General features: G+C 37.5%; 4 protein-coding genes across 7 annotated transcripts; 1 reads left to right on the forward strand and 3 right to left on the reverse strand.

The window, feature by feature from the left end:
* Positions 1–3322: 3322 nt before the first annotated feature.
* Positions 3323–29763, reverse strand: LOC149083911 (peroxisomal ATPase PEX1-like). Its single transcript, XM_089234282.1, has 22 exons — positions 29677–29763; positions 29386–29516; positions 26688–26825; positions 25200–25286; positions 23794–23905; positions 20832–21724; positions 19309–19432; positions 18909–19209; positions 17664–17890; positions 16566–16736; positions 15233–15387; positions 14310–14481; positions 13989–14185; positions 12356–12490; positions 11993–12057; positions 11518–11577; positions 10917–10999; positions 10135–10238; positions 9219–9390; positions 8939–9066; positions 6850–7016; positions 3323–3648 (listed from the first exon to the last, which is right to left on the reverse strand). Exons 2-22 carry the CDS (start codon positions 29482–29484, stop codon positions 3570–3572), a joined length of 3669 nt encoding a protein of 1222 aa, XP_089090408.1. The 5' UTR covers positions 29485–29516; positions 29677–29763; the 3' UTR covers positions 3323–3569.
* Positions 29764–29979: 216 nt separating this feature from the next.
* On the forward strand, positions 29980–44672 carry CstF50 (cleavage stimulation factor subunit 1 Cst50). The gene is made up of 13 exons (XM_089234283.1): positions 29980–30150; positions 31714–31841; positions 32745–32822; positions 34899–34991; positions 35629–35669; positions 36889–37011; positions 37158–37280; positions 37616–37691; positions 41416–41495; positions 41618–41773; positions 42585–42729; positions 43263–43343; positions 44351–44672. The coding sequence occupies exons 1-13, from the start codon at positions 30077–30079 to the stop codon at positions 44464–44466; spliced, it is 1314 nt and encodes a 437-aa protein (XP_089090409.1). The 5' UTR covers positions 29980–30076; the 3' UTR covers positions 44467–44672.
* A 15428-nt stretch (positions 44673–60100) lies between these two features.
* On the reverse strand, positions 60101–96823 carry LOC149083913 (clotting factor C-like). Of its 3 annotated transcripts, XM_089234287.1 has the most exons (19): positions 95998–96043; positions 94010–94193; positions 85239–85392; positions 80706–80869; positions 79121–79213; positions 78824–78991; positions 75585–75761; positions 75296–75502; positions 74200–74269; positions 69649–69846; positions 68831–68898; positions 66943–67113; positions 66591–66791; positions 65203–65394; positions 64993–65110; positions 63568–63794; positions 63159–63448; positions 60691–60858; positions 60101–60572 (listed from the first exon to the last, which is right to left on the reverse strand). In XM_089234287.1, exons 4-19 carry the CDS (start codon positions 80818–80820, stop codon positions 60222–60224), a joined length of 2814 nt encoding a protein of 937 aa, XP_089090413.1. In that variant the 5' UTR covers positions 80821–80869; positions 85239–85392; positions 94010–94193; positions 95998–96043; the 3' UTR covers positions 60101–60221. The 3 variants fall into 3 exon arrangements, with proteins under 3 accessions (XP_089090413.1, XP_089090410.1, XP_089090411.1); XM_089234284.1 differs by lacking the exon at positions 85239–85392 and having other exon boundaries at positions 95998–96823; XM_089234285.1 differs by lacking the exons at positions 94010–94193; positions 95998–96043 and adding an exon at positions 87467–88028.
* Positions 96824–99526: 2703 nt separating this feature from the next.
* On the reverse strand, positions 99527–121560 carry LOC149083914 (limulus clotting factor C-like). Of its 2 annotated transcripts, XM_089234288.1 has the most exons (11): positions 121397–121560; positions 116733–116796; positions 112155–112219; positions 111933–112061; positions 107280–107447; positions 107004–107186; positions 105444–105561; positions 104048–104244; positions 101778–102061; positions 100054–100221; positions 99527–99956 (listed from the first exon to the last, which is right to left on the reverse strand). In XM_089234288.1, the coding sequence occupies exons 1-11, from the start codon at positions 121422–121424 to the stop codon at positions 99612–99614; spliced, it is 1749 nt and encodes a 582-aa protein (XP_089090414.1). In that variant the 5' UTR covers positions 121425–121560; the 3' UTR covers positions 99527–99611. The 2 variants fall into 2 exon arrangements, with proteins under 2 accessions (XP_089090414.1, XP_089090415.1); XM_089234289.1 differs by lacking the exon at positions 111933–112061.
* Positions 121561–135729: the final 14169 nt, after the last annotated feature.

Below are 135729 nucleotides of genomic sequence, written 5' to 3' on the forward strand. Positions count from 1 at the left end.
GTTTGACTATATATATATTTTTTACTTTGAAAGATTATAATGAGTTCTTATCATGGTCGGATTAAGGCATCAGGAGAAAGGGGGGCACCACAAAAAATGATCAAAATATGAAGTACATTTTTTTTTTAATGTAAATTTTTTTCCCAGCATCAACCATCCAATAGAAAATCCCAAAATGTTAAGAGCACTTGATTGAACAGTTGAAGAAAGGTTGAAAAGTGCTAAAATTAAGGGAACGCAAAAGGGGAGGGGGTATGATGTCCCGAGCGCTGGACCAGGAAGAGGACGCTGAGTTTACTTTTTTTTTTGTTAAAAATTTCGGGGTGGGGAGAGCCAAAATGAGTACAGAGCTCGTGTTAATGCTGTTTTTTTAATTGAGATTATATTGAATTTCAGCCACTCATTAAGGTTAAAAGTAGGGGGGGGGGCACCAAAATCACTTTAGTGCTTAGGGACTTCATATGGGTTAATACGGTCCTGGTTCTTATGAAAAAGGAAATTGTTAGTTCTTATTTTTATTAAGATTAGAAAAATATTTATTCCAGAATAATGTCTATCATTTCAGTATTTTATCAGTCCTTGAATGAAAATTCCATGCGGCTTATACGAAGCTGCGGCGTGTAGAAAATCGCGATATGTTTGAACGAAAAAGTTTTTTTCTCCGGCCATTTTTTTTGGATGTGGATTATTTACCAGAAAAAATTTGTAATTTTTTTTTCCTGGGTTCCGCTGTAAATTTAATTGCGCATTTGTAAAATAGCATGCACTGGTTTCACACAAAATCTCTAACTTATGTTACTAAAACTAAAATTGCGTTTATTTCCAAAATGAATAATTATTTTCAAGCCTTTAATAAGAACCCATTTTTTTACAGATGCAGGGCTCCCACTCAAAAATTAGAAAGAATAGGACGTGGAAGGTCCCCCCCCCCCTCCAGACAACATAATCATAGCCATAATAAAAAAAATCCATAAATTTTTTTTTGTATAGCACCATTTCAATATCCTATAAGATTGATTTGAGGCAAAGCAAAATGACAGAAATGACTTGGTTATAAAAACAATTTTTGGCCAAAATAGGGGTATTAGCAACCACAGATAATTCTTTTGCTCTCCTCACAATATATTACATCCTTTTTTTTTGGAGTGTTCCACAGTCCAGTCTGTCAACTCTCTTTGACAATGCACACAGAGAATCATGGACACTTGTAAGCTTTTTAAGAATGACAAGCTTTCGAGACTACTTCCAACTGCACAGTTCAAACTATGTAAATTACAAGGCCCGATATAAATAAGTCCAGGTGAACCAGGTGGTTTTACTGTGTCGTCCATCCCTTTTTAAAAAGGATTTTTTCAAATTTTTGTGTTCAACGCCAGTGTAATGTCGTTTTTGACAAACAAAGCACTTTCACCCCTGCACGCCCTAAAAATACAGAAGACAATTGAATGTTATTGGGTACCATCAGAGTCACAAAACCTAGAATAGCCCTATGTACCCAACTGTTTTGTTATGCAAACTGTTATTTCACTTATACATAAAATGTGTGCACCAATTTTTTTTTTTAATGTGATCATCACGTATTCCCAAGGGATCAGCATGATCTGTCCAGGGAATTTGTTAAGTGTTAGTAAACATCCATGCCCGAACCAGGATTCGAATCCAGACCAGCACAGTGAGAGGCTAGCTCCCTAACTACTCGACTGTCAGGCGGAATGAATGAATATTTTGAATGATGAATGTTAGTTACTGTCTAAAACCATGAAGTAGTAAATACAAAATTACTTTTTTTTCAACCAGGTAGAAGTTTTTAGTCCCTACCCTACTTGTTGAACTAAGAAAATTAAAAATTAATAAATAAACCACCAAATGATCCACATACACCCCCTAAATAACTTTAAAACCGACACAGTTTCTGCTTTGGCAGAATCATTAATTGCAATCTACTACATTAGTATTATTTGACATTATATTGATGATTCTCTCCTCAATTAAAATCAATTATACAAATTTTGTTGATAGGATTCTGTAAAAAAAAAGTAGGAAAAGTATGACAAAAGTAAGACATTTTACCAAAAAGTAGGATTAGTGGGAGCCTTGCGAATGAATTTTTTTTGTCCCTCGGATGCCCTCAAAAGAGGGAAAGGGGTTTCACTGTACCTATATTGAGAGAACAACTACCAACTTTATACCAAACTTTGCCTTGAATCATAACATAAACCTATAAGCAAAAAAAAGGTAAATAAAAGGTTTTAAATCCTTATGTACATTTTGACACACAATGGGCATCGTCTTCAGGGGTAATTTGTATCTGTAAAGAAATTCTGAACCCAGGTCATACATGCTATCATTCCATTTGCCGAACCAGCATTTCACTAACCAAAATTCTTGCACAGAAAACCTATTTTGTTTCTAAATTTTTTGGTATTTTTGAGAGCATGTCTTTTAGTGACATTTTGGTATAAAATATGGCAGCTATGTAAATATTTTTTTTTTTATCTGGAAAGAGTTGATTCCTTCTTGGTGTCATTTTTTAGATTTGCTGACATTTTACCTGTTCAGAAATATATAAAATAGCTCAAATTTGAGGGGGATTGAAGATAAAAATTCGAGGTAAAAACTATTCAATTTTTTTAAGCAAGATTTTATTTGTTCATAGATAATATTAATATCAAATTAAACTGTATATTTTACCTATATTAACTGTTTCAGCTAATTAAAAAATCCACTCTAATTGATTAAATTGTGATCCCGATGCATTGTTTCAATTAAAAATGTGCTAACAGCATCCATTTACATCTTTTGTATTAAAAAATGTTTTTCTCTCTCTCAATAGATTGTTATTACAAAATAAAATTTTAAGAAACACGGTCGATGCTCATTATTATGACACTACGTTGCAGCAGCCTTTCCATTACAACAACCGATAGAATGAGTCTATATTTTTCACATAGCAACTATCATATATGTTTTACTTTTGATAAAATGATCACCCAATATAACGGCAGTTTTTGACAGAATGGTGAGGGTCATTATAGAAAGTGTCAACTGTATAATTTAAAATATCAACCTTCCAAATGTTTCTCGAATTCCAGTTTTCTTCCCTTCATAGAATTTTCCTCTGACTTTTGCCAAATAGTTACATATTTCTCTCCCTTTTACTAAATATTTTTCATTTTCCCGACCATTTTTCCATTTTCTTGATTTTTCAGGTCACTGAACCAGATGATTGTAATTTTCATGAGAATTTTCTCCCTTGCGGGCTACATTCAGTAAACTATGATAATAACAAGGAAAAATTCTGTCACGTAAACATTGAGAAAAAAACTGCTTGAATAAAAATTTAATGCTTATAACCAATCACACAAAAAAATATGTGTATGTATAATTGTACAAAAAGATAACTCACGGAATTCTCAAAATAATAACCTTTAAAAAAAACTTTTGCAAAAAAATAAGTAGATCGATTATTGTCATTTATATCACCAAATGTTTGGATTAGAAGATATTCACACATGTAATTATTGCATGAGGCCTATACACATAGCACAAACAGAATATACATCACTATCTCATGCCTGAGTAACTCTTTTAACATCACTCTTTGGTATGTTAAAACCAGACGACTGACCAGCTTGGAAATCTGAAAAACTGTAAGGGAAAAAAATGACAATACATAAATTGATATAGTTTTCATATTTTTCTCATGAAAATTCCAGCACCTGCAATTCAGAGATCCCAACAAATTTTCTTAATCATTTCTCTGACCATGAATTCAATACAATATATATATCTTATTAATTAATATATATATATATATATATATCTTCCTGAATGAATATAAATATAATTCAAAATTATAATCTTCAAAACGTTGCACTGGCGCAAGACTGGCTTTAATGGCTGGTGTCTGATGAAAAATAAAAGTTTACCTAAACGTTTGGCTTAGCTGTGGTGGATATGTTTAGTAACACTCAGCGCTCAGAACACATACGCCACAGCCAAAGGAGAAACATTACAGTTTAAAAGAAGAGCATGACCAAACAGTCCAGTAAGCTCTAATTTTTCACTTCTAAATGCTTTTTGAGGTTTCCCCCCCCCCCACAGAATTTTTTACTGCTATTTACAAAATATTTGCATATTTCCTTGAATTTTGCAACCTTTTTTTGAATTTTGGAAATAGACCTTTACTGGATATTATGCTGAAGTAAACTCGGAAAGAAAAGTAATCAGTCATCTGGTCTCAACCAAGAAATTGAACCACCAGAGAGACACAACTCTGCCTTCATTCCATACACTTGTGGTGCAAAACGCTGAAATAAAGGCATACCCCCCAATGGTGGGATGACAGGAATCCAGCCTGGGGGAGGAGGGGGTTCTGGGACAATTTTAATTATCATTATTATTTCTTTTCCACTAGAAATTCATTATTGAGAGTCCACTGAAGAATCTGACTGGGGATCTTGCCAAAGACCCAGCTTGGGGGGGCCCTGTTGTTGGATGTGAGGGCCATGAGTAGAGGCACTAGTGGTCTTCCTTAACTTCACGGCACAAGTGTGTGATATAAGGAAGGCAGAGTGAGTCATGTCTCCAGTGGTGTATATGGTAGCCTGGTTTGTAAAAGGACCTGAGTCCGATTCCTGGCAGAGGCCAGATGGATTTTCTTTCAAAGTTCAACTTTGCATAATATTTAGAAAAGGTCCATTTTCTCATTGTATTGGGCTGAGAAAACAGCTGTCTCACTCTCTATGTATTACATTATCCCGTAACCATTTTTCATTTCCCTGACTTTTCTGGAAATCCCAGAATTACAAAAAAATTATAATAATACTGCACTCACCCAGAAGTTATTAAGCAAACAAAAGTAACTCCCTTGATGTAAATCTCAAGTACTATATTTTCCTACATATAATCCTAACATTAAAATTTTTTATAGCGCGGATTATATACCATTGCATACTATCTGAGCCTTTTTTTTTTGTCTGAGAGGTTGGAATGTAAATAGACATTTAAAGAATTAATCAATAAAAAAATAATTTTTAGAAGCTTATAGAGTGCGCATGGATGTAAGTAGAAAATCAAAATTTTTTATCAAAAATGTAATAAACAACCCCATTTTGTATTCCGTGAGATTTCATTATTGACAAATGAAATTCAGATATACAGAGGTTGATTAGTCTCCATGAGAACGATTTTAAAAATAAAATTCACTTAGAAAAATCTGTGTCTTCACCAGTGGTTGTGCTTCATGTGTCCACCTTGTTCTTGAACAATGGCACGACATAGTGATTTCAACTGAAGGAGAGTTCTCTGAAGCAGTGGCAGGGGAATTCTCTGCCCCCCCCCCCCTTGTATAATTCCCATAGACCGCTGACTGTGCTCGGACAGCAGTTTGCAAGTGCCCTTTTAAGTAGTCCAAAGCCACAAAAATCCATCTGACTTGCATCTGGAGACCTGACAGGGACATGGTCGAACAGGATAACTTTGATTCCAGTAAAGGTTGCCATTTGTTACTAAAACGCTCGTGAGCGTTTAGCTGTGTAGCTGGATGCCTTGCCCATGTGGATGTGAACCTGGTTTGCATCAGTTCCATACAAGGTGGGTGTGTCTTTGGTGAAAATTGGTGGCATTACCAATTGCTGGAAGTAGGCTGCATTAACTTTTGTGTTTTTTATATTTTCCGGATCATGAGCTTCACTCTGTACGGGTATCCAGCTACCACATTGAGTCCTTTTGCAAATGCTTCCTAACATTGTCTAACCCATTCTGGTCGACCCTTAGCATGGACAGAATGGTAAGCTATGGCTCGAATTTTATTGCAGTCAGAAAGGTAGACCCAAGCTTCATCTAGGGAAACCACAAATTTCCACTTGCTACCTGCCAGATAATTTTCATATAACTTTTGTACATTCCTTTTTCATTCTTCTTTATGCCTATGGATTAGCAGGTGTCCTTCAGCTTTCCGCACCTTCAGCAGTTGCAATTTACAAATACAAATACAACGCCACAACAGGCAAAATGCCCAACAAGGTGGCACAACAAAAGATGCCCATAAAAAAGATATGGATGTCATATACCTTTCTTGTTACCTTTCTGGCCATAGTTCTTTGCGTTGATGGGTTTTCCTGCAGTGCCAAATGCCTAAAGACTTGTTCTACGGCTGATGTGACCTTAGGATAGATACGAATCAGAACAGCCTCTGTGGGAAATTTCTTCCACAAAATGTCAGAGAATCACTTATCTATAGAATGATGCTGTCGATTCCCCCTTTACTTATCGAAAGTCCATGATCCTTGCACTGTTTTATGATTGCACTGAAGCTGGTGGAAAGTGCAGCAAACAACATGGCCATAACAAAACAAATTTATTTTAGGAGCCATAACTTCACATCAAAAACTTGCAGTTATGAAAAAAGAACGTCCTCACTCCATGCATTCGAAAGCATACATGATTTGCACTTGGTTCTCTACTCACTCTCTAATCAGGGGCGTCGGGAATGTTTCGAACCTGTAGGTGCTCGTCTTGAGCTTTATATTGGAAATTACGATTTCTCAATCAGTTCTGGGGATGCTCAGACCCGTGCCACAAATTGCCATGGGTGCTCGAGCACCCACAGCACCCCCGGCTCCGACGCCACTGCCTCTAACAACAACTTTCAAAATTTGTTCTCATGGAAGCTAATCAACCCTTTGTATATGCAGCTAAAGACTATATACAATGACATTTTTGCATGAAATGGCGAAATTTATAGTTGTGGATTATAAGAAGGAAATTACAACATACTCACGTGGGGGAGATATATATATATGCATTTTCAATGATATTTACTATAAATATTACATTGAAACTTACACTAGCTGGTATCTATTACGTTCTTCTTCAGAGACTGATGGTTTTGTCTTTGATAAAGCATCAAGAATATGCTTCTGCTCGAGAACTATGGATATAGTACTGCGCCTCCTCTTTGCTCCTTCCTTTGAGAGTTTAAAACTCTTCATGTTTGTAATTATTTTATTCACCTGGAAGGAAAAAATAAAAATAATTTAAGGTGTACGATACAAATTTTATACGAGTAATAACTTACATACACATACAAAAACAGTCAGTCAGCCACTGTTATATTAGAGAAAGCTAAAATATTTGATTTCATAAAAAAAACTCAGAATAAAATCACAAAAATTTCTATAAAGCTGAAATAAAATACTTTCTGAAAAACTGAAAACTACTCTTGAGTTCAGGTAATAATTACAGCCATGCTTAACAGAAATGAATTTACTTTAACCCAAAATAACAAACAAATTACCAACTAATATATGCTGTAATATTTACAGCATCTAAGTACCAGTTGGACCAAATCACAATTGAGATTTGACAAAACTACCTGTATACATGATGTTTCACCAAAAGTGTCTGAAGGGAATATAAATTTTGTGGTTTATTTTATAATTCAAGTAAAATAGTAAAAATTACCAGAGAAAAGAAAAAAAATGCGACGGTTGAACCTGCTAAAACCGATTTATAGGGGAAATAAAAAAATTAAATTTTTACTTGGCTCCCAAATTAAAAAAAAAATCAACCAGTAAAATGTACACCTCACTTTATTATACCAAATACAGTTGTCCCTGTATTTGCAGGGATTACGTTCCGGGGGGGGGGGGGGTAAAAGTGAATACGGAAAATATGCGAATAACACAAACCATGAACTTATTTTTTGAAAGCTTTTTTAGTCATCTCATTTATATCTGCTTTGTGCAGCCGAAATAGAAGTGATTCTCGGCGATGTTTTCTGAAAGAATATTATGTTTTTTAGCCATTAGAGTATGGTAAGTTACTATTGGTAACTTTCTACATGCCCCCTACCCCACGGGGCAATGACTGAAATTGGCTAGTCAACAGAGCCTTGACTATGTTCAATTTGAAAGAAAGAGAGATTATGGTAACAAAGCTTACTCTTTCAATTTTTCTACATGTGAAAAACGTACCATAGATGGGTCTATGTCATGAAAACAATCAATTGCCAATTATGAAGCCCTTGCGCTGTGCCGCTCATAATGAACTTGTCCACTTCTTAATCTTGATCGTCAGGCCATATCGCTTGAGTTTAGGAATGGTTAGTTTGATTAATCCTTCCCCTGTCAATTTATATACTGCTGTTAATTAATTCTGCAATTTCCATCTATGTCCACTTTACTGAACCCTTCTCCATCCACCTGCTTCACTAACGTAACAATATCTTTCATAACCTTTCCAAAATGGATGGAAATAAATTGATGTCTCAGGCACATATTGTGGCCAAACATTCTTCCAATACAAGATGTTCCCATCTTTATAGCTTCCACAGCTCTAGCAATAACGCTAATGGCACCAGTGAAATTCATCCATGATTTTAAGACATTTCCTGCAATTGCATCTTGTTCAAATGCCTGCACGATCATCGAGTAATGTGTGTAGTGAGCCATAAATGTTCGCATAGCATCTGAACGCTAGATGTGGAGTTAGAAGGCATATAAAGGGCTTGAGCACTAACAAAAACTTTGGGGGGGGGGGGGGTGTTTCTTAAAACATTTATTTAACATGTACAATTTATATATTTTTCCAATATGAGAATTAGCACTGCAACAATATTTTTGCAGAAAACTAGGAAGGAGACCGTGTATAACAAGGGCTAAATAATAATAAGGGGACTTTATTATTGATGAATGAAATTGATATATACAGATTATATGCTGAAATTAAGGTATACTCCTCTCCGACACTTTTTGGTAGAACATCATGAATGTAAAACAGTGACCATCGAATGAACAAGAATCTTCAATGGAGCCAATTATTTTTCTAAAAAAACTAGCAATATACAAATGCTAAATATAGTTAGACATTTTCTTGTGCACAAGTATACAAAAAAAATTCTGTTATGTATACAAGTATCAAGAAGAAAATTTGCCTTTTGCATCTCTTCAAGAGCTTCAGTGGATGTTTTATCGATAACTCCATGTTCAATGGATGGCATAATCACAGCATCATCAATGATTTTTTCGTTGAATGCTTCGATGTCACCAGTTGAATATTTCCCTGTAATGAGACAGATTATTATGATACAGCATGAGCAGAAACTGTCCTTACAGAGGACCAAAAAAAAATTTTAAAGTTTGTCTAATTTAAAAGGTGGTTAAATCTTCAGTTGTCAAAACACAAAGTTTTAGCGGAATGAATTTAATGTTTACTTGTTTTCTTGCTGCTAGAATCATGAATCGCTTCGACTTGAGCAGAATAAAGGACAGCCTGAAGATCTGCACCAGAGAAGTGCTCTGTTAGTTCGGCAATGTTTTTGAAATCCACATCATCTCCTAAGCAAAGCTTTGCCGCTAATGCCTCAATAATCTCTAGTCTTTCATTCTATAATGTCAAGGTCAAAAACATTAATCACAGGCATATTTATTTCTCTCTACAATAACAGATTTCTATACAATCACGAATCAGAAAATTACATGAAAATAAAAATCTATAAATATTTTATGCACCAATAGTTTTATTAGCAATGAGCATTCTTTATGTCTATCATCATAAACACATTATTCTTTTTGCTCAAACTGGATAATATCATCTCTAAGAGTGTTAGGCATTCCTATATTTAGTACATGTAATTTGGTTTATATATACAATATACAAATACAACGCCACAACAGGCAAATTGCCCAACGAGGTGGCTGACTTAAGAACATCGTGGATCCCCGAGCCATTTTTTTTGGAGGACCTACCTATTACTGCTACACCACACATGCAGCTTATAGCTTAGTGGTTAAAGAGTTTGCACAAAGTTTTTAAACACTTGCATGGGGGTATCTGTATTGTGTAATATGAGGGGCATATAGCAATATGAACCTGCAGCAGGTGGAAATGAATCAACTCATATAATAAGTGTTTAATAAATGCAGTTCAAAATATGAAATGAGACTCGACATGGAGCCTCAACCAAAAGTCCCATCCCCTCATGTTGCAATTGGAAGCAATGGTATCTAAAAGTATGAAAAAAGAAAGCTTTATCTTTCTATCAAAAAATAACAATCACTATAAAAAGATAACGGAATTTTACACTTCTAGTTGAAAAAAAATAATGCTATCAAATGAGCAAATGCCTACCTCATTTGGAAGAGGACAATGCAAACACTTGTCAAGTCGACCTGGTCTCAATAAGGCTGGATCTATAAGTTCTGGACGACTGGTTGCTGCAATAACATAAACATCTGAAAAGAGAAAAAAAAATGCTATGAATTTTGTCATTTCTGTCTGCGATATGCTTATGTCCATAAGCAGGGCTAGTTCTGGACATTTTTCAAGTGTAAGTAAATAATACTTTGATAATAAAAAATTGCCTCTCCCCTTCAGTTAGTGCCATAAAAAACCACTCCCCTTTAGTTGACACCCTAAAATATCACCTTCACCCCCTTCAGTCGGTGCCTTCTGCGGCCACATAGTTCACAGGATTCAAGATCCGGACCTGTCCATAAGCATGGAATCATGCCATCTATAAAAATTAAAATAAAACAAACTGTTCTCTGAATTTACAGTGTGTCAGCCTTATATTGAATCATTTATATCATAGAAATAAATATGCAAACAATATTCAACATTCACTTGCTGACAATTTTTTCCCAAAGAGTTTGGCAAGAAATACTATTTCTTATAGCAAATTTAATTTTAGAAAGGTTACTCTTTTTACAAAAGAAAAACTTTCAGCCCAAACATCATTACAAATTGTGTGCTAAGTAGACACATATTTTCATTTCCACAATTTGAATAATGGAAGATGTCTGTGATGCCTATAAAACATCCCATATTAGTCATGCTTGTAAGGAAGAGATGGATTTTTTGATTGAAATCATAAATATTGTTTCATATAGTTGATGATAGCAATTTGTCACCTTCAATGCTTTCTACTCCATCCATCTGAGTAAGCAGCTGATTAACAACTCTATCTGTGACTCCAGTACTGTCATGACCTCGCCTGGAACAATTTATGCATTAAAAAAAATTGCAAACAGAAATTCAGCAAAACATAGGAGAATACAGATTACATTGAACATTAATTTTCACAAATATAGTGATGCTTCACAATTCTACACTTATCTGTAGCCAAACAACTGTCAAATAACAGGACCATGTTTCCCACATGTGTCTATCTGGCAATTTCCTTCAATTTGAGCAAAGCATCAAATTGAGGGATGTAGAAAAGTGAGGCTAAACTGTAGTACTTTAGGAGAACTTGAAATAAAATAAATTTTTGTAACCCTGAGGATGCTAAATAAATTAAAGGAACACACTAGTCTCTACATTAAAAATGTTTCTGTACAACAGAGTTATTACCAGAATGTGCACATTATTGTTAATTTGCCCTATTTATAAATTAGAGATTATTTCTCTTCAACCAATTTTCAAAGCTATAAATCTTTTGATATAACAAAAAATGACTTCATTATATGGAGGCTTGACTTTGATCTAAACTTCTAAGGAATCTAAACATACCTTGGAGCCAATGCATCAAATTCATCAAAGAAAATAATACAGGGTTTGGCACTTGCTGCTCTAAAAATTGATAAGAAATATTAAAAAAATCTTAATTTATCATAAAACAATAACATTTTTTTCAGTAACTTCCTTACATAATCTTATAATTTTGAAAATTTCACAAAAAAAATTGATATTTGCTGCGCTATTGACAATGTTGTAAATTTGGATAGGAATACTTTTTGCACCTTTGTAATGATAAAAACAACTGGTGTAGTCTCTAAACAGTATATTCACATAAATGAACATCATTAAGATTTTTCATAATAGGATCTACTTGTCGGCACAATGAACTTATATCTGTATGCTGTGCTATACACTTTCTGGGCACATAAGCATTTAAAGTGAAATGTTGATGATTATAAAAAGTGAATAAGAATTAGTTGGAAATTTTTCATATAGGAAATCGAGAAATAAAACATGTTATACTAACCTTGAAAATAAATCTCTAACAGCCTTTTCGCTAGCACCAACATACTTTGAAAGTAACTCTGGTCCCTTTTGTGGAGTAAAAAATTTATTTTTTTGCATACACATTTTCACACACAGTTTAGTTTCCTCTCATAAAAACACAGAAAGTATATATTAGTAATTTATGCATTAACTTTGTTCCAATAAGCTATGCAGTTTATCTAAGTGTAAGTTGGTTAAAGATTTGGAAGTTTTAGCACTTTTTATCACCCTGATATCAGATTAATATTTTTGGTGATAATAATTACACTTGTGAATCTTAAAATGATTCTAAAGAAATTGTATTACATTAAATTAAGCTCTTAGTTTTGAAGAATATTCTCACCTTGACACTGATGAAATTAATTCCACATTCATTAGCGATAGCTCCAGCAACTAAAGTTTTGCCAGTGCCTGGTTCTCCATACAGTAAGATGTTACATTGAGGCTTCAGGTTGTAATTTTTGAATAAAACTTTATACTGGGAGAAGAAAAGAAAAATTTAAAACAGATCTTTGTCGCTTTTTACCATCAAAAGTAGAGGAAATATATATCACAGTTAATAATTGATAAATAGATTCAATAGAATGCATTCTAAATGTATTTGAATTAACTAAATCAACAGCTCAACTCATGGTTACTGCATTATCTGTAACTAGTAAAATTAATTAATATTTTCAAAAGAACATCTTTTAAACCTTTCCTACTATATACAGTCAAACCTTTCTATCTCGAAACTGACAGGACCGAAAAAATTTCGAGATAGAGATTTTCTTAGTAAGAAAGAAGAAACACACCAAAAATGGGGGAAAATTCAATTGATAAAAGTAACAAATGCTGAACTATATTTTACTACATATTAATGAAATTATATTAGTTAAGTTACACAATCAATGTGTTAAATCACACTGTATTCAAATATATTAAAATTTTTTCAAAATTTTTTTTGTTCAATTCAATTTATTTACATACCTTATTTAAAATCCGTAAGCTTAGATTGATGCATATTTTTTGCTCTTTGAGTCTTTACAATTTCATTTAGACTAGCAAGAGATGCAAACATTTCGGGCAATATCTTTTTAGTTTCCTCTAGAAAATGATGCAGCATTTTTTACAGCATGTGTTTAAAATATTTTTCACTGTTACTTTTTTCTAATTCTTCTGGAGCATCTTCTGCTGTATTTTCATTACCCGAGTTGGCTATGCATTCAGCAATAATTTCGGTATCAGTCAAGGTGCTGCAAGTTTATAGTGAACTATAGTGAACTTGTCCATTTCCCCAAAATCGGAAAATGAAATTTCTAGCTTCAAGTGTTAATAATGCCCAATGTTTTGAAATTTCATTTTGAACATTGTTCTGAAAATTGTCGAAATTCAACTGAATAACTAGATCGGATCCATCATCACTGAAATGACTGATTCCAAACCCACAGCTTTCTTGAAGCAATTTTAAATTGTCAGTTGGCTGGCTTTTGCCATGCTGAACAAGTTAACCACATGACATCAACCTCATGTCAATCATAGTATCCACCTATGATTGACAAGATCCATGAACACAATATGCTGTAATATGAATAACTCTTTTTTATCAGTTTCTTTGACCTCAGAAGAAAAGCAAGATTTAAGCGAAAGAAAAGGGATTTCATTGTTTTCGTTTTGCTACCATTGGGCTTTGCTTTCAAGATAGAGAGTTTTACAAAAATTACTTCGAAACAGAGGTGTGAAAATGCATTGATTTTGTACAATAAATGCAAAGAATTTTTCATTTTTCGAGATATAGAGTTTTTCGAGAAGGAGAGGTTTGACTGTATGTTCAATACTAGGAAGAAATAGATCATAGAAAAAATTTTAAAATGTATATTCAATGTTGAAATTTTAGAAACAAATACACTTTAAACACTATTCAAATTTCAAAGCCATTTTTAGAAACATAAATTAATAACAGCATTATATATCAATGTGTTTTCCTATTAAAATACCTTCACAGGCCAAGTTATTGTCTTCTGGATGGCTTCTTTCACATGGTGTAAGCCTCCTACATCTTTCCATGTTTTATCACTTTTTTTGTGCAGCTGCAGACCCTGCAGTGAGCTGGGAGTATATGTCTCCATTCCAACTTCAAAATCACTAGTGATCAAGGTGATCTCTCTGTTATCTTCAGTGATTCCAGAATGCTCTATGAACATGCAACAAAATGGTTTTTTTTCCTCTCATTTTTTTTTATCCCATTTAAACAAGTTTATTAATACATAAACTGTGATTGAAAGGTAAGGTAGAGTACACAATAATGATTCACTAACTTGTGCGAACCATAGCTGCATGGGTTGCTCTGTCGACAAGAATATCTAAATCTCTAGCCACATATCCTTCTGTTTTCAAAGCAATTGTTTTCCATAAAACAGATGGAATAGAATCAGCTGAAAGATGAAGTTTACTGAGTACCAATGACTGCAGTATCTTGCCCCGTTGATCCTGATGAAAAAATAATTAAGGAATATGGAAACAGCAATTTTTGGGTAAGCAACATATGAGGTAGTAAAAATGAATTTGGTAAAATAATCAGCATGTATACATTAGAGCCTCGATTATCTGTAAACTGTCCTAATTTTTTTCCCCCACTGATGAAATTATCGTAGATGTAAGAAATTATCCTACCTGTGAAAACGAGGTTAATAATAAAGCAAAGAGACTTTGCAAGTACAAAAATATGCAATAACAATGATTTTCTGTAATTTTTAAAAGCATGGGAAGAATAACAAGAATACTGTAACTCATAAAAAGTAATGTACTGAAAACTTTGGTACATCTGCAAAATAAAGGATGTTAAATTGTCAATATGTCTGTTATATATAACTACTACTAGTACGTACCAGGTATGCACCTCGTCCATATTCCTTCTTATAATTCCATATTCCTTTGTACGAATTGGTACATGTTGAAATGTGTGTGTGTGTACTGAACCTTCCACGTGAAGTTTGTTTCTGTGTAATGTTTGTTATGTATAGTGATGCCACCTGCCACCAATTTTTCTAACTATGCATGAGGTGTAATGATTGAATAGCATACCATTGTAAACCTGTTGCTCTCTATGGCGAGACTTTTTTTAACGGGGAGATCAGCTCACATTTGTGCCTCAAAGTTGGGAACTAATGTAGTTGAAATTAGACATTTAAATAAATGTACCATAAATTATCCATAATTATCCAGAAATTTCAATACTCACTATGTCTGGAGTTCCCATTTCAATCACACTATGAAACACATGCTGTCCTTCAGCTCTTAACAACGATGGGTGTAAAGTGTGGATGGACTTTGCAGTAGTAAGAATAACAATTCGATGTCTATGAGATATTGCTCGTTTCACAATCCTTATGAATACTGAAATGATAAGAAAAAGCTGCTAAAGGACGAGATTATGTATTTAATAATTACTATACCATCTATATGCTATGAACACAGAAAAAATTCATGAGAGTTTTATTAAGGTATTTTTTTTCAAGTCATTGGTTAAGAAGATACATCTCATTTTCTTCTAATTCATGTGATACAACTACTACTAAACTGTACATGCTCATTGTAAGCATTCCCCTGAAATTTCTATTCGAATAGGTGAATGCTGGAACATATTGTGTGAGTGTATATGTGTGGCAAGTCTTTAGCATATTTATGATGTCAAAGCTATTGGGATACAGAAAAACTCCATCAATTTCAATTGATGTTTTTATTAACTGAAACATAAGTGCTCTCTATGTGCTGCCTTACAGCTCTTCTATACCAATGTTACAAAATTTGACACATAGTCATTGAAAACTGAACTCAAACCTGCACTTTTTGATGAAAGAAACTAGCATATTTGGCAAACACAATAAAATTAAAATCCAATGTTTATTATTATTATTTGGCATAACTTGACTTGAAAAGTTCAAAATCATGACTTTCTCTGAGGTTTAAAAGATGAAAGCATGAATGAAATTGTATCAATTGATACAAATTTTTCTTTCATGGAATTCCCCCTTTTCTCCATATTGTGAAGTTTTTCATCACTGTATTGTACGTACACAAAGATTAAACACGTAAAACATGTAAATTAACACTAAATCCTGATTTATATGTCATACTTGAATACATGACCTTAAATTCATTATTAGAGCCAAGATTATATGCACTAAAAAAGTGGCACAAAATATGCTAAAAATATGTAAATATGCACTTAAAAATGTAAAAATAAGCACTTAAAATACAAAATGTGAACTTAAAATACCAAAATGTGCACTTAAAATACAAAATGCGCACTTAAAATGTCAAAATATGCACGGGAAATTCATAAATATGCGTTAAACACCCCAGAATATGCACTAGAAATCTTGAAAAAGTCGAAAATTCCGAAACGTGCACAAAAAATAGAAATATGCATTAAAAAAAATCACCATGCCAAAAAAAGCAGATGTGTTTTTAAAAGGAATCTTTTCTATTTCTTAGTGCATATTGATTTATGTATTCATATATATGTATATATACACACATTTAAAAATATAAATATCAAGAAAATGCCTTGCCTTGAGCTACACTTGCAAAATAATGACTATCTTGTCCTGCTTCCTGTTCAGCTGTTAATGTTGCACTTGCCAGCTGATCCAAATCCTCGAAGATGACAAGTGATGGCTGCCTGTGCGCAGCTTCATCAAAACAATTTTCCCATTTCTTGGATATTGTCTCTGTTCGTTTTCCTAAATTAACATAATAAAAGTTATATTTTATGTGGAAAAACTCACTGATGTTTAAAAAAATCATCACATTAAATAAAATATTTGTTTTCTTTACTGCTTGGAAAAATGAATTAATTTCCAACATAAACATTAAGAGTAAGGTCACCTAACTTATCTTAAACCAACATCTCTCCTAGTTTAGACGTTTCGCCAATGTGTGGCAAAACTTTGAAACTAGTAGCTCTCCCAGACACCCCCACCCCATAGACAGCTGTTGAGAATAAGACAATTGTGCAGGAAATTGCAAATATTGGGAGGGGGTGTAATGGTCGGGTAAAGGGTGTGACAACTGTAATGCTAGGTTCACTACACTCAATCAAATAAAGCAGTGTTTCCCAAAGTAGCAGTATCGCCCCCCCCCCCTGGTGGGAAGATGTAATGGTCCGGGGGGAGGGATAGAAGCTGCGGGTATAACATAGGATCCTATGGGTTCACTTGAGCTTGGGGGGGGGGGAGCGGCGATGAGAGAAAAATTTTTCTGAAGAAGGGGGCGATGGAACAAAAAGTTTGGGGAACTATGTAATAGAGGATGTAAGACCCATCCTATGAGGATGGGGCAAGAAAAGTGTTCCTTTGTATCCTATGGTTTCTTACTAAGTAATAAACATAATAGATTTTGCCAACTACTCTTTTAATTTTTCACGCCAGTGTAATAAGTAGTGCTGTAGGCAGCCGAGTGTGTTGGATAATCAAGAGTCTGGAACAAAAATGGAAGAAAAAAAATCAAACCAAAACGATCCATTAACAATACGACAAATAAATTTGGGAACTCTTATTCCAAATGATAAATTCACAAAAACTGATTTATTTGACAAGTAAATTATTAATTAATGAATTAATAATGTGATTAAAAACAGTTAAACAAAAAAAGATAACGTGATAATTCACCTCTCATTGGTAAACAGTTGACAGTAGAAACAAACACAAAATGTGGATAATTGATTAGTTTTTTGCACATTGCTTTTATAAAAGTTGATTTGCCAACTCCTTTCTGCCCATGAATAAGGATGCACTGAATTCCAGAGCTGCCACCAAATATTCCAGATGAAATCGGTCTTAGTTTCAAACCCAAATCTATGTCATTCATTACTTTTTCAAACATGTGTTCTACGCCTCTGAGATAAGGAAGGAAAAAATACATTTATTTCTTAGTAAAGCCGTAGGAACAAAATGTATTATGCTTCAAAGAGTAAAATATTCTTAAAATAAATTACAATATTGCAGATAAAGTTGTACAGTAGGACCCCGATTGTCTGAACTAACATGGACCAGACCAAACTTGGATAATCAAAACCTCCGATATTACAGCCCTTTGAAGATTTTTGAGATTAAATTGAATAAATAAAGCCAAAAATGGTGAAAATTATGTTTATACAAAACTTATTTTAATAACAATACAATTAACATGAACTACTATAATACACTGATCAAATAGTAAAAAAATTATTTAAATTTATTACAATTTAGTTGATGATTAACTCTTGACAAAACTCATTGTGAATATTTAACATTGTTCTTTTTGTAAATATTTTTTCAATTAAAATGTTTTAAAATCACAAATAAAAATTGCATTTCCTCTAATTGTTTTTTGAGCCAAGTGTTCTAAAAATTTAAAAGATTACTTTACACCACTGGTTCTCAAAGTGTATGTTACAGATCCTAAGGGTGTAGCAAACCTTTGTCAGGGACATGTGGTATTGATGTGTGTCTGTTTAGTGTTTTGTAGTGGTTTGTTTAGACTATTCTGGGAACTGTAAATATTAGTCAAGGCAAGGGACACACGGTAGCAAAAATTTGAGAACCACTGCTTTACTTACTTACATACAATACTTCGAGAAATAGTCATGTATCATCGAGCACTCTTAAATTTTTCAGAGAGAAAAATGGTGGTGGTGCTTGCAAGCAATAGGTTTAAGATGCTTGTTCAGTCCAGATCTTAGAAACGTATTTGTCTCACTTCATTCCCTTTTCATCCTTAGACATATGTATATTTTTCCATTGTCGTCCAATATACAATATAATGTAAAAAATATATAACTGCATTCAGTTAATATTTTTCATTAGAGCGTCAACCAGGATATCTAAAAAAGGACGAATTGTATGAATTCTCAACTATTACTGAATTACTCTTACCCTAATGCTTCCAAACTCAAAGCAGGGATTGATTGGTGTAGATAAGACTCCTTGTAAGCCCCAACAGGCCAAACTGATTTCCTCATGTGTGGTGAAAAGGAGCCCAGCTTCACAAATATACGTTTCAATTTTATTTCACTGATAAATCCATAGTTTGGTCCTGTTGATGAAGACGTGAGTGAATATCCTGAATCCGTACTTGATAATGATGTTGTGCTTGATGGAGATTGGGTAGTGGACAATGGACTAGAACTATCAATTTCTGATTCAGATAAAAGTATCACAAAATCACATGTTTTTCCTGAAATAAATATAAAGTAGAGTACAACCACAATATAATGATGCATAAATTTGAAATTTATCACTGCCGTATTAAATTCATCACAATAATTTAGCTCACCTTTACCGATAGGCAGTTTACATAAAGTGCCATCAGACAATACAAGAGAAGAGTCTTCAAGATCTGCATCCTCTATCCACTTTGTAAATGCTTCACTAATTGAGCTTCCTGCAACATTAATGCTCTACAATAAAAAAAAAGTTGACCAATTTACTAAAATGATGCATCAATATACTTTGTTATTTTGTCAGATGCAACATGGAAAGTATAATATAAAACTAGTTTGTGATAATTCTTCTTAAAGTAAATTACGTATAACGGACAAATAATGATGTGTATTTGACTTATCCTTCATAATAATTTTCTCAACTTCTTTTTTTTCCTTGCATAGATATGGAAATTAATTATGTATGAAACAGGCTCATTGCACAGAGGGTCAATTGCCTCTCCCAAGAGCCAAATAATATAGGGGAAAATTGGTTCGTTCCATAAAATACAGGATGATCCAATGCACCTACACAATAAGTCATTCCCCCCAACACATCGTCAAGGATCCCTGTCTGGTATGGAAGTAGTGAATCCTAATCATGTGACATGAGATCGGTCATAAATCGTTAAAGAATTTTATTGGAGATTATATTGAAAATAGAAATATGACGATGATTTGCGATTCGTGTGCCACAGCATTAAGGTGCAAACAAAGTTTCTCCGGATCAAACAGGGGTGCACAACAAGATATTTAAAATTTATAATCATTTTTCCCCAAGGGCGCTGGCAGTTGAGAATATAAAATAAAGTTCAAAATAAAAATAAAAAAAAAAAAAGTTTGAAGACAGGAATAAATTTTAAAACTTGATTTTTGGAAGAACAAAAAAACCAGCTTTCCTACATTTTAATTTTCATTGGATAATTGAATTTTCCATACTAAAGAAATTCTGTTTTATTTAGCACTGTGAAGTGCTAAGTAGAAGAGGAGGAAGAGTGCAGTGCTAAATAAAACAGAATGCATTAAAATCTGAATTATCCAACCCTTGCTTTTCCAAAAGTCTCAGTAAGCCTGTGTCTACTTCTTGGGGGAAAATAATTTCCCAATATATAATGAAGTAATTATAGTGGAAGTACAAAATTCTCCTGCCCTTGAAAAATGAAGACAAATTAGAAAAAACTTGCACATTTAAGTTTAACAATATATTGATGCTTTTGAATGTTTTATAAGACTTTACTTAGTTGCAGCAGCAAAGAAATGGTGATTCATCAGAAGTAACATTGCTAAAGAAACTTTGATGTAACAACGTAAGCTTAGTCCTGATTGAGTTGGACAATCGAGATTTTTTCTTTAATATAGTATATTTTGTACTTCTAAAGCAGAGTGCATACTGAAAACCAACACAATAAGTGATACAACCTGCATCTTGACGCGGATTGATTAAAAAAGCGGAAATTCGGGTTTTAATCAATTCATGTCGAGCTGCAGGTTGTATTGTTTATCGTATTGGTCCTTAGTGTGTGCCAGGTCTTGCAAAATTTATCCCAAAGAATATCTAATTCCCTTTTCTTTTTCAAAAAAAAAATTATATGCTTACCAAATTATCTAAAGGATAGAGTAAAAGACTGTTGAAAGAGAAGGATCTGTAGTCAACACTTTGACAACGAATGCGGCAAGTGACCTCCAGTCCTAAGCGTCGCTTCAGTTCAAATGGAACAGATACCAAATCTGTAGACAGGAAAAGGGCTTCCGGAACACTAAACTCCTCTTCTACTGATTTCAGCACTGCCACGGTCACACATATTGACTCAAAACGAAAATCTTTACTGTTTTCCGATTTTGATTTTTCAGTTTTTATTTTATTATCTATTTTAATTTTTGTGCCATTTGCTTGGGCATGTTCAATACTTTCTGCTGGGGAAAGGAGTTTTGATATTTTTGCGACAAAACAGTGTGGCACTGGTTTCATATCACAATGAGATTTGAAAGTTCTTTCACTAATGAAAATAGTTGTGGCTTGCAATGCTAGAGGTAAAGAGTTCTTCGTCTTTGATCGTTTAGAATATGGGATAACTCTCAAGAGAAAATCAAGATGCAAAGGTTGAAATGTATCGTCCAAACTGTGATCCATATCTTTTTTGATGAATCCATCTGGAACATCTGTATCTTCAGAAAAAACTGATTTCATTACATATCGAAGTAGAGAATACACCGGGGTTTTTGCAGGTGCTGCGGGTGAATTTACTGAATTTACACTATTATCACCAGGTTGGACACTATCAGAAGAGTCAGATGTAAAACTAGAAGGAGAAGCATACGATGTTTTTGCTCTGTCTTTACGTTTCCTGAGATGCTTGTATTGCGAGTGAATTTCTTTTCTTGTTTTCTTTTTCAGATTTTTTAATCGTTTCTGCTTCCTTTCTTTTGGTACAATATGCACTTCTGTCCATTCTGCTAATATTGATGGTTCTGATTTGGGAATAACTTCAGCTGAAATTGATATGATGGAAATTTTTTAAATATACTTATCAGAATAGAAAACAAACATTCAAATATGAGGTAGATAAACTTCACTCTGTAAATTACCAGCTATACTGTAATTTGCTATGCACAAATTTGATGCAAATTTTGCTACTTTCAGAGAAAACATATGAAAAACTTCATCTATCTGTAACACATAAGGTTGGGTTTTTGCTAAGAAAAAAAATCATTTTTGCATGCCACAGTGGCAGAAAGTAGAAAAACCAGGCAAAAATTGGTGAAAATGAAAACAATATCACACTATGGATGTTATGTAATTAATGAATGTTATAAATTAGAACTACAATTCTGATTAATACAGTATGATTAATACATGACCAAATTTCCTACATTTTTCTATGATTTTGTCAGCTATTTTTATAATCCTTGAAAATAGTTCTGATATTATCTGATGTTAAAATAGCAATCTATTGTATTATTTAAATTTAAAAGCATACAAACAAGAAAAAATTTCAACAAAAATCTTGTTGGAAATTAAAATACTGTAAGCTCTTAGTCAATGATGGTGATAATACTTTGGAAATGCAACTATGTAGCACTAACTGACCATGTAACGCCAACTGACCCTTACCAAAACTAATGAAATGAGCAGGAATTTTCTATCCTCTGACTTATGTGATACAACTCCAAAAACTAGTTCTTCTTTCTAGATCTCCTATATTAGTGGTTATTTAAAGGTTGTGCACAGGATGTATTTTATAATAAAGCATAAATTAGAATGAAAATATAAGCAGCTGCTGCATATATTCTGGGTTTTTCGTTCCTTTAGTTCCCTCTGTATTTGACCACGAAGGTACTTGGGTATATGCTCTAGATTCATTGCACTCTTTTATTATCCTTCATGTTGTCTTGTGTTTCATTAAGAAAAGACATGCTTTATTATGAACTTGTCTACAAGCAACTTCGCAAAATGGTTTATATTTATATTCATCTCCAACCCTTTTACCAAATTTAAAGGAAAATAGCTGATTCCAAAGGTACAAAAAAATTAGTTTTAACTATTTCACATTTGTATAGTCAGTTAAGATTCTCCAAACTTGTTTCATAATACGTCTAACTTTAAATTCTTACAGTTTTTCCCACTGGCATAAATATAGCAAAAACTATTTTTGCCAGAGTGGGTTTTTAACACTATTGCAAAAACTTGCCACCCCTGATCTATAATAAAGTTTCAAGGAATGGAAGGGGTTGTTTGTCATGGTTTGTTTTGTTTTTTTGAAAAAAAAATGTTGATTTTTCTACATTTATAAACTTTTGGAAAATTATTTTTTACAAATTCATTTTTTAAATATTTAGTTTTATTCTAACCACTAAGAGAAAAAGTTTCAGATTTTATGAAGCAATAGATAATCCACACTAAAACATTTCCATGTTTTTTGAAACATATAATCTGCAGATTATATGCAGGAAAATATAGTAATGCTATCAAAGCATATTTCACTCTCAAACAGACTGTAAATAACTTTTTTGAAAAAACAATAAACATGTAATTATTGTTTCTATGCTAAAGCACCAATTTTCTATACATGAATCACATACAGGTTTTAATCAATTATTAATGCTTTATAATCAACACATAGTTTTGCACATTTCACAACATGAAGCTAAACAAATCTCTCATTTAAAACAAAGTTAATCTCTTTTAATTTGTTTTGAATGCCCAAAATATTAATACTCCTGTGAAAATCAAGTAGCATGAGAAAAGTGAATTGTATTGCACACGGAATAAAAATAGTTTCGCTCACAAGAAAATACAGAGCATGATACAGTGACAGTCGTTGTCAGCTACAACTTATTTACAACATCCCAGCTTTTATGTCAAATGAGCTTTTTCTTGTATTTTTCAAGTTTGTAAGTCAGTTATTTTTTGCAAGTGTGGGAATTCTTAGTGAATATGTTTCACTCATAACTAGTGTTATTCACAAGTCAAGAGTGGTAACTCAAGCACCTTGAGTTACTGCACCTAGTCACTAAAGAAATCAGTTACTTAGTAATATAAAGAAGTAAAGATCACATACCGACTTTGACAAAAATTGAAGACTGACGTACCCATACAGGAAACACTTGATCCTCCCAAACAACACGTATCTGATTCAACAGCTCCGTCTCAATTGTTTTTGAATTCAAGCTCTGAAATTAATATCACAAGTTTCAATTAAAACTTTAACAATACTTTAGATAGAGAAGTTATAGCTCTACGACAGACTAGAAACTTGAGGGTCAGTCGAAAAAGTCTCTCATGGGGCAGAAATCTGTCTTTGGTATAAGTTTTTTTCAATGTTTCTCCAATGCTAGTATAATTAGAAGGTGTCTAAGGTAAATTACTGGATATTGCATTGAATATTTGTTTCTAGCCAAGCAAGCCCGGTACTTTCCAAGAGATATGATTGATTGTCTTGTTTCTTCGGTTGGTAGCCAGTTAGCATAGTCACGTAATTTAGAAATAGCTACTACTCCATTCTGTGGCCACCAATCACAAGACATACAGGGTTTTTCAGGTGATTTTCAAAAGACATCAGTTCAAATCCACAATGAAAATTTTGAAGATAGCAGGAAAAATATTATAAGTTACTTGGGAATGAATGTTTTCAAGGAATTTGGCAATGAGACCAAAGGCATGACGTAAAAACAAATTAGATACTAATTAAATTGCACTCTGGCAAGCTGATTAGGCCCCATCAAAGTTATGAATCAAACATAGATCTACACGGGCTATGTTTGGTGTACAGAATTTTAAGGAGGCAAATTATTTTCAGTAACAGAATCTTCACCCTGAATTATTTTCAAGCTCTGAAACAGAAACTAAGCTTGTTATATCATACTGCATAAAATGTGAGATACCTCAAAAAAATTAAACATATCCTGCATCATAAAAATAATTTTTAGCTCTATAATGATCTCTAATACATGCATATTTTTGTTTCTTCTTTGTATTTCAAATGTTAAACTCTCCAATGCATGCTAGTCGATGTGGACGGACTACCACCATTGGAACTTTGGTTAGCAAAGTACACACAAGCTAAGGATGCTACAAGACCAATTCAGACTTTGATTTTTAAATTACAACTCATCATAATTATTTTATTGATTATACGCTCATTGGGGGGGGGGGGGGGTGGGGTCACTCTGTTATACATATTTATATTTAAAAAAACCCAATAATATAATAAAATTTATTGCACACACATACCGGATACACCTATAATTCGAGAATGCTTCCACATCTCCTTGAGATAGGAAGTGGGTGTGTGTCTGGTTCTTCAATGCTCAATATATTCGAAATTGAATAAATTGAGAGTGAAATATAATGTTATTTTGTAATATCATAATTAAACAATAAAAATCAAACAATCAGAATATGACTTTTTGATATAACTAATAGAACTCTGAAATCTGATTTTTGGGTAAAGACTACAGATCTTACCATTATTTCCCAATCATCAGAATCCAATGGCTCTAAAGAAACTTTCTCTGCTACAGCTGTATTGCTATTAACTTTAGACACCATTATCTGCATAAATGATAAAAACAAACAGCTTTTATACTTGTTACTATGCAAAGAGGTTTTTATCATTCAAGTGAAATGTTTTTTTTTTTTTTTCTACTACAGTTGAATTCCATTATAACAAACTCCAAGAGACTGACCGGAGAAATCACTTCGTTAGAACAAAATTTCGTTATAAAAGAATTTCAGGTTTTGGCATTGTTCTTAAGTAAACTAATCTGAAGGATTAGAAAAGTGCCAGTTTAAACGATATTTTTTGCTATAACAGTACTCGACTGTACTTTCCATTAATACAGCTTAACTCTAGTCTGATAAGTGCTGGATTAGTGTAAGTGTGCATTAGTGGTGTGTTCATGAGGAGGGGAGGGAGTAGGTAATTGGGGAAAGTACCCCCAGATACGCAGTTTCAATTGCTTTAATTTTTTTTTAATTCTAGGAGAAAAAGTAGGTGAGAACATGAAACTACACACAGTCAGTTCTCATGTCAAAAATTGATCCATCTTTTATGCTTTCAGACTTTTCCAGAAATATTGTATTATTTCAGAAATCTTCATTCAATCTCCCCCCCCCAAGTGCAAAAGAAAAAGACTGCTGTCAAAGCATTTCTACATATTTGTTTAGTTTCACTTTGTGCTCTGAATGTGTTTATTCTGCAAAATATATGATTGAAAAAAAAAAAAAAAAGATTTTCGGTGAAATTCACAGGCCATGTCTACATTTTATTTTCAAAATATATGTTACTGTCAATGCACAAGATGTTCAAAAAAATCTATAAATTAATTAACTAATTCATATCTGCCTTTCAAATGAGAAAAACAGCATGCTTCTGACAAAAAAAAAAAGTTAATAAGCATACTATATCTCTTATGTATGTTGAGAAATTGTTTCACTAAATATTTCAAAACCCTTCAACTCACTTTTGACAATTCAAGTTTTGCCAATACGTGTAATATTGAAAGAAAATACAAATACATATCACTAGAAAATAATGTCGCCTCATAGTTATTGAGTTATGAAAATTGTGTCTACATTTTTGATGAAAAAAACAAATCAAGTAAACTCTTTGTAAAAAAAAGGGAAAAACTGGGACATTTTTGCAAAAAAAGTTTCCAGAAAAACCGAAAAAACCAGAACTGTCCCGGGAAATATAGGATGTATGGTCACTCTCATCACACTGAAAGGAAATTTTTTAAAACATACCCTCTTCCCCTGGGATTACAAACTCACGTGCACGCATGTAGGAAAAAAAAATTACCCCCTTCTCAAACAGTGTCTCTGGAGAATCACCCCTACTGTATATTCAATGCAGCCAGAGATCCATAACCACAATAACAGCTTTACAAGGCAAAAATGTCAATAAAAATAAAAACCCTTTTCAAAAGCAGCTACTGAAAACATTGCAATTACCTCTTCGCCATCTTTGAGACCTAGCGTCAAAGCATATTTTCCATTAAGGCACACAGTATTGATGAATGACTCTCCTCTAACAGTGCTGAAATATGCCTTTTTACCATCATTATAAACCACCCTGAATGGCGTTATATCCTGCAAAACATTAAATGCAAAATACATTGCTGATAATGATCATTCATGCATTAATTACAAGAAAGCTAAAAAAATGTTTTACCCCTTCAATGTGGAACTTGTGTATTATTAAATCTATTACAAGAAATTTAAAAACAAGAAATTTAAAAACAAGAAACGTACAAAAAACATTAACTTTTTTAATACACAGTCAAACCAGGTGCAGATACAGACAGTGAAGAAAGGGAAGGGGGCAATGGCTCTTCCCAAGAGCTGAAAAATATGTAGAAAAACTGGCCGGTGCTGCAGAATAGGACGATACAGTGAGCTTACACAATAAGTTCCCCTCCCAAAACATTGCCCTGGACTGTGCCTGAGTGAAATTATAATCTGATGCCACCATTTATTAGCCTAATTATCCATTCTATTAAAGTAATATAACACACCAAAAACAAAACTTAATCCCATCTTTTAACTTGTGAAGCTGACACTGCCTACAGCGAGAGAAAAAGAAGAACCATTGGCTTAGTTATGATTGAAACACACTCTACAGACAGCACAGCACAGCACAAATACACAGAGCCTTCCATAGACTTTGGAGCCAGGAGGTACATCATGTTACGGCAATTTCGGCCATTGCCCTCACAGACAGAGTACTCCTGGAACACCTTTTATTCAATAAATATTGAAATATAAAAATTATGTACGATGGCAATCAATCAAAAAAATATATATATTAACTTGTATAATGACTCATTAAAAATCCTGTTAATTGATGTACTGAATGTCCATGATAGCAGACCTTTTATAGACTAGTCCTCATCTGCTACGGATGCTTAAACATTCAGAGTATTTTTAGAATGGGCCTGTGTGAGCACTGCATCTGTGAAATTAATTCTAACACCAACAAAACTCATGACTAGCACTTAAGGGTCTGAAACACTTCTGTGATGCCCCTGCTCATATATCAAATCGAAACTTCTTTAAAATCTTTTCCTCGTCTCTAAAAACGTCATTAATCCATGGTTTTACTGTATACTATAGCCGGGTAAATAACCAAACTGTCGCAAAATCGTGAATGAGAATGACACCATTAATCTGTAAGTGCTTCTAATACAGTCAGAGCTCTTGCTCTTATGACCCTCACGTTATAGCGACCATTTTAATCACAATAACTGGTAGGAAAAGTCCCAAATGTTTTAAAATGACAATCATATTTGTTTTTCTTTCAATATAAGTCTATTTTTGGTGGAATATGATGGGGGGGGGGACTTGTTATAACAAATGTCGACAGTATAAAGGCTATAATTTTGTAAAAGAAATGAACGCCAACTTGATGGTTAAGGCTTAGAAACAGCTATAGTATAGTCCCTTATTTCTCTTGGTGATTTTTTTTAACGAGTTCCTTACCAGAAGACTGACACTTTTTTCATCTTGTCCTCTATTGGCGCTTAGTTGCTGTTTCCTCTCTTTCCTTCTAGATTTTTCTTTTCTTTATTTGTGATACAGGTGGAACTAGTTTGAATACTCCTTCATTGTGGGATTTTCAAACGGGTTTCTCTTTGTCAACAAACTCCTGTCAAGCAGACTATAGGGGGCATTAACCTCAACCCTCCTCTGTTTTTTGCAAATTGTTTGAATACAACCTTCTATCTTTGCTAAGACATTGAATTTTCTGGATGTTACGCCGAAACTGATATTTGGAAAGAAAAGTGATTCCATCTCTTCTATTTCTTTGTTCCATTTTCCAGAGTATTATTTAAAAATCTATGTTTTACATTTTATAATATAATTTATATTCCAGAGCATATTTATTTATATATCATAAGGGACAGTTGTAATTCAGTCAATCCCGATTATAAAGTTTCCCCCTTTGGTATGACTTAATTTCATGGCCCAACTCTAATTCTCATTAAGACTTCCTGTTTAAAGTATTTCCCTGCTTAGAACATTTTTCCGTGATGGTTTTTTTTGCAAAACATTATAAAAAGAATCCACTGTATTCAAAGGAGAGTCCTTGTTTTATTATTTTCAATCCTGTATCTGGTTGAGGATGTTATAGTTTTAATCTTGATCCCCAATTTAGTCTGAGAATATTACTGGTTTTCATTTTTTTCGTTTCAATAGTCATAGTGTTATCCCTTTTTTTTTTTACTATTTTATTCTTTGGCAAGAAAGACGTTCGAAAACATGACTCTGTTTCACTTTAGGAGACTTTTCATCACGCTTTCTGTCATATTTCTCGCCAAAGGAAATACTGTCAACTCATCGCCATAAGGGATTATGCTATAGCTGTTTCAAGGCTTACTTGTGAGCATATGCCTTTAGAATTTTTAATTTGTTTTTAGATATCTACAGACCATGCTTTCTGCTTCGAAATGAAATCGAGAACCATTGTCAGTTGCGTTGTTTTTTTTTTCAGTGTAAGAAATGATTCAATTTCCACTCATTTTTGGATGGGGCATGATTACACATTGAGTTATCATGCACTTCGTTTTTGGAATGATAGGCCAATTTTACAAATGACCAGTTATTGCTTTCCCATACATTATTTGCTATGAGAAATATGCGCATTACATACCTGATCCGTTTCGATTTCCTTGCACCATGTGGGAGGAATGGCTAAAAAACAATTTTTGCTATTTGAAAAATTCAAAATAGCGGCTTTCATAAATGACATCGTTGCAAAATTTCAAGGTAATTCTTCAAGTCCTATAATGATGAAACACAAGCCAATAAGTCTCAATTAGCTCATAAAATTAAAACGTCAATATAGTATAAAATAATATCAAATAAATAATCAACAATTCTATAAATGAATAATTTCAAATTGAAGTGATAAGTAAAAAAAAAAATGAATAGCTTTATTCACCAAATTATGACAAATACAAAATGAAACCATAGGGAGTTGTGATTATATGTAAACAGAAAAAAAAGGTAAATATGAGCTCATTCTTTGCATCGGCTAGCTCTATCATCATCAACATAAGGCCTTGAACAAAATACAAGATTTGCGCTTTTCGCCTTGTTCAGTAATGCTAAAGAAGATCAAATTAGAATCAAAAAATCGAGATTTAAATAATTAGTTGAGATTCGTATATTTAATATGAATTATCTTTCACGTGTTTTTTCCCCCCAATTTCAATCCTCTAGTCAAGGCCGTCCGTAAGCGGCTTCAGAATTGAAAAAAAATTACACTTTCTTTATCTATTTCAACTGACTCTCCGTTGTGTACAGGCTGAAAATTCTTTATTGATTAGAAAATTTCAGTAATGGCATTGCCTAAAGATGAAACGTTGAAAGGAACTGTTAAGGAGCGAGATCAACTCTATCGATTGATTATAGGGTATGTGCACGTGACTTTTCTCTAATACGTATGTTATGACCAGTGCCGTCTTAAGGCATGAGCCCACCCCGGGCACGGCCTGGGGGCCTCAAGCGAAGAGGAGCCTCACAAAAATTAGATCTGGTCGAAATTTTCGAGAATTTGTTTTGTAGGGCCTCAGAAAAATCAATTGGCCCGGGGGCCCATGATACTCTTCAGACGGCCCTGGTTGTAACTTAATAATATGCAATAGAGATTTTTCAAAACAAAAAAAAAACCAACCGCTGGTTTCATTTTCCTTGTAGGAAATAGCGTGGACATTTCTATAAGTATCTGATTATAAACTTTATGTAGACTTTGAAATAAACGTGAAATTTTTACATAATATGAAAGCGGTGCATGATGTTGGAAATAAAGAGATATATTTTCGCTCACCATTCACTGCACAGTAATAATCCAAGTTATAGGAACAGCTTCGATATTGGTCACCACTCCCCTTGGCGAAAAAAGTTGTCAAGAGAAGTTACCACCGCAAGTTGAAATTAAAAAAAATTTTTTTTGCTAGTGCTCTCTTCTTGCTTAGACATCCCATTTGATTCAGGGTCAAATTGATTAATTTTTGCACCATCGATGCAAAAATTATGAGGTGCCTTCATAAAATTAATTCAGTCACTAATTGAAAATATAAGATCTGTCAATAGTAATTTTCCGTACTGTTGGTGTCTAGTCACTAAGTTACTGTTAACTTCGCTCATGGAATCTGTATCAAATTTATGTTCCAGGACGGGACCTTGGGCAGGTGCGAGGGATGCAGCAGCACCAGCCTGCTTAATATTAAGGGCCGTAAAAGTAAAATACAGTAGATTGAAATGCATTGACTACATAATCCATCAGAACTGCCTAATAAAGTCATAGCTGCAAATTAAATGATAATGTCTGATAACTCCTAAGTGGCAATTATTTAGGGGGCCACCGCCAACAAACCTTATTATACAGCGTATTTCCAGTAAGTCCTTACTCAAGTCTTTTTCTTCTCAACCGGTTGTGGACGCATGCTTCAATCAGAAAAAAGTATCTAAATAACATGCCCATTTTACATATGCATTTATTTTATAGGGGGTTCCCTACTAAAAGTTGTGGTATAGTGTATATGTTGCGCACCCATACAGTTATCGTGGTGAGTCACAAAATGACTGGTGCTTTGTGGTGGTTTCATTGACAATAAAAATTAGTCGTTTAAGACCTTTATCTCGAAGAATAAACACTTGCATTGGCCGACATTAATCATAATCGTAATAAAAACACGAAAATTTAATTTCTGTTTTTTGGTTTTTTTTTTATGTGCTCATGTCTAGCATGTGGTTGGAGAAAATACATGCTTAGTAAAAATTTTTACATGCCCCAGGCACAATGGGCAATAGCTTTGTGTAGCCCTCTTTCATCTTTCCATTAATATCCTTTCCCTTCCACTAATCTGCAACTGTTATTATGCTTTGACTTTTTTAATACGTTTTCTAATGTGACTGGTATAGTTTTTATTTATGAGTCTGTGATTTCAATATTTTATTTTATTTTGCCATACAGTCAGCTGTTCTATGATGGGCATCAACCATTAGCCGTGAATCTCTCAAATCTAGTGAAGGCGCTTCCACCATGCCCACCATCGGACCGTCTTTTGCACATAGTGAATCTTGGTTTGAAAACTGAAAAAGGTAGGCACTTTTTGAACACCAGAATGACGGGAGTTTCGAACTACCTAGAATGATGGAGGTAGCGTCAAAATGATTGCTGAGTAAACTTCTTAAAAAATTATTTTCTGTTACGAAAACTTCTTAAAACATTATCAATTCAGTCTCTTTGATTTATGTTTGCAATCCCCAGGCTGAGATCTTTGGTTGGGTCCCTGGGGGCTCCTCTATAGTGAATTTATAGTGTAAAGAAACAAAAAAAAAAAAAAGATAAGAATTGTCTCGGCCTACAACTAGATTCCTGTTAATGAGTGAAATGGTGCGAAATAATGATTCTTTTCGTTGTGTGGCATTGTTCCAGTGAATGCAATGCAGTAGAAGTGCAAAGATCTATAAAATGCTGAATGAATTGAATAAAGAACAACAAGCTTTTTCAAAAGTGTACTTTTGAATGGTACGAAATAGATACTGGAGAAAAGCAAACACCATGATGGAACATCTGTTCTTCCTCTATATCAATGTTTGTATAAGAAGACTCCATTTCAGCATCATATTTTTTTGCAATCATATTAGTTGAATATCTCTATAGCAAATCAAAATTGCCTCTACTCTTGCTCTAGGTAAAATGACGGAGAGGCCATTTTATCACTAAACTAAGACACCTAGAATATTTAGTATAATTTAAGAACCTGTGTACAAGATGAGAGAAGTCATGAAATTTTAAGTGTCTGAGATAAACCATTCGGGTGTAATTGCATATCAAAGTACATTTGCAGCCAAAATGATGCTTCCATCATTCTAGTTGGTTAAATTTTGGTAAACAAACATTTTTAGTGATAATGAAAGTTGAACTTATTATTTTTCAGTGGTGTATATCCATGCATCATTTTGAAAAAAGGTTAATTAAATCTTATTGTTTCTCATTAGAAGAGAAAGAGAATGATGCCATGCGATCTGATGGACCAAATCTTGGGATAGGAATTGACCTGGAATTCGAGACTGAAGGTTTGTTCGAACGTGATCGCTTTTGAAAATAATAAAATTTTGTTGTTTGGTTTCTCTTGTCCTGTAGTGAAAAATCCTCTCCCATTGGAAAAAGTGTGGAGAATGCCTGGAAACCATGAATGGTTTTATCAGGGTGCCAACTGTAATCCTGAAAAGTCTCTCTGCTGAGAGCAGGCAGACCTTCAACTGATACTCACATGACATGAAAATTCAAGCACTTACCATCTTTACTTCAGTATATGGGAGACAGATCGCAGCACTAGCAAGAAGACAAAACAAGCGCAACTCTAACAATATAAATACGTTAGCATGTGTATTGTATTTAGGGCCATGTATATACATATACTCACACAACATATTCCGACATGTACCGATTTGTACGAATTGCATGTATACGGTTAAGTAGTAGTGGAAAATCCAAGCCCCCCCCCCCCCCCAAAAAAAACAAACCCTCAGCAGAATGAAAGTATTCTGCTGTAAAAATTCTGCAATCTTTTTTTTCATGCAAGAGAGAGTTTTTTTCTTAAAGTTTTTACCAAGATTGTTCTGCAGCAGCAATTGTGACGTACATCCTTACATCACAGTTTTCTCATATTCTGCTTTGGGGAATCCAAGCGAAACTGTCTATTTTTGACAACTCTTTAAATTTTTTCTATATGGTTTTCCAGGCACTAGTATATCTGAACGAACACCTATTGCAGATGGGGTGGGAGAGAAACCAGCCCAGCAGTTTTGATAGCGTTGGTCATCCAGGTATTAACAGAGATGGCACACGGGTAGAGTTCACAGGGGGGCGCATTAGAATGTTCCCGACAGTATCACTGATATTTTTGCTTTATGCATCGCCTCTCTATGTTTCAGTTGCATTATTCTATCAAACTATTTTAAACCAAAAAAGCAATAAAATTTTGATCCCAAAAAATGAAAATTGGTTTTTAAAACAGAAAAAGGTTTATACTTAAATTACAAGCATGAATTAAAACATTAGCAGACCTGCCAACTCTCCCGATTTAGGCGGGAGACTCCGGATTTTTCATCCTTCCTCCCGCTCTCCGGATTTTGGCAGAAAATTAGATTTTACGTGAGCTTTCACGTCGTCATTAGGGAAAACACCCATAGAGGACAGCCGTAGTCATTTCCGTCGAGCAGCCATTAAAAAAAAGGCTCTGTGACTGCATTTAAGCAACTGGCAAAGATGTGACTTCGTTTTCGTAGCGTTTATCAGTAATCATTTATCAGGGGCATGACCTTGGTTGCCGAAATTCCTGTATAATCGTTATTGTATTCCATTAACAGCCGTGCGGTAAACATGTTTTTCCGTCCGCAGCTTTGTAATTTGAATTTTTTTAAATCGTATCTTCCGATTAAACATCTTCAGAAAGAAAATATAAAGCTTTTAAGAATTCATATACCCAAGATTATCAATCACTGATAGTATCCACGAAAGGAAACACTTATATACTTTATGAACAGTATGTAGATGTGATTTCTCTATTCTGCATAGAAAGACTGACATGGAATTATATTCTGGTCAGGACCAATGCAGAACCTGCCTTGGGGGGGGGGGGAATGTAACTTTTTCTTAATTGATTAAAAAAATTTTTTTTTTTTATGAACTTTTTTTTTGATCGAGTCTATGAGTGTCGGGGGGTACCCCCCTCGGGAGAATTTCTGGATTTCAAAAGTTGGCACGTCTGCATTAGGCTACTGTATACATATAAAAAAAAGCCTTTCATATTGCACTAATTTGAAAACCATTACCTGGTGTGCATGTGGGGGGACTGTTGTTTCAACGTGTTGATATGGAAGTTCAGCTCTGAGAATGGAGGCAGGGTTCTGTAAAAGAATGAAGGAAAAATCCAGTTCTACAAATTGGAAATGTTTATTTTCATCACAAACCTTCACAAAATCTCCATAGCCAATAGAAAAAGAAATGAAAAAAAAAACCCCAATAACAACACGAATAGGGAAGAGCTGAACATGAAATTGAAATTTTTGTTACATGATTAATCCGCACATGAATAATCAATGTTCTATTGTATTATGATTTCTGTCTCATATTGATTTATTTTTTAGCATCAGCTCTCGCTCCTGAACCAGCTCTGTATGAAACCTGTTATGTAACCTCACATAAGTCACAGTGCCGAGCTGGGGCATTCAGCTCAGATGGTGAGCATTCGTTCTTTGTTTCAGTAATTGTAGTGTAATGAGTAACATGAATGACCATAAAACTGAAAAAAGAAATCATTAACACAGGAAAACATTGTGATCTGCAAACAATGTGTTAATACATATGAATGTTTGATGCAATTGTTCTTTAGTGACCATTACTTATTTATTTATCATTACTGTGCTTTTTTTATTTTTAAACTTCTTAATCATTTTAATGACAAATTTTGCGTGTAATGATAAAATTGCAAACATCATTGCGCATGTGAGGATTTCCACTTGCCCTGGATTTAAAATTAAATTTTGCTCGATTTCATAGAATTTTTTTTTTCCATTTGTAACGTTTATACTGTAGGGAATAATAAACAGTCATTATGTATAGCAAAATGATAGGAATGGTTATAGGGAAACCATTCCTATCATTTCCACCATTAAAATAGTAATGTTCTAAGGAAATGTTTCAGGAGTCATAGCATAAAAAGGAGTGGATTGAGGAAGGAGATAATAATTTGTAATGTTAGTCATCACACTGATACTGCTGTGTTTGTCTTATTGTTATGAATTTATAAACAGCACAGAGAGAGAGAGAGAGAGACATAGAGTGCCTGCTGCTTATCAGTTTCTTCTTTTGTTTTAGGTCAGCTTGTGGCGACTGGATCACATGATGCTTCCATAAAGGTGGCGTTACTTTCTATTTTTATCCCATAATTTGTTACCAATATTTTATTTCTTGTGTGAAAATGTTAATAATGCTATATTTAGTCCAAATTCAGTATGACCAGGGCTAGGATTTTTTATGACCTATAAACCTACAGAATATGCTCCATAAAAATATTTTTATTTCCTAAAATAACTAAAAATATGCCATAAAAACCTAAAAATTTGCTTTTATAATAGGCTGGCCATATTTCCTCAAGAAAAAAAATGTGAAATTACAAGAAATTGTCAATCATTGTCAAAAATTATGAAAGGTACACACAAAAAAATTGCCAATACTTGCTAATATCATCGAAAAAATCACAAATCATTTCCAAAAAATTATGTCAAAGGTTAGTAAAATTGCCAATTACTTCTAAAATCGCCAATCGCGAGGAATGAAGCTGGGGGGGGGGGGATCCTCTTCATTGTTATGCTGAAATATGCAAAATTATACTCAAAAATATAAAAATATGCCTTAAATTCCAAAGATCATGGAAAATATCTTAAAGTTATTGAAAATCAAGAAAAAATGCTCTATCACGTAAAAATGGTGAAACATGCACAATGCATAAAAAATATGCAATCGTAGAAATCCTAGTCTTATTAATGACAATAAATTTCACTTCCGCATTTTTATTTCCAAATTCTTTTGCTGTTTGTCCAACCAACTGAACTTCTTTTTTTTTCATTTCATGATATTTTGCAAAATTTTTAGCATATTGAAAAATTTGGAATATAGGTCTATCATCATTCGTGTATTGCAACATAATTCGTATTCTGGCTGTAACTCTAAAATTTTGTGTGCGAATTATTTCTATTATCTTTCATTGCCCCTAATTGAGAAATACTAAAAAAAAAAAAATTATCAAATTTTGTAAGAACTTCCAATTAAAAAAGCCGTAGTAAAGCTATTAGAATTAACATGCATAGACTTCGTGTAAGTTATCTGACATCTTTGATAAATGAAAATTTCTGTAACAAAAGCAACCTTTGGAAGCCTGCGACCCGGTAAATTTCTTTTACGTAAGTGGACACACAACTAACGAGAAATTAATGGGAAAATGAAACTGTGAATTACTCATGGCCTGGTGTGACTAGTGTCCATAACCTGGCGGTTAAGAAACACTGTTATAGATCATGTCATGATTATTTATATTTAATGAATCTTTCTTGATTTATGGCTTCTTTCGTCTTTTAGATACTAGATGTTGACCGGATGTTGGCAAAGAGTGCAATGCCTGCTGAAATATCATCACAAGACAGTGTGCAGCAGAATATGGAAACTCATCCAGTAATCAGGACTTTATATGATCATATTGAGGTACATTTTTTGAATCTGTTCTCTGTATCTACTGGGGATTTTTTCATGTGGTTTATAATTTTACTCTTTTTATGCTAATGCGTTTTAAAGATGTTGCAGTTTTCCATTTTCGCATGTTTCGACTAATAAGACATTCTTTTGTATAGGAAGTTACTTGCCTGGAATTCCATCCAACAGAACAGATTCTGGTCTCTGGAAGCAGGGATTTTACTGTCAAATTCTTCGATTTTTCTAAACCTTCTGTGAAAAGAGCATTCAGGACAATCCATGTAAGAATTTTGAATCTAAAATAATTTTGAATACTTTTTTCTTCATTTTCATACCACTTGTTCTTTAAACACAACTTTTGTAGTCCTCCTACCATGAGATAAAACTATGCTATGCCACATTAGACGATTCTATTCTTTTTTAAAAGGACAAGTAAAATGTAAAAATTCAGTCGCTGATGAATGATATTCTTGATGCATATTATTACCTAAAAGGATAAAGATAATAAAATCGTTCAATGTGACTTAACCTAGCCAAGCCTTATCTCATGCTTGGAGGACTGTTTATATTTCAATTCAAAAATTTATTAATTCTAATTTTTTTTCGCCTTTTCAAGGAAGCTGAAATTGTTCGATGTCTCTCATTGCACCCATCTGGAGAATATATTCTAGTTGGAACACAACACCCAGTTGGTAAATGAACTAGAATTTTGATTTTTTTTATTTATTATTATTTTATTTATATTTATTTTTGTATTTGCATTATTTCATGTCAGTTCAGCTAATACAGTGTGTATGTATGTTAATTAAGTGCATATGGGGTGACTTAATCAATGGCATGCATCATAGTACAGTGAACTACACTTGAGAAGTCCCATATTCAGAGTCCCGAATCTTTTCTCCTGTATTGAGACTTTTTCTATACAATGCATTTTCCCACAATACATTTATATTGTAAATAGGGTTGGCAGGTTTTTGATGCATGACAGTTGAAAACCTCATAGTGGATTTCAATATATAAATTCCCATTGAAAATAAATATACTGTGTGTGTGTGCTCGTGCAGAATTATTTAACAAAATATAGTTATCATTATGATCCACAGTTCTATTTTTCAAACAAAAATGTTTATAGAATAATCTCTCATGTATATAATGTTGATTTTTGTTATTGTTAAGTTATGTTGAAAATTTTGGCTACTTAAAATAATAATATTCTTGTACATAATATTGCGACAAAATACAAAATTGAAGGCCTCACCAACATATATGCAAAATAATTTGGCTCTAAATTGGGCAACATAAAAAATTAGCAAATTCTCACCAGTGCTGATTAGATATGAAGCTGATGAAACTACTCTCCCTTCGCCCCCCCCACTTAGTGCAACAATGTCTAATATTATGATTTAGTGCAAGGAAATTCCTGAATACAATTGTTTTTTCAATTGATGATGTGCGAACTTGAAAAAATGTCAGTGTTTTGGCTAATCACTCCTGCTAGCTCATCTTCAATCAAGAGAGTATTTTCAAACTTGGAATTTGTACTAAGATATCTTATGAGTGTGGATAAATAAGTAAAATTACTTAAATGTATGGTTCTTATAGGATGGTATGCAATGATTTAGTTTTACTATGGAACCCACACATTCTTGTGCAGACCAAAAAATTTAGAATATTAAAACATTTTGTGCTTAATAATTATGATAAATTAATATTTTAAACTGCAGTCTGCATAAAAATTGTTTATGGTTGTGCTAATTGACAAGAAAAAATAATATTTTAACGCAATTATTATATGTTTTCGACAGTTTAAACCAATTTTAACCGGTTTTTGATACTTGCCACATCAAAAACCCAACTCTGATTGTATAGTCCTGATGATGGGTACAATCAGGACCAACTTTATTTGACACTAGCTATAATACCCGGCGCTGCCCGGGTTTTCTTCAATGAGGCTTTTTGGATCACATGATATCTTTCTTTGAGGAGAACTTACAAACCTTGTCTAAGTTAACCAATGTGGCGACTTCCTGCGCGATTCATGAAATAAAGAAATCTAGATTTAAAGAAACGTAGAAATGAATATATATTTTTTCCTTTTTTAAGGACGCTAAGTATTTCGATACCTCCCCCCTTTTTGAACTTCAAGTTATCCATCTCTGCATGTTTCAGCTTCCAAAAATGCTTAGTTAAAGCTGTGGAATTTCTTCGATGTACTTTATGGGCCCATAATTAATTTTAAAACATCCTAAACTACATGAATTTATGCAGTTGAATATTAAAACTCAATACGGAGACATTAATTTTCATGCTTGAGAAGATGTAAATAAAAAGTTGAAATCAATGGTATTGCATGGATATCCAACTCAAAAGTTGGTCGGGCTAATTATTTCATATTTAATCTCCTGGGCTTCGTATATCTCTAAGCGAACTCAATATTTCAAAAATCGAGTGTTTAATACAATTTTTAAAATTATTGATGTGACAGAAAACTCCACCAAATTTCCGCATTTCTACATTAAAATCGGCAATTTTAACACTGATTTCTATGAGGATCACCCTTTTCCTGATCCTCAAAGCGATGCTCATGATGATTATGACGTCTATTCAAAAACCCTCATTACTGAGCGTATTGAAAATGTGGCAAACCATTATAAAGGCATAAACTATTATACATATGCATATACTAACAGTTAAAGAAGTGACAAACCGTTGTAAAGGCATACACACGTCTGAAACGTATTGCTGGGGAACCACGGTAACCAAAGTAAACGTTCGGAAAGTGATTGTTGAAGCCCAAAAACCTTTGTTGCCCGACAGTTTTTTGCCCGTTTGGGGCATTTGCCCTGCTCTAACGAAATTTTAAAGTAGCCTATCGTTCAAGTCGGGTCCCATTTGGTATATATGCAAAATTTTTCCGACGATCGATCTAAAATTGTAGATTTGTATAGAGAGTATTTTCAAACTTGGAATTTGTACTAAGATATCTTATGAGTGTGGATAAATAAGTAAAATTACTTAAATGTATGGTTCTTATAGGATGGTATGCAATGATTTAGTTTTACTATGGAACCCACACATTCTTGTGCAGACCAAAAAATTTAGAATATTAAAACATTTTGTGCTTAATAATTATGATAAATTAATATTTTAAACTGCAGTCTGCATAAAAATTGTTTATGGTTGTGCTAATTGACAAGAAAAAATAATATTTTAACGCAATTATTATATGTTTTCGACAGTTTAAACCAATTTTAACCGGTTTTTGATACTTGCCACATCAAAAACCCAACTCTGATTGTATAGTCCTGATGATGGGTACAATCAGGACCAACTTTATTTGACACTAGCTATAATACCCGGCGCTGCCCGGGTTTTCTTCAATGAGGCTTTTTGGATCACATGATATCTTTCTTTGAGGAGAACTTACAAACCTTGTCTAAGTTAGACACACACACAGAAAATCAATTTTATATATATAGATTTTATAATTCCTTGTTTTATTGTTGAAATTATTCCCTAATAGTTATTTGATTATCACTATAACTTTGTAGATACTTTGAAACTAACCATAACTCTATTAGGTAATTGGCATTAATCACATGCCTTTCTCTTGGTAAAACATCTTTAAAACTGAAGAAATAAATGACTCAATATCTACCAAGATATTCCATATTGCTGCAATTTTTCTTTGAATAAACAGTGCTTTACTCAAGTACTTTTTTGAAGGAAAAATTGTAGATGCAGGAGCGCTTGTATTGGTGTTGCGTGCACTAGTTTTCATTTTAAAAACACTTGTGCTTAGATAAATTGACTGAGAACATTGAGGTATAACTTCCAGACATCCGAAATCATCCTGAAAGATGCAGTGTGACACATTAAAGTTAACAAATGCATTTTTACTACTTTTTGTTTGTTCTGACAGCAATAGAATTCCAAAACTCAAGCAATTTCCATCATCCCCCCCCCCCCCATGAATTCTTTGCTCTAGTGCCAATTTTACTGAAGAAGGTGGTAATCTTCAATAAAAGGCTCAGTAGTGACGAATCACAATAAAATGCTCAGTAGTGATGAATCGTTCATTGTAAGCCAAGATTGACACAACAAATTTAAGAGGCATGGAATTAGAAAGCTGGGTTATGCAGAGGAAACTCAGAGAAAATAGATTACCCATATTGAGGCAGAAGGGTTTTTTTTTTGTGTTTCATTTTGTTTTACAATTTCAAGGATTGTTTCTATCAACCAAGTTTCTCAATATTCCAAGGTTACTTTGTATATTTACTCTTGCTATAATTATAGAGTTGTTTTTGTTCACTTCAAGGCCGATATTAAATCATGCTGTTACGATGTATTCATTTTTTTGTTTATTTATATGTTTTTTTTACAACCATGTATTCCTGATTCGTGATTTTTTTACAGTGAGGTTGTACAACGTTAATACAGCTCAGTGTTTTGTGTCTGACATGGCTGATGATCAGCATACTCAAGCAATTACTGCTGTAAGAAAAAATTTCATCATTGCTTGTTTGTATTATTGCACAATTATTTTTTGACACTTTTCAATGATCATATTATTTGCTAGCTTTTAAATTTTATCTTCTTTTTTTCAATTCTCATTCAGGTTAAGTATTCCACCAATGCAAATTTGTATGTCACTTCGTCCAGGGATGGAGACATAAAGATTTGGGATGGTGTGAGCAACAAATGCATTAACACGTTCCCCAATGCACATGACAAATCCGAAGTGTGCTCTGTGGCATTTTCTCGCAATGCCAAAGTGAGTAAAACTGTTTACGGTCTTCAAAATTATGCGTTAAGTTTTTTTATTTATTGCCAGGGTGGTTATTTTATTTTCTATATCTGATTTCTATTATTTGATGAATGTTTTAGAAGACAAGACCAAAATTCATATTTTCCACTGTGAACAGCAGTTTCTGTATTTGGGAAGCATCAGCTTTTCCCTGCACTCCAGTATAGGCGCAATTTTTTGGGAAGTGGGGGGGGGGATAGCATTAGCAAGATCTAAAGTAGTTTTGAAATCTGTGACTAAACTAAATTGGCTTTCTAAAACATGACAAAGATCCAAGTGAAGAAATTCCAGGATTTGACAAATATTTATATGTTATGGATATCAAATTGCTTCAAGCTGGCAGTCTTAGTTCTCAACTTATCCCTATATTTGTTTACATCTAGCCAACAGGTGCATAAAAATACTTTTATAGCATCAATTAATGTTATATAATTATAAATACTGTGTTAGTTATAAATGGTTAGAATTTGGAAAAATTTTAATCAAAATTTGATTGAAATTTTTCGATCAACCAGTTAAAATTATTAATCAATTCCCAGCCCTTGTAGGAATTCATATTAGGGAACCTAACCACACACGGCAGTCGAATGGTCACTTTATGTATTGCTTTTTTATGTTGGTTCTTATTATGGCCATAAAAAAATTTAGCATGCAAAGTATGTTTGCTGTATTTTCATAAGGAAAATACCGGATTTTTACCTTCTAAATACTGGCAGGTCTGGAATTGTTTCTTATCCTTTCAACATGAATATGTATACTTTATTTTGTTTTCTTTCAGTATGTTCTGTCAAGTGGTAAAGATTCTTTGGTCAAACTATGGGAGTTGTCAATGGCTCGGTGTTTGATAGCATACACAGGTGCAGGAGCTAGCGGCAAGCAGACTCATCGTAGTCAAGCGGTTTTCAATCACACTGAGGATTTCGGTATGCTGGCTGTTGAAATCAGCACTCTTGTTTCCTTAGCAATCTCGAATATATGAGTGTCATTCAGGGGTGTTCATATGTCTATATCACAACAACAAACACACAAATCTCATGTTGGTAGCTGATTTAATTTTCATAGCAGTTGTTCAGTAAATCAGATATTCTCAAGCCAAGGAGCTTTCAAGAGTTTGAGTATTGACTTATTGTGTCTCCAACACCAGTGGATGGCATCAATAGGCGATATTACAGGAAACTAACCGCAACAAACAGAAGATAGTCAAAACTTATATAGCTAATCATGAAAACATTCAGCTTTTTTAGGGTCATCTTGTGCTATGGTTATGTGTTTCCAAATTTGTATACAAATTTGAAATTTTTTCATTTTGGCATGAATATAACCCAATAACTATTAATGCAATCAAATATCAGATTCTTTCCCCCGTTGCTCATGTTAACTGTGTGTAACCGTATTTTGTTTCTTTAATATGCATATGAACAAATGCAATATATTAAATACATTTTTTTTAACACAGTTTTGTTTCCTGATGAAAAAACAACAAGTTTATGCAGTTGGGATGCAAGGAATGCAGAAAGGCAAAATCTTCTCTCTTTAGGTACGACAGCTATCATATAATCAGTTTTTTTTTTACATGTGTTATAGCTGCAGGGTCTCTCGAATTTCTACCCTAACTCTCGGACTATCAGAAAATTCCCATATCTTCTAAATTTTTATCGTAACTCCCCTAAAAATCTCTACTTTTGAGAAAAAAATTATTCTTAAAGAATTTACTTGGAAAAATTCTGAAACTCTCTTTCCTCCCAAAAGGATGTCATGTGTATTGTTAGTTATTTGCCATTGTACCAAATAACTTAAAAGATTAAATTTGCCAATAAATTAGCACGTATTCAGCCTTTCAACAGTTGAATTGGCAAGATCATTCATATGTTGGATGTCTTGTTTTTTAATAATCCCTTCCCCTTTTGAACCTAATGCCGATTTTTTTGGTTTACATGATTTTTATTTGCTTGCTGTAATGATTTGCAATTCATCCATTTAGGCGGGAGCAGGTGGGTCTTGTGCCCCGGGCGCTGGACCTGAGGGGGGTGCGAATTTCATTCTGAAACCTCTCCTTCAACATTACAAGGAGGCGTCAGAATGTCCTCTTGTCTCGGGTGACCAAGCATCTAGTTGCGGCCCTGCATCATGATGTGTTGTGTTTTTTTTTTTTTTTTTTTTTTTTTTGTGACTACCAGTGTATTTACTATGGCTTCCACAAAAGGGGGGGGGGGGACTGAAAGGCTCCAGCCCAGAGGCTCAAGACAACTCTCATCATTTTTTGTTTTTTCACAATGTAAATTCACTATAAAGGGACCTGCCGAAGTTCCCAGCCTAGGGAGCCTGCTGCAGAATTGGAGGCCATGTAACAATCTCAGTTTTGTTTAGCATATATATTTTTTCTTTTCTTTTTTTTTCGGCTAATGAATAGATAACTTAAAGTAATATCAATTTTCGGAGAACACTTGGAGAAATTGCAGTTCAAACTGTGTGATAAGGTCTGCATTTATGTGGTGTGAATGAAACTTATTTACCCATTATTTATATCTCTAATTTCTTTTTCAGGTCATAATAATACAGTTCGTTACATAACTCATTCGCCAACTAGTCCAGCATTCCTCACCTGCAGTGATGATTTCAGAGCCAGGTTTTGGTATAGGCGTGCAGAGTGTGTGGAGTGAAAAATGTGTTTCATATGCCCTGATATTATTCGATATATTATCATGATTTTTTCCCCTTCCATTTACAAACTGAAACTGCATACAGAGTGTGGATTTTGTGTAAAACTGTCCTGTAAAATTTGGTTCTCATCTATGTTTACCATTCTCGTTACGTATTTTTACTGTAATCATGATAAATAAAAAAAGAAAATATTTTCCATAGAAAATATGTGTGTGTGTGCGATTTTTGTATAGCAAAATCCGTATAGAATTTGTAATTTCAAAATCTGAGATAGAAAAGATGAGCCGATCAGGTATTTCTAGACCAAACTGCACTATTGTCTGCTTTAAATCTTTTCTTTTTTAAATCTAAATCTTTCAACAATAATCGAGTGTGTCTGAAACTTGAAACAAAAGCAGGAAAGGTTGCCCAATTATTATCTTAAAGAATTCCCTATTTTGCAAACAGAAAAGGGTTATGGCTTTTTTCACAGTCAATTTTTATGATAGTCAGCCCCCAACTCGTACTCACAGGTTTTTTTTGTTTTTTCTTCCGTTATTGGGAAAAAAATTGGCAATGCTCTGCAATCATTTGTGTGTTTTGTTTATAAAATTTGAATTGTGCATGTTTAGCATGGCTCATTTTGCCAGTGCTACTGATAATGTTTCGAAAAGGCAAAAAAATTGAAAACCTCTCAAGAAAAATTGGATATATTGATATAACCGAAAAAGCCAAATAAAATTACTTTTCTTAAAAGAAAAGGGTTGGTGAATCATCGATTTCATCAGAATTTTATGCAAGTAAAGTAGGTTTAAGAAACAATTCGGATTACGCAATGTAAAAATTACTGGTGATCAAGCCTTTGTTGGTCAGGAGGCAGTCAGAAAATTTCTTAAGACTTTGCAGAAAATTAGTGACAAGACGGGTTAATGACCTTGGCAGGTGTTTAATGCTGACGAAACTGTGCACTATTTTGGAAGAAAATAAAACGCCACAACAGGCAAAATGCCCAACGAGGTGGCTGAGAAAAAGATGCCCATAACAAGTATGGATTTCATACATTACTAAAATACAGCAACCCAATTAAAAATGCAATCGAAAAAATTATGAACAATATATACATACAATTATACAATGCCCATAAAATGTATTTATGGTTATCTTTTTTTTATATTTTAAGTATGAATATAGCTTCTCGATTTTTACCCCAACATGTTTATCATATTTATTTTTAATCGTGTCAATTGTGTTAGAATTTACTACTTCAGAGGTTAAGCTATTCCATTTATTAACATTCCATCCATTAAGAGAAAAATTCCCTGTGACGCTATAACCTAGAATTGTCCCTTACTAATTGATACTGGTGTCCTCTTTCTTGTAAAAGCAGTCGATTGACGGCGAATTAATAAATCGTGGTCCATCCCGTTGAAAATTTTGAGCACTTCGATCATATCTCCCTGACACCTGCGTTCATCCAATGTAAACATATTGAAAAGATGAAGTCTCTCTTCATAACTCAACCCTTTCCAGCATGGCCCAGCCGCAAGGTAGCCTGCTTATATCCCACAAGGGACAGAGCGGGGCCATGTTTGGTGTTTGCATAACTCAACCCCATGTGCCAATAAGGACACGCACAGCTCTTCTCTGCACCCCTTCAACCAAGGCTATGTCCCTCTGTAGGTATGGTCTCCAAAACCTTACAGCATACTCCAGTCCAGGATGAACCAAACCTCGGAAAAGCAGAAGAATGACTTTCGTAGAACGCAAAGAGATGACCTTTGAAAATGCCACTAAGGACAGTTATCACCCAAACAGAAAAGCAAGCCCTTGGTTTAATGGCAAGTTAAGATAGACCTACTATGTTGTTTGGTGCAAATGCGTAAGGGTACATGTGATACAGCCCACTGTCATTTTTAAATCTGCGGGAAGAGATAAGTCAAAGCTCCCAGTAATATGGATTAGTTTAAACAGTGTTTTGTTGCAGAAGTCAGAAGGTACCTTGAGAATGAAGACATGCCATAAAAGTTCTTTTGGTTTGATAATGCTCCTGGACATCCAGATATCAATGAGTTCGAAGGTGATGGTGTGGAAGTCCATTATACAGAGTGTTCTGTAATTGGACCGACAAACTCGGAGGGTTGTTAGTAGGCGTCAAGAGAAACAAAAATTGCAATGAAACATGGTGTTGCAAACCACGTTGAGAAGGTTAAAAATGCGAAAAACGCATGCAGGCTCAAGACACAAAGAGGCGGACTGGACGCACGGGACCCATTGCATGGCCACCACGTTCGTCTGATCTCAATCCGTGTGACCTTTTCCTATTTGGTCACCTTAAATGACACATTTATGTAACGCCTGTGGACACCGGAAGATCTCATAGCGCTGATTGTCGTCGCTGCGGCAGGCATCAAAAGCATACCTGGTATCTTCGAGCGCGTCCGGAAATCGTTTTTACATCATTGTAGACTGTGCAATGACATCAGCGGTTACCACTTACAACTCTTGTAATAATTAACAGGGGGTGGGAACTCTGCGCCGCACTGCGCCAAAATTAACATCTAGCGCCATCCTGCTCCAATAGTGTATTTTCGTATTTTTCTGCGCCAAATATCCAAAATAGCGAATTTTGCTTCAGTATGCCCGGAATTTCGGAAAGGACGCCAAAAATTTTTTGTTTCTACTTGCCACGAAACGATTCTTTCCGAGAAGACCTTGTTTTATTCCACTGTACTTAAACTATTGCCTTATTTAAACTATTGGCCCCTCGTTGGGTTTTCCATCGCGAAACCCCGATAATTTCATTGATCGTGCAACTGAAAATGGTTTGCAATGGTCTTTCAGCTTTAAAGCGTAAATGCGAGTCGGTTTCCGTTTTCACAAAAAAAAAGTTGCCACTGGAAACAGTAGAAATTACTGCAGTTGATCGTCATTACGTCAAATCCCGATGTTTCGTGAAAAAAAAAAATTTCATTCCGGGAGTAAAAAGCGCATGTTCGCCAAATTACGAATCAACATTTAGAAACTTTGCTGAATAACGAGTGTTAAATCGCTAATGTTGAAGAATAACGAGTGTTAAATCACGAATATTGCCAAATAACGAGTGTCAGATCGCCAATCTCGCCAAACGTCGTGTTGATTCTTCCGAAATTCTCTCCTATTTTGCAACAAATCTGAGTATAACAAATTGAAAACTTGTAGAAAATTTTCAGCCCATTTGAACTGTTGCTGTTCCAGACGGCAAATAGTATATAGTAAATAGTCTCCCTCAGCAAGCAAAAATCATCTTAAATAGACTAGTGCGAGAAGTTGTATGACAGCCGCTCTTTCAAACAAGGTGTTAAAAGCCTGAAACATCAAAAACAAAAAACAAGCGGATGAAAAGATGCTTGATAACAAAAGACAGTACAGTTGTTTTATTTTGAAAAGGGGTGAGGGTTAACGAAAATATTCTTGTTAATTTCACTTCTCCAATTGATAAATATCTGCTCCGAATCATATTTTGCTGATAATAATAATATATATAATCCTGATAATGAATCATTATGTTCACATGAACGGTTTTGTCACTGCGTTACGCAATGACAAAACCCGTATATACCGGCTGACTCGAAATTTTACGGCGTCCGCTAAAGCAGTTTTTTCTTTTTTTTTGCCTTGTAGCATTTGCAGCGAATTCACAATGGCTCTAACACAGTTTTAAGGGAATTAAAATTAATTTAATACTCTGGAATACTTTGATGCATTCATTTTCAAAAATATTGTTGGTGCTGCTACCTACTTTCGAAATTAGAAGTGCCTTATGCGGTGATGACGAAGCTCAGGTATAAAAAAACTAAATTCTTCATTCAGCTTTGCTCCTTATAAACAAAGCTTATAAACTGACCTGAAAGATCAAACTTCCAGCTCAGTAATTTCAAGACCCAAGGAGACATTCAAAACCAAGGAATTCCACACAAGCAGACGTCAGGTAAGATCGTAAAAAGTGAATTTTTCCTACTGAGCTATAAGTATTTACTTATAGCTCAGTGATTTTTTCCACACTCCACTTTATTGTGATGTGCTGTCATCTAATGTCAAATTTGAAAGCGACTCATGTGGTGATGAAGTTTAAAGTAAAAAACTATATTCTTTATTCCGCTCAGTTCCTTATAAACTGAACTGGAAATTTAAACTATAAGTTCGGTTATTTTATTTGAGCATAAGGAAGCGTCCAAAACAAAGAACCTCTAACGGCCGTATTCACCACTCACGGTCCTGAAACCCGTTTCAGTTTTAGAACGAATTTGGTATTCACCAGTGAGTGCGTATCAAGTGAAACTCGGTTCAGTTGGCGTATATTAGCTTGGCGAGAGTAGATCCGATGCTGATTGGATGAAGGGTTTTTGATCTTCTGAGGTAGAAAACTCAAGGGTAGGATTCTTGTGTTTACGTTTTTCAACAAGCAAAATATGGTTTTATCATCCCCTTTTTAATGGAAATTCCATTTCATTCCAGCTACGTTTTTCTTTCCTACTCCCAATATATCTATAATGATGGTTTTTCATTTTGCTGCGGAATTGCTAATATTCTCAGATTAGATAAATTATATATTAGCAAATAATTTATATCGCATGTATTGTATTTTCCCACGTATAATCAGCCTATGCGATTTTCATTGCTTTGAAGAGAAAAAAAAATGTATTTATCAGCACATACAGATTTTATTAATCGTGAATGAAATGAAGGAAAAAAGGACGGTCGCAATTGTGTAAAATTTATATTTTTAAAAATACTAATAAACTTAGAAATTTTTCAAAAGTAATTATCTGAATATTTTTTAAATTACGATTGTTTCGTACCTGAAATCACAATTTTGTAAACACTAATAAGATAAACACATTAAAATTAAAAAGTACAAAATTCAGTAAATTTGATTTCCAAAAAAAAAAACAATTTTTAGTGCTAATAGTAATTCTTGTGATGGACATTGAATATTAAATTACTAAACATTAATAGCTATTTCCTATTAGCCAAATAAGTGAATATCTGAGACTGACTTTTTTGTAATCATATTTGTTGAAACTTGTATGCTAGTGAAACTCGCATGCACTTCTTAAGATACTATTTTTTATGCAATCCTTCCAAACACATAAAATGCTTAACCCAACAGTTTTCTTTTCGACAAAAAACTGTTCCAACATATGTACTAGTTTTATGATTAGCTTACATAAAAAAGTTAAATTCAGTTGAAAACAGTTCATTATATTATTAGATATAAGTTGAAAGGACGTCCTTGAAGCTGAAAGATTCTTAAAAATAAAAAATCTGTGAACAAAGTTTCAAATCTGACAGTCAATACAAGCATTAGTGTATGCACAATTTTTTTTAATATGTAAAATGCATTGTCTTTGAATCATGTTCATGTTTAACTAAAGGGTAAATTAATAGCCAAGACTAAAAATTTAAAAAACATTGACATATATTGGTAGATTCAATGTCATTATTCATCAACAAAATCATTTTCCATTCCTCTTTTTACTAGCAAGATTGGTAGTTAAATCTGAATTTTTTAAAAATATATACTGTATTTACATAAATAATCTAGTAATTCGTTACTTTTAAAATTTACACTGTAACTTGAACACAATTAAAGCACAAATTCAAACTATGTAAAAAAAGGCTAACATTTCCCTCACTTAAGAAATAATGACAAATTAATTATCAAACATAATTTATTCATATTTATATGGAAGTATTTGAGATTGCTAAAAAAAATAATGCTACGTATAACAAACACACATAGTAAATAAATAGAGATTTTCTTCCATGATGGAGTCAGTTCATCTCAGTGCCCACATTTTATCATAGATGTGCGTTTTCACCATACTTTTACACCCAAATACTTGTTTCATCTGAAAAATTAAACATAGGTTTCATGAAAAAAAAATTTCCCTAAAGAATGAAGCAAATTATACTCATGTGTTGTGATTTCAAGTACAGTGGAATCCTACTGCATAATGCGAATGAAGCACATGTAATCAGCAATGACGTGGTACGAGTTATGTAATGATAGATTACTTAAATATTATAAATTTCACTCAATCATTGCCCAATGCTGGCATGAACTGCACATAAATAAGGTTCCAAAAAGTAATTTCATGAATTTTTGAATTGGCGTTTTGAGCACGAAAGGTATGATCACATACTAAAATCTCAATAAAATGATATTCTGCAAATCAAGAAAAAATATCATTGTAGAGGGATTGCTATTGTATGACGAGTAAAGATGCAAAATTCTTGAGAATATTGTCACGAAGGAGAATATTCGAGAATATTCTCTGGAAGGACTACTATTGTAAATAAATAACTTGAGAATATTCTTATTATTCTTTTAGAATATTCTCTAGTTATTAATAATATATATATAATATCCTAGAGAATATTCTCTAGTTATTAATAATATATATATAATATCCTAGAGAATATTCTCTAGTTATTAATAATATATATATAATATCCTAGAGAATATTCTCTAGTTATTAATAATATATATATAATATCCTAGAGAATATTCTCTAGTTATTAATAATATATATATAATATCCTAGAGAATATTCTCTAGTTATTAATAATATATATATAATATCCTAGAGAATATTCTCTAGTTATTAATAATATATATATAATATCCTAGAGAATATTCTCTGGAAAGATTACTTTTATAAATTACTGGGAATATTCTTAAAAATAATAAGAATTATTCTCAAGTTATTTCTCACATTAATATTCTCATCTCACATCTCTAATCGAGTGGCAGCAGTTTAACATTATACTATAGAAATTTCCAAACAAGACTTTCAAAATATCGATGTAGAGGGATTTATTTTTATATCGTGTATCATTGTAGTGAGGTTTAACTGTAAATAATAAACCAATGAACTGCTATTTATATGCAAAATATTGATGCACAAATAGAATGAAATGAGCTGATAATTATATAATTTTGGATAATGAGAATGCACCACAGAAAATATTTTTCGTTGTGCATGTGTTTTCGTTTATAAGTAGAATCCACAGTATTTGCACAAAGTTTGTTTTTTTTTCTTCAAAAAATTACCATGAAAAATGTAAGCGGGGAAAATGCTTTGAACAGGAAATGTTAATAAAAATTAGTTCGAGTACTAAGCAGGAAAATATTATACGTGGGAATGTTATAAGCGAGATCGACTGAATACAGAAGGAAAATGTCATGTTTACACACAGCAGCAAAATATCATGTAATAAATATATTCCTGCCAAGAGGTAAAAGCTACAAAAGGTAATATATTTTGCTCGGCAATAATATAAATATTTTCATATTAGAGATGAAACATTTCATACACAAATCTATATTTTAGAGTGTTGGTGAACATTGTATTGTTTAGGAATTAAAATGCACTACTGTAATGATCGCTTTTGCCTAGTACATTTTGTGAGTTCTTAATGTACGAGACTCCTCAAGAGAGAAGGGGGCCCCACAAAAATGAGATCTGGTTGTAATTTTCTAGAATTTACCAGGTAGGGCCACAGAAAAATTTCTCGTCTCGGGGGGCCCCCATCATGCTTATAAGATGGCCCTGGTTGGGAAAATTTTTTTTTTGTATACCAGTGATTTTTTTGTATACAAGTGACTATTCCTGCAATTCAAGAGAGACATTCATGACTTCTTTTCAAACCCATGATACATTATTTTCAGAGAGGAAAAAACTTCAAAAGCGTGACACTATGCTCCACCATTTTAACCTTTAGGTCAGGACCGTAAATAAGCTGGGGCAACCGGAGCACTTCCCAAGGGCAGAGAGAATGGGGCCCTCACAAAAATGTACACTTTATTTTACATAATAATACTTTCAGGGGCCCTCAAGAAAAAAAGTCTGCATCCAGAGAGCCCACTAAGGCCCTGCTTCAGGTACCAAAAAGACGAATTTGTCATTAATATCAATACATGAGTATATTACACATACAATTCTATCATTATTTGATAATGATCATTTTGTTAGCGAATAAAGTTCAGATTTGAAGGAAATCATAGAAAAGTATCATTACTCACCTTCTTTCGTCACTTGTTGATGGCTTCAAGAAGTAGTTGAAGGCTTTCATTGACCGGGGATAATTACTTGACATATATTTAATACCTTAACGCGGTCACTCATCACCTTATAATTAACAAATTATTCTAAACTCCCTATTTCATTCCGGCTCATCGTAAAAACAATTCAGCGCGACCGCCATAACTACGTCGATGTTTGTGTTTGCAGCAACGTACGATAATGCTCACTGCGCATGCGCTAAAACTCGATCCACCCTGCTGGATCGCCGAAATCGGAGGTTCAGTTTCAGGCTCGAAATGCTGGTCCGTGCATCTCGATTCAGGGGCGGTGAATACCAATTTTGAGGTCAAACGCGGTTTAGCACCTGGACGGTGAATACGGCCGTTAATGAGCAGACGACAGACTGTTTGTTCGGTTCCCTACAAGCTAAGCTCACAAACAGAACTGGAAGTTTGAACTGCCAGTTCAGTTATTTTTTCCGAACACAAGGAGACGTCCAGAACAAGTAACCTGGAGAGAAGCAGACAAGACAGAATATATATTACTGGAGGGAGCATCAAGCTACCGCGACTGCAGCGACATCAAATGCAAGGAAATCACGTGACTCCGTAAAAACAAACTTCCCGCCTGGCAATTTTTCCAAAGAAATGTACAGTTCGGTCTCTAAATATTGGGTTTTAAGGATATAAAAAAAAGGATAGAGAGAAGAACTCTCATCTAAAGAAAGATGAAAAAAGATAAATTATTCATTTCATTAATACTGGAGAATCATTTCTTTCATTATTGTTTGAATTTTCCTTCATCAATTCTGGATTTTCCTTCATTAATGCTGAAATTATTTCTTTTATTAATGCTGGAATTATTTCTGTCATTGATTCTGAAATTATATCTCATTGATTCTGAAATTATATCTCATTGATTCTGAAATTATATCTCATTGATTCTGGAATTGTCTCTTTCATTAATTATGGAATTGTCTCATTAATTATGGAATTATCACTTTCATTAACTTTATTATCTCTTTCATTAACTTTATTATCTCTTTCATTAACTTTATTATCTCTTTCATTAATTTCATTATTATATCTTTCATTAATTTCATTATTATATCTTTCATTAATTTCATTAGTATATCTTTCATTAATTTCATTATTATATCTTTCATTAATTTCATTATTATATCTTTCATTAATTTCATTATTATATCTTTCATTAATTTTGGATTTATCACTTTTATCAATGCTGTAATTATCTCTTACATTAATTCTAGAATATTTTCTTCCATTAATGTTGAAATTATCTTTCTTTAATGCTGAAATTATAACTTTCATTAATTTTGGAATTATCTCGTCCATTCTGAAATTATTTTTTCATTTATTGTTTTAAACTCCTATTTATGCGATAAGAAAATAACGGGGGGATCGTGTTTGTTTTCGCTGAGTCACGTGATGTTTCGACAAAAGATGTTGGGGGACACCGTTCTCACAGCACTGCCAAGGCGGAGACCGTTGACGTCATACTCTCTCCGGAGGCTTGATTTATATACTGCTCATTTTGGTTCGAACAACCCACGGTTCTCTTACGAGTTGAATGGTGTCACTATCCCGGATGCAACTAGAGTCACCGATTTGGGAATTCCCATTGACGAGCGACTTAAGTTTTCTGAACATTGTTCAGCGGTTGTCAAAAAAGCGAATAGAATGCTTGGTCTCATTTTCAGAAAGGTCTCTTCGCGTTCTCCTAAAGTCATTCTTCCGCTTTTTCGAGGCTTAGTTCGTCCTGGACTGGAGTATGCTGTAAGGTTTTGGAGACCATACCTACAGAGGGACATAGACTTGGTTGAAGGGGTGCAGAGAAGAGCTACGCGTGTCCTTATTGGCACACAGGGCTTGAGTTATGAAGAAAGACTTCATTTTTTGAATATGTTTACATTGGATGAACGCAGGTGTCGAGGAGATATGATCGAAGTGTTCAAAATTTTCAATGGGATGGATAGGATGGACCATGAACTTTCAGTACACCGCCAATCGACTGCTTTTACAAGGGGACACCAGTATCGATTGGTGAGGGACAATGCAAGGTTATGGTGTCGCAGGGAATTTTTCTCCAATAGAGTTGTTAATAAATGGAATAGCTTACCCCCGGAGGTAGTAAATTGTAACACAATTACAAATACAAATACAAATACAAATACAACACCACAACAGGCAAAATGCCCAACGAGGTGGCTGATAAAAAGATGCCCATAAAAATATGGTTGTCATATGTTTCAAAAATACAGCAACCCAATTAAAAATGCAATTAACATTGCATTGTAAATTGACACGTTTAAAAAGAAATACGATAAACATGTTGGGGTAAATAGAGAAGCTATCCATTCTTAGAATAAGACAACCATAAGTATTCTTTATGGGCATTGTATAATATTTTACCATGTGTATATATTGTTTGTAATTTGTGTTAATTGCATTTTTAATTGGGTTGCTGTATTTTTGAAACATATGACATCCATATTTTTATGGGCATCTTTTTATCAGCCACCTCGTTGGGCATTTTGCCTGTTGTGGCGTTGTATTTGTATTTGTATTTAATCTCGAAATTTCAGGCAACTCATGCGATGATGAAAGAGAGATAGGGAAAGTTCTTTGTTATTTTTTGGGCATGAAATTTTTTTATGAGATGAAAATTTCGGTAACAAAATTCGTGCGTTTGCAATAATCGATTTTATGTAGAAAAAATAATTATTTCTTTGTACAAAAACATTCGGACAATATGTATGATCGAACAAATAAGTGAAGATACGAATTATGCGGTCTTCAGATAGGGTTACCATATTCAAAATTGAAAAAGGAGGACGCCTGGTGTGAACCTCAGGCAGTGCCGTCTTAACGCATGCCTCCCCCTCCCCGGGCAATGCCCGAAGGTCCTCGAGAGAGGGCCGTTCAAGTATTACGTAAGCAAATTTTTAGCCATTTTGGACCACGTCCCCCCGCCCCCCTTGTCAGCAAAATTTCGTCATCAGCTCTGCCCTTCTGAATCCTAACTCATATTTTCATAAAGGGTGGTTGATTCCACGTAAACATTATCCAAACCCACTCCCCTCCCCCCTTGTCATCAAAAGTCAGCAAATCGGAATCCCCCCCCCCCACCATCGATGATGACGTAATACTTGAACGGCCCCTTAGATACATTCTCAAGTTTGTGATTTACACCTGGCAGCATTTCTTTTACTTCTATAGATCAAACTACACAGTTGATCTATTAATGACCCACAAAAATCACGTCCTTATTCTGTAGGACTTGGTCTACTGCACGGGCCCATCCGGGCACTTCTCCGGGGTGTCAAGTGACAATTAGACCTGGTTCCGATTTTCAAGAGTAAATATGCAAATAGGTAGGTAGGAATTTTTAGCTAGGTAGTAGTGCCTCTCTCAGAAAAATAGCTTTGTATTTGAGCGTATGATGATATTAAGACAGCTCTGGGCGTACTTTATGGAAATTGTGAAAAGCTCGAGAGAAAAACTTGGCAATAATGTGAAGTCTAGTTTGCAATATTATTAGATTCTCATCTTTCGTGCCATTCTTGTGATAATGATCTTCAACTATACAATACAATCAAGTGTTCTTACAATTTTAGGATCTTCTATCGGATGATGGATGTTGAAAAAAAATTGTTCATTAAAAAAAAATACCATATGATATATTTTTGTGGTGCCCCTATAGTACTGATGCCCTAAGCACGTGCTTATTTTGCTTAATGGTAAATCCGGCCCTGACTGCGTGCATGATTTCTCTGGAATGTGAATGTTTCAAAAAATTATTTAAAATTTTTTCACACGTATTTTAGTTAATTTTTTTAAATTCATGGTAGGGGGGGGGGGGCTACAACATAAACCTATAACCTTGATACATGTATTATCGTTGAAAACGATGTGAGAGGTTGAACTTTTTAAATGTAATTCATTTGTGTGTATGTATATACTCCGCATGAAGAGAATAAAATCAAAATAAAACTGCTTGCTACCGCTTTTTGCGATGTTTATCACTATAAGAATGCGTATTTGTAATGTCACCAAATACAGCTGACATTTTCTCAATGAAACCGTAATCACATTTACACAAAAATAAACTAATTTGAAATAATACAAATTTTTCATGCAGTGCAGTAACTTGATGACATTGTGTCGTCTTCAAGCGCAGAATTTACATTGATTGAAAATAATTTATTCTATTTTTTTTTACTGTATTCTATTACGTTCATTTTGCTCTTTTGTTATTTTCATAAATTAAAAATTAATCAAATTAAATTCAAACATATTTATATACTTCAGACAATTTTTTAATAACTATCTTCTAATGGGAAAACGGGGGGGGGGGTTAGAAAATTATGTTTTATGGAATGTTTTATTTATGTTTTTATGGAAAAAAAAAGTTCGCAAGAGGGGGGGGGGGCACAGGAATGAGAAATGGTTGAAAGGGGGCCATGAGCAAAAAAAGGTTGAGAACCACTGCTCTAGCATATGAAGAAGAAGAAACAGCAAATAGAAATCACAATGTTCTTTCAAAAAACATCGCCAACAGTCGCTGTACCCTCTTTTACATTCCCTTTTACCTCTGTGTCACCCTGCTCTTCTCATGATATTCAGTATACGAGATATACAAAAAAAAAAAAAAAAAATCCTGTATTCGCTGTCACCCTAGGAACGTAACCCCCACAAATACAGGGGGGGGGGTGACAACTGTATAGCTTAAGTCAGTGGTTCCCAACCTTTTTCAGTCCGCGTAACCCAACCTTGAATCCTACGGACTCCCCCCCCCCCTCCCCAATCTGTTTCCCCCATTACAGTTTTCGGAAAACTTAAAGAAAAAGGTACATGTTGAATTAAATTAAATGGTCTATTTTATCATTATTTAGCTATTTTTATTTTCCAATCAAGCAAACAAATTAACCCAAAGATTGGGAAAAAAAACTAATGTGATGTTTGGGACTGTATTGAAACACAAAGTTTTGAAAAATTAGGCTGAAAAGGGGATAAATACCAACTCAAATCCGCGTTCAATTTGCTTCTATATTTATTTTTTATATAAGCGTACGAAGAAAACGCCCGTTCAACAAGCTCCGCGCTAACAAACGGCAACAAAAATATTATGGCTTTTCTAGAAAGTGCACTGTATTCGTCACAGCGACGAGCCCAAAAAACTGACTAGGTTCACCATTCCGTCATTGAAGAGGATGCTCAGAGGGGTGTTTGATGCGAGCTCTAGCAATTTCTCCTTTCCTGGAATCAACAATGAAGCCGGTTCAAAATACTCTTCTTTGAGAGGATTAAATGTTCACACCGATCACCCATTTCCGGCACTGAAACATATTTTTTCAAACGAGGATTTTAATTCTTCCAAGTGGCCGACGGTTAAATTTAGCTTGGCTTGTGACAAGAAATCGCGCAGTGTTTTAAACACTTCTTAAAAAAAAGGGCTACCTCGTTCCTAAGTTCGAACAGCAACATCAAGACTTAACCCCGGGACAGCCACCTAACTTCGGTGTACAAAAGCAAAGCGTTGTGAAGGATGTCCATGTCTTCCCACAATAATTTAAACAACCTGTAGTTGATAGGATTCACCTTGACAAAGTTGACAACCTTGACCGCTTCATCAAGAACGTTTCGCAAATTTGGAGGCAACGGTTTCGATGCAGGGATCCGTCTGTGAATATAGTAGTAGGAGGTTTCGGTAGCTTTGACAGACTCAGTTTTGGAAGATTCAAAATATGTTTTCGCGTTTACAGGTGCGCGGTATTTCATTTCGGTGCTTCAGTCCGCTTCCGCACAGATCTAGTTTTTAGCCACTGATCCATAGCGCAAATCACGTGAGTAGTAGGTGCTTAGTAGAAAACCTGACGTAGAAAATTGTGGGAATAACACGCACACGCCTTAATACAAACGCCCACAACAAAAGTTAAACACAACACGAATTAATTCTCCTCTTTTATGCACGGCCCGGTATGCGTCAACAATCAAATCTAAAACACCGAAAAAAGTGAGCCGAGAGGAAGGAGTGCGTGAATCTGGATCATAGGTTGGGCGCGGGCGGGAGGAGGGAAGACCGAATCTTCCAGCGGACACAACCCCTCTGCATGGCTCCCACATCCTGTAGCGGGGTCTCTAGGCTGGGATCTTTTGCGGGCCCCTCGGTCAGACTTTTAACGGGACCCTTCTGCAGTTAATTTATAGCGTGAAAAAACAAAAAACAAAAAAATGATGATAACCGTCCCGGGCTCCAGGGCTAGAGCCCTGTCAGTCCCGCCCCCCATGTGGGGGCCATGCCCCTCTGTTATAGAAAATTGATAGGGAGGTCAATATATTACAACTGGCAATATTAATAAAAATCTTTACCTACCTTTAAAAATAATTTTTAATGTTTTTTAATTATTTTGTTCTTTTTTTTAGATGGATGGCCGCCATTACCATTTTCTTTTCGCGTACCCCCTAACGGCCCCTCGCGTACCCCCGGTTGGGAACGGCTGGCTAAGTCTTTAGAAAATATCGATGCTTCATAATGGTATCGTTGAAAAAATTCATTCTTTCAACACCTACCCAACAAATTTGAAGACAGTAATTTTCTATGAGAATGATGTCCCAATTTGTTTTTTGTTTTTTCTGGAAGCATTTGTAAAGTTGTTTAAGAATGGAGTTGATTAAGTTCTTCACAGCCGTTAAATGTTTTGTTCAGCCCTCAAAGTTTCCTCAAAATTAGTGGTTTAGGGTCATCAACAAAATTAATAAAACTGGACAAAATTTAATTTCTTTTTTTTTTAGATTAGTTCAAAAGCTTTTTTCTGGTTTATTTTCTCAATTTTGTTCCAACAAATTCCAGTTTTTATAGATTTGCCTTCTGAAACTTGTTTTTCCTGTTTCCTTTCAACAGTTCCAGTTTTTGTGTCCTTTTGCGTTTGCATTGTTTCAATTTGCTCCAAAAGTTTTTTTGTTTCCATTTATTTATTTTTCAATTTGTTTCACTTTATTTTTGATTTGTTCTTTTTATTTTAGTTGAAGGAATTTTGTTCTAAAAATTTTTGTTCCAGTTTTACTAATTACCCTGGTGATGCCAACCACTTAACATTGACGATTAACCAAAACATGTGACTGCTTTCAAGCTGAAAAATTTGCCTCTTCTATGAGAATCTGATAAGTACTCGTGTGTGTGTGGCTAAAACTTTGTGTAGTGTCTATTCCCAAGGGTTCTTTGTTTGTTTTGAATGTCTTGTGTTCGTTTTCCTTCCATGTAAAAAACCTTTTGTGCCAAAATAACAGTCTGCAGCACCCCCCCCCCCTTTTTCTAAATAAATTAAGGCCACTGACCTCTTCACGAAACTTTTTCAATAACATTTATAAAGAATCAATGAATTAATTTTTTTTCTCACCAAGCATACTGACCACCGGTAATCTCTTCAAGGATGCCCCCTATGGGGGACCATGGACCAATGGTTATGAGCCCTTGACCTATAATCCCTTAATGTAAATTCCCACCGAAGTATGTTCATGACATTCATGACTAGAATAACAAAAAACTTTTCCTTGCAAATGCATGCCAGTCCATAGGGAAATTTTTATTTGTGCATTTTATTTCGCCATGTAGGACTATAACCGCTTTATTATATGTACAAGGTGGTTTATTCAAGTAATTGAAAGATTCAAAGTCTGTTGGTATCAAAAGAACAAGTGGATCCAGTCCAAAAATCTGCTGACGGTAGTGAATCCTCCATATTGATTTGCATGTCCACAGCCATTCGGACTTCCCCAGCTGACAATGCCCTCAAGTGTCCAACGTCTCTCCTTGAAGGTATCGTCAACGAAAACAATGGGTCCACCACTGTCTCCACTGCATGTGTCTTTCTTGCCTTCTTTGAAACCGGCACAGAACATGTTGTCCGTTACGGACAGGGGAAGTTCCGATTCTTCATATCCTCGTTCGCAGTCATCATTTGTGATGACAGGCAAAACAGCTTGCTGTAATGTCTCAGAGTAACTCTCATTTTCATTCATACCCCAGCCAGTGACCTAGATGTAAGGACAAAAGAATACAAAAAATGCAGAGACCTCTGTTTAAAAATTCCTCAAAATAGAATGAAACAATTTAGCGTTAAAATGTAACAAGCAAAAATGAAACAAAGCTAACCACTCCTTTAGTTCCTGGCTTCAGATTCTCTCGGCTGGTTTGCTCAGATGGTAGGCACACAGGTTGTACTCGACTATTCAACTGAACTGGTGAGTCCAATTGCAGCAATGCTATATCAGCGTCAAAGATGCCAGGATCATAGTCTGGATGGATGTGCATTTCGTGTATCTGGAATATACCGAAAGAGAGAAGCGGTACTTAAAATGTAAAAGTAGCAAAAAGCATTAACTAAGGAAAGCCACCCAGGAGATTTGTACTACTAAATATAGAGTGTGTGTGGTTATAAAATGAGGTCTCCCTACTTCGAAGTGTCTGCGGTGTGCAGGGCCGCAACTAGGGGGGAGCTGGCGGGTCTCGTGCCCCGGACGCTGGACCCTAGAGGGGGGGGGGGCGCAAATTTCATTCGGAAACTTCCCCTTCAACATTACAAGGGGGGTCAAAATGCGCTCTTGCCCTTGGTGACCAAGCATCTAGTTGCGGCCCTGGCGGTGTGTTTTGGTTATTAGATTTTTCTGAGATGGCAAGATGGCATTTAGGCTATGGAGAAGAGATTTCCCTAAAAAGAATGCGTGCCAACAGATAAAAATTAGGCGTTTTAAGGACAGTAACATGAATTACAGCTTCGAAGCTTTTGCCTATGAAATTTCAGTCGTATGATATGTTAAACACTCTTTTCCAAAAAATCGTCAATGAATAAGGTAAATACTAAAAAATTCCTAATGCATTTCAATACACAATGGGTGTCGTCTTCAGAGGATAAAGAGTATCGTGCTGACCGAGTTTCCCACTTGGATTGAGTACCAAATCTTCAATCTCGGTTGCTCAGCGGAACAGAAAAACAAGATGTCTGTTCAAGTCAAATGTCGTGGCAAGAATGAAGCGAAGCGCCTGCGTGTAAGTCTATTGCAACAACTTGATTGGCTGCTTGGGAAATGGAACTATTCGATTGGTCTATTCGAGTTTTCTTTAAATTCCTGCTCGTAATGAATTTAAGCCATGGCGATGCAATCAGTGGTGTTGATTTATTGTCGTTTACTCATTTATTTTTAAAGGCCCGGATGTATGTGCCTTCGTAGAAGTCGAAATTGGCCGTGGATGTGAAAAACTCTCACTTTCTGAAATTTGAATCTATTGCCCTTTTGGGGGTCATTCAAGTATTACGTCAGCATCAGGGGGGGGGGGGTACGGATTTACTTACTTTTGATGACGGGGGGGGGGGAAGGGGGGGTCAAAAATGGCTCAAAGTCAGCTTACGTAATACTTGAATGCCCCCTTGCCAGCAGTGAGTGGCGATGGTCGATTTTTCACATTCTTGATTTTTAACGCAGCGAGCATGTTCATTTAATTTAGTTTTTATGGGTCTCCGCGTTTGTCCTATGTTGCCAAGCGGGCAATCACCACATGGAATATAATAAATGTTCATTGTTTATTCTGTGGTATAGCATCTTTAGGGAGTTTGAACCAAAAGTTTTTAGTAGTCACATCTATGGCTGAAAGGTCAAATAGAGTTTTTGACCATTGGATCATATGGTATAACTACACTCTCATTGATTGGCTTCTCAGTAATATTTTCCAAAGTGGTTTCTCTTGCGAAATATACTTCATACCTCGAGAGAGTAGGTATGAAGTATATTTCTTTTTTCACCCTCACCTTCCTGTTCTCTTTCCCCTCTTATGTACATGTATATAGTAGAACCTATGCAACCTAAGTAGAAGCTTTTTACCTCCCCTCATGATGGCGGTAAAAATAACTTTTTTTTTTCTTCACAGGATTGCAACAAAGTTTCGTGGTGATGAGGGGAGAAGAAAGAAAGCAGCAGATAGACTTTTGGAAGACTTTGACTTGTTTGAATTTATTCTACTGGCATTTGAATGCAATATTATGTCCTTAATCGTAAAGTAGTTAAATTGCCTGTGGCGATTTTTTTGGATGCAATTGGCAACTTTATTTGCCTTTGACAATGTTTTATCTGCAATTGGCAACTTTATTTTGACAACCCCCTTTTTTGGCTGTAATTGAAAACTCCAAAACTCCCGTATTGCAATGACCCGTGTGAATTCCAATTTCTTGTATTTTTGCGAAAGAAATATGGTCATGTTAGGTATTTTATCGTGTTGTGTGTATTGACATTTTTCTACCGGAACACTTTGGTGGGCCGGAGGTTTTGCACCCGCTGCTCTAAAGACTTTTAACAAAGCTGTCTGAACAGCGTTACCCCTCCCCCTCCATCTTGCTGAAAGTGTGACTGCCTACCAATTCACATGCTGACTCACGAAAATCATATCACCAATTATGATTATCCCAAGACTAACTTAACCGCATCGTGCCGTCATCCCGGGCCCCCTACAAGTCTAACAAATTAATTTACGAAAAATCACTAGAGACCCTGGACTGAGCTGGTGCGTAAAGATCCTACCCTCAAGGGGAGGGGGTGTGGAGTTTATAATAAATTCTTATAAGAAATTACCTTTTTCACCTGAACGTAATCGTCATCCTTCGAATCGCTTCTGTGATACTTCCCCATGTACACCCTGAACTTGTCAGGATCGGCGGGTAGGGTCGTTCCAGTGTAGGTGACGCAGTGAGCGGCCGTCACGACCCATCTCTCGGTCAGCAGCGCTCCCCCGCACATCAAGAACCACTGGTCGTAATCCGGTAAGTATCTGGACAGGCCAACTTGCCAGGGCCATTGCCCTATATCCGTAGCGTTGCCGTTCACTATAAACGGCATTCGAGGTGAATCGGATCTGCCGCATACTGGAAATACATGGAATATGTTACAGTATGTTGTTGTTTTTTTTTTTTTAAGATGAGACATGGATATTAAAAATCAAAAAACAGATGCATATATGTAGGTTTGAGCGAACGTTACTCACTTGGCATACAAGTCGGTGGCCTTCCGCTCCACCGGTCCTTACCCTCGCAACGTCTCGTCCTGGATCCTACCAGCGTGTAATACCTAGACTCGCAGTCGTACATTGCCCGGGTTCCGACTTTCTGTTGTCCAGGAGGCAACACTATGTCCGGTTCTGGGGTGGTCGTTGTTGTGGAAGTAGCTTCCGGGGGTGGTCTTGCTTCCAGACCTACAGGTATGCGAGCCAACCTTTTTGGCAAGAGAGAAAAACAATTTCTTTAGAAATTTATGATTTCAAAACTTGCAGAAAATACGGGAGACATTTTCATTTTTTTTAGTTCAGACCCATTCAGCACTAGCTTTTTATAGTGTACGTATTTGTTATACGTGTGTGTGTGTGTTGTACGTATAATATAATTATTACGCGTATGATATTATACGTATTTGAAATGCGCAATGTGTCTTTCGCCATCCCCTAAGTAAGAACAGACGTAATTTCGAATCTTGTCGACATTTTGTGTGGGTCGTACGTTGGGATAAAAATCAAGCTGCCCCCTACTAGGGCCGTTATTCGCTTCCTGATCGCTATAAATGTGATATAGTGTGACACCGCACTAGAAAATATCTTTAGTATGGTGTTGCATAGTGACGCATTCGTATCGCGAATTCTTGGGTTCGAACCTCACCGGCAGCACAGTTGGTGGTCAGCTGAAGTTAGTTTTCTGTGGTTCTTAACTTAGGGTGTGAACATAGTGCGTCCGTATTTCCGATTCTGGAAACCCGTGTCGTCTCCGATTGGTTAAAAACCCGAATTGCAAGCTAAAAAAAAAAAGTTTAAATTCGGGTTTTTAACCAATCGGAGACGACGCGGGTTTCCAGAATCAGAAATACGGACGCACTATGTTCATATCCTTAGTCGGGAATACGAGCCGATCCCCCGTCCGTTAAAAAAATCTCTCAGAGATCAACGGACCTACCACGGTATAATTTTTCAATCATCATGCTTCACACATGTTTGAAAAATAGATGGCAGCAGTAAAAATTCCCTCACATTACTAGATACGCATTCAGACTCTTAGGTGCTCACTCATACTTCAGTCACAGCTCATTCGATAGTCCCATGGCGATAGACCAGAGCTGTGCTCGGTTTGAGAGAAATGAAAATGTAAATGAGTGAAATGCATGGCCCCCCCCCCCTTCTCCATCGAGGGTTCATAAGCTAAACTTGAGCTCACTTAATTCAAATCTGTCCCCCCATTTACTACCGTTTTATCTTTCAGGATTAAGTGGGCGGAGCAAGTAATTCTGAAGTAAGAATACCAAGTTTTCGAACCCCACCGGAGGCACATCTGCTTGTTCTCAACTTGGAGGAGCAAATGCAAGATTTCAAAAAAGTGTTATCTCCTCATTAAAGTCATACATGATAAAACTCAGTGTAATGAATTACCTGGATCCACCTCGGCTTGGAAGCCTGACAGCGTTCCTCTGGGCCATCCGCGTATCCATAGGAGCTAAATAGTTCACGTATCCGCCTATCGGTACAGGAGGCTCAGTGCACGTATCAACTGTCATCGAGAAACGAAAACTGAATGTTAATTCCGATTTTTTTTTTTAGTACGTATTTAGAGAGTAAAAGAATGGATGAATCGATTCGAACCTCGTGTACACGTGGGCTTGGCCATCGACCAAGTTCCGTTGGCAATGCAATATATCTTTGGTCCTCCTCCTTGAAGATAATGGAGTGCTTCGCAAGAGTATTCGATGGATGATCCGACAAAGAACGAACCGTTCATTTTTCCAACGGGTTTAGCATTCCCGTTCTCCAGGGGACCGGGATCGGCGCAGGAAGCTGTATATGAAAAGATTTTTTTAATGTTAACACAGACATCGGTAATTAAAGACGAAAGTTCTCATCCTGGCCAAAATGAGCATGCGCTATAACCCATAGCCAGTGCCGTCTTGAGGCATGGGCCCACCCTGGCACGGCCCGGGGGTCTCGGGAAAAAAAGGGCCTCACGAAAATGAGATCTGGTTGAGATTTTCGAGAATTTGCCTGGTAGGACCTCAGAAAAATCATTTGGCCCGGGGGCCCATGTTGCTCTTAAGACGGCCCTGACCATAGCTGCCAAGTCCCACGTATTTTTATCATATCTCCAGGATTTCCGAAAAAATTCTTTTCCGAATATTTATCGCAAAATTGAAAAAAGAAAACTCTTGCTTTCCTGGGTAGGGGGGAATCATTCGAAAAGTATTTTAATTGACGTTTCCGTATTTTCCCGTGATTTGGGGGACGTCCCAAAAATTGTTTTCTATTAAAATGTCCAGTTTCTCCACAAAGCTTGCATTCGTTATTGAAGGCAAGGATTGGCCTTTCATATCGCCATGCTGAACGTTTTTTCTCGTGAAATACATGTGAATTCACTGCCAGCCTATAACGCTTTGTTTTGGTAACTCCGTCGCCAATATTAGCAACTTCGCTTATCTTTGGCGACAAATCTCATGTTTCCATATTTAGGATTCGAATAACCCGATTTAGATTTGTTTCTAAGGTCGGTATTATATTGTAAAAGTTTGATAAAAGTCCTATTATAAAACTTGAAAAATGCAGCCAATAAGGTCAACGTTTCCATTTTCTAGAATGTAACCAATAACCTTATTGGTTAGATTTTTCAAGTTTTATAAAAATTATTTTATAAAACTTGAAAAATACAGCCAATGAGCGCATTGGTTGCATTCGAGCAAATGTAACCAATAAACTTATTGGTTGTATTTTTCAAGTTTTATGAAAGAACTTTTCTAAAAATTTTACAGTGTAATTCCGGCCTAAAATGACGTCACATGCGTATCGTTCGGGGGCTAACGAGAAAGAGATATGCTGCGAAAGATCGCAGGGAATGTTCTGCAAAGTTGCCAGAACTTGGCTATTGCAGAGGATGTTTTGCAAGAAAGCCATGTTACGGGCGCACACGGGGAACAGGGAAAATCTTTTTAATTTCTTTTTATGTTATCGCCATAAACACATGCGAATTAATTTGCACAACTTACCAAGCAATCTTGATGTTGGGATGTGTACGCAGATGAAGTTCAAATATAAATCGCAGCTCACGTATTGGTCAGCGAAGTGCATTCCATCGACGCGGACGGATTTGCATTTCGTTTCGTTCCAGTCTGAAATATGACGCCTCCTGTCGAATACAACCGCATCTTCCTCTGTGATGGACTGTTCTGTCCACAACTGATCCTTACCTTAAAAGAAATTACCTATTAAGTAAAAGTTGGCAAATCAATGCAAAAATACCCAATTAATTGTCCATTCTTTAGACTCGATTTTTATTTGAGATGACCCCCGAGATTTAAGGAAATGGTGGTGGTATAACGAAATTCAGTATATACTCACCCAAGTTTGTCAGTGATGGTATTAACATTTTCTTGTCCGCCGATGATTTCGGAACTTCCAGCTGCAGACCAAGATTCTTACATAAAGCTTCGGCTTGGTCCAGGGGTAGAGGTGAGCTCGACACGTGAACGCAAGTCCTGTGCAGCAGGTCCAACCCTTTCGGACATTCTCCTGCAAGAATGAATGCGATACATTATACAATTGGTGGTTAACCTAGTTTCCAGCAGATAACCTTATGAAATAGTGGTTCCCAACCTTTCGTGCTTCGAGTGCTCCTTCGAAATGCTTGCGTACATCCTTTAAGCGGTTTTTAAAATTTTACTGTCTCATTGGAAATCACTAAACCGATTGCGCTGATGAATGCTTCCCCCCCCCCCACCCCCTTAATTATAAAAAGCCTACCGTTTTCAGTTATTCATGATGCTGAGCTCAATAACCCTACACTACCTCGGAGGAAGAAAAACATCGTCTCCTTCCCTTTCTGTTATCAAACTTTGATCAGAAGCTGACTCCTTCCACTGGCAGTTGATTGACAGGAAAGGAGGAAGGAAACTTACACCTGTATCTGGGCTCGGGGTCGCCGAAATAAAAGAGTTTTAAGAACCCGAGATATCTCGGTATTGCTGCTGTAAGGGTTAAAGCCGGATCCACACTGGAGTGCTACGCGCAGCTTCAACCCGCGAGAAACCTGGTTTTGAGGTGTGGCTGAGCACAGCGCGGGCTGTTTCAATGTTCGATTTTGCTTAGCCACCTCTCCGAAACCGATTTTCCTCAGCTCAGAATTACGTAGCGTGGCAGGTGCGTGAAAACTGCTAAAAATGCTAAGGACACTTGTGTACCACTAGAAAGGCATAATAGGCGTGCGTTGCATACCTCCAAGAAATGCGTATGCGCTTAGAAATCTGTTAGGGACTTCAATGTTTGTTCCTCGCAGAGCCGAACAAATCTCCAAAAAGTTACATGATCGACCGGGCATGCAGCTTAAAATAATAGAAGCCCGAATCAATATTTTTACATGGTTAAAAAAAATATTTCATATTTGCCAGCTTAATTTTTTTTTCAACAAATTGATTTTATTTGCTTAAAAAATATCGAAATTGATGTAATTTTTTCAAACGAAATTTTGAGAGAAATACGAAATTCAAAGGAATGTGATCACGAAATTAAAAAAATCTAAAATTAATCAAACCGATAATTATGATTTTCCGCTGTGTTGACGTCGGGAAAGAAGGCACTAAGAAAGCGCCAATTCACTTCTCTTATAGCATCATTATTCGATTATAGAATTATTGTTAGCCGAATTACGGTCCGGGACGGAAAGTGGGCAGGCGAGGGCCTATGATAGGATGACCAGATCATACGACTGAAAAACTAGTTTTTATATTTTATTAGAAAAATTTGAATAAAAACCGGGACGTAAATTAGATATACGTCGGAGGTTTGTGAACTACGAAGGTTAAAAATATACGCAGAAGATGGGCCTACCCATTGAATATGCATAAATAGGCTGGTGAACTGCGTAGGTGTGGACGTGTTGATATTTCATTCATGTTGTATTTTTACTTTTTTTTGAAAAAGTTAAATAATAGAGTTTTGACAAATATTGAGTTAATAATATGCTTAAGTGGCTTGCGCAACCATAGAAATGTATAGAAGGCTTTTGTGCTGACGCGGTAAGTGTGTATACTCCTAGAAATTCATGGAAAGTTTGTGTTTTCGCCCCACCTCATTGTGTATTGCATATTGCTAAGCAATCAATTTTTTTTACCCATGAATGGTCCAGACATGCATCGCTAGCGTTACGAGCACCACAGGTTGGGAACCTCAGCTATAAAAGATTCGATACCGAGTACATACATCAACTAGTTTACGCCATTACTTACTGTACCTTCTCTGTAATTATCCGTTGTTTGAGGCAACTTGTCGAAACGGAAGCTTTCATCTCTGTCTTCATAACTGAAATAGAGATTATCTCGTAAATGGCACGAATATAGAATAACTTATAAGAATGTGCGGGCCCTATTTAGTTAGAGCGGGGGCTCTAGAGTCTAGACGTGTGATTCTCAACGTGGGCGTTAACGCCCCCTTGGGGGCGATGGAATGTTCCAGAGGGGCGGCGGTAGAAGCTACGGGTATAGCATAGGATCCTATGGGTTAGATTGCGTTGGGCGGCGATGGGAGAAAAACATTTCTAAAGAAGGGCGTGGTGTGTGTGTGTGTGCGTGACAAAAAAGGTTGGGAAACTATGGTCTAGACTCGACTTGTCAATACGGAAATTTCGCTCAGCGTGTATGTGGTTATCTCCAGAGATCTGTGTAGCAACTATTTTTGAGTGTTGATGTATAGTCGAGCCCAGTTATAATAAACTCGCATATTACGAACGATTATAACGATTTTTTTCCGTTCTTGTGAACCTGCAATACCAGAACAACGTTAAAAATGTCACTTATAATGAATTGCGATATTTACGAATATCGGATATAACCAGGTTTTTGACAAGAATCTAATTTTTGTTGTTTAAGTTCTATAAAATCGGGAGGGGGGGGGGGGCCGTCTGCTCAAACAAATCGTCTTATTCAACTTGAGCATTTGTAGTGTACCGGTTATAACGAATATTGGATATTGGGAATATTTTTCCAAGTTCCCATACGATTTCGTTATATCTGTTCTCTCTCTCTCAACTCTATAAAGAAAGTCATTACGTACTTTTGAGAAACGATGTTGTTGATTTGGCTCCCAGCGAAGTTCGTGTAGGGCCCGTTGTTTATGATGGAGACGTGGCCCCCGCTGTTGGTGACTTTCCCAGCGTGGACCGCGGCTGAACAAACTGATGAGCTCATCCGGTAAATCGAAGTGCCCCATATATCGGTTTGCTTGTTTGCGCATTCTGGTGGACACAGTATTCTGTCGGGGAGGGAGGGGAAATAAAACGATTATCAGTCATCAAACGAAAATCAATCATCTACTGTAACTTACAGGGTCGTCAAAAATTCACTGGTATATGAGCTTCCGATATCTGTAACTATTGATCAGAAATCTGAAAAACTTTGGAAACGTCTTAATTTCTAAAGAAAAAACAGAATAAGTGAGAATTCAACAGTATTGATATAAATAATTTCTAAATCAATTGGGATATTCAGAATTACTGAAAGAAATAATTTTGACATTAGTGGGATATTAAAAAAATTTGAAAAAAAAACTTCAGAATTATATATAGATTTCTTTCAAATTTGAATTTAGAAGAAATAATTTTAGAAGTAATAAATATTAATAATTATCAAAAGAGAAATGACTTCAGAATTTTAACGGGAAATCCAGAAGTATATACTGAAAGAAATAATTTATTCATTAACGGAAATAATTCCATAACAATTTAAAATGCAGTATAATGAAATTACAGTGAAATGCAGTTCAGTCAATTAGTGAAAGAAATAGTTCAGAATTAACGGAAAACCAATTTATTAAAAGAAATAATTTCAGAACTAATAAAAATTCAGAATTATTGAAAGCAACAAGTTTAGAATTTTTAAAAGAAATACAGTAATTTTGGAGTTGTGAAATTACTAAATGAAAGCAATATCAGGATTATTGAAAATGCAGAAAAAATTAGTGATAGAAATAATTTCATAATGAATGAAAATTCTGAATTATTGAGTGAAATAATAATATAATTTCACATTTAATGGAAATCTAGAAAGAACAATTTCAAAAAATTTTGGAAATCTAGAAAAAATACACTGCTCAAAACAAATAGGGGAGCAAGCAAAAAAGTGAAGAAAACCGTGCGAGACAGCCACGTATTGGCATACAATGGATAGTACACGCGCATCAATGCGCAATACAGAAAAAAGACGTAAAAAAATTTGGAATTAAGCTTTAATTCTTTGAAAATATGGAAAAAAACATGAAAAGATGATTTAGGGCAACAATTTGGTTACATGTAAACGATAAAAAAAAAGTACTGTTTAGACATGATGCATGAGTTTTAATAGGGCGTGTGGTCTCCTCGAACAGCTAAGACTGCTGCACACCTGTTTGCCATGGATGCGATGAGGTTATCGATCAGACTTTGGGGAATACTGTTCCACTCCTCAAGAAGTGCAATCTGCAAGTCTCGGACAGTAACAGGTGACCTTGGTCGCGCAGCAATGCGTCGTCCGAGCATGTCCAAAACATGCTCGATTAGATTCAGGTCAGGAGAGCACGCTGGCCATTCCATACGCTGTATTTTTTCAGCTTCAAGCATGTTCTCCACCAGACGAGCTCTATGCGGTCGGGCATTATCATCCTGGAAAACAAAGGAATCTCCAATGGCTCCATCGTAAGGGATGACATGAGGTCGCAGTATCTCGTCTGCATACCTTCGGGCCGTCAAAGTGCCATTCCGAATGATATGCAGGTCCGTACGTCCGCCTATGCTGATTCCACCCCATACCATCCAACCAGCTCGTCTGTATTGTGTACCTTTCACGAACGAATGCGGGGTTATTTCGAGTGTCCCTGTCCCTCCATACCAGAACACGTCGGGTGTCACACTCCAGACTGAATCGGGACTCGTCTGTAAACAGCACTTGGCTCCAATCATGTTGCTCCCAATCTCGATGTTCAGCAGCCCATCTTCTTCCGGCCGCACGGTGGCGTGGAGTCAACGGAATGCAGACCATAGAAAATGCATAGAGCCCTACGTGCATAGAGCCCTCCCTCATGAAGCCGATTACGTACTGTTTGGCTGGACACCCTTCGTCCTGTTGCCAAGAGCAACCGTCTTTGCAGCTGCGTAGCATTCCCTGTTGTGTTTCGACGGGCTTTTAACCGTATATACCGGTCATCAGTTGCTGTAGTGGCGCGTGGCCGATCTTGCCCTGGTCGACGTCTAACATTTCCTGTTTCTTGGAATCGATTCCACAGCCTTGCAACAACACTTCTGGCGACTCCAACAGCGTCCGCGACACTACGTTGTGTTTGCCCGGATTCCAGTCTGCCTATAACACGCCATGCCATGGATTCCGGTAAATCACGTTGTTGAGACATCCTCAAGTCACCTTGTCTCAAAAAAAAATACTGCGCAATCGAATTTCACAGTTACGGCAGTAAAACGGACGTTTCTACAACATCCCGATTTCTGCCCTTATCTCCTTTTTCTGGTTTTTGACGTCATGAGCTTTGATTTGCATATGAAGTTTTCTTCTTCCGTTTCCTGCTAGGCTTTAAATTATGGATGATTCATTTTATGTTACTTATCGGTATACATCTTTGCGTAATTTTGTTAAAACCATGTGCTCCCCTAATTGTTTTGAGCAGTGTATTTTCAGAATTTTCTAAAAAAAATTATCGCTCAGCATTGTTGAAAGAAATAATTTCAGGATAAACGAAAATGCAGAAGAAGTAGTTTCAGAATCAACGGGAACCCAGAAGAAAAGTAATTTCAGAATTAACGGGTGAACCCAGAAGAAATAATTTTAGAATCGATGGAAATCCAGAATAAATAATTTCAGAATTGATTTAAATCCAAAATAAATAATTTTATAATCGATGGAAATCCAGAAGAAATAATTTCAGAATTGATTTAAATCCAAAAGAAATGATTTCAGAATTAACGGGAACCCAGAAGAAGTAATTTCAGAATTAACTTAAATCCAAAAGAAGTAATTTCAGAATTAACTTAAATCCAAAAGAAGTGATTTCAGAATTAACTTAAATCCAAAAGAAAAAATTTCAGAATTAACGGGAACAAAGAAGAAATAATTTCAGAATTGATTTAAATCCAAAAGAAATAATTTCAGAGTTAACGGGAACCCAGAAGAAGTAATTTCAGAATTAACGTAAATCTAAAAGAAATAATTTCAGAATTAACGGGGGAACCCAGAAGAAATAATTTTAGAATCGATGGAAATCCAGAAGAAATAATTTCAGAATTAACTTAAATCCAAAAGAAGTAATTTCAGAATTAACTTCAATCCAAAAGAAATAATTTCAGAATTAACGGGAACAAAGAAGAAATAATTTCAGAATTAACGGGGGAACCCAGAAGAAATAATTTTAGAATCGATGGAAATCCAGAAGAAATAATTTTAGAATCGATGGAAATCCAGAAGAAATAATTTTAGAATCGATGGAAATCCAGAAGAAATAATTTCAGAATTGATTTGAATCCAGAATAAATAATTTCAGAATTGATTTAAATCCAAAAGAAATGATTTCGCAATTAACGGGAACCTAGAAGAAGTAATTTCAGAATTGACTTAAATCCAAAAGAAGTAATTTCAGAATTAACTTAAATCCAAAAGAAATAATTTCAGAATTAACGGGAACAATGAAGAAATAATTTTAGAATCGATGGAAATCCAGAAGAAATAGTTTTAGAATCGACGGAAATCCAGAAGAAATAATTTCAGAATTAACTGAAATCCAGAATAAATAATTTCAGAATTGATTTGAATCCAAAAGAAATAATTTCAGAATTAAAGGGAACCCAGAAGAACTAATTTCAGAATTAACTTAAATCCAAAAGAAAAAATTTCAGAATTAACTTAAATCGAAAAGAAAAAATTTCAGAATTAACGGGAACAAAGAAGAAATAATTTTAGAATCGATGGAAATCCAGAAGAAATAGTTTTAGAATCGACGGAAATCCAGAAGAAATAATTTCAGAATTAACTGAAATCCAGAATAAATAATTTCAGAATTGATTTGAATCCAAAAGAAATAATTTCAGAATTAAAGGGAACCCAGAAGAACTAATTTCAGAATTAACTTAAATCCAAAAGAAAAAATTTCAGAATTAACTTAAATCCAAAAGAAAAAATTTCAGAATTAACTTAAATCCAAAAGAAAAAATTTCAGAATTGATTTAAATCCAAAAGAAATAATTTCAGAATTAACGGGAACCCAGAAGAAGTAATTTCAGAATTAACAGGGGAACCCAGAAGAAATAATTTTAGAATCGATGGAAATCCAGAAGAAATAATTTCAGAATTAATGGAAATATAAAATTTCAGAATTATTGAAAGAGATATCTTTTCAGAATAATTAAAAATTCGGAATCGTCGAAAAATGAAGGCATATTAGAAATACAGAATCAATGGGTAAGAAAAAAAGGATTTTCGAATAAATAAAAACTTTAAAATAATAGGGGGAAGGGAATATCATCTCCACCAAGACGCCACTGCTGAAGAATAATCACTGGTGCAGACTGCTCAGATTAGGAAATTAATTATAAACGCCCTGTATATTCCACTTTTAAATGAACTAACTCACCGAACTGGAACACCTTCTTCGGCTACGACTTCGATCCCAGTTGTGTAACAATCCAGCTGTACAGTGGCGACTGTTGATGAAAAAAAAAAAAAAAAGACATCATAAAAACCCACACACAAAAGTGGTAAATTCCAAATACAGCCGAACCTCTCGAAAACGGACACCCGTGGAACTGAAAACTTATGTCCGCTAACCAGGAATGCCTGTTAATAAGAAGTGAAATGGAACGGGATTTGAAGTGTCCGTTTATAGGACGTTCCGATATACAGGGTGTCCGATAAATTTTTAAAAGTCATTAAAAATTGAAGTAATTGGTATATTTGAATGCGGCATATGCAGGAAAGTTATAATGGCCGTATCTCACAAAGGGCAATTTTTGTTTTTGGCACGGGAAAAGGATTAGTTCAAATTTTTAGCGATAGAGGACGCTTCATTTAAAACATGCACATCAGAGTCCAATAAAATGCAGGGGGTGCGACTAACAGCTAATTTATAAAAATTTTCTTGTTACTGACGCTCATTGCGATGAGGTTGGTGGATGAAGAAATATTATTGAAGTTGTTTTAGCTCAGTCAGAACCAGGAAATGTCAGAACCACCCTTAATGAAACCAGGGTTGTAATGTGCCCTTTCGGGGCCCCGGGCAGACTTTTCCTTGGAACCTCTCTTGAAAGGCTTATCATGAGGCAAAACAAATGTAAACTTTCGTGGGGGCCCATTGGCAGTGCCCTGGTTGCCCCAATCTAGTTACGTGCCCTGAATGAAATTATAGTGAGACTATAATATGGCTGAAGCTTTACGAACGTTTCGGACGCAAAAAAGATTTTAAAAAGGTTTAGGTCCAGTATTCTGAAATTTGCTTCCGTGCAGCGTCCTCTATCGGCAGTAGTTTAAACTTTTCCCTGTACCAAGAAAACCATCCCCCCTCCCCTCGTAAGAATAACTTTCTAACGAACCGCGTTCAAAATGTACCGATTCTTTCAATTTTTACGATTTCTTTAAAAAAATTACGTATTTATAGGACACCCTGTAAACAATAAATTGACAAAATTGAATTCATTTTTCATGATTGAGAATAATTTAAATTTCACTCTTACCTTTGACGCAAGATGGCGGTGTCTCGGACCACGTCCCATCGTAAAGACACATGATCTCACCGGGTCCCATTTTTTCGAATCCATTATCGCATTCGTAAAATATTCTATCATCTTGATTGTAATACGGCCCGCTGGGAGTTGTCCCGGCTTCGGCGGTCTTTTTCCCGAACTGTATTTGTCCCGGGTCCGGGCAGAATGCCAGTTCCACTGTGTATGCAATAAATATGTATAGCTATCGAATTTACAATTTTGTTGTTAAACAATGGATAGAATAATTTAATCTTCTCACCACATCTGGGCAATTCGGCGCTCCACGATCCATTATCCATGCACCTGAGAAAGCTCTCACCAGAAATACGGTAGTTGACGTCACAGGTCACTTCGGCAGTGATGCCACTGACTAGTTCGCTGCCGTTGTATTTCAATCGGCCATTTGCGGGCGCGCTTAGAAGAGCGCATTTCGCCACTGCAACGATACAAGATGACATGATTTTTGAGGAAATTATCATGCATGATATTATGTCAAGCAACTTGGTGGTGTTCGAGTGGATTTGGTTCCTCCCGGGCTCCCAACAGCCGGAAATGTGTGACGGATTTGATGCGATATGCGCTATAAGCCATTCGAGGGTGCATGTACACCTCCGAACTGGATTGGAGATTTTTTATTGGTTAAAGGGTCAAAGGGTTATGTATTTTCCCTATATATAATATGGGGGAAAATGGATTTTTCATGTGAAATGCAGGGCACTGTAATCATAACTGCACAACAAGTAGTTTTTTCGACCAGTGCCGTCTTAAGGTATGGGCCCACCCGGGCACGGCCCGGTGGCCTCAAGAGAAAAGGGGGACTCACAAAAATGAGATCTGGTTGTGATTTTCCTGGAAGGGCCTCAGAAAAATCACTTGGCCCGGGGGCCCCATGATGCTCTTAAGACGGCCCTGTTTCCGACACACATAACTCTGGATCCGCTGGTAGCCTGCAAGATAATGAGAATTGGTACGGTACTATGATTTTTCAAGTAGTTATGTAAATTGGTCGACACAAGTACTCACTTGTAGTCCGATATAATCCCCACGGTACCTCTTTATAATACATTTCTTTCAATGTCTTTATCCGGGTGCCCATGATACCGTTAGAACGGTTTTTGGGGTTCAAGCGGATTCAGTGCATCGAGCTTCCGTTCAAGGGAAGATGCAAACTCCTAATTTAGCCCCGTTGTTATCAACTTTGGACCAAATGGCCTCCTTACGGTGCTGGAACATTCCAAAGGCGAACCACTACGGGGGAAAAACCTATCGGACTCATCTGGCAAACGAGACCAGAGTTCATGTCCCCGTGCGGGCAGAGATGAATTTTCCTTTCATAAACGTCAATATCTCTTCACACACACACAGTCAGTTTTCCCGTATATGTTGTATTCTAAAGAAGCCGCCGGTAAAAATCAAATGGAAAGATAACCGTGTTGATGAGACGGCACAGGCTCCAAATCAAAGTCAGCCGCCAAATGTATCCCGTACAAGCTTTTGGCAACAAATTTGGTTGACCTCTATTTGACAAAGCGGCGATAAATCTGGTAACCTTGTCTTAACCACTTAACGATTAAGGACGTAATATTGCATCCAAACGCCTTTGGAATGAAGTCAACAAGCTCTCTCTGTTTTCTTTCCTCTCTTATCACCGTCAAGTTTTGTTGTACCTCTATACGAAGTTTCTTTTTTTCTACCTTCCTTTTATTTCTATGCAATTATTAGTGACTTCCCCCCCACCCCCACATATGATATATCCTTCTACTATATACGAATAAGAGCAAAAGAGAACTGGTTCGGTGAGGGTGAAAAGAGAAATCTACTTCATATAAGGGGGCCATTCAAGTATTACGTAAGCAGATTTTCAGCCATTTTTGACCCCCTCCCGTCAGCGAAATTTCATCAGCAGCTTAGAATATTTCATATCTCCAAAAAGGGGTGGTTGATGACGTAAGCAACCTTCAAATCCCCCCCCCCCTTGTCATCAAAAGTCAGCAAATCCGAAACCCCCTCCCTCCCCCCCCTCGATGCTGACGTAATACTTGAATGACCCCTAACTACAATCGCTTATTCTTATCTGCACTTATGTATTATGATGCTGTTTTTCTTTCATTTGTTTTTCACCCTTAAACTTCCTTACCTTTCTCTATCGTGCTAAGTATAGTAGTTAGAACGAGGTTACCATATTTTTCGCCCATTCGTCAAATAGAGATCGTCCGAAACATCCGAAACCTTGTAAGCGAAGCGGTTAACGTAAAAAGAAAAAAATAATAGAAAGTAAATATAGTGAAGTGAACAAAAGAGTGTCAGATTTCTCTTTTTCACCCTCACACTACGTTTTCTATTTCGCTTATTCTTGTACATAGTTAAAGTTAAATATAGTTGAAAAACGTGTGACTATACTTTCAGAATCCAGCTGAACTGCCCATATAAATTGGGCCATCTAAATACGTGGGGCCCCGGCCCAATAACGGCCAGAGGCCTCATGTCCATGACGAGATCTGGTACATTTTCGAGAGTAATTATGTAATGTGTAAGCTGGCCGCTGTGGTGGTCGAGTGGTCATAGTGACGGACACGCATCGCGAGATCCCGGGGTTCGACGTCCCCCGCACCGGCGTCACAGTGGTGGTTGACTGAAGTCGATTTTCTGCGGTTTCAAATTTCGAGGCACGAATGCGAGCCGACCTCCTCGTTAAAAAGTCTCACCACAGAGAGCAACACGCCTACAACGGTATAAATATTCAATCATCATACTTCATTTCCGAAATATAGATGGCAGCACTGAAAAATCTGACACACACACACACACACACACACACACACACACACACACTTCTGGCATAACTCACCAGGTAGTAAATTTCCCATGGCCATAGACCTGCGATGAGCTCGGTTTGAAAAAAAAAATGTGTAACCTGTTCAAACTGAGTACGGTACCTCAGAACATCACTTTGTCCAAGGTTCATGAATCTAAGACGACTCTGCATAGAAGAAAGCTCACTGAGCTGTAGCCCAGGGCAGGGCCGCAACTAGATGCTTGGTCACCCGGGGCAAGTGCGCATTCTGGCGTCCCCCTTGTAATGTTGAAGGTAAGGTTTGAGAATAAAATTTGCCCCCCCCCCGCTGGTCCAGTGCCCGGGGCACGAGACCCGCGTGCTCCTCTCCCCAGTTGCGGCCCTGGCCCGGGGTTGCGAAGATCGACCATATTGTGTATATGGAATTTTTATTCACTATAAGTCAATTCAATGTACGGAAAGGGTGTCACTCCTGGATGAGTGTAGGTGCCACGGAAAAGACTATAAAATGTATCCAAAGGGAAACCGTGGATGAAAACAGGTTAGACACATAGCTTTCGACCCACTCATTCACACTACAGGGGGTGCCGAAGTGCATTGTTGCCCCCAGGTGACCGAAAATCTAATTTCGGTCCTGTCCCAAAACAAAACAGAGAAAATTGTGTGTGTGTGCGTGCGTGCGTATAAATTAAGAAAATACCTACAACATTTCGGAGGCTGGCTTGCCCACTCGCCGTCTGGAAGACAAGTACTGACCTGGACCCCTTTCAACTCATATTCTGGTGGGCAGCTGTAGATTATAGTGGTAGGAGCCTCGGGCGGACGGAAATCAGCTTCTAACGGGCTCCTAATTCCCGTTGGTATTCGACATCCTATTAATTACAAACGATATATATATATAACCAATTTTCAAAAATAACGATTTTGGGGAAATATCGATTATTGATTTTCGATATCGATTATTTATTATTTAAAAAAAATAATAATAATTATGCAGTCACCTTTCTCAATTTCACAATTTTCGCCTTCATATCCTTGAGTACAAATGCAACGGCCATTTTTGTCACATCCCGCACCGTTCTGACAATCACACACTTTAAGGAAATAGAAGCATTAAAAATTAATTAATAATAATCGGATATTATTTTATAATATATATATATATATATATATATATACACATATACATTGTCAAAATTCTAACTAACAATGTGAGCAGATAACGGTATCGTCTTAACGCACGGCATGGTCCGTAGGCTAAGGGCCTTGGGTAACTGTTATCTCGAATTTTTGTCAAAATAAATTAGGACAAATTTGAAGAGGAGGTTAGGTTTTTGTTGTAGCATACGGCCGAGTACCCGAAAGTATAAAACAGTTCCGACGCTTCTAAGGGACTTCAAACGTGCGTTATTTCGTCCATGGGAATGGTCCGAAATTAAAATAAAATAAGCAAAAACAAACAATGAATTTTTGATTCTGGTAATTGACAGTAAGTTCTGGATTCTGATAAGTAACAATGAATTTTTGATTCTGATAAGTAACAATGAATTTTTGATTCTGATAAGTAACAATGAATTTTTGATTCTGATAAGTAACAATGAATTTTTGATTCTGATAAGTAACAATGAATTTTTGATTCTGATAAGTAACAATGAATTTTTGATTCTGATAAGTAACAATGAATTTTTGATTCTGATAAGTAACAATGAATTTTTGATTCTGATAAATAGCAATGAATTCCTGATTGAGATAAGCAAAGATGCAAATTTTAATTCGGATAAGCAACGATAAATTTTTCGACAGATGAGGAATGATTCATTTTTGGACAGACAAGCAACAATGCAATTTTCGATTCAGATAAGTGTCTATGCATTCTTTTATTCAGATAAGCAACAATTAATTTTTTACTCAGATTAGCAACATCGCATTTTTTTTTCACTCAGCTAAGCAACAAATGATAATAAGCAACAATAGGTGGATTAGCAATAATAAAATTTTTGATTCAAATAAACAACAATGCAATAAACATGAACAGCAATGCATTTTTTCGTTCAGATAAGCAACAATGCATTTTTTCGTTCAGATAAGCAACAATGCATTTTTCGTTCAGATAAGCAACAATGCATTTTTTCGTTCAGATAAGCAACAATGCATTTTTCGTTCAGATAAGCAACAATGCATTTTTTCGTTCAGATAAGCAACAATGCATTTTTTCGTTCAGATAAGCAACAATGCATTTTTCGTTCAGATAAACAACAATGCATTTTTTTCAGATAAGCAACAATGCAATAAATTATGCAACAATACTATGAACCTATCAAAGTAAATTATTGTTGGAATCTATCGTTTTTTTAAATGCTGTACTGGAATCTTTGGGGAATCCCTCCCATAGGCTGATTTTTTGCGGTTCCCACCGCAGTACATTCTACAGTGTAAAAAATAACAAAATAATTGGACTTATCTTGGACGTCTGGGCTTTAAACCTGCAAGCCACCTTTCCCATGTTTAGGGGGGTGGGGGGCATGGCCCAAAAGATATGTATCCAAAAATTTTGCAACTGATATAAAAGTAAATGTCAACACTCACCTTTTTCACACCAGTCCCCGTATCTGTTCCTGGGACATTTCGCGCAACGATTGCCAGCTTCCGCGCTGCAATCCGCGCAGAACTGGAACAAAGGACATATATTGTCCGCCGTCATCTTGTCGCACGGACGGCATCTCGTCTTCCATCTGTGGATAACTTTACATCTGTGGGTGAATAGAAATAATAATAATCAATCTTTTATCCAATTGAGAAGAAACATTGAGAAGTCCTTAAACCATCGGTTCGCAGACCGGTACGGTCCGTAAGAATTTCCTACCGGCGGTCCGCGAAACGTTTCACCCAGTTCATATAGCTGCATAATGTTGGATTTAATTAAATATTATATTTCTGTCCATATACAGTCAAACCTCGTTAGTGCGTCACCCGGTTAACACGTCACTCCGCTTACCGGATCACTTTTTGGAAGTCCCAATTGTCCTCAGGCAGGAATTGGCACAGCTATGGCTTACTCCGTTTAACGAGTCACTCCGCTTATTAAGTCATATTTTTGCTCTCCCAAGAGTGACTCATTAACGAGGTTTGACTGTATTTATGATTTTGCGGCAATTTTTTTCCCTCATTTATTTATTTTTTGCGGGTCCTCAAATTATTTTTTCCGACGATGCTTGAATTATTTCTGCCATTTATTGATTTCTTTTTTTTGTCTGTACGCAAATTGTTTCAAGTTTTTACTGGTCCTTAAATTTTTACTGGTTCTTAAATTATTTTTCCCATTTATTTATTCCTTGATTTCTGTTTTATTTTCTGATTTCTCCCATTTATTTATTTTTTTTTCATAATTTCTCTCCCATTAGTATATAAATTATTCGTCTTATTTATTTAATTTTTGCCGGTCCTCAAATTATTTCTCCAATTTTTTTTTTTTTTTTTTGCCGTATAAATTATTTATCTCATTTATTTATTTTTTACTCTGATACCAAAATTATTTCTGTCATTTTATATTACTCCAATTTATTAAAAAAAATTTTTGTCGGTCCGCAAATGTTTTTCTCCCATTTATTAACATTTTACCGGTTCCTAAATTGTTTTTCCCATTTATTCATTTTTTGCCGGTCCTCAAATTGTCCGTCCCATTTATCCTCAGACTAACTCTCCCATTCATTAATTTTTTACAGGTCCACATATTATTTCTCCCATTCATTTATTTTTTTTACCTGCCCCCAAAATCATTCCCTTCCATTTATTCATTTTTTCCCGGTCCTTAAATTATCCCTTCCATTTATTAATTTTTTCCGGTCCTTAAATTATCCCTTCCATTTATTAATTTTTTCCGGTCCTTAAATTATCCCTTCCATTTATTCATTTTTTCCCGGTAATTAAATTATCCCTTCCATTTATTAATTTTTTTCCGGTCCTTAAATTATCCCTTCCATTTATTCATTTTTTCCCGGTCCTTAAATTATCCCTTCCATTTATTCATTTTTCCCGGTCCTTAAATTATCCCTTCCATTTATTCATTTTTTCCCGGTCCTTAAATTATCCCTTCCATTTATTCATTTTTTCCCGGTCTTTAAATTATCCCTTCCATTTATTCATTTTTCCCGGTCCTTAAATTATCCCTTCCATTTATTCATTTTTTTCCCGGTCTTTAAATTATCCCTTCCATTTATTCATTTTTTCCCGGTCCTTAAATTATCCCTTCCATTTATTCATTTTTCCCGGTCCTTAAATTATCCCTTCCATTTATTCATTTTTTCTCGGTCTTTAAACTAACACTAACTCCCCGATTTGTTAATTTTTTTTACAGGCCCGCGTATATTATTTCTCCCATTTATTGTACTTTCTTCGGTCCTCAAATGCCATGTCTCCCATTTATTTATTTTTCATCGGCCTTCAAAAATTAGTTCTCTAATTTATTTTTTGCCTTCCGCAAAATTATTTCCACCATTTATTTATCTATTTTTTAGTTCGCAAGTTACCTCTATTTATAAAAAAAAATGTCTTCTACTGTGTTTTAAACTGTCCTCAAACTATTTTATTATTAATTTTTTTTTTTGCCAATACACGTATTTTTCCCCTTATTCAGTTTTTCTCCTGTTCAGTTTTTGCCGGTCCGCAGAAACTGCACAGGTGAACAGGAGAACTTTTTTCCCAATTATGTATTTTTTTCCTGTCCATATTATCCCTCAAATTTTTCCATTTTCCCCGGTCCTCAGACTAACACTTCCGCTTATCGATTTTTTACGCACAGGGCCGCATATTATTTCTCCCATTTATTTATTTATTTGCCAGTTCACAAATTATTTCTTCATATTTATTTTCTTAACTTTATTTTACTTCAGCGGATGGGCGATAAAAACCTTTCTGACTACAAGAATGTCTAACAAGATTTTTTGAATGGCCCATGACCTTTCCCAACAATATCCAAGTTAACGGAAAAATAGCAAAACCAAAATGTGCGGTCATAAACAAGATAATTATTCTACGTCCTTGTGATGTTAAAGGAAAGAAAATGAAACCCGATATAACCCTTCCGGTTTGCGGCTGTTTACAAACCAAAAAGGCTTACAAAATACTTAATTAAAAATCCTGGCATAAAAAAAAAGGGAGTTTTCTCTCCCCCCCCCCACCCCCAGAGAAGAAGGCTTATAGGCCTCCCACTTCTTCACCTGGGGGTTCCAAGAATCGACTTGATATTTTTCAACTTACACAAGAAAAGCCAGAAAAATGAAAGGCAATGGCTCATATCATTGAGCAACGTGGAGAGAAGCATTGCCCCTCCCCCCACAGCCTTCGCCCACATTGGGAATCACTGTATTATGTATATACTTAGTATCATATGAACTTGTTTTTTTTCACGTGGCCAATTAATCAAAATCCGACTGTTAATTGCAATCGAAGAATTGTAACAGTTTTGTTTGACAGGTGTCAGAAGGGGTTCTACTTCATTGATGTCTTTCTCACATGTATTTAATTATATACTGTATAATTGTTGTCAATATTTTCTAAAAGGCATATTTTTGCTGATGAAATTTTATTTTAACCCGTTTATTTATTATGGACAAAAGTGCCCAAGAAAGGGACCATTTTTTCATGCCGAACAAGTTTACAAAATATGGACGTTTAGAGTCTGAGAATGCTTACGTGTACACAGAGTTTTTTTTTTTTTTGGTGAGCAGAAAAAAAATTCCCTACATTGTATAAGGCAGCATTTTTTTTATGTCATCATTCCGCTCAGATATCGAAATTCTGTGAGCAAAGAAAAAAGAAACAGGTCTGTGCAGGTGAAATAAAAAGTAATGTTCCCCCTTCCATCTGAAAAAAACAAAATTAAAGAGCACATTTCATGTAGGAACAACGTTTTTCCTTTTTACTGCGGGAATCTTGATGCTCATCACCCCCCCCCCCCCCATCATGGAGTTACTTCCCATCCCCAGGACTGAAATCTTTTTTGGGGGGGGACTCCCTATAGTGAATTAATTCATACGGTAAAAACATTGTCTCGGGTTCCGTGATAGAGCCCTACTATCCCTACCCTTGTTGGGGTCATAGTATTCACTTAAACCATTGAGGATAGATGCTTGATTTCATGCTTAAGAGATATTCACCGACAACTCAGATAAGCACCCTATGATTCAACGACAGTGTCATGATTATTTCAGTTAAAGCCATATGTCAGAGTCATGGTGGGGCTGCTTTTCTTCTGGTGGGTAGTTATAATCAAAGCTTTCGATTCCTGAACATGCCACCCAATTGACTGACAGAGCTCCAACCTCGTGAATCCTTACCATGAGTTCAACCGGGCACGTCACGGAGACCCATAGCTCTACATCCCGTAGTAGGGGTTCTAGGCTGAGATATTGGTGGGTCCCCAGATCAGCATCTTCACGCCCCCCCCCCCAATATAAATTATAGTGTGAAAAACAAAAATTTAATCACATCTGGTGAAAATTATGTCGGACCCCGATTCTTCTGGTACGTATGGTGTTGGCTGAAAGATGAACAAGTATTTTCTTCAGGAACCAGCTTCTCTAGAGATAGGTGGCACTTTTTGGAAGTGCAAGAAAGGAGTTGTGTTGAGTTGAAGTAAGCATTGAAAAAGCATAAAGTATTGCATTTCCCTGCGCTGATTTATATTCACTCGCACTTTCCCTTCTAAATTATTTCGATGTGTCAACATTTTGGAGAGTGGAAACACCGTCGTAATAAATCTGTTGTAAAAAGTGCCGCCGCTGTAATCATGCCGCCCTAGGCGGCTGCCTCGTCGCCTCATGTCTTGCGCCGGCCCTAGTTCGGGAGGGGGGGGGGGTTTCAGAGGTTTCCTCAAGGAGATTCCTATCTCTTTCGTTTTATCATCACAAAGGGTCCGTGGAGCACATAAGTTAAGAACTCCCGGTTTATACGTTTATACGCTATTTTCTCTGTAACATAAATTTTTATACAAAAACCTCTAACGAGAAAATCAATGTCTATGTCATTCATCTCCTTTTGAATTAGACATAAAATCGTTGTTAATGAGTGTGTTGTTTGTGTGTATGCGAGTGTGTACTGTATTTTGCATTACGTACTTACTGGGGTATTTTGATCGCGTACAAGCGACCCGAGGAACCGCATGGACATGACAGGGTGCCGAGCTCGCAGTCCGCGGCCTCCTTTTTCAACAATTCCAATCCAAGGGTAATTTTCCTCAGCAGAATACTTTGACTAGACGAAGCGAACAAAGAACCTACAAGAAATCACACACACAAACACGATGGAATCAACTCCAAAAATAATAATATTATAGGAGAAAGAAAAGAGCCGTATCAACATTGAAGGACCGGGCACACCCCACTTCACATCTCAGAGAGAGATATCAAAGCGTTCCCGAAGGATGGGTGTATCCGGAAATTTTAATAAATATCAGCAATCAAAATTATCATAATCCTTTAATTTGAAAACCAAAATATGTGTACGAAATGCTTTCCTGTGCCATCAAATAAAAATAGGTTAGGTGGCGCACTGAAGTCGCTACTTCATACTTTAACCCAGTGTTTCCTCAAAGTGTGCGTTGCGGATCCCAGGGGTGTCGCCAACGTTTTTGGGGAGAGTCGCAGTGAGCTGACCATAATGATGGATGCCGATTGAATGCTACGAAGTGGTTCTTTTCGAGACATTTCTAGGGAGTCATGATTAACAGTGACTAAGGCAAAGAAGCCGCGGGTGGCGAAAGTTTCCGAACCACTGCCTTTACCAATGAATTTATTCTGTACAGTATATTTGGAGCCATTAGGGACTGTGTTCTTCATTTCTTTCACTTAGGTAGTTTCTTTTATTGTCCCTTTTGCCTGGAACATAGGCGTACGCAGAATTTTCTCGAGGGGGGGGGGGGTTCAGATTTTTGTTCCTTCTGGAGGGTTACGTTTTGTCCTGCAAAATAACACTATAATCTTGGCTCGGAGGGAAGGGTTAGAACCCCAAACCCCCCCCCCCCCCTTTGCGTACGCCAATGGCCTGGAACAATCTTGTTTGGTTTCATAACCATAAAAATCTACCACAGAAATGGGGACCTCTGTAAGAACCTGGTCCCGGGATTGCAGGACCGCTTACTACCAAGCGGTCTCATTCTAGTACAGCATACACGTTCAACTCACGGCCGGTGGGTCAAATGTGGCCCGTGACCTTGAACCCAATTTTGGTAAAAAAGTGCTGATGAGAGACAACAGAGGAGTCCTTCCTATGTAACTTCCACTATAGGCTCGAACGGGCCTACGGTTAAAATCGCACCACAACTAGAACAGCCTAGTAAAAAAATTACGTTAGTTCTGGTCCTAGAAAATTTTCTCACTATACAAATATAAAATATAAAAATCATTCAAAATCACAGGACATTTTATTCGATGGCGGCCGCGATGGTTTATTAAACCAAGTAAGTGGCTCGGAAGTGGCCCGTACTCTCCAAAAGGTATAGCACCCTTGTAGTACAGGGTTTCTCAACCTAATGGGGGACGGGGGAGGGCAACTGAATTTGGGTCGAGGGGGACTTCCTTGATGGGTCGTACAGTCCTGTTATAAATGCACTTATTGCGACACTGGTTTCATTAATTTCAAGGAAAATCAATCATGGTTCATGAAGTTTACCACGTTGGGTTCCAGCTAAAAAAGATCAAGAACCCTTGTTCTATGATGTGATATTTCATTTTCTTTAAAACAGGGGTTTGAAAACTTCATGGAATCTTTGGAGAGACTTCAGGGGGTTCTGTAGGCTTCAGTGGTGTATCACGCAGGACGAGGGTGGGCAGCTGAGCGGGCTATAGTCCAGGTCGGCAAAATTTGAATACCCCACAGACAGCAAAGCCATAATTCCGCCTCCGGTAAGCTAAACAATTATTTCATTGCTATGCACTGAATATTATTTTGTAAACGAGCCAGTGGCCTTCATTCCATAGGGGCAAGTGGTTTATTGACTTCATCTTGTTGGCACAAAAGGTCCGTGGATCACAAATGGTTAAGAACCCCGTCTCAAAACAATAGGAATGTTTCAAATTCATCATTCCAAATTTTCTCACTGAATTTCATGCGTCAACTTAGTTTTACCTAATGACTAAATTTGCGCAAATTACAAAAATTTCATAGCAAATTATCACTAAACATATAATTTAAAAAATCAAACTGTAAATTCCAATTTCTTTTTCAAAAATTTCTTCTTTTTTTAATTCTTTAAATCCAAAATTTATGAGAAGTACATTTTACAATGATTATCATGAATCCCCTCGCTAATCATTCAATTTGAAAGAAAATTATATCAGAACGGTACTTACACAGCACAAACAGTGAAGTGAAACCTACAAGGGAAATCTTCCCAGCACTGGCCATGTCCGAAGAGGAACCAGTTCACACTGAAATCTGACCTTACAACATCAGGGAGGGAATCGCTCCAGACGTTATCAGGTATGACTCAAAGAACCAACTCCCATCTCATCACATTGTCTTCAAACAACATGGGTCAAAAAACGGAAGACCCATGACTCGCATGGATTTTTTTCTTTTCTCTCCGAGTGCACACACAATATCACATTAATAAGAAAATGCATTCCCCTTAAATAATAATATGATTATAATGATTCACGTTTCACATGGAAATTCCACAAGAAGATTCACTGCGGAAAATTATGGTATCGCGTAGGAAACGAACAGGTTTTTTCCACTATTGTGTCTCGTATGGTGTCTCACCGATTGAATTTTGTGCTTGTTATATCGCAAGAGATAAATATGGGAGAATCATTTCTCTGTCTTTGTGAACATGGAAAAAAGATGAAAAAAGGAGATATGGTGGATACAGAAATGCTTCCGCGCGTGCGAAGCCAACACAAATCAAAGAAACTGCGCGACGACATGAAAGCAAAAATGGAAAATAATCCCCCTTAGAAAACAAAAAAAAGCCGGTTATAATACAAGAAAGAAGAGAAAAGAGAGAGAAATCCCCAAGGTCATGGTCACGCAGACGCTTCTTGGACATCATTATTCATCATCGGATCGACGTTCTAATTGGCTCTTGAACAGTTTTTTTGGATCACGATGTTTTAATCGGAGAGCAATAACGCGTAATAATAACGATCATGTAAATGTGATGATGGGTTGTTGTATTGGCAGATTAAAAATAGAATGGCGGGTCGGTCATTCGACGAGATGTGACTTTCGATTTCGAAACGGCAAAATGGAATTCCGTGGCCGGAATCAGCGCGTATTTACTTGAAGCTCCTCAATAATTTTTGTTCGTAGTCTAGCCCCCCTAGTCCTCAATATATATCATGAATATACAGCTCACCATGCACCCACAATTTCCTTGCGTACCTCCTTAAATAAGGAACTTCAATACGAGACAATGGCCTTCATTGTTTTGATACAAGGGTTACATAACTTTCATTGTTTTGATACAAGGGGTGCATAATTTTCATTGTTTTTGATACAAGGGGTACATAACTTTCATTTTTTTGATACAAGGTTTCCGTAGCCTTTATTTTTATGGGTAAAAAGGGTCTTCCGTTTCCATCGTTTTGGTTCAAGGGGGTCGTGGCTTTCTTTTTTTTCGGTACAAGGAGTGAATAGCCTATTGGTGAAAGGGGTCCGTGGCCTTTTTTTTTTTTTTTTTTTTTTTTGGTATTGGAAGTCCGTGCCTTTCATCTTACTGGTACATGAAGCCTGTGGTTTTCATTTTTTTGGTACAAAAAGTTTCCGTGATTTTTTATTGGCCAACGGGCCCGTTATTTTTTTTTTTCTTTTGGTACAATGGGTCCGTGACTTTCATTTTTTGGTATAAAAGGGGTTCAGGGCCTTCATATAGATCATAGTTTCCCAACCTTTTTGGTCCCATCGCCCCCTTCTTCAGCAATTTTTTTCTCCCCATCGCCCCCAAACGCAATCTAATCCATAGGATCCCATGGTATACCCGTAGCTTCTACCGCCCCCTGGAACATTCCATCGCCCCCAAGGGGGCGTCAACGCACACGTTGGGAATTACTGATATAGATAGAGGAGATATGGTTTACCGCACCCCTGATACTTCTTGGTATCAAGGGTGCGGGGGCTTTTATTTATTTATATTTTTTGTTCAATTCGTCCGTGACCTTTATTTTTTATCGAAAAGGGTCCATGGCCTTCATGTTCTTGGTAGAAGGTGGGTCGTCCGTGGCCTTCATTTCATAGGTACAAAGGGTTCGTGAAACACAAAAGGTTCAGAATCTCGACGTTGAGGTAAAAAATGCCCGTATTTAAAGGGTTTTTTTTTTTACACACCGCGGGGCATACTCCCATAAAGTACAATAATTGGGGGATAATTATTAAGACAAAATTAATTGAGATGACATCGTATGTAATTTTGGAAAATGTATAAATCAATATATGAAATACTAAGTGCAAATACAGTACCCAAAAACGCGTTTTCTAAAAGCTGAAATGGGCACACACACACACACAGACAGACAGACACACTTAAATGTGATACAGTCACGTTGATCGCAGTAGAATTAATTGCAAAAAAATATACTCAAATGTATTTATTGTAATATAAATATTTCAACGAAAATACCATGTACATGATAGGATCTGAAGGCATATTGCATAGATTCAGTCTACAAGATTGCCTCAGTATTCAGAGCCTGACTGACTGACTTCAACGGGTGCTGCGACAAAACCGTGTCCGGAAAATTCACTGACCAACAAACCAACAATTCACAGAATGGAAAATTCATCGCACGGAAAATTCACTGACCACAGTTCGATATGAGTCAATGAACGAGTGAATATACGAGTGAGCAAATGAGCCAGAGAGTGAGCTAATGCGTCAGTGAGTAAGCGAATGAGCAAGTGAGGTAATGTGCCAGTGAGTGATCTGATGAGTCAGTGAATGAGCAAGTGCGTTGGTGTGAGTGAGCAAATAAGTCAGTGAGTGAACGAATGGGCTCTAGAATAGTGTTTTCCATATTACTAATTTAACTCACCAGGTCGCTCACTCTGTTTCACATTCAATCTCTTGGTCGCTCACTCACTAGCTAGGTCACTCACTCTCACTCGCTTACTCACCAACTTGGTCGCCCATTCTATCACTAACTCACCAGGTCGCTTATTCTGTCACCAACTCACTAGATCGCTTATTCTATCACTAACTCACCAGGTCACTCATTCTTTCACTAACCCACCAGATCGCTCACTCTGCCACTCTCTCTCTCTCACTTCAGTTTGCTCACTCCTAACACTAATCACTCTGTCACTCACTCACTAACTACTGTATCATTTACTGACTTACTCACTCTGTCATTCCTCTCTCACTTACTGGCTTACTGACTCGTGTCGAATGTCACTCACCGTTGTCGGTGAATTTCCCATAGATAAATTGTTGGTCGGTGAATTTGCACGGTGGTGAATTGTCGGTGAATTTTCCGCAAACCCCCCAACAAAACAGACATCAAAAGGTTCCTCCTATGAATAGGGTCAGAGACTCAAGTTTTCTGAATTTGTGACTCCTCTCCAAATTATGATGGCGGGCGCCCTCTGGTATCATTCACCAAAATACGAATACCAATTTGTTTTTAAAAATCATTTTCAGGTAGTTTTGTTTTCTCTCTCACACACACACGCTGTAAATAAATATAGTATTAAATAAAATAAGACACAACCTATAAAAATGGAAAAAAATACATACAATATGGTAATAACTAGGTATTTTCAGAACCACGTGTGACCTAATGTCAAACTCATTGAAATGCTGGCCCTCAACTCGCAACCCGTGGAAAACCGCAGAGATATCATGGGGAAGTCGTTATTGCGGTTGTTGCTAAAGCTCTCGGCCCATGAATGAATTATTCATGAACCGAGATAACAGGGAAAATTATCATCATATTTTACGTTAATTATGGAAGAAGAAGAAAAATAGAATTATCATATAACAAGGTCCGAGGGGGGAAAATCCCAGAGGACAATGTTAGGAAGCACGCCCTGATGAGGGTCGAACAAAGGAATCACACGCGCATTGGGGTGTATACCGTTATGATTAATTACGTAACGACCATCAATGGTCTCTCATCGACATAATTACGGAGAATCATTTTCTTAATCAGTCTTGTGTTTATAAGGTGGTCAAAAAGAAGTCATTGCCGTTTTTTGATTTGTCGGAATCGGAAAAGTATACGGTAAATGATTCAGAAAATCATTCATAGTCTTCAAAGTATGTAAATCTCCATAGACATCAAGCACTTTTTGCCAACATGCCATTTCTTCAGTATCAATCGGTGTTTTTTGAGCCAATAGGAAACAATCAGGCGTACAACATTTGAAAAACTCGCGCGTAATACAACAGGCGAAATAACCTACCGAATTCAAGAAGGTAGCAGTTCTGGAACACATAGCAGGGGCATTCTTCAGAAACACGCTTCACGTTTAGGTATAGACATCTACTAATTCGTTACAAGTTCTTCAGGGAATATTTACGAGGTGCATGCAGTGCAACAGGTGCACCCGCACAGGGTCCCACTTGAAAGGGCGGGGGCCCTCCAGAAAGGACCTAAATGCAAATTTTTTGCACAGGGCACACAAATGGCTGGTTACGGCACTGGGTGCATGTGCAATGTAACAGTAGTAGTTGTAGTGCAAAGCGGTGGTCTTTCGACGTAGAGAGACCGTAGGTCACTGCCCCAAGTCTGCATCATTTGCGAAGATGTCCAACGGAGCTGGTCGTTCAGGGGAATGGAACCTGTTGGCGCAAGTAGAGTCCTATAATATCGTATGCAGAATAATCCGGAGTATCCGCCCTAATGTGGCGGAATAATCACAGATACGCCGGATAAGCCGGAGTTATAAATGCTCACTTCCTAACCGCACCTTACCATCAAAAACATTATTTTAATACCCAAAACCACTCCTATTCATATTTAGTGACCTGTTGGTACAGGCCTGTGCTTTATACATAAATGTAATGCACTTTATACACAAATGTAATGCACTTTATACACAAATGTAATGTACTTTATACACAAATGTAATGTACTTTATACGTAAATGTGTACTTTATACATAAATGTAATGTACTTCATACATGAATGTAATGTACTTCATACATGAATGTAATGTACTTTATACACAAATGTAATGTACTTTATACATAAATGTACGGTATATATAATGTAAATGTTTGTTATGTACTGTACTGTACGTTTTAAAAATTTATTTTTAAAAAAATCAAAAAAAAATCCAAGAATATAAATATTATTATGAAAATTATGCAAATAGTTCTTATTTATTATTTATTATGTCATTTTTCCTCCTGGAAATAGTCTGTATCTTATATAAAAATGAAAATTATGATCATTCGCCTGTAGATCTCGCCGAATTGGCAATAAACTTGGCGAAGTTTGGCGACAACTCCAATGATTTGGCAATGTCATGGCGTCATAGACTAGGCCGGATAGTGGAGATATCCAAAGGAAATACAGTTTCATCCACCGTAGTAACCGGTTTTTGTTTTTTTTTGGCACAATACCTCTTTTATTCCCTTAACCGACACTTTTGTGGGGAATCCTTTGCAAATTAGGCAGGTTTATGGATAAGGGGGGGGGGGGGGCAACTGACTTCTTTTGATTTTTCACGGACAAAGTATCGTGCAGCTGAAAAAGTTCACAAAAAGAGTATTATTAGCCGCACATGCACCTGCAACGTGTTTTGCGCGTGTATATGCTTGGCCCTAATGTATTTATATTGTCAGAGTTATGCTTGTTTCGTGTTATGTAAGTGCTGCCACCTGTCTTCCATATTTTGAAGTGAAAATGACTAATGCCCGAGTGTTTCATGTGATGTAAGTATCGTGTTGAAGGCAGGGTAGACAATTCAAAAAATCTGCATGCCCAACTTAAAATAATACTAAACCCGAATCGGTATTTTATATTCCAGCTTCGGGAATGGCAAGCTATTTGAACTCCTCAAATCATGACTTTCCGGTGCGAAGTTTTATTGAGAGGAGAAAAATTTCTCGCAAGGAATTAGTTTTTTCCCGAAACGCTTGTGCTCCCGGCGCTATGCGTATTTGTTTTCAATTCTCTTGACCATATTTAATTACGAAAAATACGCGAAATTATGATCCTAAACACGGGATATCACCGCCAAACCGAAATATGCCTAGGCCACATCGCCATATGACAAGATCGGCTCATTGTCCTCACGGACTGGATACCTCTGGCAATTTATTCATAAAAAGCATACATTACAAAATATACATTACAATCACAACAACTAGAAAATCATAATCTAAGTATAAAATCACCGATCGGGATATCACCGATTTCTGCCAAAAAAGTAGCCAACAATTGTCAGCTAAATCACTGTAATTTGCTACAGTTGCAATTCCAATTATTTCCATAATTGTTCAGGTAATTGCCAATGAATGAGAAATGGAGGTCTACTGCTAAAATGTATTTTACCGGAAAAAAATGCGGAAAGTTACCGTAAATTGCAAGGCGCATAATAGTCATCCTACTCTCTCAGTAGGCTTCTTAACCGAGGGATCTTTGGATAAATTGTAATAGAAAATAATAATAAAGTCGAATCCCGTTTTAACGAATACCGTTATAGCGAAATACTCGTTTTAACGAACACTTTTCTGACCCTCCAAATAAGAATTCCTCTATACTCTCCTCTCCCTGGAATTCCTCTATAACGAAGTGATTTCTCCGGTCTCTTGGAGTTCGTTATAATGGGATTCGACTGTAATAATAATAATTGTGCGGTAGAGTGGTCGTTTACCCTGTGTATTTCGATATCCTCTTTTTACATTGAGGATATTAGAGGTCTCTAGTAGAAAAGAAAGGAAAACTTACTGTGCTATGGCTACAGTGATGGACTTCCTGGTCTTGCCACACTGACACAATAAACCAGTCGGATTGCATTCCTTGTTCTTGTTCTTCAACAGGTTCAAGTTAAGCAACGAGTCTAAACCTTCGGTGAAGAGACCGAGCGTCGCATCTGTGGATGGAATTTCAAACACTAGCAGTTGCAAAACGCCTGCAATTCAAAAGGAAAAATTTCAACACGGAGTGGATTTTTTATCTCTTTAGCTTCGTGGTATGGCGAACATGATCATATCAACTACAAGACGTTTCGCGAGCTGTCACGCGTGTGCTGGGTGGGTGTGATTAAGCCAATACCAGCTAGTGCTCTAGCTGGTTGATTAAGCTGACACTATCGAAAGCCATGTGAAGTTGGATCTAGCGACCGGAATTTGACGAATTGTTTCTTTTTTTTGGGGGGGGGGGGAAGGGGTGGGGAATGAATGAATTTATAGGAAAAGAATGCTTAAGCGAAGAAATGGTTCAAAAATTTTCCAGTAGGTGGCGTAAGTGGTGGGAATTATAAATATATGGAAATAACGTGGTGATAACGTTATAAAAAAAATTCGCGAAAAGTAGCTTAGATTTTAGAAATGCACTGCCTAGGATACAGAAACGCCAAATTCGGTTTTATCAATTAAAGTGTATTTTAGTCGGTTGAAGCCTCGGGCAGTGCTGTCTTAAGAGCATCATGGGCCCCCGGGCCAAGGGGTTTTTCTTAGGCCCTACCTTGTAAATTCTAAAAAAATTCAACCTGATTTCAGTTTTGTGAGGCCCCTCTTCTCTTGAGACCCCCGGGCAGTGCCCGGGTGGGCCCATGCGTTAAGACGGCGCTGGCTTCGGGTGCAATTTCAGGCGAGAGAAAACATTGGGCCCCCTTAAATTGGAAAAAAGTGTGAAGTTTGGGTTTTTCGAGGGCCGGGCGCGTGTCCTATGCGCCCGCCGTTAAATTCACCTCTGTATGAATGTAAGATAGGAAATTTTATTTCACCCTCAGATGGAGCCCCTGCGCACACACCAAGCATTCGAACGTATATCAAAGTAGAAGTCAGTCACCATTAGAGAGAGGAGACTTCAACTTCAGGCATGCATTCAATGCGGAAGTCGGTCACCATTCAGACACCTCCAACGTAGAAAAGTCATCCTAAACCTTAAGACACGCATGCAGAAGTCAGTCACCATAAGCATTCAGACACGCACAGAGGCGCTGACATGAAGAAAACATTGGGGGGGGGGGTTGAAAGTTGCTGGTCGTCCCGTACATACGGGACTCAAGTGCGTACGCAGGAGAAGGAGGGTGCATTTCACTGTTTTTTTAGAAGTTATTGGGTGTGGGACTCAGCCCACTTACAAAATTTATTCGTGGGGGGGGGGGGCTCAAATGGCTTCAGGCGGCGCCTATGGACACGCATATGTGTCAGTCTTCATAAACATTTAAACATCATCCATCTGTACAAATCAGTCACAATAAGCATTCATACACGTATACAACCTGTCGGAAGATTTTTAAAGCAGAGGATCTTAACCAGGTTTACACGGAACCCTCGCGGGCAACATTGGGAGATAATTTAAACATGAGCTGAGATGAATATTCCTTAAGTGATGCCATTCGGCTGCAGAGAATGTTGTGCACGACGCGCAATTTCTTTTCCACAAGAACGGTTGGTACACTGAACACGAACTTTTCGTGACTCCATTCTTCTGTCCATTGCAAGTCTTTGAGCATCGTGAATTGCCATAATTTCCTCCTATCGGTGAATTTTGTAATTATATTTTTTCACTGAATCCTTTCTCCTCGCGGCTTCGGGTCATGTGAAATTTCGTGGCATCCCGATCGAGCTAAAGATGGCTTTTGAGTAATGTCAGTTTATTCAAGGCTACCCAATATTTAGGAGTAAAATTAAGATCAATATTTACGCTCGAAACTATTATCTGCTTAAATACACTACGAATGATAGTAATGATCGTTTTCAACTCACTTGTAATAAAGACAATGCTCCCGAACACCAGCTGCATTCTGTAAATGGTAGGGTTTCCCGTAAGAGCGCGCACACACGAAATATCCGCGTTACTTCCTGCAGCTTGTTGGTTAATGATACTTCCCGGAACTTCGATATCGTTCAGTTTTCTTTCTGTAATTCCTTTTTTCTTAGGAATAACGATACGCTCTTATAACCTTTCAAGCTTTCATGATGGAGATTTGGGTGTGTAAGAGGGAGGAGGTCATCTTATGATGACCTTAAACACTCCTTAAGTTCATCAGTGATAGAGTTAATCACTTTCAGCTGTCAAGCTGACTACCCGTGAGACGATAAGGTGATGCGAGATCAACAAACTAACAAACTACGGTTCTAGGAATAATTATGGACCCAATTAGTGTCCTATTGATCCAGTTTCGAAAATGGCTAACCTTCGGGGGCACTGATGTACTATTGAAATACTTTTTATCACGTGCTCATGGTATCCTCTTTTGTCAGATGTGTACCACGTGTTTTCTAATGCAATATTGGTGAATGGGTATTGAAGGTCTCTCGCACGTTCAACGTAAAAAAGGCACTGTGATGATTCAGGCACGCATTCAATAACCAGACACGCATCTAACGTAGGAGTCACCTTAAACATTCAGACGCACAACAAACGTAGAAGTCCCCTCAAGCAGTCAGACGTAGAAAAGTCACGATAATCATTCAGACGCGAACCAACAACGAATTCAGTCACCATAAGCATCAGACACGCATCCGACCCGTCTTTGTAAGCATTCCTGCACGCATCCAATGTAGAAGTCACCTCAAGCCTTCAGACACGCTTCCAGCTTCCAACCTGTAACTTTAAACATTCATACACGCTTCCAACCTGTCACCACAAGCATTTAGATATGCATCCAACGTAAAACTCAGAACACTGTAAAACATGAAAACTCGGGTGTTCACTTCGAGTACTCGACACACGCACTAGCACGAATTTTCCCCCAATTCACATCTTGCTTGTTAAGCGTATCCGTAGCAAAAAACGAATTTGTTGCTACGCGAAACCTTGATATTGGCGAATCATATCATCATCGTGTATGAAAAAGTGAATAATATGTTCGGATTGTCTAATTTTTCCACGTCAGTGATTTTAACTTGGGGAAAAACAATGGAATCAAAAACCAGTAAAACGTGAAAATAGCTCGGGTTTTTCCTGCTGATGTTTTGTTTTTTCCGTATGAACATCCCGAATTCGAGGAAAATGACCCTTTTGTTCTCATCACTTGAGCGTGGAAACTACTCCCCGGTCATTATATGGAAAATGCTGGTATTTAAGTATTCAAAAAGCCTCAAAATGCAAGCAGCTGTTTTTGAACGATTTCCTTATAGGTGTAACTGAGTATTACACCCCGAGCGATCTCGTTTTCGGACAGGAAATTGAAAAAAGTGTATAATATTAATATGACTCATATATTGTGCGCTTTTTTATGGTATAAGGGTTCGACCACATAATACTCATTACACAGTTTATACGTTATTATAGCATTGAATTTATATTCGATATTGTGGTGGAATTGAGCGAAGCTCTCTATATTGTCTTCATTAGTAGAAGGAACTATAAGCATTTGAAGGGCAAGCAGCGGACAGACACCACAAGCATTCAAACACGCATCCAACCTGTCCCCGTCCAGACATGCATCCAACATATTTTAGTCAAACTAATCATTCAGACACACATCCAACATGTTCTAACAAACATTCAGCCAGAGAACAGACGATAAAAGTATTCAGCCGGTCACCAAACTTTTTTCATACGCATTTAGACAAACATTCAACCTATCCCAATCCAGACACGCACCCAACCTGTCCCCATGAGCATTCAGACACGCACCTAATCTGCCCTGATAAGCATTTAGACACGCAGGTTTTAACAACTGGCTGTTGCGAAGATATATTTTGGAAAGAGAGAAAATTCAGCTGCCCCTGCGGGGAATCGAACCCACGTTCTTTCACTTTCCGGGTGAACGCCATAGAACACTAGACTACAGAGGCACCGAATCCCTCAAACTTTCCTTGGAGCTCGGCCGGACCAGACTCAGGCCAAGCTCACAACTGCTGACACTGCCACCAGATGGCGACTTAAGTCGCGGAGAGTGACGTCATCCTTGTATTTAGATACGCATCTAACCTGTCCCCAATGAACTTTCAGACACGTACCTAACCTGTCCCCCCATGAGCATTCAGACACGCACCTATCCTGTCTCCATAAACCTTAAGACACACACCCAACCTGTCCTCATGAGCATTCAGACACGCACCTAACCTGCCCCGACAAGCATATATATATATATATATATATATATGAACATTCAGACACGCAACTAACCTGTCCCCGTAAACTTTAAGACATACACCCAACCTGTCCTGATGAGCATTCAGACATGCACCTAACCTGTCCCCATAAGCCTTAACACACACACCCAACCTGTCTCATGAGCATTCAGACACGCACCCAACCTGCCCCTATAAGCATTCAGACACGCACCCAACCTGCCCCGATAAGCATTCAGACACGCGGCTAACCTGTCATCCATGAGCATTCAGACATGCACTTAACCTGTCATCCATGAGCATTCAGACATGCACTTAACCTGTCATCCATGAGCATTCAGACATGCACTTAACCTGTCATCCATGAGCATTCAGACATGCACTTAACCTGTCATCCATGAGCATTCAGACATGCACTTAACCTGTCATCCATGAGCATTCAGACATGCACTTAACCTGTCATCCATGAGCATTCAGACATGCACTTAACCTGTCATCCATGAGCATTCAGACATGCACTTAACCTGTCATCCATGAGCATTCAGACATGCACTTAACCTGTCATCCATGAGCATTCAGACACGCACCTAACAAGCCCTCATAAGCATTCAGACACAGAGCCGCCTTTACCAGACAGTACAAGCATTAAAACACGCATCCAATATGGCCCCATATACACTCAGCCCACGGGGCTGGCCTCAACAAACGCAAAACAATTTTCAGACACGAACCCAACCTGTTTCCATCAGCATTCAAACACGCAATCAATCTCACTTTCAGCCCTAAGACACATACCTAATTTCTTCAGAAGACTGATAATGTTCGCGACGAAATAAAGAAGGTACGAGGAAAGCCGGATAAGTCCTTCAGGAACGAAAGATGCGCAGCATGCTTCAACGTGGTATGATTTTTGGGTACTACCAAAGCCTCCTAGATAATACCACGTCTCTCTAGGAGGCTTTGGTACTACACTACTCAGTATATCATCCTCACTTATGTCGCCTCTGAGCCTTTTATTTTTTCAAAATGTCCGAAATGAAACCCACATGGCGACGGATCGAGGCTATTGGTGAAGAAGCTTCCTCACCTTTCTTGCTAAAACATCCTGCATAATGTTTCGACGACGACAATTGGCATACAACAGAAATAAAACACGTGTGAGTCATTCGAAATGTGGTAGACACAGAAAATAAATACAGTATAAAAGGAATACTTGTGTAACGTTTATTGAAATAAAAGCAGAGTCGATAACGATCTCGATGTATGTAATTTAATTTTGTGTCACCATCACGAATCTACAGGTACAGGTGTATCCAAGGGAGAAATTTGACGACTCTCGTGTATCCTCCATACTGTAGAGCGACGGCGCATCCCTCAGGGCTACCCCAACTCACGATACCCTCTATAGTCCATTTAGCATTGAGCTTGTCCTGGAAGAGCATCGGTCCGCCGCTGTCCCCACCACAGGCGTCCACGTGACCGTCGTCGACACCGGCGCAGAACATCCTCTCCGTGACGAGCATTTTGTGACCAGCTTTCTTGTATTTCTGAGCGCATTCTTGTGGTCCTATCACCGGCAGGCTCAGCTCGTTCATGACCGATAAAAATGACCCGTCTTTCTTCTTGCCCCATCCCGGAACCTACACAGATAAAGAATACAATCATATAATCCAGATACTCATAGTCTATTACGGTCTACGCGAAAACAAGACTAGTATTCATTCTGAGCTTTCTTACGATTCCATGTTCTCCTCGTGCGAGGTTCATATCCGAGGTGACCTTCGATGGCAGGCATGCTGGTTGCACTCGATCCGTGAATTCTACCGGTTTGATCAGCCATATAAGAGCTATGTCAGAATCGAATTGACCAGGATCGTAATCTGGGTGGATAATCATCTTTCTTGGCTATGAACACATAAAAAAAAATTCCAAATGAAGGTTTGTATTTTTAACAATGGCAACACCGGGTATAAATATCATACGATAATGTCATCATGAGACAGATGATGTCATTTACCATATACACGTGTACGATTTGAAAGCGATCACTCATTTACCCGTGGCCCCTATCTCTGGTTTATCCATGGGTCCCTTACGCATGCACTTATTTTGCCACAGCTAATTTTACCTACATCTGATCTACCAGAGATATCATTTTGAGGCTACTTCGTACCAGTCCTGATTTATACAAGCTCTCCATTTACCGAAACTGATTTTCTCCAGACCTGATTTACTCAAGGTTTCCTTTCCCGAGGCTAATTCACCTCCTGCCCTTATTTACCCATGCTCTCATTTAACCAGACTAATTTTCCCAACCCTGGGGGGGTTTATCTGAGCTTCAATTCGCGAAGCTAGTTTTCCTCAACACCGATTTACTTAAGTTCACATTTACCAGTATCCCAGCCTTGATTTACGCGAGCTCTCGTTCACCGAGTCCAATTTCCCCCCCCCCCCCAGCACTGATCTTTCCAAGATCTGATTTACCGAGACTACTACTTTATTGCTCACTCACTGCGGTCATATCGCCATACAACAATTTACTACCATCGAGTTGGGTCGGAAACGAAGGTGCCATCTATCGGTGGCTGACAAGGCTGATTTTCCCCATCTCTGATTTACCCAAGCTCTTATTTACCGACGCTAGTTTGCTCGAGCCTTGATATACCCAAGGGTTTCTTAGCTCCATTTTTCGAATATTATCTGCGGGCCCTTGCCTTAATTATCATGTATCCACAACACTCATTTACACACATTAGCAATAACGAATGTTCGTGCAAATTTTCGGGTAAATTCCAATTCCTACTGATCATTATGTAAATGCGCATTAACCACTTTACGATCAAGGACGTAATATTGCGTCCAAACGTGAGAGGAATAAATTCAAACAAGTTCTGTTTTCTTCCATCTCTCCTCATTATCGCGAAGCTATATTGTAACCCCTATGAGGAAAAAAAAGTTGTTCTTTTTACTTCCGTTTATTTCTATACTGCTATTAGTGATTCTTTCCCGCATGTAATGTATCCTTCTACTATATACATGTAAGAGCGAAAGGGAACAAGCAGGGTGAAGGTAAAAAGAAAAATCTACTTCGTATGTACTCTCTTACCCACTTATTTATTACATTGGTTTTCTTTCATTTTTTTTCCCCTTTCTACTACTTTTTTTCCCTTCTCCATATTTTCCTTTTTGTGCCGTACGGTTAGGTTACGACAGGGTTACCATACTTATCGCCTATTCTTTAAATAGAGATCATCGGAATTTCTTGTCAATGGCTTGTAAGCGAAGGGGTTGATATACTTGACTCGATGTCACACACTTGATGAATTTTTGAGACGAAATTTGGCCCAGGAAAACAACGACGCACACTGCGAATACTATTCTAACGCAGTATGGCACAATTGGAGGAGGGAGCATTTATTAGCTAAATTTTAAAAAATAATAATAATTAAGTGTAGACCTACGGATCGGTACTGCACGTACTGGTCGTCTTGGCTGTCATCCCTGTAATATTTTCCGAGGTAGGTGAAGACATCTTTCGTATCGAGAGGCGTTGATCCGCTTTTCGAGACGCAATGAGCGGCCGTCACTACCCATTCCTCGCTGATGAGGGTGGCACCACACTGTAAGACCCACCTCGCCATCCCTTTCATGTAGACTCCGATTCCAGCCTGCCAGGGCCACTTCATCAGTTCCGAGACGGTTTTGTTAGTCACCTTATGTCGACCCTCCATATGAACACCGCATTCTGAAAGGATTGAATGTCTATTATATTTATTGAAATTTCTTTAAAATTCGATTCAGAGCTCCTGGAAAAAACTTTAAGGAGCGATAGAAGACATCTAAAAAGCAGTTTTCGTCATAGAGTTCTTAGTGAACAACTAGACGACACTGTCGCACTTGATCTCATGAAGAGCTGGTTTTACAACTTATCGTCATCTCTATCCTGGATTGTAGAAGGGGATGGATGATTTCACGAATCAGGAAAAGACGGACACACATTTCATGTACGGTGTTGTGGACGGGGATGCTCTGGATACGTATACACTGTGCCAGGAGTGTTTCACGTACGACCCTGCCATATCGAAAAAACCTTTGATGGATTGCGGTGTCTGTGTGAAACGGGCTTTTTGTGAAATCCTCACATTCCTGGTAGACCCTGTGTACTGCTGACAAAGGACGCGTCAGCGACCTGGCAAGAGTCATGATGTCAAGAAACACTCCCGGTATACAGTCTTACGAAACGGGCTTCTTGTGGCGTCCTCACACTCCTGGCACATCCTGTATCCTGTAAAAAAAGGAATCGTTGGCAACCTGGCAGGTGTCTTATGAAGAAATACCCCCGGTATAATTTTTGGGGTTCCAGAGCACCGGTTTCTATGTGGAACTGGCTTTTTTGTGGAGCCCTCACACTCATGGCATGCCCTGTATGCTGACAGAGGACGCGACAGAAGTCTTGCTTGTCAAGGAACACTTCCGGTACAATATGTGGGGTTTCAGAGCCACAGTTTTGGTTAGTTCTGTACACTGCACGCAGCTGAAAAACGACGCGTCGGCGATCTGGCAGGTGTGTTGTCAAGAAAAAACTTCCGGTATATTTCTTGAGGTGGTGGGCTTTTCTTAACTGTGTACATTTCTTAACTGGTGGACTTTTTGGCTTACCAGCCTTTTTATTTGGTCCACCAGTAAACAGAAAATATGTTCACTCGTGGGCAATGGCCTATTGCTTTTTTTGCCGATCACTATGATGCCCGTCACACTGTTAGATATCATTATCTTTAATTGTCCCGACAGTATGAATTTTTATATGAAATTTCCTTGTTCCAGAGCAGGTGCGGAACAGGCTTCTTGTGGTGTCCTCAAACACCTTTCACGCCCTGTATACTGCTGGCAGAGGACGCGTCAGTAGTCTTAAGTATGTCTTGGCAAAAAACACTCCCGGTAGTCTTTGGGGTTCCAGAACACCAGCTTCTGTGTGGAACGGGCTTTTTGTGCCTTGTTCACACTCCTGCCACACCCTGTATCCTGTATGTCGCTGACAAAGGACGCTTCAGTGATCTGAGACGAGTCTTGTTGGAAAACACTTCCGTTCCAGAACATTCCCGTCTGTATGAAATGCATATCCACCTTTTCCTGACTCGTGAAATCAGCAGCGCCTGCAGCACTCCACGGTAGAATTGGCAATATAAAGTGTCAAAACTAGCACTTTATGTGTTCAACGAAAGCGCCGTCTAGCTGTTCACCGCTTGTGTCATCTCTATGGTGTGAAAATTGATTTTTTGAGAGCACTCTATCATTCCTTGAAGTTTTGTTCAAGAGTTCAGAATCATTCCGAATGCACAGTCGAGTCACTTCAATGTGAGTCCATCTTCATGAGATGCAAGGAGATGATGTCAGAAATAGGGGGTGGGGTGAGGTCGCAATAATGTGACTCGACTACTACTACTAAACCACATATCCACCTCGTCCATATTCTTCTGCGGAACTTGTAATGAATTGGTACATGTTGGAATGTGTGTGTCCGTGTCATGGATCTAACGTGAAGTTTGTTTCTGTGTAATGGTAATGTTTGTTATAGTGCTGCCATCTGCCATCTATTTTTCGAAAAATTAGTGAAGTGTAACGATTGAAGTTTTGTATTGTAGGCCCGTTGCTCTCAGTGGCGATACTTAATGTGACTCGACTGTATAATGTAAGGCATTCAAAATCGTAGAACGAGTCCACTGGATCGTACCTGGCAGGCAGATTGTTTCTCGGCCGCTCCATTTGCCGTTCTTTTTGCAGATTCTCGTCTTGGATCCCTCCAGTTTGTAATATTTCGGTTTGCAATTGAAAATGGCTCGAGTTCCGACGGCGTATCGTCCCTCCGGTAGCTCTTTATTTGGCTTTGCCGGAGGGGGAGTCACCATGTTCATGAAATGTTGAGGAATGCTTGACGTACCCAAAAGAAGAAGAAAACGGCTTCAGTATACAAAGGAAGTAATATGTTATCATGAAAAAATTCTCTTACTCATACTCATAATACGCGCACACAGTTAGGTTTCTCCAACATTTCAAGTTCCGAGGGGAATATTGACGAGGTACAGGATGGCCCAAGTGGTACACTGCGTGTCAGATTTCTGCAGATTCCATCGAGATGAGTATTTAGATATGTAACGGGGGGGAAGGTCTTTGAATATAGCATCTACTCTAATTACGACTACAATAATCTACAGAATAATACTCAGAGACGCCTTATCAACATCATGCCCCCCCCCCCACCCCGAGCAAATCGATACCCCTGGCCCGTACGTAGATTGAAGTGCCTGCCTACCAATTATATAACTTTCGAAAATTATACTAAAGAATTACATTACGTGGCAATGAATTTATCACGTGACACGTGCTGTATTGAGGTCTTCCCGCCGCAACCCATGTGTAAAGATGGTTTTGATCACGCTACTCGTATAGTCCGATACCCCGTTTCCTCACGTTGTTACGTGCCGAAATGATTATCTCGATGACCCTTATTTAAATCTTCAGATGCTGCGTACCGATAGGGGGCACCCTGTATGTAGGCTACTTCTGGAGTAGTGGCTTCTCAACGGAGGCCGATCCTAGGACCTCGAGTTTAACATATTGGAGGAGGGGGTGGGGTCTACAAATTATTGAAGCCATTACTAGCAGATGTGGATCTATGACTATGTGTTGAGATGGAGACAAATTGTGTAGAGTTACAGAATCGTTCCATATTTTACGGAACAGGCAAATTTTTCCCCGTATTACCAGACTCTTGAGAAGGGTACCTATCCCTCTGGATCCGTGATTAATATGAGATAAAAAAAATGACTGTAAAAATCTTCTTCTGCAGACAGAAAGAAAATTATGTCGCTTTTGGCTGAATAGTGATCGAACAACTTAACAGATCAACATCATCTATAGCAGAAGGCCTCCCCGCGACGCTCATGACGTCACTGAAGAAGGTTATCTCACCTATAGCCATTGGATATAACAGGTCGACGCATGCTCCGTCTTTAACTTTCCTTGAAGTACGGTATATCTAATGGCTACAGGCGAGGATGACCTTCTTCAGTGACGTAACGAGCTTCGTGCGGAGACCTTCTGCTATAGATGGCGTTGAACATACTCACCCGACACCTTCGAATACCGGCAGTGCCAACGCTGCCCTGACGTCATCATCCGTCTTCAGCGGTGGAAGATAATTAACACCTCCGCCTTTCGGAGCAGTGATCTCTTCGCACGATACCTCTGAAAAAGGAATGAAAAATAGCGTTCGATTTGCCATTTAATAATGTCAAATTTTATAATCTCTACTGAAGCCGTGGTCAGTGCCGTTTTAATACATATGCCATATAAATTGGTGCCCAGAGAGAGGGGCATTTCGAGTCTGCCGGGGGGGGCGTCAGAACAGAAAAATCATTTTGCCCGAGGATCCATGATGCTTTTAAGATGTCCCTGGCAGTGGTGGTTAAACTTCGGCCGTATTAAGAGCATCATGGCCCCCCGGGCCAACGTATTCTTCATTCTTTTTTTCGGCTAGGGGCCTTTCAAGTGTTACGTAAGCAGATTTTTAGCCATTTTTGACCCCCCTCCCCCACTTGTCAGCAAAAGTTAGCAAAACACTGGCCCCGCTCCCCCCGTCAGCAGCTTAGAATATTTCATATCATCAAAAAGGGGTGGTTGATGACGTAAGCAACCTTCAAACTCCCCTCCCCCCCCTTGTCACCAAAAGTCAGCAAATGCGAAACCCTTTCCCCCCCCCCCCGATGCTGACGTAATACTTGAATGACCCCCTACTGTTAATAATTGATTTTCACTATTTTTTAAAAATGAGTTTAATTTGGAGAAAAAGTTTCAATGAACTGTTTTTCACTTATTCCAGCCGGTACAACAATATACAGGGTGTCTTGTTAGTCTTAACTCGTCCTTCATCGCCTTAAGCATTCATCGTACAGAAATGGCTTCAGTTTAAAAAGTGCTCAAAATGTGTTCCACTCTGTACTGGTTTTTTGGGGTTCAAATACAGTATGTCCCTGTCTCTTCTGATGCCGACAAAAACAAATTCATGTGTCAAAATGCAATATTCACCGATGTATGAATTCAAAATCAGTAAAAAGTACGAAAAGAACAGCATAAACTAAAGGGCAATGCCCCTTTCCCTTATGCATGCTGTTCTCTCTTTCTTTCCCAAATATTCTCCAATTTTTGCAACTTTCTAATTGGTTTTCAAGGGCAGGGAGTCCATATAAAAATTTAGAGTTTTACTTTGTGACACACTGTATTTTCACTCTCAAAACTGGTACGCGGTGATTTTTAAACGCCTTTTGAGCATATTTTTAAATTGGAATCATACCTCTACGATGGGCGGTTGATGAGATAAAGGACGCATTGGCACTTACAGGACCCCCCTGTATACGAGACGTCCGAAACCCTAAGTAAGACCAATGATCAAAATAATAAGAGGGGGCGGGAGAACGAAGGAGGCAACTGCCCCGGGTGGCAAATTTAAGGTAGAAACAAAAACACCCTCAAAAACATCATCGAATTTTTTCGTGGGGGGGGGGGGGCGGCAAAATAATGTTTGCCCCCCCCCCCCCACACCACACACACACATCGTAGTTATGGCCCTGCAAATGAATATGCATTAATATAATTGGTATCCCTAATGGTGGATCACCGTATTTCATCACCTGTAACGCAGGATGGCTTTTCGTCAGACCATTGCTCCGTCATCAGGCAAGTCAATCTCTGCGACCCGACAAGGTGATATCCTTTGCTGCAATTGAAATCGAGCACCGAACCCCACTGGAAAACTGCCGTGTGGTCGTCGCTCGATGCACCGTTCGCAATCGAGCCTGGATTTTTGCAGTTTCCTGGACAAACGAGACGTTGGAATTTAATCAGAGAAAAAGATAAATGATAAATTTTATGGGAAAAATAAATGAATCTTTCCCTTTCTCATTTACCTATTGCCTGTTCGCCGAAAGGGAAACTCTTTAGCTTTGAGTAGAGACTTGCGAATGGATCGAAGGCTTGCTTCGGTGTCTTGCGAGCGTAGTTTGCTTCGAGAGCGTTGGATACGCCGCTCGTGACGATATTCTTCGAGAGTTCGAGACTTTTCCAATCATTTAGTCCTGCAAAAATATCAAAAATTATGAACAGTAATCTCAAGGAGAATGTGTCGAATTCGCGATAGAATGGCACGTACAATAACTAAACTTCTTCTTAACCAGGCGTCCTAAAACAGGGGTTCCGGGGACCCTTTGAGAGTCTTTGGGAACTTCAAGAGAATTTAATGAGCTTGGATGAGGAAACAACTACATCACTTTTGTTCTGAAGGTTGCTCTGAAACGGAGTCTGTGACCATCATTTTATTGGTACAAGGGATTCGTGGCCTTCAGAAATTTCTAAAAGAGGTCCGTGGCCTCCAGTAATTTGTAAAAAGGGTCAGTGACTTGCATTTCATTAGTGGGAAAGGGGTTCGTAACCTGGATTTCATTAGTGAAAAAGAGTCCGTGGCCTTCGCTTTGTTGGTATAAGGGATCCGTGGCTTTCAGTAATTTGTGAAATGGGTCCTTGACCTTCATTTAAATAGTTTCAATAGTGAAAAAGGGTCCCTGACTTTCATTGCAATCGTGAAAAGGGGTTCCTGACCTTCATGTCAATAGTGAAAAAGGGTTCGTGGCCCTCAGTAATCAGTAAAAGGGATCCCGTGGCCTTCATTTTATTAGTGGAAAGGGGTCTGCAGCATTTGTTATATACGTAGAATGGGTCCATGACCTTCATTTTGTTTGTACAAGGGGTCCATGACCTACATTTAATTCATAAAAGGGAGGAAGAGGCCTTCATTTTAGTACAACGGGTCCGTCATCTTCATTTTTAATGGTAAAGGGACCTGTCGTGTGCATTCTATTGGTATAAGTAATCGTTGCCTTGATTTCATTCATCAGCATTATTTTGTTAATAACATTATAGTAACATATTCAACATTATTTTCTACGGAAATCAGTCCGGACCTCCAATTATTGACGTTATAACCGAGGTGTCGTTACAACCAAGGTCGTAATTATCGGTTTGACTGTACATTGTTCATAACCAAGTACGTTTGTTATTAACTAAATTCCTTTCTGCTACATGATTGTTGAAATTTTTTGATTCTCTTGCCTAGATTTCAAGATAACACAAAAAAGTTCTTTAATTTTCCACCAGGTGGCATTCTAACCTTTCTTATCATTTGGCGCTACTTGTATTGCTATACCACTATGTTACTTCCATGATTCTATGTGCCATACTTCAGGAGTTTTTCAAGATTATGTGAAAAATTTCCAATGTTCTTCATTTCTTTAAATATTTATCCTTTTTGCTCCCGGGCATCTTAAAATGATTCTTAGAGGCAGAAAATGATTGCAAGAGACTGCGCATGCGTCGTATATGAGATGTTCAAGTGGTCATAACTTCTGAATGGATGAAGATAGAGCGATGGAAGCACTGTCTAGTTATTCTAAACAGGATTGTAGTGATTTAAATCAACTGATTTTTTTAAAAAAAAATCACTGATTTAAATCAATAAGTGTCTAATAAGTTCTAAAGTGTGTGTGATTTAAATTTTTATTAAATTATTTTAAAAATATCAATTAATTTAAATATTATATTTTCAAATAATTTTATAATATAATATATACACTGAAGAGCCAAAAAAACTGGTACACCTGCCTAATATCGTGTAGGGCCCCCGCGAGCACGCAGAAGTGCCGCAACACGACGTGGCATGGACTCGACTAATGTCTGAAGTAGTGCTGGAGATAATTGACACCATGAATCCTGCAGGGTTGTCCATAAATCCGTAGGAGTAAGAGGGGGTGGAGATCTCTTCTGAACAGCACGTTGCAAGTCATCCCATATATGTTCAATAATGTTCATGTCTGGGGATTTTGGTGGCCAGCGGAAGTGTCTAAAATCAGAAGAGTGTTTCTGGAGCCACTTTGTAGCAATTGTGGACGTGTGGGGGTGTCGCATTGTCCTGCTGAAATTGTCCAAGTCCGTCGGAATGCACAATGGGGACATGAATGGGTGCAGGTGATCAGACAGTATGCTTACATACGTGTCAGAGTCGTATCTAGATCTATCAGGGGTCCTATATCACGCCAACTGCACACGCCCCATACCACAGAGTCTCTACCAGCTTGAACAGTCCCCTGTTGACATGTAGGGTTCATGGATTCATTCTCCATACCCGTACACGTCCATCAGCTCGAAGCAATTGGAACCAAGACTCGTCAGACCAGGCAACGTGTTTCCAGTCCAATGTCGGTGTTGTCGGGCCCAGGCGAGGCGTAAAGTTTTGTGTCGTGCAGTCATCAAGGGTACACGAGTGGGCCTTCGGCTCCGAAAGCCCATATCGATGATGTTTCGTTGAATGGTTCGCACGCTGACACTTGTTGATGGCCCAGCATTGAAATCTGCAGCAATTTGCGGAAGGGTTGCACGTCTGTCACGTTTAATGATTCTCGTCGTCAGTCCCGTTCTTGCATGATCTTTTTCCGGCCGCTGCGATGTCGTAGATTTAATTTTTTACCGGATTCCCGATATTCATGGTACACTCGTGAAATGGTCGTACGTGAAAATCCAAATTTCATCGCTACCTCGGAAATGCTATGTCCCATCTCTCGTGCGCCGACTACAACACCACGTTCAAACTCACTTAAATCTCGATAATCTGCCGTTGTAGCAGCAGTAACCGATCTAACAACTATGCCAGACACTTGTTGTGCTTTTTTTTTTTTTTCAAACCGAGCACAACTCAGGTCTATTGCCATAGGCAATTTACTACCTAGTGAGTTGTGCCGGAAGTGTAAGTGCGTGTACCTAACAGTCTGAGTGTGTATCTAGTGTTGTGTATGATTTTTCAGTGCTGCCATCTATATCTCAGAAGTGAAGTGAGTGATGTGTATTGACTGAATATTTGTACTGTTTGTAGGACTGTTACTCTCTGTGGCGAGACCTTTTAACGGGGAGCACTTGTTGTGCTATATAGGCGTTGCCGACCGTACTCTGATTGGTTCCATATCTCTACTTGCATACGCATGCCTGTACCAATTTTTTGGCTCTTCAGTTTATATATTAATATGTATATTATATATCAAAGATACCATAGTAGTACCAATTTAGCTGATAAATGGTGACCCACGGTTTACAATGATGAAGTTAGAGAAAGTGAAGTTGACTTAGGAAATCAAAAATTGCATGTCAATGGATGGATATGTATAATGCATAAATTCTGTGTGTTATAAAACGGTGTGGTAAAGCCATCCATATGTTGATACTATTGACACATCTGGCTTATCACATGCTGGAAATTATTTAGCAAATGTGGTTTTCAGTTCAGTGAAGTCAACAGAAGAAAACGTCATACGTAACATATCAAGTTTTGTTACTGCGAAATATGGTTTCTTCCAGAAAGACTCTGGATGGCTCTCTCTTGGCTTTTCGGGACTTGCATTTTGGTACTGCGCCCACATTTCAAACTTGTTAGCCGAAGATTTGGTTAAAACTGATGAAACAAAGCATGTTGCATGTATATTTAGATACTTCCGCATGTATCTTTTTAGGGGGGGGGGGGACGCAAGTCTTGAACCCTCCCATCAACATTGCAAGGGGACTCCAAAATGTATTCTTGTCCCCGTATGATCAAGAATTTACTGCGGCTCTGCTCACAACAGTTAAATCTGATATCGCGTTTGTGATTTCCATTGCTTTAAACAAAAGGTGTTCAATCTTTAGGAGAATGCGGGTTAATTCATTCATTTGAAAACGTGAGCGCGCAACTTAATTAAGTGATCGCGAACAGCACCGCGTATCACTCAAGTGATCTGTTAATGTTCCACAGGTCGCTTGAATTGTGCCGTCGGTCCCTCAAGTGATCAGCAAATATGCCGTGGGTCACTCCAGTGATCTGAAAATGTGCCGCGGGACGCCCAAGGATATTGTCCTTCGCAAACATGGGTCCAATGACATTACGATGGATTCGAAACGGTCGCCCCGTGCCTAGCAATGGCATGACTAATGTGAAGAGTGAAGTTAAGAACCACTTCCGCGCGATTTATCTACTGCAATGGATGCGTAGGTGACTGTGTCGCAAGTCACGTAAGTGATCTGGAACTGCGCCGCAAGTCACGTATGTGACCTGAAATTGTGCCGCCGGACACTTTATTGCTCTGAAACTGTGCCGCCGGACACTTAATTGCTCTGAAACTGTGCCGCGGTGGTCTTTAAATATGCCGCGGGGTCACTCGAAGATCTGCGAATGTGCCGCGGGTGGTTTGACTGCTGTGGAACTGTGCCGCGGTGATCTGTAAGTAACACGCGGGACAATTGAATGATATGGGAATGTGCCGCGAGTCGCTCAAGTGATATGGCAATGTGTGTCACTTAGTTTATATTTACAAAATTAGGAAAAATAACGAAAAATCGTCCCGGGTCTGAAGCTGTGCCTGCCTACCCCTTGTGATGGGGGTGGGGGGAAGGGCATGTTTCTATTTATCACTGTTTCCATGCTATGTAATTTTGAAGTTAGGGTGTCGTTTCTGGAATCACCCGTACTAATATGATTCAGTATATACCTGTTAACAGAGAAGAACCCTCTGATGGTAACTCCTGTAGGAGTGCAGCCCAGGGATGATCGGCCTCAGCTGTATAGCTCTCATTTACCAGAATGCCTTGGAATTGGTTCAAGACCCGAGTATCATCATCTTTGAACGATAAAAAAATAATAATTATGTGTAAATTATGTTTTTGAAATATAGGTGAATATAGCAAGTTTAAAAAAAATAGCTCTTTTATACCTTTGGTGTCATGTTCGGAGCAAATGTAATTTCCAACAGTATGTCCGGGTTGGAGTTTCCTGCATCTGTGATGTAAATGGAAAGAAACATAATGGAAATATTATGAACCTATAAATATATGCTTTATTCAATATTTGTGGGTGTTTCAGATAAGTAGGGGGGGAGGGGTAAACTTCTAAGACGGAAGGGTTGCGCAAAGAAAATGAAATCCAGGAATGTCCAGCACCCCATAGAGATAGAAGGCCTCCGCACGGGTTGCCAAGTTCATCTGTAACGTCATTAAGACTACCTGGCAAGTTTGCCACATTTTGAATCACAGCATCCTATTTCGTTTCTTTTTTATTTTGGTATAGAATCTTCCTGGTTGGCTCACGAATACCGTATGGTGATTGGATATGGGACATAAAAACTGTCAATTCTGAATCCTATCATTTCTTTTCCGCATAACGATGCCAAAGGACCTCAGGCTCGGTAGGTGAAGAACTTGCTTCTAACGTTGCACGTCCGGATTCGAACCCATGGATCTTGATAGTAACCTTCATAGTGGAGGACAAGCATCTTACTACGGTGCCAGTCGGGTGCATATGTTACAACGATGGTACTGACAAGAACTGGGAATTTTTTTTTTTCCTGGATATTCTGAGGTGAAAATGGTCTATATACTTGCTGACGTCACGAGCAGCGTGCGAAGGCAGCACCTCCTAGAGATAGAAGGCCTCTGCAGTCGGTTTGTGACGTCAGTGAGTAGTCCATTTGTGCCTCAGAATATTCGGGGGGAAAAAATTCCCTGCTTGTGCCAGTATCATCGTTGTGAGGAAAAGAAATGATCGGGTTCAGAATTGGCGATTTCTATGCTCCACATCCAGTCACTACGCAGTATTTGTGAGCCAATCAGGAAGATTCTACGCCACAACAAGATGGAACGAAATAGGATGCTGTGTTTTCCTTTAAAATGTGGCAAACTTGCTAGGCAGTCTGAATGACGTTTATATGGCAAACACTGCAGAGGCCTTCTACAGTATATCTAGGAAGTGCTGGCGAAGGCCTTCCATCTCTAGGTGCTGGAATGTACCGAGAGCCTCAGATTGCGTAGAACAACATGTTTGGACGCGGCCATTTGGAAGCCAGACATTCGGACTCATGCCGTTTGAACGCCAGCTGTTTGGACGCTGTCTCGTAGGCGCGTCCAATCAGCTAGACCATGGTCTCCCAAAATTTTTGTTCCATCGCCCCCTTCTTCAGAAATTTTTCCTCTCATCGCCCCCCAATTTAAGTAAGCCCATTAGATCCTATGTTGAATAAGTAGGTTCTATCGCCCCCTTGGACCATTCCATCGCCCACCAGGGGGCGATATTGCCCACTTTGGGAAACACTGAGCTAGACCATTAGTCATATAACGTGCCTTTTATTTATTCCTCTTTATTATTTTTTTATTTTCATTATGTTTGTTATTTATTCATCTTTATTAAATAATCATTAATAATGATTCATTATTCATGAAATTAATCTTTATTACACCAACAAACATTACATATCGCGCCATTTCTCCGTTATTACATGTCGCATTTAATACATTTTCGAAAAAAAACCCGTAAAAACACACCAATGAGAAATTTGAATGCATAAAATGCGTAAAAAGCGTGAAATCTAAAATAAGTAAAGTATAAAATAAGCACATGAATCGTAAAGCATAAAATGTGTCAAATCTAAAAAATTACCAAGTTATAGCATAATCACTCTTTAACTTATGTGTGCTCGGCCGCTGTGGTGGTCGAGTGGTTATAGTGACGGACTCGCGATGCGAGGATCCGGGTTCGAACCCCACAGCGGTGGTCGGCTGAAGTTGGTTTTCTGTGGTTCCCAACTTCAAGGCGCAAATGCGAGCCGATCTCCCCGTTAAAAAAGTCTCGCCACAGAGAGCAACAGTCCTACAACAATAAATCATTCAATCATAACACTTCACTCATAGTTAGAAAAACTAGTGGCAGATGGCAGCACTACACATAACAAGCATTACAGAGAAACAACAAAAAAAAAAAAAAAAAAAAAAAAAAAAAAAAAAAAAAAAAACTTCACGTCAGGTTTCACTACACGTACACGCACATTCCCGTATGTACCGATTTGTTGGGGGGTGTGGGCGGGGCGCATGTGTGATGTAGTAGTAGTAGGTAGGGCCTCCAAAAAATGGCTCGGGGATCCATGATGTTCTTAACTCAGCCACCTCGTTGGGCAATTTGCCTGTTGTGGCGTTGTATTCGTATATATTACAGCGCAGAATCAATTCATCGTATATATTCGTATAAGTTGAAGTATAACGTTGCACAAGCACAGTAATTACTCGATCATTCCTCGATTGCGGGAGCTCTCATGATACAGTCTACGCCGCTTAATGCGATCACATCGGGACTCGATGTTTCTGATAACTACTACTACTACTACTACTGAACCAGACATGCACCTCGTCCATATTCATGGCCTCCCGCACAATGAGGGCTGACAGGGCCCGGGAGGGTTATCATTTTTTTTTCGCTTTTTTACGATATAAATTAACTACAGAAGGGGCCCGCTAAAGATCCCAGCCTAGGCCCCAGTTGCAGGATGTGGAGGGCATGTCCATATTCCTCTGCGGAACTTCTAACGAATTGGTACATGTTGGAACACGTGTGTGTGGTGAACCTTCCGCGTAAAGTTTGTTTCTGTGTAATGTTTGTTATGTGTAGTGCTTCCATCTGCTATCAGTTTTTCTAACTGTGCATGAAGTGTAAAGATTGAATAGTATGTTTCTGATAACCATATTCGAAAAGTCTCGTTTGCAGGTACAGTGACCATACATCTCGTTTGGTCAAACAATTTTATGACAATTACAGACAATTTTATTTGATAATTATTATTTATTTCATAGTTATTCTGTTTGATATATTTTTTTTTATCCATAATTCCATTTTTCCTTTTCATAATTGGTTGCAAAATATTCAATCTCGTTCCATAATTTTTAAAATTCTAGTCTAAAACTGGACCTTTTCATCCCCTTTCAGCTAAAATGATACCTGCGTTTTTATTGCTCAGTCATTGGGAGGCGTTAGGACGGAAATGCCTAATGTATATCATGAATTTTGATATTTCTTTTGAATGTACAATACGTTTCAGAGATCTCTTGAGTGATTCTCTCTGGAAAAATGAATTCGAATCTCATCAACTGAAAGATACTGACCAAGAGCTGAAGGAAGTACATTGCAAAAACCTGTCGCACACCCCCCCCCCCCTTCAAGGGCGGGTCTGGTGTGCCGTGAGAATTTGAATGAAAATTATGAGGCTCTTCTGCAGTTTTTATTTTACAATGAACTCAAATAGTATCAAGTGTTGATGGTAGTTTTTACCCCGTTTATGCACAAAAAAAAACATTTTTGAAAGCTTGCTCATTGCGCATGTTCGTGTGTATCATCAAAGCAGGTGTTTCGCTTTCCTGGTTCAAGACCAACCCATTCGTGGGGGGAATCGACAAAATGAAAACGAAGATTCGAGCAAATATTTACTGGAACGTTCAAAAACTCATTTTCCGTCCAAGAAACGTAAGCGATCCAGGAAAATATGAGTTTACCACAAACAATCGGCTTCTCAGAGCGCAGGTGAATCATCATACGAAGTACGTTTCGATCAACAAGATTAATGTTATTCATATGATGTTTTACGGTAATAAATAACAAGGTTTGAAGCAACAAATTATGCAACTTATTTTGACGTCTTTGTAGGGGGAGAAAAATGTTGAAACATTCTGTCAAGATTTATTGTGATTGAAATGCTCCAAAAAATTGATGTTGAAAATAAGCTGCTAAGTTTCAAGAGTCAACTTACATTGAGGTCTGATTGCAACTGGGGAGTATTTGACTTTCCTAAATTTTTCGCTCATTCGCATTTACTTTTTTGGGTCTGGGCTATGGCCCGCTTAACGACCACCCTGGACCGTAATTACGGTCCCATTTGAGTGCATAAAATGACCAAAGTGCTAAAATACCAACATAATCATAGAACTTGATATTTCGTTCGGAAATTCGTACCTAGAGCTCTTTAAAACCCTCAAACTGACTCATGCGGCATTTTTGAGCGAAGTGTGACGTCCGCATTATCGCTATAGCCAATTACGTTCCCTATCCTGCTTTTTTGTATACGATTAAACGTCAATAGAAGCGGCAAAACCTGTTTTTTGTGAAAAAATGGGGAGGGGGAACGGTAAGTCCACATCTCCCTTCCTTGGCGCCTTGACTGCACTTGTCTATACGTGTAAATACAGTAGTTGAAGCTTATGTGCCTATAAAAGAGAGTAAATTTATTGCCCATTTTTGAGAAAGGAACAGATTTGCCGCACCAAAGTAATATTTCAAAAATCGCTGAAAAAAAAAGCAGTATAGGGAACAGTGATTGACTTAACTGATATCACAGTGTCTTTCGAAGATAGCGCATGAGTCAACCTGGGGTTTCAAGGTATAAATAAGTTCACTCTCTATACAACGCTACACCATGATATATTCACTCTCCCTCTCATTACACACCCGAATATGGTAAAGCAATGTTATTACTTACGTCTCGAAGTCATCGTTTCGACGTTGTCCTATTTCTGCTGATGCAGCTGCAGTCAGTAACAATGCTTCATAAACAAAAAATGAAAATCTTAACAAAGTTTTAACATAGCATTTGCATATGTTACCGCTAAAGCTCGAAACCCGTTAATATGCACATTACCTAGCTAATCGCAGATTAACTGATTTGATACCTAGATAATCTGTAGAATAACTGATTTTTGCACTTTAGTGGTAACACATATAAGTACACTGCTCAAAACAATTAGGGGAGCACACGGTTTTAACAAAATTACGCAAAGATGTATACCGATAAGTAACATAAAATGAATCATCCATAATTTAAAGCCTAGCAGGAAACGGAAGAAGAAAACTTCATATGCAAATCAAAGTTCATGACGTCAAAAAGGAGATAAGGGCAGAAATCGGGGTGTTGCAGAAACGTCTGTTTTACTGCCGTAACTGTGAAATTCGATTGCGCAGTATTTTTTTTTGAGACAAGGTGACTTGAGGATGTCTCAACAACGTGATTTACCGGAATCCATGGCATGGCGTGTTATAGGCAGACTGGAATCCGGGCAAACACAACGTAGTGTCGCGGACGCTGTTGGAGTCGCCAGAAGTGTTGTTGTTGCAAGGCTGTGGAATCGATTCCAAGAAACAGGAAATGTTAGACGTCGACCAGGGCAAGGTCGGCCCACGCGCCACTACAGCAACTGATGACCGGCATTTTCGGTTAACAGCCCGTCGAAACAGAACAGAAAATGCTACGCAGCTGCAAAGACGGTTGCTCTTGGCAACCGGATGAAGGGTGTCCAGCCAAACAGTACGTAATCGGCTTCATGAGGGAGGGCTCTATGCACGTAGGCCAATGGTCTGCATTCCGTTGACCCCACGCCACCGTGCGGCCCGAAGAAGATGGGCTGCTGAACATCGAGTTTGGGAGCAACATGATTGGAGCCAAGTGCTGTTTACAGACGAGTCCCGATTCAGTCTGGAGTGTGACACCCGGCGTGTTCTGGTATGGAGGGACAGGGGCACTCGAAATAACCCCGCATTCGTTCGTGAAAGGTCACAATACAGACGAGCTGGTTGGATGGTATGGGGTGGAATCAGCATAGGCGGACGTACGGACCTGCATATCATTCGGAATGGCACTTTGACGGCCCGAAGGTATGCAGACGAGATACTGCGACCTCATGTCATCCCTTACGCTGGAGCCATTGGAGATTCCTTTGTTTTCCAGGATGATAATGCCCGACCGCATAGAGCTCGTCTGGAGGAGAACATGCTTGAAGCTGAAACAATACAGCGTGTGGAATGGCCAGCGTGCTCTCCTGACCTGAATCCAAACATGCTCGGACGACGCATTGCTGCGCGACCAAGGCCGCCTGTTACTGTCCGAGACTTGCAGATTGCACTTCTTGAGGAGTGGAACAGTATTCCCCAAAGTCTGATCGATAACCTCATCGCATCCATGGCAAACAGGTGTGCAGCAGTCTTAGCTGTTCGAGGAGACCACACGCCCTATTAAAAATCATGCACCATGTCTAAACAGTACTTTTTTTTATCGTTTACATGTAACCAAATTGTTGCCCTAAATCATCTTTTCATGTTTTTTTCATATTTTCAAAGAATTAGAGCTTAATTCCAAATTTTTTTACGTCTTTTTTCTGTATTGCGCATTGATACGCGTGTACTATCCATTGTATGCCAATACGTGGCTGTCTCGCACGGTTTCCTTCACTTTTTTGCTTGCTCCCCTAATTGTTTTGAGCAGTGTATAAATATATGTGCATACCGATATTTACATTTTTGTATTCTGGCATGAACTGGAATCAAGGCACTGAGATTTCTGTTGGTCGTACTGTCTTTAGATCACATTCTGTACAAGCTTGATATCCCACAAGTCACGCGTAAGCGGATATAGGCTCGTCGAACGGGGAGGGGGGGGGGGGTAGAAAAGAAGCGAATCGCCGAGCATATGCATAATGATTGGGGGGGGGAGAGATGTCTACCTCCACCCTCCCATCTATGCCAATAATACAATTTTTCAATAAACGAGGAAGAGGGGGAGGGTGTGCCTTTCCTCTATCGTCCTCCACTGAATCTGCCTATAAGTCGGTTGTTAAGGTTGAACACCATTGATAGATAGATAAAACCGCTCACAACCCCGGACTGATGCAAAGCACCTTACTTCCGTTGCCTCAAAAGAGGCAGAGTTGTGTCGGAAAAGTTAGCAAAGATTTATAGTGGTGGCTCCCCTTGCCCCGTGCCCGCAAGTTTCGAATTACTCGCGTCGTTCTCCCCATGAAGACAGCCATCAACCAATGCAACATACAAGCCATTTCACAAAAATGGGTAACTGAATCCAATGACTAGGGAGAAAAATTGCACGTGCGCCCAGTGGCACATAAGGGCCGGAGACCGCAGCCAGGGATTTCCAAAGAAGTATTGTGGAAAATACTTGTGGGCAAGAAATAAGAAGAAGAAGCTGGCATGTTGAAGTGGGAGAGATTTGATCAACACCATTGAAGTTGCTGATAAAGGGAATTTTTTTACTTATTTTTTCGAACTTCGAGGCGCGAATTCAAGCTAGTCTCAAATTTGAAAAATTCTCTCCTGACTCTTATGAATGATTACATAAATAAGCTACGGCTGTGGCGCATTTACGGGGGAAGGGGGGGGGGTTAACTGACTAGCTAACGGTTAGTCTAGGGCGGCAAGTTCAAAGGGGTGGCAAATTTGAGGAATGAGTGGTTAAAAAAATTAGTAGAATGGGAGAAGGATGATAAAATTTTTCTAAATAAATCTGCCTCTGCCAGACTAGAGTAAGGGACTAGGTCAGTGAGTGATCAAAAGAGTGACTTACAGAGTTTGCAAGCACGTGAGTGAGCAAAAGAGTGACTTGGAGCGTGAGCAAGCATGTGAATGACCAAACAATTACATAGAGCATGTATGTATAAACGTGTAACTGATCAAAACACCGACCTATAAAGCAAGAAACCATCCGTGTCAGTGTGCGACCAAAAGAGTGACCTAGAGCGTGTGCAAGTATGTGAGGGGCCAACGGTGTGTGAGCATGAGAGTGACAAAAGGAGTTACTTAGAGCGTGAGCAAGCATGTGAATGACCAAAAAAATACATGAGTATGCATAAACGTACAAATGATCAAAAGACCGACCTATAAAGTAAGGTGCCATGTCAATGTGGGAGAAAAAGAGTGACCTAGAGTGTGTGTGCAAGTATGTGAGAGGCCAACATAGTGCGCGAGCATGAGAGTGGTGACCAAAACAATGTGCAAGCATGCGAATGGCTAAAACAGTGACTTAGAGAATGTGTGAGCATGGGAGTGACCAAAAGAGTGACTTGGAGACACGAGTGTACAGTCAAATCTCGATATCTCGATTGTGCAGAGCGGTCGACCAAAAAAGTTATCGTTAGTTTGGAGAATTGGAAATTTTGATTTCAGACTAGGAAAAAAGAGAGATTCATTAAAATGGCGCTATTCACGAATATCGTATTAGTAAACCAACTGGAGATGAAGAAATTCATTGAGATAAGCCATTCTAATTTAATCATATTGTCATATTTTTAGAATATTCTCTTTCAATAATTATTGAATGAGAATATTTAGAAATAGGGACGTACATACTGTATTATGGAAACGGACGCATACGGTCGGATTATAAACAAAGTGTATATAGGATTATTTTCGAAAAACTTCGACTACGATAGGTGTTCGAGTTATCGGAGTTCGACTTGTAGCCAATTCAAAGGTTTTTAACAGTTGGCAGATGCGAAGATGAATTTCTGGGAAAGAAAGGGAATTCAGAGATGGTGTTTTTTCGGCCCGAAATATACCGAGAAATTGAATTTTACAGGATGTCATGCCAAAACGAATATTAGGAAAGAAAAGCGATTTGTCTCCTCCGGGAATGGGACCCGAGTTCCGTTGGATACCGGGCAAGTGCGCTAACCAATACACCAGAGGCACACTTGCGCACTTGCCCGGTATGCAAAAAAAAACCGGAATTGATTACCGGAGGAGACAAATCACTTTTCTTTCCGAACATTAGTTTCGGCATAACATCTAGAAAATTCAATTTCTCCAAAAAAATTCATCTTTGCATCGGCTCGTATGGATAGTAGATAGTGACATCATCTTCGGTAATAGCAAAATGACTGTACTTGCAGGGGTGGGGGCAAGCGGGTTATAGCACAGGGTGGCGAATTCGAGGAAAGAGTAGTGAAAAAAATTAGACTAGAATGGGAAAAGGGCGACAAAGTTCGTCTAGCCGGCCACAGACTGAAAAATCATGAATGCGCCTCTGCGCTAGAGAGAAGCCTCACATACACTCAGAAAATACACTTTCCAGCATGTACCAGTTCATTACAAATTCCACAGAAGATTGTTTATGTGACTTTAGAAAAAAGTTTATCCGATAATTGGTAATTGTCATGATAAGATATAAGCTATCATTTCTTTGATGAGTGACCATAATTTCCCTGGCATTGACCAGGAGAGCTCAGCCCCTTCAACCCCCACCAATGTAAGGATTTGAATGTTCTTCCTCACCTCAACCTATTGATCAGCAACGTCTGAAAGGAGTGAAAAATAAGTGGGAAATGTGTATCTGAGCATTTCATGTATAAATTCTCAACTTACCAACATGCAGCAGAATCCGCGCAATCATCTCTCCCTCTGTCAATTCCTATATTCTAAGTAAGAGAGAAGGACTCTTCCCAGCGTGTGTTGAACTTAAGGACTAACAAGACGTCCACTTTTAATGGCTGCTCTTTACGGAACAGTTTCGAAATGTTTATAATGTTTAAAAAAAGGCATCATCATCATCATCGTTCGTAAGAGAGAGAGAAAGACATCAAATGATGGCTTTCTCAATTGCAACGCAATGGGTGAACAAACACGAACGTCTTGGGAGGTCAAATTGAGGGTAAATATTTGCCATTTCGATCGAATTCGCATTTCGGCTTTGCTTTCTTTCATTCTGGAAACACTTCTAGTCTGATGAGAATTCGTTTTAACGTTCAGCAAAACACATTTGATGTCATCGCATAACCGAATATAAACAAATTTGAAACACAATAAAATTACGGACTTTTTTTTTGAATCAACAAACAATATTAAACTTATAAGAAAAGTGAACGAAACATAATTTCGTCTAATCGGTAAGTGTCCATTGCTCTGCCCCCCCCCCCATGTGGCCGTCATAGTCCGTCTGCTTGGTATAAATTTATCTGGCCCGTAATTAATGAGCCACAACGCTTAAAAAATTGATGACGTCCCTAAATCATGCCAAATTCACCAATCGTAGACCAAACATATGACTTGGCGTTTTTGGAGATGCTAAAAATATGTTAACCCCCCCCCCCCCCCCCCACACACACACACAGAAACCCAGAAAATGAAAAAATAATCAGAAAAAAGTCAATCAGAATATGTTCTTTGCATCGTGCAACGCTTTTACAGAGGTTATATGTAGGGTGACCTTACACCCCGCATTTCCCGAGACATTCCCGGTTTTTTTTTTCTTTTTCTTTCCGTCCCGACTTTTTGACAAAAGTGTCCCGGTTTCTCACGTTTTTTACCTGACGCCTAATTGGATTTTTATTATTTATTAAAGTCAAAGATTGAGAAATTATTTTTCAACCTCATATATTGTATTGTCATAATTACAACTATAAATAAGAACATTAATCTCCCACATTTGTCTTGGTGAACATTTTATTTTCGTGGAATTTATTTTAACCCACTGCAATTCGTTGTAATGCTTCATTTCCCGCCATTGAGATTTATCTGTAATTTCAGCAATATTTGGCAACTTTGTTCACTTTTGGCGTCATCCTTGGCGGTAATTGGCGATGTTCCCTTATTTTCCCATATTTGCCATTCCAATTCCCCGTATTTCTCTCGAGGAAATATGGTCAGCCTTGTTATAGATAAGCGTGATTCACATTCTGTTTCATTCTCCAGAAAGTACCGAGTCTATTTTATTTTATTTTTGGTTATAATTTCTGATTTGATGACATTCAGCATACAGGAATATGTTGAACTACCCTTGAGAATTTTTGAGAGGGATGAAAAATTATTCTTTCAAATTATTTCTTTGAATAACACACTACTGGCTCTATAATAAGTATCATAAAACTAAACGTTTGTGAGTAGGTTAAAATAGCCAAATTTTAGACAAGAAAAAATTTTTTATGTTCCCAAGAAGAGAAATTTTAATGCTTTTAGGGTTTATTGGAGCTGCTGATTTCAAAACTGGTGTTAGTTTTGCCGAATCGGCTCTAGTTTTTGAGATAATGAATAATATCAATATTTCTATATTGTCTGCAGCCACTAATTTTTGCGTGGAAATTTTTCTTTAAACTTTTTATTTACTTTCATATTTTATTCAACACATCATTACCAGACATCAGTGATCTTTATGCATTGATATTAAGTTTATTTGTGATTTACATTTCGCACAATTTCAATGTGATTTGAACGCTGTTTGTGGCATGAGTGGACCCAGAGCTCGTTGTTGGGAGCGGTGATTTTACAAAATAATAACAATAATAATAACTAAATAAAATGAGTTATACATTGTGTGAATAGGGTGACCATACATCCGATTTTTTCTGTTGTTTCTCCGTCTCGAATTTTTTGAAAAAATGTACTGATTTTTGCTATTTTTCAGTCGAAGTTTTCTTGAATTAGTTATTTAATCAGAAACGTTTACACAGAGTTTTCAACGGATTGATTGAATGCAATATCATCATATAAAAGTTCCGAAAATTTCATGGATTGTCGCGTTTTGCTGGGGGGGGGGGGGGTGATAGCACCGATCATCTCCCCCATCCCCCGCTCCTTGTCCGCACCTGGCTTATGGTATTACCATTGAAATTCAACTTTCACTTCACCCCAAAAACTAGAGCCGATCTGATAAAACCAGTGTCAGTGCCCCAAAAGCAAACTAATATTAATGAAAATTTTTTTTAGAACAAAATCAGTATTAAGTAGTGTAATCATCGAGCTTACATTACAGGAGAGAGCATGGTGTCAGCGGTTTCCGCCTTGGCAGTGCTGAGAGCGGTGTCTCCCCCAACATCTTTCTCGGAAGATCACGTGATTCGGTGAAGACACAGTCCTCCGTTATTTTCTTATGGCATCCACAGAAGTTTAAAACAATAAATGGAAGAAATAATTTCAGAATCGATGAGATAATTACAAAATTGATGAAAGAGATAATTTCAGAATCAATAAAAGAGATAATTCCAGAATCAATAAAAGAGATAATTCCAGAATCAATAAAAGAGATAATTCCAGAATCAATAAAAGAGATAATTCCAGAATCAATAAAAGAGATAATTCCAGAATCAATAAAAGAGATAATTCCAGAATCAATAAAAGAGATAATTCCAGAATCAATAAAAGAGATAATTCCAGAATCAATAAAAGAGATAATTCCAGAATCAATAAAAGAGATAATTCCAGAATCAATAAAAGAGATAATTCCAGAATCAATAAAAGAGATAATTCCAGAATCAATAAAAGAGATAATTCCAGAATCAATAAAAGAGATAATTCCAGAATCAATAAAAGAGATAATTCCAGAATCAATAAAAGAGATAATTCCAGAATCAATAAAAGAGATAATTCCAGAATCAATAAAAGAAAATATTCTAGAATTGATGTAAGAGAGATAATTTCAGTATTAATAAAAGAAATAATTTCAGCATTAATAAAAGAAATAATTTCAGCATTAATAAAAGAAATAATTTCAGCATTAATAAAAGAAATAATTTCAGCATTAATAAAAGAAATAATTTCAGCATTAATAAAAGAAATAATTTCAGCATTAATAAAAGAAACAATTTCAACAGTAATGAAAGTGATAATTCCAAAATTAACGTTATAACTTCACAATTAATGAGATATAATTTCACAATTAATGAGATATAATTTCACAATTAATGAGATATAATTTCACAATTAATGAGATATAATTTCACAATTAATGAGATATAATTTCACAATTAATGAGATATAATTTCACAATTAATGAGATATAATTTCACAATTGATGAGACATAAATTCAGAATTAATGAAAGAAATATTTCCAGCATTAATGAAAGAAACAAATTCAGAATTGACAAAAGCAATTACTCCAGAAGAATAATGAAAGAAAGGATTCCAGTATTAATGAAATAAATAATTTAACCTTTTTCATCTTTATATAGATGAGTTCTCTATCCTTCTTTTAAATCTTTAAAACCCAATATTTAGAGACCGAACTGTACATTTCTATGGGCAAATGAGCTTTGTTTTCACCGAGTCACGTGGTTTCCTTGCATTTGATGTCTATGCCATCGCGGCGGCTGGATGCTCCCTCCAGTAATATAAGCTTGTTATGTTGAATTGTCAAAACTCATCATAACATTACATTAACTTAATCTTAAAATAGTTTTAATTGTAGAGAAAAGAAAAGATTATTATATAGACTGGATTTGCTTTATGGGATGTTAGATTTTTATTTGTACAGCGGAATCGTGCATAATTAATCATATGATTATACCTTAAGATACAGTTGTACACGGTACTGCTGCCTTGGGGCCCCAGATGAGAAACACACATCGAATTACAAAGGCTTGTAAGAGAGTGAAGGAGATGGTCATCCCCAGCCATATAAGGTAATGCTTGTTTTTCAGGGGGTGTGATTAAGGGTCCTTGGCGAGAAGAAATCCTCCGAAGGTCTTGGCGGTCCCCTTAAGATTTCCCCTTTTTCTGTTGTACCTCATTACCCCCTCACTCTCCCTCCTCCGCCAACTCTAAATTAAGCCGCTTAATAATTACCTTCAGGACCTGTACCCAGTACACTTTCATATAGTTTTGTATCGCCAAAAGGGGGCCTTTTTAACATACCCTCTAGAAAAAATCTCTCTTAAGCTTGATAATTTCTACGCTACTGGTGGGTTAGAGTTTTTCTCTCGCTTGTAATTGGAATGTGAGTCAACGATGTATAGGCTCTTGATACTCTTTCATACATACTATGAGCGAGTTGTATATTTTGCTCGCTGGTAATTGGAATTATAAATATACCTAGCTTAATTATTTTTATGCTGCACGGAATGTAGGTTGTTCTTGTTTTAGCTCTCCGGTGTCGCGGAAGCAAAATATGTGAAATACTGCACTAATGCGAAGAATACCGATAACTAATAAAGAGTCGGAGTGACGTTAGCCTACAATGGTAAACTGGCGACCACATGACAGCTGACAGCTTTCCGAGGGTTCGTTCTTCGTTCTCTGGCATCTTGTTTGATGGTACGGACCATCGTCGTGTACAAAAGCTCTGGTCTGATTTTCATCTATCAGCAAAGATACGTCGACAGTTCTTTGCCTCTTTGCACATTGACTTCTAATGGAGATGTTATCACAGGTTCACTGTCAACGACTACCAGTGTAAAGACAGATGAGGTCTTCTTCAAAATGGGAACGAACTTGTGATTCCGAAGTGCTTTCCCGTTCAGCTGCCATCACCGCTCTATTAGCTGCGAATTCGTCCATTGGCTGGTCTCCGTCTCAGGACATTAAAACCACAATGTCAACCACATGTTAAGTCAACTCTTGTAATGAAGTTCGTAAACTATGCGTAACTCTTAATTATTTTAATTGTTTAAATAAATATTTTTCACCTTAAAATTTGACTCTGATTTTTTTGTTCGCGGAAGTGTTGTGTTGTTCTCTCTCGTCTTACGGAATGGTTAAACCTTGTCTTGGTCCTATAATATTTATTCGAACCTGGGTGAAGGAATTTCTATTTGAAATCAAATTAAAAAAAAGGAAAGAATCAAGCAGGATTAGGGTGACCATACGTTCCGTATTTCCCGAGACAGTCCCGGTATTTTCTGTATTTTTGGCCGTCCCGACTTTTTGGCAAAAGTGTCCCGGTTTCTCCCGTATTTTACACGAAGGCTACTTGACTTTTTATTCTTTATTGAAGTAGAAGATTGAAATTATTTTTCAACTAATAAATTATATTATGATAATTACAACTATAAATGGGAATATTAATCTCCCACATTTGTCTTGGTGAATGTTTTTTTCGTGAAATTCATTTTAATCCACTGCAATTTTCAGTAACGCTTCATTTCCCGCCATTGTGATTTTTCCGTAATTTCAACAATATTTGGCAACTTTGTTCGGTTTTGGAGTCATTTTTGGCAATAATTGGCAATGTCCCGTATTTTCCCGTATTTGGAATCTCAATATTCCGTATTTCTCTCGAGGAAATATGGTCAGCCTAAGCAGGATAGCATTTCCACTGTTTGATTCAAATTCTTGGTGCTGCCATCTAGTATAAAAATTAGAAATAACTAGAGCTCGGAAGCTCGGGCACTATAAAAAAAAAAAAACGCCAAAAAAAAGCAGAAAACCGCGATTCTGTTCAGGGGAATACGGGACGTATAGTATGCCACTACAAGCATTAGTGGAAGTTCGAGGTTTTTTACTTATATCTGTGACTAACAACAAACTGTTTGCAAAGCACTCACATCTAGTGAGTCATCAGCGCACCACAATGAGAAACAGCACAAAACGCAATGCACCACCATCGGCAATAAAGCAAAATAAGTAGTAAGTAGTGCAACATGATAAGGAATGCACCACAATACGCAATGCAACACAATACGCGATGAATCACAATTGGCAAAGTACCATAATATGCTATGTACCACAACACATAAAAATAAGCGTTATTACAATAAGCAATGCATCTGAGTACGCAATGTATCGCATTGAGCAAAGTATAATAATATGCAATGCACCATAATATGCAATAAGTACTGCGTTGCTATTAGAAATTACAGCATGTGATGAACTACAATATGGAAGGCGCCATTATTTGCAGTACACCGCAATAAGCAATACACCCCCAATACGAAATAAGCACTCATTAAAATAAGCAATACAACACCTGATGCCCTTTAATGCGCAATGCACCACTATTTGCAGTGCACCACAATAAGCAATACAGTATAACATGCAACCCACCACAATACGCAATACGCGATCTATCGCATTAAGCATGCACCACATAATTTAGATTAACATGTAACCCACCACAATACGCAATACGCGATGTATCGCATTAAGCAATGCACCAAAATACGCCATAAGCACTGCACACTGCATTACAATAAGCAATACAACAGCAGGTATGCACTGCAATAAAATCACCAATGTACTGCAATTAACGAAAAGCGTCGCAATAAGAAATTTACCACAATACTCAATACAGCAAAATACGCAATACGGACTGCATTATAATAAGCAAGCAATACAGCAGCGATGCACTAAAACCAGCTTTGTACCACTATTTGCAGTGCACTGAAATAAGCAATACAGCACAATAGCAATAATCACTGCATTATATTAAGCAATACAGCACGCGATGCAATACGTGATGCATGACAATAGCAATGCATCACAATCAGCAATGGACCATATTGCAGTGCAACACAATGCATTGATGCATAAAAACACGCCACATCAGCACAATCAGCAATTCACCATATTGCACCGCAATGAGCAATACAGCCTAATAGCAGTAGGCACGACATTATAATAATAGCAATATGGCACACTACGTACTAAAATACGTTATTCATAACAATACGCGATGCGCCACAATAAACCCCAAAACAATACATCAGAATCCGTAATGCACCACAATATGTACTGCTTTATAATAAGCAATAAAGCACGCGATGCACTACAACACGTAATGCATAACAATTCGCAAAACACACAACAATAAGCAATACAGCTCAATACGCAATACAGCCCTATACATCGCAATAAACTCCATAATACACCGTAACCACTGAAATTCGATAAGAAAGCCACTATAATCAGCGATGCACACTTATTTGCACTGCACCACAATAAGCAATACAGCCTAACACGCAATGCACCGTAATACGCAATAAGCACTGCATTGCAATGAGAAATACATCACGTGAGGCACTATAATGCATAATGCATAACAATACGCAACGCACCACAATAAGCGATACAGCACGACACGCAATACGCACTGCATTATAATAAGCAATACAGCGCGTGATGCACCACAATGCGCAATACGCGATGCATGGCACGCAATAATCAATGTACCATAATAAGCAATACAGCTCACGATGGACTACAATACGCAATGGACCAAAAATAGCAGTGCACTACTATTTACACCGCAATATAGCATAAAACGTAATTCATCGCAATAACCGCAATTCACCGCAATACGCGATATATCGCAAATAACTGCAGCACATCACGTGATGCGCTGCAATGCGGAATGCACCATTATTTGCAATGCATACAATAAGAAATACGGCACATAAAACACGCGCCATGCACCACCATCGCCGATGGTGAAAATATAGACGCCGAGATATACGCCGATGGTGAGATTAAAGAATGTTAATGCGATTCAGTACAATAAGCAATGCACCAACCATCATAAATTAACTGGGTGCACAGTGCACCCTATCTATTCAGGGCACCATAAAAAGCAATGCACTACTCTATATTCAGGGCACTAATGCACCACCAATACAACACAATACTTATTGTACCACCATCGGCAATACAGCACAATATTTATTGTACCACCATCGGCAATACAGCACAATAACTAGTGCACCCCATATTCAAAGCACCGCAATAAGCAATGTGCCACTATATTTAGTGCACCACATTAAGCAATACACCACCATTGCGATAAGCAAAACAACCAATATGTACACATTCACCATCGGCAATACAGAACAATAAGCAATGCACTACAGTATCCAGTTCACCAAAATACGCAATGCACTCCCAATACACCATAAGCACTGTATTAGGCTTATGGCTCGTGCATATGCAGCAATATAAGTGCACCGTGGTAAATAATGCACAATAGTGTAATAGTAAGTAATGCACAAAATACGCAATACAGCAAAATACGTTGTGCATCGCAATAGGCAAAGCACCATAATGTGCAATGTACCACAATACATAATAATAAGCATGCATTGCGATAAGCAAAAGCTACACACACTAATCACAAAATAAGCAATGCAGCACCGAAATACAGCACAATACGCGATGTATTGTAATAAGCTAAGCACCGTAATACGCAATGAGCCACAATATACCGTAACCACTGCATTACAATAAGTAATACAGCACTCAGTGCACTACAGCACGTAGAGCATCAGAATCAGTGGATGTGTGTAATCAGTAATATAGTGCATCACAATGCAGCATACTACCCGATGCACCACAATTCGCAACACGGCACATTATGCGGTGCAAAGCACTACAGTACGCAATGCACCGAATAACGCTACATTACAGCAAGCAATACAGCACGCGATGCACCGCAATATGCAATGCACCGCACAATCAGCAATGTACACTGTGATGTACACCTACCTCTCCACATACCTCTGGGAAGATGCACAAAACCTGGTGCCTACAGGTCAAGAAGTTCCCAATATGTTCAGGAATTAAATGAACACTTGACCCAAAATCGTAAACTACAGATTTCCGTAACTAAAAAACGTAACTGATTTCCGTCTCAAAAAACGTCAACGACTATGTAATAAGAAGTCGTCACTAATTTCCATTGCATGGAAACGGGCCTTTTCGGGTATGTGATTTTATATTACAGAGTAGAGATATTTGTCATGGTTTCTTTTTTTTTTAATTCATTACAATTTGAAACGACTCTTCATTTTTCTCGATATATTATCGTGATAGAATAGTATTGGTCTTTTACTACTTTTTAACCGATGCCTAAAAAAAGCATATTATTGGTACCAGTTTGAATTCGTTTACTTATATTTGTCACAGACGACCTACTGTTCGCTGTGACATCTAGTGAATCTTTATATATTCTGAAATAATCATAAGCTGTAACAAATGTATTGGGCTTCTTCTATGTTTTAGGCATTGGTAGAATAACGATTTGTTTACTTATATTTGTTACAGACGAGCCAACTATTCACAGTGACATCTATTGAGTCTTTATATGCTGAAATAATCATAAGCTAAGACAAGTGTATTGGGCTTTTTCTACGTTTTAGGAATTGGTAGAATAACAATTTGTTTACTTATATTTGTTACAGACAAACCAACTGTTTGCAGTGACATCTATTGAGTCTTTATATGCTGAAATAATCATAAGCTAAGACAAGTGTATTGGGCTTCTTCTATGTTTTAGGCATTGGTAGAATAACGATTTGTTTACTTATATTTGTTACAGACAAACTAACTGTTTGCAGTGATATCTATTGAATCTTTATATGCTGAAATAATCATAAGCTAAGACAAGTGTATTGGGCTTTTCTACGTTTTAGGCATTGGTAGAATAACAATTTGTTTACTTATATTTGTTACAGACAAACCAACTGTTTGCAGTGACATCTATTGAGTCTTTATATGCTGAAATAATCATAAGCTAAGACAAGTGTATTGGGCTTTTCTACGTTTTAGGAATTGGTAGAATAACAATTTGTTTACTTATATTTGTTACAGACAAACCAACTGTTTGCAGTGACATCTATTGAGTCTTTATATGCTGAAATAATCATAAGCTAAGACAAGTGTATTGGGCTTTTCTACGTTTTAGGAATTGGTAGAATAACAATTTGTTTACTTATATTTGTTACAGACAAACCAACTGTTTGCAGTGACATCTATTGAGTCTTTATATGCTGAAATAATCATAAGCTAAGACAAGTGTATTGGGCTTCTTCTATGTTTTAGGCATTGGTAGAATAACAATTTGTTTACTTATATTTGTTACAGACAAACCAACTGTTTGCAGTGACATCTATTGAGTCTTTATATGCTGAAATAATCATAAGCTAAGACAAGTGTATTGGGCTTCTTCTATGTTTTAGGCATTGGTAGAATAACGATTTGTTTACTTATATTTGTTACAGACGAACCAACTATTCACAGTGATATCTATTGAGTCTTTATATGCTGAAATAATCATAAGCTAAGACAAGTGTATTGGGCTTTTCTACGTTTTAGGCATTGGTAGAATAACAATTTGTTTACTTATATTTGTTACAGACAAACCAACTGTTTGCAGTGACATCTATTGAGTCTTTATATGCTGAAATAATCATAAGCTAAGACAAGTGTATTGGGCTTTTTTACGTTTTGGGCATTGGTAGAATAACAATTTGTTTACTTATATTTGTTACAGACAAACCAACTGTTTGCAGTGACATCTATTGAGTCTTTATATGCTGAAATAATCATAAGCTAAGACAAGTGTATTGGGCTTTTCTACGTTTTAGGAATTGGTAGAATAACAATTTGTTTACTTATATTTGTTACAGACAAACCAACTGTTTGCAGTGACATCTATTGAGTCTTTATATGCTGAAATAATCATAAGCTAAGACAAGTGTATTGGGCTTCTTCTATGTTTTAGGCATTGGTAGAATAACAATTTGTTTACTTATATTTGTTACAGACAAACCAACTGTTTGCAGTGACATCTATTGAGTCTTTATATGCTGAAATAATCATAAGCTAAGACAAGTGTATTGGGCTTCTTCTATGTTTTAGGCATTGGTAGAATAACGATTTGTTTACTTATATTTGTTACAGACGAACCAACTATTCACAGTGATATCTATTGAGTCTTTATATGCTGAAATAATCATAAGCTAAGACAAGTGTATTGGGCTTTTCTACGTTTTAGGCATTGGTAGAATAACAATTTGTTTACTTATATTTGTTACAGACAAACCAACTGTTTGCAGTGACATCTATTGAGTCTTTATATGCTGAAATAATCATAAGCTAAGACAAGTGTATTGGGCTTTTTTACGTTTTGGGCATTGGTAGAATAACAATTTGTTTACTTATATTTGTTACAGACAAACCAACTGTTTGCAGTGACATCTATTGAGTCTTTATGTGCTGAAGTGTCATCATTGGTAGACTGACCATATTTACTCAAAAAAAATATGGTAAATCAAGCTTAGAAATACGGAATATCGCCAATTTTCGCCAAAATTGATGCTAGAAGTAAACATATATGCCAATTCGCGCTAGGATCATAGAAAAGTCGTGAATATCGGGATATGAAGCCCTTTTCAAATTCTAAAGAATTAAAATAAAGAAAGACATGAAAAAAAAAGTGAGATGATTTTTCTTGTTTGTTGTCTTGATATAATTTCTGAGTTTGGAACATACTTTTATTCGTTGATTTGATGAATAAAATTGATAATGAAAAGTGAAGTTGGCTTCGTTGAAAATACGTGAAAAACCGGGACTGAGAAAAACAGGAAAACGGAAAAGACCGGGACTGTGCACGGAAGTAGGGGACGTATGGTTACCCTACTTACGGCTCTTATTATTTCACAGCTTCCTATAATGAACAGACACGGAGTAACTCCACACTTGAAATACATATTTATATTTAGTGTGGTGTTGAGTCAGCCCCCCGCTCATTCTAAAAAATATGCACGAATATGACACACCCCACCCCCACGATTTTTTTTTTATTTCGTTAATGTTTCGAGATTAATTCACACGTGCATGGTCTATCTATTTATTGTAATATATGAAATCACAAACTCGAAATGGGCCTGTTTCTGTGCAAAGGAAATCAGTTACGTTTTTTGGTGAAGTTTTCATTTAACTCTTGAATATATCGGGAACCGTTTGACCCATCGGGACCAAACTATGTGCATGTACTGAGAGGCTTGCACCCCAATATCCTGCAGCAAGACCCCTAGGATGGAATAGTTTGCGAACCCCAAACCAGTTTTTTCACGGGGGCCCCTTCTGTGGTTAATTTATAATGTGAAAAATCAGTTGTAAAAAAAGTTGTAAGAATTGTTCCGGCCCCTGTCAGTCCTGCCTTTGTGGTGGCCACGCCGAGAGGAATGTACATGTATAATATACATATATCACCTGCGCTCGCAGCACACAAGGTCGGGGTACCCAGGGCGTGGCATTGCATATACACCTTCATCGGGAAAGTAAAAGGTTTTATTTCTAAGGGCTTTTGATGGATCTCAATACTTTCTTGCTGCTTTAACATTGAAAAATTTGCAATATGGCGGAAGCACAAGATATATCCGCTCTGTGGGCCCCCATAAAAATCCACGAGTTGGGTCTCGGCTCCTTGATTGGGTGGATGTGGATTTTATTGATTGGCAAAATGAATACAAATAAAAGTTTTCGTGGTCCTCGGGGGGGGGGGGGGGTGTCCGAGCAGTCTCCAGGTCACCCCCCCCCCCCCCATGGAAAAGTTGAAAGGTTTTATTTCGGGGTGCCTTGGATGAATCTCAATGATTTTTGTTGTTTAACATTGTAAAATTTGTGACAACGGTAGCTCGAGGTAAATCCGGGGTCCCGGGTAATTGGTTGGGACCCTGGATTTTATTTGTTGTAAAAAATGAACTTAAATGAAAATTTTTCGTAGCCCTCACAGAGGGGATGTCCGACAAGCCATGGGGGGGGGGTGGCATGTGTAGTTGATATGTGTTGTGAAGAGAAAATGAGGGGTGGCCAACAGGCGGAAGAGGCCCCTCGGTAATTAAATAAAATCAAATCACCGCTGCTGCTGCTATCTGATGACGAAAATTGAACCCGGGTTGTGAGAACCCTTGGTTGTGAAGAAGCTTGATTTAATATTAGACATTTATGAAACCCTGGGCAGTAACTAGTCTGGAGCAACCGGGGCACTGCCCAGATTCGAATGGTTTATGGAAAATTCACTAGCAACAATTCACTGTTAGGAAAATTCACCGACTAGCAATTCATCGACGGAAAATTCATCGATAACAATTCACTGATAACAGTTCGTCACGAAGTTACCGAGTCCGTGAGCGAGTGTAATATTGTATGAAGGAGCGAGCGAAATATTGTATGAAGGAGCGAGCGAAATATTGTATGAAGGAGCGAGTGAAATATTGTATGAAGGAGCGAGTGAAATATTGAGAGAGAGAGCGAGTGAGCGAGATACTGAGTCCGTGACTGAGGGGGCGAACGAGTGAGCGAGTGATTTAGTGAGTGAGTGGGCGAGTGACTGAATGAGTGACGAGTGAACGGGCGAGTTTGAGGGCGAATTAGTGTGAGAGCGAGCTACTGAGTCCGTGAGTGGATGAGTGAAGGTGCGAGTGAGTCAGTTATCGGGTGAGTGGGTGGGCGAATGAGTGGGCGAGCGATCTAAAGAGTCCGTCGTGAGCAAGCGAGTGAGTGGACGAGTGGGTTACCGAGTCCGTGAGCGAGTGTAATATTGTATGAAGGAGCGAGTGAAATATTGAGAGAGGGAGCGAGTGAGCGAGATACTGAGTCCGCGACTGAGGGGGCGAACGAGTGAGCGAGTGATTTAGTGAGTAAGTGGGCGTGTGACTGAATGAGTGACGAGTGAACGGGCGAGTTTGTGGGCGAATTAGTGTACTATACGAGCTACTGAGTCCGTGAGTGGATGAGTGAAGGTGCGAGTGAATGGGCGAGTGGGTAAATGAGCGAGTGAGTCAGTTATCGGGTGAGTGGGTGGGCGAATGAGTGGGCGAGCGATCTAAAGAGTCCGTCGTGAGCAAGCGAGGGAGTGGACGAGTGGGTTACCGAGTCCGTGAGCGAGTGTAATATTGTATGAAGGAGCGAGCGAAATATTGTATGAAGGAGCGAGTGAAATATTGTATGAAGGAGCGAGTGAAATATTGTATGAAGGAGCGAGTGAAATATTGTATGAAGGAGCGAGTGAAATATTGTATGAAGGAGCGAGTGAAATATTTAGAGAGGGAGCGAGTGAGCGAGATACTGAGTCCGCGACTGAGGGGGCGAACGAGTGAGCGGGTGATTTAGTGAGTGAGTGGGCGAGTGACTGAATGAGTGACGAGTGAACGGGCGAGTTTGTGGGCGAATTAGTGTACTATACGAGCTACTGAGTCCGTGAGTGGGTGAGTGA

The sequence above is a fragment of the Pholcus phalangioides genome, unplaced genomic scaffold (genome assembly GCF_987345545.1).
Source record: "Pholcus phalangioides strain wild (caught in Gottingen) unplaced genomic scaffold, Ppha-v1.0 ptg000008l_1, whole genome shotgun sequence".
Classification (NCBI taxonomy): Eukaryota; Metazoa; Arthropoda; class Arachnida; order Araneae; family Pholcidae; genus Pholcus; species Pholcus phalangioides.

Bases quoted from the DNA above. Each gene is read 5' to 3' on its own strand.
- LOC149083911 (XM_089234282.1), bottom strand. From the start codon at position 29,484: ATGTCATTTATGAAAGCCGCTATTTTGAATTTTTCAAATAGCAAAAAT. The intron at 21,725-23,793 runs GTATGTGATCTT...TATCAATTTCAG, and splicing joins TTCAATTTTTGTCAAAGTCG to CTGAAGTTATTCCCAAATCA. The intron at 11,578-11,992 runs GTTAGTATAACA...ATCAATTTTTAG, and splicing joins GTTAGAGATTTATTTTCAAG to AGCAGCAAGTGCCAAACCCT.
- CstF50 (XM_089234283.1), top strand. From the start codon at position 30,077: ATGGCATTGCCTAAAGATGAAACGTTGAAAGGAACTGTTAAGGAGCGA. The intron at 41,774-42,584 runs GTGAGTAAAACT...GTTTTCTTTCAG, and splicing joins CATTTTCTCGCAATGCCAAA to TATGTTCTGTCAAGTGGTAA. The intron at 43,344-44,350 runs GTACGACAGCTA...TTTCTTTTTCAG, and splicing joins GCAAAATCTTCTCTCTTTAG to GTCATAATAATACAGTTCGT.
- LOC149083913 (XM_089234284.1), bottom strand. From the start codon at position 96,034: ATGCAGCTGGTGTTCGGGAGCATTGTCTTTATTACAA. The intron at 94,194-95,997 runs GTGAGTTGAAAA...TTTGAATTGCAG, and splicing joins GAGCATTGTCTTTATTACAA to GCGTTTTGCAACTGCTAGTG. The intron at 63,449-63,567 runs GTGAGTAACGTT...ATGTATTTCCAG, and splicing joins GCCACCGACTTGTATGCCAA to TATGCGGCAGATCCGATTCA.
- LOC149083914 (XM_089234288.1), bottom strand. From the start codon at position 121,424: ATGATTGCGCGGATTCTGCTGCATGTTG. The intron at 104,245-105,443 runs GTGAGTATGTTC...GGGTACGTCAAG, and splicing joins CCGGTATTCGAAGGTGTCGG to CATTCCTCAACATTTCATGA. The intron at 99,957-100,053 runs GTAAGAAAGCTC...TTATCTGTGTAG, and splicing joins CACGAGGAGAACATGGAATC to GTTCCGGGATGGGGCAAGAA.